Source organism: Carassius auratus, chromosome 15 (assembly GCF_003368295.1).
Source record: "Carassius auratus strain Wakin chromosome 15, ASM336829v1, whole genome shotgun sequence".
Taxonomy (NCBI): domain Eukaryota; kingdom Metazoa; phylum Chordata; class Actinopteri; order Cypriniformes; family Cyprinidae; genus Carassius; species Carassius auratus.
The window spans coordinates 20,908,014-21,030,282 of record NC_039257.1 but is presented as its reverse complement, the minus strand read 5'-3'; the positions used below and the strand labels follow the sequence as shown (position 1 = coordinate 21,030,282).

The following is a 122,269-nucleotide window of genomic DNA, read 5'->3' as shown; positions in this document are numbered from 1 at the left end:
TATATATATATATAGTAAAAGGGCATAATAGAATCCCTTTAATCTTAAACACTAGTTAACTCTGTTTAGCCCCGCCCATTGATTCCACATCACTACCTGTTTAGCCCCGCCCATTGATTCCACATCACTGCCTGTTTAGCTCCGCCCATTGATTCCACAATCAATATCTGTTTAGCTCCACCCATTGATTCCACAATCAATATCTGTTTAGCCCTGCCGACTGATTTGTGCATGTAGTATTTATGAGAGAAGAGAACGCGCAGGTATAAGCAGAAAACAAATGACAAAGATGCTCTGAAGACAACGAGATACTGTGCAGTGTCAAGCTGTGGAAAACACTGTTTCTGATCCCAGCATTAGGAAAGAGTGGATCAACTTTACATGAAATGAAGATCCAGACCGTCAGTAGGAAACTGGGTCCTTTGCTCACTTCATTTTACCATGGATTTGTTTACAAACAAGGCATAATTCAAAAAGATTGAAACTAAAAGATGCTGTGCCGACTTTATTGGACCAGACATGTCGCACCACACAAGTGTGAGTAACTGTGAGTAATGTTTTTAACCTCTATCACAGCAGCGTCCATCTGTGAAGGATGTAGGATGTCAAACATGCACAACTATCAGCCAATCAAAGCAGGGGGCGTTTACTTTCGAGTCGACAATCCTCCAGTCCTATTCAAACAGAGCGTTTCAAAGATAGAGGACAGAAAATAGCCTTTTGCTTCTAAATGATGATGTTTTTGATGTAAAAATCTTGATAACATTATAAGTGGACCCCTTTAAGTGACAGACCCTTCAAAAGCTCTAAACCTAACACTTAAACCTATCCTTCTTCCTAATCAGTTCCCAGTCCTAAAGAGGAAAACCACATTAGCAGAACTGAAAGCAGCCAAACCCTTTCCCTATCTGTAAAATTGGTCTGGTTGATAGGAATGCTGATCTGGGAACATGTCCAAAAGCACAATAAGCATGAGTTTATTCTGTTTATTTCACTTGAAGGATCGCATACATAACAAAGTGCTCTAAAAATGGGCTGTTTACAACGTCTGATACAACGTCATTTGATATTGAACCCCAGAAAACTGGAATCAGCTAATAGAGCAGTTACAGTACAGCTCAATGAAATGATAAAAATAAGTCTGTAAGTTGTTTTTCAACCCAGACGTGGCTCTCAGCCCACCATCCTCCCACTCCACTCTCATCCTCGCCACAGGAAAAAAAGATTGCTGGCCTCCAACTGGCTGGAAACGGTTGTCATGGCAATACTATGACAACGCCTTAGTCCATCTCATTAGTGATGCTATGACCACAGCAGAACATGAGACTTTAATAGCAGAATAGTAACTGCGTGCGCCATGCATGTGACAGCTTTATATAATGCATTTAACATTTAAAGAAACCGCTCTCTCAGATCCACATCACTGTGTGTTTGTTCGCCTGCTTGTCTTTTCGTCTCAGGGATGTTTCTTTTATTCCCACAGCATTTAACCGCCTAGTCTGTCTAAGGGAACACATCGATTATATAGTAAGTTTCCTCAATAAACTCCTAATTTGCTGCGTATTGATAGCAAGGTAGTTGTTGCAGTAGTTATGTTTATGTACTGGGTAGGGTTAAGGGATCTAGAATATGGTCATGAATTATTATGTGCTTTATAAGTAATAATAAACAGCCAATATGTTAGCAAAATGAATAATAAGCAACTAGTTATTAGTGAATAGTTTTATCCAAATCTAAAGTTTTACCATCACTTTTCTTTCCTCATTGTCATGGTGCAGGGTGCCGTCTCAGCTTCCCCTGCGGTCTGTGTTGTCCTGTCTGTTCGGTAGCTCGTGGACTGGGCAATCAGCGCTGATTGTGGCGGGGTTGTGCAGATCACGAGCTGATTCTTCCCCACCTGTCGCTCTTTCCCCCACTCCCTTATATGTCTTCTTTTCTGTCTGTCGTCGTGAGTAGATTGTTTTGTCTTTGCCCATGTTTTGTATAGTTCTTAGTCTCAGTCTCACCTTCTGTTTTCCCATCTAAGGATCCTTAGTTTGGAGATCCGGCAGCCCGAGTGGTCCGCAGTGTGCCGGCCAGTTTGGAGAGCTCTGTGTGCGACAGAGCATTTTATTATTGCTTATGTTATTTTGTGTTTTGTGGCGAGAATAAAGATTCTCCTTTCTCTATACTCTGCTTCTGAATCGGGATCACTTCCTCCACGGCCTGGCTGAGCAGATGAAGGACGAGATCTATTCACTAGAGCTGCCCCCTGGCTTAGATGGGCTTATCGACCTTGCCATTTGTGTCGACGACCGGATTACTCTCCGTTCTCAGCACCGTAGAGAGGGGATTCCCCATGAAAACGTCACCGGGGTCCCATATGGATCAGCATGTGACACGATGTCTCAACGCCGCATCCTCCCAGAGGAAGAGTCTATGCAGATTGGGAGAGCACGGCTGACAATAGGAGAGTGACGCAGTAGCTTGGTTAATCAGCTCTGTCTGTATTGCAGTAAGGCGGGTCACATGGTAGCGGCGTGCCCTGTGGCAGGGCGACGCTTTTCACGCAAGGGAGAGCGCATGGTGAGCGTCACTACAACTCGACTGCCACCTGGTGGCCTTTCAGAGTTCCAAGCTTCAGGACAGTTTGGGGGAGCTGTTTTCCAGGTTTCGGCATTGATTGACTCTGGAGCGGAGGGCGACTTCATGGATTCCAGATTGGCAACTCATCTGGGGATTTCGGCCGTTGCACTGGCCAAACTTATTTCTGCCAGGACCCTTTGGGGCACCCATCTCACTAATATCACTCACACCACCCAGTTTGCCACATTAACTTTGTCTGGTAATCATGCTGAGAAGATTAGATTTCACCTCATTCACTCGCCCACCGCTCCAGTGGTGTTGGGTCACACCTGGTTGGGTAAACATAACCCTCAAATTGATTGGGCCCGTGGTTCTATTTTGGCTTGGAGCCCTTTCTGTTTAGCTCAGTGTTTGGGTGCTGCTTTCCCCACTGTCTCATCTCATTCTGTGTTGCAGGAGGAGCTGATTAACTTGGTGGATGTACTGGAGGCTTACCATGATTTGAGACCTGCTTCCTGGCACTTCTCAACCTACCTGTTTTGCCCACTCCTCCACGCCTTTACTCTCTGTCGGGTCTGGAGCGGGAGGCCATGGAGAGGTATATAAATGATTCTCTGGTAGCAGGCATTATATGTACCTCATCCTCTCCATCCGGAGGGGGGGGTTCTTCTTCTTGGAGAAGAAGGATGGTTCGTTGTGCCCCTGTATTGACTATCAGGGGTTGAATGACATCACGGTAAAGAATCATTATCCTTTGCCGTTGATGTCATCGGCCTTCAAGCTCCTTCAAGTGGGCAACCATCTTTACGAAGTTGGACCTTCGCAGTGCTTATCACTTGGTTCGGATTAGGGAGGGGGACGAATGGAAGACCGCCTTTAACACCCATACAGGGCACGTTGAGTATTTAGTTATGCTGTTTGGGCTTTCCAACTCCCCAGCGGTCTTTCGAGACATGGTCGATCGGTTTGTTTTTGTTTATATCGACGACATCCTGATTTTTTCCAAGAATGAGCGCGATCATGTCCAGCACGTCAGGCAAGTGCTCCAGCGGCTGCTGGAGAATCGTTTATTCGTTAAGTTGGAGAAGTGTGGGTTTCACGCATAGTCGGTTCCATTCCTGGGTTTTATTCTCTCGCCTGAAGGTATCCGAATGGATCTCGCCATGGTAAAGGCAGTTGCTGATTGGCCCACCCCAAGATAGTCGTAGAGCGGTCCAGCGTTTTCTGGGGTTTGCCAATTTTTACAGGCGGTTCATACGGAACTTTAGCCAGATCGCCCTTCTTCTGACTGATCTCACCTCCACAAGGAAATGATTCTGTTGGTCGTTGCAGGCCCAAGCTGCATTTGAGAACCTTAAGAGTCAATTTATTTCGGCCCCCATTTTAACGACCCCTGACCCATCTCGTCAGTTCATTGTGGATGTGGATGCGTCGGAGGTGGGAGTTGGGGCAGTTTTGTCTCAAAGATCAACTTCGGACGAGAAAATACATCCCTGCGCCTTCTTTTCTCATCGTTTAACCCCCGCGAAACAGAACTTTGACATTGGGAATAGGGAGTTACTAGCTGTCAAGCTGGGTGTGGAGGAGTGGCGTCACTAGTTAGAGGTACACGATTTCCGTTTATCATTTGGACTGATCATAAAAATGTTGAGTACATTCGCACTGCCAGGAGAATAAATTATAGGCAGGCTCGCATTATTTTTTTCAGGTTTACCATTTCTTATCGCCCGGGCTCTAAGAATGATAAACCTGACGCGCTGTCGCGCGTCTTTGACGCTGACACTAGTCCTACCCTCCCGGTGGCCATTTTGCATCCCGAACAGGTTGTGGCTGCGGGTGGAATCCAAGGTCCGCGTGGAACTACGCGATACTTCTGTTCCCACTGGATGCCCAGAGGGTCTGCTCTTTGTACCCGAGTCAGTCCGAACTAGCGTACTTCAGTGGGGCCACTCTTCTAGTCTAGCTTGCCACCCTGGAGCGACTCGTACTTGTAGGTTAATCAAGCAGCGGTTTTGGTGGCCGTCCATGGTGCAGGATGCTCGACGGTTTGTGCTGCGGGTAAGGGATCCAATAGAACCCCAGCAGGGTTACTTCAGCCATTGTCGGTCCCTTCGCGGCCCTGGTCACACATAGCGATGGACTTTGTGACTGGCTTGCCTACATCTAGGGGCAAGACGGTAGTTCTCACTGTGGTGGACAGATTCTCAAAGGTGGTCCATTTTATTCCCCTTCCCAAATTGCCATCAGCTAGGGAGACAGCGATTACGGTTCATGGCCTCCCGATGAACGTGGTTTCTGACAGAGGTCCCCAGTTTGTGTCTAGGTTTTGGACAGAGTTCTGTCGACGGCTGGGGGCGACTGCGAGCCTATATTCCGGTTATCACCCGCAGACTAATGGTCAGGCCGAGCATGCAAACCAAGATTTGGAGAGAGTCCTACGATGTGTAGCGTCTGCTGAACCGTCATCTTGGAGTTCCAGGTTGACCATGGTAGAGTACGCGCATAACTCCCTCCCGATCTCATCTACGGGTTTGTCTCCCTTCCAGTGCTGTTTAGGCTGCCTGCCACCTCTATTCCTCTCTCAAGAATCCAATGCCCTTGTTCCCTCTGCGCATGCATTTATTCAGAGATGCCTCCGCACTTGGAGGATCGCCAGAAAAGCCCTCACTCGGACTGGCGAGAGGAACAAGGCATCGGCGGACCGTCACCATACTAAGCCCCCTCTTTACATGTGTGGTCAGAGAGTCTAGTTGTCTACTAAGGACATTAACTTCAGACTGCCCTCACGTAAACTGGGACCCAAATTTGTTGGACCATTTATCATCGCCAAGGTGCTTAGTCCGGTGTCAGTTCGGCTCAAATTGCCCCTCAGTTTAGAAGGATCCACCCGGTTTTCCACGTTTCTAAGATTAAACCCGCCTTTCGCTCCCCCCTTCAGTCCCTGACCTCTGCCCCTCCACCTCCTATGCTCATCGAGGGGTCGCCTGCCTATACTGTATGGCGGCTCATTTATGTGAGGCGTAGGGGTAGAGAGATGCTGGATTCCGCCTCGCGACATTCTGGATCGCGCTCTCATTGATCAATTTCATCAGCGTCATGGTGAGTCCTCCGGGGACGCCAGGAGGCATCCCTCAGGTGGCGGGTACTGTCACGGGGCAGGGTGCCTTCTCAGCTTCCCCTGCAGTCTGTGTTGTCCTGTCTGTTCGGTAGCTCGTGGTCTGGGCAATCAGAGCTGATTGTGGCGGGGTTGTGCAGATCACGAGCTGATTCTTCCCCACCTGTCGCTCTTTCCCCCACTCCCTTAAATGTCTCTGCTTTTCTGTCTGTCGTCGTGAGTAGATTGTTTTGTCTTTGCCCATGTTTTGTATAGTTCTAAGTCTCAGTCTCACCTTCTGTTTTCCCATCTAAGGATCCATAGTTCGGAGATCCGGCAGCGGGAGTGGTCCACAGTGTGCCGGCCAGCTTGGACATCTCTGTGTGCGACAGAGCATTTTATTATTGCTTATGTTATTTTGTGTTTGGTGGCGAGAATAAAGATTCTCCTTTCTCTCTACTCTGCTTCTGAGTCCTCTGTCCAATACGCACCCTGACACTCATCCTCAGCAAAACCTCCTGTGCATCTCAGCACAATAACAAGCAATCTGAACACTGTTTAATATGTCATTTTTTGGACCAATGAAATGACAGAATGATGAAAAAAGAAACCAAGTAGCTGATAAAATGTCTTATTTTTTGAATGGTTAGGACAAAAAGTCCTTAGACTTTTAGAGACACACGGTTAGAACCAGTGTTGAGGAAAGTTACTTTTCATTATTGCATTATTCCCTTAAAAAAAGGGACTTTTTATGAAAAGTATTGTTACATTGCTTTTGTGTTTTCTCATCTGGCATTGGGCTTGCTTGTTTGATTTTAATACAAAAGGTTCTATTTATGGCGAATGTAAAAGCCTTTTCATTCCCTCAGGCTGAAGGAAATGTAAATTCACACTCAAACAAAACTTTCAGTCATGCTGCCATTCTGCCAATTTAACATTTAATCATTGCAGGTTTGCATCATATTCTGCGTTTTTTATTTTATTTTATTTTATTTTTTACAATTTTTATTCATTTAGTAGAATACTGAATCTGTTTTTGTGCAGGAGAAATGAGTAAATGCATGTTCGCATTTAGTCTAGAACTATAGTACAAACCGATCTCATGAAAATGTGTATCAATAGCACAAGTTTATGTTTTGATTTGGCGTACTGTTTATATGCAAATGCTGTATATGTACTTTGGCTTGCATATGATACACAATGGATAGGATTAGAGTTGTGGGGTAGATGAGTATCATATGTATGCAAGAACTGTGTATCATATTTTGCACTGCAACAAATTTTGTTTCACGCGAAAACTATGTATTATAAGGACACCAAACATGTGCCTATCATATGCATGCAAAAGTCAATTTCTGCGTATCAGTACCTTGATTTTGTTTTTATTTGCCATACTATTTATACACATTTTCAAGAGACCGCCAGTAAATGGGAATACTTTTTTGAAAAAATAACTTAGATTTAAAAGTAATGAGTTACTTTAGTAGTTACTTGATAGGAGTCACCTGATTACATAAATTGCGTTACTTGTAATGCATTTCCCATAACCCTGGTTAGGATATGATATGATGAAAGCCAATAAATCATAACCATTGCTTAAACTATAATCAATACAAGTAGTGGAGGTGTAAAATGCATGAGAAATTGTACTTGATAACAATACTTGTTATTTTGAGGGTTTTGCACTGAATACTTTTGCTTTCACTTAATTGCATTTCCCAAAAAAGAACCAGTAATTTTTACTCTTTACTATTTTATTTTGACTTGAAAAGTAGTTGTTACATGTTTCCAGTGGGGTTTTGAGGTTTGATGGTCAGGTTGTTCTTATCCAAGCAGGTTTTTTTGCGTTATTTAGCCAAGCAATAGAGTGCCATGATTCATTTCTGTAAGAGTACTAAAAATCCATAAATATATATATATATATATATATATATATATATATATATATATATCTATATATATATATATATATATATATTATAGGTTGCATAAATCTTTCAAGACAGAACTTTTGTCTGCTCTGAGGTTAAAATATAGTATATGGTTTGGTGTTTAACACTGAAATCAACTGGCTAAGGTCACCTTCACTTCAGTTGATAATAAAATACGTGTTTTGGTCAGCAATATTGCTATAAATATTAGTATTTTGATGGTTATAATGAACTGTTATAATTCTATAAAACAATTTGCATTTTAAAATAACATAATAAAATGTTAAATGACTTGTAAATGCATCATATTTATTAACAATATATCAAGGAGTTATCTCTCTTTTTTTGTACTTGTACTTTTTTGATACTTTAAAAGTATTGATTTTAAAGTTGTACTTTTTACTTGGCCTCAAGTGTGCTTTTGGCTAAATACTTGGTCTATAAATTGAATGAGATTTTCACTCAGTATCCACACTGCCAGGATTGCTATTGTGAGGAGCGATGAACGCGGAGACTAAGGAGATTCAGGGTAACAGTCTTTAATAAACCTCAGAGCGGAGACACAGACAGGCAGGAGACACACTTAACACCACTAGGGGCACTATTTTAACGATCTAAACACAAAGTGTAAAGCGCACGACACAGGTGCACTCAGGGCATGTCAAAATCCACTTTTGCTATTTTAACGAAAAAAAAAACTGCTGACCTGCCTGGGCACATGGCCTAAACGGGTTGTCCCTATTCTCTTAATAAGTAATGGGTGTTTTTTTTTTTTTTTTTTCTTGATAACCAGACTCAGTGGGGATGTGCAGAGAGGCTGCTGGTGTATGCATGCTCTGTCCTGGCCTTACACACAGCTCTATTGTGGTTGAACAGCGTGTTATTACTGTTTCATTATACGCTACAATCTGAAACAAGATTGCGTCCTGCATGACTGCACTTTCATTCTGGTAGGAGAATCAGGGACACATGTGGGACAGTAAGGGAATACCAACTTGCAGCGGGTGTTCAGGCGGTAGCAGTTTAATACGCTGCTGAAAAGACCAGCATACATTGTGTTTAGGATCCAATTCTGTTTTTAACAAGGTATGGTCATACAGTATGTGCTGCTGCTTGGTGAAATCCAGTCATTTCAACAGGAATCTGTTTGTTTCTGCCACCTGCAATCCTGAGTTTACAGCTGTTAGGATTATGCTATGTTTCATTATGGTTTTGTTCATGTTCCTGTGTTTCCTTTCAGTTCAGTTTTCTTTCTACAGTTTACTAAGTTCTGCCTGTTTGTTACCATGCTCATTGGTTAAAAGTATCTCTGTGGCATCGTGCATGGTATCAATGCTTATTAATCTAATTGACAACATCGGTAACACTTTAGAATAAGGTTCCATTAGTTAATGTTAGTTAACTACTTTCGTTAACATGAACTAAGCAAGAACAATCCTTCTACAGCATTTATAAGTCTTAGTTCATGTTAATTTCAACATTTACTAATGCATTATTTAAATCAAAAGTTGTGCTTGTTAACATTAGTTAATGCACTGTGAATTACCATGAACTAACAATGAATAACTGTATTTTCATTAACTAACATTAACAAAGATGAATAAATACAGTAATAAATGTATTATTCATTGTTTGTTCATGTTAATTAATACATTAACTAACATTAACTAATGGAACCTTATTCTAAAGTGTTACCACAACATCTAACAATTTAAATCTTGCAACTTTTCTTTTTTCTTTTTTTAATTCCTTGCATTATTGTGACTTTTTAACAAACTCAAACTAAATAAAAAATCAGAATTGTGAGAGGTTAACTCGCAACTGTTCATTTCTAATTCACAATCGCACAATATTCTGTTATAAAGCAGCAATGACCTTTTTTTATTCTATAGCTTTGCACGACGGTGATAAAGTTCCTCATGCAGGTTTTGGTTCATTTTAAGTTGGTTACATGAATTTGTCAGGCTGGAATGACTGGATTTTGTTTGTGAAAATTAATCTAACATAAAATGTGTAAAAAGACAATTCTCAGTTTCTCAGAACTGCGAGTTGTTAATTCAGAATTTGTTCTTGTAATTCCAATTCCATCTCACAACTGTGACTTTTCTTCTCACAATTGTATAGAACTTAAAATTCTGAAAAAAAAGAATAAATAAAAAATCACAAGTGTGAGATATAAACTTGCAATTCTAAGAAGAAATGCCAGAGCTATAAACTCACATTTGCAAGCACTCTGGCAGAAACAAGCTTCAGTAGTTTTGTGTGAGGGCCGTAAAGTTCCCCAAGCAGATTTACATTTTATGCATATTCGCCACAGTGGAATGATTGCATTTCAGTCAAGAAAATTACACCTTTCCTTTCTCAACCAGGTTAACCAGTTGAGCATCAGTTTTTGTTAGTGATCATCAGTCTTCTGAGGAAATCAATAAATCAGAAGAATCAATCAGAATCAGAAATGAATCAGTCATATCGTTCACATATCACTCAGGCAGTTATATGACACAGAGTTACATTTTCTGTTCAAACTATTCCTCTAACGTGTTTTGCACCCTAGAATATTCCTTAAAAATGTGACAAGGCCACATGCTGAGTTTGTTCATTTCACCCAATAGCAAGAGCTGACCTTCTGGCAGAAAGGAGGGAGGAGGTGAGCAGAATTCTGTCGGGGGCAGACACAAAAAAAGCATTGAGCAGGAGACCGAAAGAGACAGACATAAGCAGCAGAGATTGTGAAGGGCCACAGAAATGAAGACTAAACTAGAACAAACTTGGAAGAGGAACAAGAAATGTGTCTAACTGTCTTAACTCTCGCTTCACAGCGCCTCGAGCTTTCTCCAGAGAAACTCTTCTGCAGTGTGTCATTAGGAAACTGAAATGAATAGACAATCGCACTAAACAGAAATGAGAGCGAGAGAGAGAGAGAGTGGAAGTGCATGCGCTTGCATCAGATCCTTGGGTTTCTGGCAGGCCTCGATGCTGTTCAAGGTGAGAGATAAGGATGGCAGCAGACGGATCTGCCCGGCGACCTTGATTTCCCATCTGAACCAAGCCAGAAGTTGAGTGCTGCGCAGTTATATTATACATGGGGTGTTTTAGGAAAACCTCCAAAGAGTTACAGCCTTCAGCTATCCATCAGCATTTAATAAAGACTTCACTGTTGCTGCAAGTCTTTGCTAGATGTTTCTTTTCTTCCTTCTGAAAGAGTTCTGCTCTCTTTATCATCTGATCATACGTCTGTATTGTTGCTGAATGTTTCGGTAGTTAATGTTGAATAATAATAATCATAAAAAAGTGACATACATTTTTCATTTAGCAGATGAATTTGATCAAAGTGACTTAGAATTGACTAAAAAGAAACAATTTCAAAGAATTAAAAAAGAATATAAAATAAATTCCCTATCATTTCATTTAACTTGCTATTTTCTTTCCTTTCCTTGGAAAACAACATTTTAAAAACGGTCTATTTTCCATTAATCATGCAAACTTTACTTTAGAAGGCTTGTGATATAAATCACTCATAAATCAATACCTGACTCATTAAGAAATGTGTTGAGGTCACATATCACCAAAGTTAGTGTGTATTGCATCGTGCATATTGTTTCACATGCTATATTGACTAAAGTAGTCAACAGTAAACTTTATATTGTGTATGCTAGGATGGATCCGTCTTAAAAGACATTTGGTGGATACACTTGTCTCTGTATCTTTGTCTTGTGTATAAGACAATCAGTCTGATCTAGTTTCTGATGTTGGGCCAGCACTTTACTGCAGTTCTCATTTCATTTAAACCATGCAGCGGTTGGGTGACCTCCAAGATGCAGAGATATTAGCGTTCATTCCTAGACGAGAGAGAGAGAAAGAGAGAGAGGGAGAGGGAGAGAGAGAGGGAGAGAGAGAGAGAGAGGGAGGGAGAGAGAGAGAGAGAGAGAGAGAGAGAGGCTTAAGTCGTGTAAAACATATGTTTTCAATCAGCTATGTATGTTTGTCTGTGGGAACCCATTGATGGGGTTCTCATGACCCCAGGGCCAGTGTTAACCCTGCGTAGCCTGACATCATGAATACAAGTCAGAAACGCAACAGTTTATCGATCTGACAAAATATAATTAGATGTTTTTTATTTGTTCTATGTTTTTGTCAAGCATCATATTTGATATTCAGGCTTCTCTGTCTCATATATATACACAGTATGATATAAGAAAATATGATGCTCATTTTTGCGGACAAACAAAAACATACATTTTATTCAGAGACCCACACTAAACAAAAATATGCAATTTGGTGCAGAAGCTGATATTTTCATGGCCAAAGAGTAAGAGGGTGGCATTACATTTGACAAATAATGTAAATGATTTAGACAACAGAAGGCATGTAGTAGATTGTGTACAACATGCTTTTCAGCAATGTATAACATTTAGACACCTTAAAAATTAGAGTATGAACAGAGCTGGGTAGATTACTTACACATTATAGTCTGTTGCTGATTAATTATTACTTGATGAAAATTGTAGTCGGTAATGTAAACTGATGTAAATTATAGATTACTCGTTTTAGTTAATGTATTCAGATTACTTTTGGATTACTTTTGACCTAACTTGTTGATTTATATGAGATGATTGATTATTGATAACATCAGAAAACATGCAAATGTTGTAGCAATGACATGGACAAAGTCTTCCAGGTTTTAAATATATTATACTGTATGAAAAAACAATCATAAAAAGAAACTGTAATCTGATTATAAGTAATTAATTTATGTTTGAATCTTGTAGATGTAATCAGTTACCCAGCAATCAAATATGATACAGCAGGCTTTATAGGGTTAAGATTCTTCTGTTTAAACAGTGTTGAACTTATTGATTATATCTGTATTAATTGCTAAATAAATCAGTCAAAACAAATCAAACAGTATTTCACACCATGTGCATATGAATATTCAGATTTCCAGCAAAACAGTCCAGCTTTGTGACCCTGGAGCACAAAAGCAGTCTTGAGTCTCTGGGGTATAATATGTAGCTATAGCCAACAATAAACTGTACGGGTCAGAATTATCAATTTTCCTTTCATGCCAAAAATCATTAGAATATTAAGTAAAGATCATGTTCCATGAACAATTTTCTACTGCAAATATTTCAAACAAGAAAAGCAAAGTTGGCACACCACAGCTCCAAATGTTGAAGATATTTACGTTCTCTTCGCAGGTGATGTTTCGAGTCTAAAAGCTCTTCATCAGACAATCATTTTTTCTCATTTGGCAGCAACTTTGCTTTTCTTGTTTGAAACAGTTTTATGGTGGAGCACCCACACTGAGCTTCTGGCCTGTTGAATGTGCACGCTTCGTAAATATTTGAAAACATACTTTTTGATTAGTAATATGTATTGCTTTTTTTTTTCCACTTCAAAGGCAATTTTCTCAGTATTTGGATTATTTTTTTTTTATTTTTTGCGCCCTCAGATTCCAGATTTCCAAATAGTTGTATCTCGGCCAGATATTGTGCTATCCTAACAAACCATACACCAATGGAAAGCTTAGGTTTCAGATGATGTATGAATCTCAAGTTCAAAAAGTTTACCCCTTATGACTAGTTTTGTGGTCCAGACAGAGTCACACATTTTTAACAATTTTTTGAAATATACTTTTTATGTTGTATTAAAATATTTATGAATATTTATGTTGTATTTCATAGACTACATTAAGGCTGAACGATTAATTGCATTTGCGATAATATCGCGATATGAGAAAATGCGATTTTCTAATCGCAACGTGCGCGATTTGAGGTGGGCACGTGACGCGAGCGAAAGAGCGGAGAACTCGGCTGCAACAACTTTTCATCCTGTCAGTTCATCTTTAACCTGTAGTGCAATGGCCTCTGCCTCGACGGAACAGTCAGTAACTGACACAGCTGCGACTTTAATCTCAAAGAGGAACAGCACGTCGGTGGTGTGGAACTATTTTGGTTTCAAAAAAGAAGATGCTGCACAGCTTCAGGTGTTATGCAGAGCATGCCGTGCTCCCGTTGCGACTTCACGGGGTACACTACAAACTTGTTTCAGCACTTAAAAAAATACCACAAATCAATGTATGACAGTTGTATGACCAAAATGCCGAGCACCAGTGCGCCAGACAGGCCAAATACCTCAAGACAGGGATCACTGACCGAAATGTTCGAAAGTGTCACTCCGTATGAACGTAATTCAAAACGGCACGGGGAAATCACTCGGGCAATAACCGAGTTCATAGCCAAAGATATGATGCCTCTCAGCACGGTGACCAAGCCTGGATTCGTGGCATTGACATATACGCTTGATAAACGGAACAATATACCCTCCCGTACATACTTCAGTCAGACTGCCATACCGGAGCTGTACAAAAAGTGTAAAGAGAAAGGAATATTGTGACTTGCACTCGCTCATCCTTGAAGCCAGCAAAAGTCAATATTCTGGTTTTCTTAGCAAAAACCTGTGAGCCACTGAGAACAAAACTGTTGGATCATTATAGCTGGCAGTGCCATACTCGTAGTGAACTTTAGTCTGTGTGGTGTGTTATTGTTGTGTACTTGATAAGTGAGGTTGATCTATTCCAAATTATAATATTCAAATAGTTTTTGTCTAATTTAAAAGTGCATTTCTCCATTTTTTTTTATAACTTTATTTATTTTGATTTTACTAAATATTTTCAAAGCAAATGCTGTTGCAGTTGTGTGAAATGTTACTGACTTTGGAGCAGTAAGATAATTATTATTTTTAATTATTTTTTTCTTCAGACTGTAAATTTTGCACACAGTGTTTACAAAGTGCGCATACCTTTGTTTAAATTATTGAAATGCACAGTGGCAAAGCCATAGATGTTTCTGTAACGAGCAGTTCAATAAAAATGTCATTTATTTCAAGTCATACATGTTTTAATTTAATTATAACAAATAGGCCCAGCCTATGGGAAAGAACATTTCACACAAAATGCATCTAATATTGTGTTGGTCATATTTAAATAATTCATTACGTTTTGTTGGGGAAAAAATAGGATAAAAAAAATCTTTACAAAACAAATCGCATATTAAATCGCAATCGCAATATTGGGGAAAAAAATCGCAATTAGATTATTTTCCCAAATCGTTCAGCCTTAGACTACATATTTGAAAAATAGTGGAGACACACTATCAAATAATAATAATTCTTAGTTAATTACATTTAAATTAGAACCTAAATGGTTTTCCAGTTATTTAGTATAGGCTGCTTCTTTAGAAAGCTCTAGTGATGCTCCACAAACCAACACGTCTCATCTCTACAGAAATGACGATTTTTAGAGAGGGTATTATCGCTCATCATCTCACTTGATGCCTGACAGAGTCATCAACCCAATCCTTCCAGAGCGCGCCTTCAATCACGGGCACGGAGCGAAGCGAAGGGGCGGGGGAAAGAGAGAGAGAGAGAGAGAGAGAGAGAGAGAGAGAGAGCGCACAGGCTGATCTCTATCTATGTCCCTCAGACGTCTCTCTATGTTGTAATACACAGAGCAGAGGACGTGCTGGTCTCTGGCGGTGGCACAGCTCCCATCATGCGCGCCGTCTTCTGAAAACCTTCAGCGGTAGGCTATAACGCATCGCGTCTGTCAGTCTGTTTCAGTGTTTGCAGATGTGAAGGGATGAAGGCTGGTTCTAACACTCGTTGATCATGTTTGTTTCAGGCGCAGGATGGATTAGTCGCGTGCGGAGCGCCGATGCTGCACGATGAGTGTAGCGCTGCAAGATTTACGAAATAACGTGAGTCGCACTGATGCTTTTCATTACACCAGAAACATCTGCACGCCGTCTCACGGGCAGAACACGGGCTGAACGGAGCGAAGCTGCTTTCAATTGAGCCTTGGCACGGAATAAGGCGAATGCTGCACATTTGGAGAGATATCGCATCGGTGGTGATCGCGCGTCTGTTTTTAATGTTTACTCTTGGATTGCGCAAGCACTGATGTAACGAAACTCGCGACAAATCATTTTATACTCGCTTACAACGCAGCTGTATTTATTTTAACAACTGCCTTAATTATATTCGGGTTTCCCACAGTCGTTTCCGCGTCATTAATCACAAAGAACACTTTTAAGGGAAATAAACAGTCAAAATGCTCTCGAAAGAAGATGCGTGTTAGTGCTGCTCTCTGTCGCATACAAACGCTGTTTCTAAGTGACACTTCCACCGACCGAGCGGTTTCCAGAACATCACAGAGTCCTGTTTCCGACACTTTCTGTAGCGCTGTTTCGCGTCTGGTTTTTATTCGCTGATCTTTGTCCGAGGCTTCGCTCGTGTGTTTACAGGGAGTGGCTACGGACTGGCGTACGTTACCATGGCAACTAGAGCGCTGGGGGGGGGGGTCGTGCAAGGATACAGATGTAATCTAACAGGTACAGGTGCTTGTCATATAATTAGAATATCATCAAAAAGTTGATTTATTTCACTAATTCCATTAAAAAAGTTAAACGTGTATATTATATTCATTCATTACACACAGACTGATATATTTCAAATATTTATTTCGTTTAATTTCGATGCTTATAACTGACCACTAAGAAAAATCCCAAATTTAGTTTCTCAGAAAATTAGAATATAACTTATGACCAATACAAAGAAAGGATTTTTAGAAATCTTGGCCAACTGAAAAGTATGAGCATGAAAAGTATGATCATGTACAGCACTCAATACTTAGTTGTGGCTCATTTTGCCTGAATGACTGCAGCAATGCGGTGTGGCATGGAGTCGATCAGTCTGTGGCACTGCTCAGGTGTTTTGAGAGCCCAGGTTGCTCTGATAGTAGCCTTCAGCTCTTCTGCATTCTTGGGTCTGGGATATCGCATCTTTTTCTTCACAATACGCAAAGTTCAGGGCAAGTTTGCTGGCCAATTAAGAGCAGGGATACCATGGTCCTTAAACCAGGTACTGGTAGCTTTGGCACTGTGTGCAGGTGCCAAGTCCTGTTCGAAAATGAAATCTGCATCTCCATAAAGTTGGTCAGCAGCAGGAAGCATGAAGTGCTCTTAAACTTCCTGGTATACGGCTGTGTTGACCTTTGACCTCAGAAAACAAAGATAAACCAACACCAGCAGATGGCATGGCACCCCAAACCATCACTGACTGTGGAAACTTTACACTGGACCTCAAGCAACGTGGATTGTGTGCCTCTCCTCTCTTCCTCCAGACTTTTGGACCCTAATTTTCAAAGGAAATGCTAAATTTACTTTCATCAGAGAACATAACTGTGCACCACTCAGCAGCAGTCCAGTCCTTTTGGAAGCGAGACTCTTCTGACGCTGTCTGTTGTTCAAGAGTAGCTTGACACAAGGAATGCGAAGCTGAAACCCATGTCTTGCATACGTCTGTGTGTAGTGGTTCTTGAAGCACTGACTCCAGCTGCAGTCCACTCTTTGTGAATCTCCCCCACATTTTTGAATGGGTTTTGTTTCACAATCCTCTCCAGGGTGCGGTTATCCCGATTGCTTATATACTTATCTTCCACATCTTTTCCTTCCCTTCGCCTCTCTTTTAATGTGCTTGGACACAGAGCTCTGTGAACTGCCAGCCTTTTTTGCAATGACCTTTTGTGTCTTGCCCTCCTTGTGCAAGGTGTCAATGGTCGTCTTTTGGACAACTGTCAAGTCAGCAGTCTTTCCCATGCATTGTGTAGCCTACAGAACTATACTGAGAGACCATTTAAAGGCCTTTGCAGATGTTTTGAGTTAATTAACTGATTAGAGTGTGGCACCAGGTGTCTTCAATATTGAACCTTTTCACAATATCCTAATTTTCTGAGATACTGAATTTGGGATTTTCCTTAGTTGTCAGTTATAATCATCAAAATTAAAAGAAATAAACATTTGAAATATATCAGTCTGTGTGTAATGAATGAATATACTATACATATAATATAAGTTTCACTTTTTGAATGGAATTAGTGAAATAAATCAACTTTTTGATGATATTCTAATTATATGACCAGCACCTGTATATGCCATTTTCCTGCGAAATCTTACTTTTACTTATGGTTACTTTTTAAAATATCAATATAATTTCATGAGTCTTTGTTTATTCTAGGTTTGAGATGACCCTGAACATTAGAGGTTATTATAAAATTATGAGTCGTGTCAATGAAAAATAAACAAACAATGCAGTGTAAAATTCAAAATACACATAAACCATTTGCATTTACATTTAGTCATTTAGCAGACGCTTTTATCCAAAGCAACTTACAAATGAGGACAATATAAGCAATCAAAATCAAGAAAAAGAGTAATAACATGTGCAGTGACAAGTTTTGATTAGTTTAATGCAGTATGCAAGGGTTTATTGTATAATAAATAAAAAGAAAACAAGTAGACAGAATAGAAAAAAAATAGGGAATGCTAGTGTTAGAGGATATTTTTTATAAATAAAATTAAAACAAGCCAAAAAAGAATAGAAAAAGAATAGAGAATGCTATAGTGTTAGAGGGCCTTTTTTATATAATAAACAAAAATAAAACGAGTACAATAGTTAGAAAAGAGGTAGAACAGAGAGTGCAAGTGTTAGAGGGTCAAGAGTTTTATAATATTTTTAATAAATAAAAACAAATGGATGAAACAGAATTAGAATAGAGAGTGCTAGAGGTCGAGGGTCAAATGAAGATGGAACAGTTGTCTTTAAATGAGGAAAGGCTCAGCGGCTCGGATTGAGTTGGGCAGGTCATTCCACCAGGAGGGAACAGTTCATGAAAAAGTAAATAGCTTCTAAAATGTGGAAAATTGCTTGAAATTATTATAATACGTTGTGGCCTATTTTTACAGATTATTCTAGAGTGTATTTGCCAGGCAAGAACTGTGCGTCTAACAGCACTCCTCTCCTCAGCAGCCCACACAGTCTCAGATATCACTCATGTCCGTATCAAACAGTGTGCAACTCGCTGAAGCTCAATACGCAGGATAAGGGTTTTTTGAGAATCCATCACCCATCTCTAGCAATCATCACTAATAACTAAGACTCAGTGTAGCCAGAGCGGATGTGAAAACACGCACGGTTTCTGTCATCTGGGAGGAGTGCTCAGAGGTCATGATGGAGCGGCTCTAATTAGCCTGTCCAAGATGCTGTAAATCAATTACTGCTGGCAGAGAGACAGCCATTTACGCAAGTTTGTTATCTGGATCAGCAAGAGAATTTATTTGCAGACTGAAACATATCGTACACTGTGTTTCAGGTCGGTGTACTAATGTCATATGTTCATCATAAAAAATGATGAATGATCACCACAGTTCCTGTGAAGAGAAGAGACTGCTTCAGTCTTCCCCCTCAACAACACACTGAATGTAGAGCATGTGCCCTTGTTCTTTTAGTGAATGTTTCAACAGTTTCAGTAAAGTATACAAATTTAGCAAATCATCTGAAACCAATGCAGTTTTGTAGAATGTTGTTCCAACATAGAAAAATCTTTTACATTTTGCCAAATTGGTGGCAAATTTCATATGACTTCATAATCTGCTTATGTCCCACTAAGGGTTAGGTTTAGTGGTGGGCCTTTTTTTTCTAAAAATTGAAGAAATGAAATCATACAAATTAATATGAAATCACTGCCCTTTCGTTAAAATGTAAAAATAGCTATGTTTTCTCATGAAATAGGGTGGGATAGTTCACCCAAAAATAAGAAATGCTGTCATCATATCCTCACAGTCATGTAGTTTCAAACTCATTTGACTTTATTTCTTATGTGGAACCCAAAATAAATAATTGTAAAAGTATCCACTGTTTGTTTTTTATGCCTATACAGTGAAAGTAAGCTGGGTCCAATACAACATGGTATTGAACCTCTTTGACTTCCATGGTATGGACAATAAAACACTAAAACATTTTTCAAAATATCTTCTTTCATGTTCCACAGAAAAAAGAAACGCATACAGGTTTGGAACGGTATGAGGGTGAGTAAATTATGACAATAGGGCTGTGTGAGACATTGACAAAAAATAAAAAATAAATATATATAAATATATATATATATATAATAAATATGAGACTTAAACCGCCAGTAGGTGGCGGCAAGTCCATGTCTTATTGAGTGTTTCATTGAATCATTGATTCAAATGATTTGCTGAAAATGGCTGATTCATGTGGAAATGAAGCAAGTGGCTATGAAATGATCCCTACACAGTTTTCATTGCTTCCTACTCCCTGAGCAGGGGCTATCTGTGAGGACTGGAATTTAGAACAGATGAGCTAAAAGATTTGAACAGATTTGGGATTCATGCACAAATGTCCTGCTCTGGCTTTGTTTAGAACTCTTTCCATTGGTGGAACAGAAAAAGAAAAGAAAAGAAAAAACTCAATATTTTACCTATTATTTATTTTAAATATTATTATTAATATTTTTTTAGGGGTTGTACATTCGTATCTCATTTGCACTAATGTTCAGGAAAATGGCACTCTCTCGCTTGTATCATAGTACTTAACTATATCATATCTAATATGACTTATTTAGATCCCATCAGGGATATTTTTTGTCCTCATATTTTGAATTATAGGTGCATCTAATCTGCTTAATCAGTGAATGCTCTGGAACTCTCAAGATGTGTTTTTATTACATACCCAATAAGGTCTGCTCGCAGACTGTATAAACAACAATTATGATATTATCATAGATGATAAATATCTCACACCCCTATATGACAGGCTTTCTGGGTAAATCCCTTTAACTTTTTCCCCACCATTGACAGAATTTTCCAGCTTTCTGTGTTTTCACTGGTGTACAGAAGGCGGTGCTATTACAGAAACGTTTTTCCCTTGCATTTTTAATTTGCAATTTGCATTTACACATATCCACAAAAATGGCCAAATACGCTGTACAACATATGCCACGCCAGTAGTTGGCGCTTTCACCAACTGTTTTTATTAAACAGTACCTGTTGCCATGTGTCCTATGATCCATCTCCGTTGTTGGTTGTAGTATTGAAGTACTGTAAATCCACACTTTCTTGAAGAAGCGATAGACACTTAAGCAGCAACAGTACCATGTACTCCGCCATTGTTGTGTATGTTTGTTTGCACTTGCCTTTAAAATTGACATGTACTGCGCATTTCTACATACTTCTAGCGTGTACACATACTGTAATACACACGTGCATAACACTTTATAACACTTTAAAAATTATGCATTTTTAGTCCCCAGAACGCGATGTCATGTAAACAAACAGGTAAAATGCATAAAAAGTTTCCCATTTTTGCTTGAAAACTATGTCATGTAAATGCCCCCCTGAAAGAGTGTTGAACATCTGGATCAAAACACGGCGGAGAAGCAGCAGAAACAAGCAATCGCATATGTATTTATATGTAAAATAACACAATCATCAAACAAATTAATCAAAAGTGCGTAGCGTACCGAATGAAATGATGACCCATGAAGTGGTTTAGGACTGTGCAAGCTTTGGATGTGTTGATGGAAGCAATCTGTTTTGATCATTGTTCTGAATCTAATCTTTTTGTTAACTTTTGTTCAAAATGTTGCTTTTTTCCCCATGAAACTTACAGACATTGAGGTGTTGATAAAAAAGATTGCAAAAAAAAGAAGCTAACTAGAATATACTTATTTTCTTCTTCTGTTGTTTTCCTTACGTTTCATGCTCAGATATTCCTAAAACAAAATAATTTGGGTGTCATTAAACTTTTGTAAATATGATCAAAAATGCTGGGGGTGGCTGGCAACTAAAAAAACAAAAAAATTGGATTGGAAAAGGTTAAGGTTCTTTTGCCAGACCAGAATGTATAATAACCGTTTTGATGGTGCAGTAAAGTTTGAATTAATTAGGAGTATGGCAAACTAGATTTCCAAAAGCAATGACCCTCCTCTCTGACATTCATATTGGGTGTTACTACAGTAAAATTGGAGTCCATTGCATCAAACTTTTTGCTACATCTGCTTCTCTGGTTCAGCATGAACTCTAGTGCATAAAGCCACTGACAGATTATCTTATCTTCTACTGTCCTTCATCTTTGTTTCTGCACTCTCTGCATCATGCAGATTGTACCAGAATCCATTTTGTGCAGGTTTTCACACATTTATATGATGCTATTGTTTAGTAGCGTTGTTGCGGGGTCTTGCAGTAAACTTTGGGCCAGGCTTTGCTGATGTTTGACTTGGCCAGAGACACACTGGCTTGTGTCTACAGTTACTGGATTATGTGGTCCTGAAGATAAAGATGTTATGTAACTATCATCATCCTGTTTGCATAATTATCCTTCATGCGTACTATCTCCATCAATGTTTACTGAAAATTAACCCATCATTTTCTGAAAAGTGTTGTCTTTAGCCCATGTTTAGGCTTAGCAGTGCATACTGTGGTATGGTGGTAGTAATAACATGATATTTGAGTAGCAGTTGCCCTTTCCTGCTCTAATCTAGGAGCAGCTTCTCAAATCCTGATCCAAACCATAACCATCGTTAAAGAGAGAGCATAACTGGCTCCAGATCAGAAAGACAGGGAGACTCCAGGGTGTGGTTTGCTGTGGGAAAGGCTTGTTGTTAAGCTCTCTGGCGGTGGAGTGCTCTCTAGTCATCCCCTGTGTGACCCCTGAAGCACTGCTCAGGGCTCAGGAGTGCTGGTACATCCTGCCGTTGGGTGTGTGAGAGCAGGGAGATGGCCACACTTTCCTGTCTACGCCAAGACTTCATCTGTACCGGTCTGTGTGTGAGTGTGTGTGTCCAGGGTCCAATTTAAGGTCAGTGATCTAGCAATCCAGCTTCTCAGTCGCCAGCTGATGACTCTTACAGAAGGTCTTTTGAATAATGTTTAATTGGACCAGAGTTTTTTGGGGCTTTTGTTTTTTTCTAGACATCTAGGCTTGTGGTTGATCAGTATGCATTTTAAATAGCAGATACCTGAATAGCCAATGCACATTATGATAAAAACAGTATAATTTAATGCCACAGAAGAAGACACAGACACAAATTTGGAATTTATCTACTATACATCTCTGCAAAACTCCCAAAATGTACTTTTATATCCTCCTTTCATTCCTTTTCACACAAATTATGATTACAGAAGCAGATCATCGATTAAAAAAGACATATTTTTGTGCAGTTCCTTGTGCAATACTATTGTATGAAAAACTTTTATCAGGATTTTCTGACATGGTAAACTTGCTTGGTAGCGCACCCGGTACAGCACTGCACTTGTGATGTGGAGCACTTGGCTACGAGTCCTGTGAAACTTGCTACTCAGTAAATGACCTCATGGACTTGCAGAAGCAAGCTAAAATGGCATGGTTGCTTCAGAAAATTTATTTTTGTTTAACACTATTGGCTAGATTTAGAGTAGGTTTAGTGTAGGTGTTGTGTTGTTTTCAAACTGTGATAAAGAATTAACCCTAGGTCCTCTCACTAAACATTTGTCTGGATATTTCACATTTCATTTCATGTGCTATCATTCTGCAGAAATGTCGCCAGAGGTCCGTTTTTATAGTCTGGGTTTCATTTTACACAATGTATTTGTGAAATTTACAGAAGGGAGGGGGAAACACCACTCAACAGGCAAGCACATTTAATCCTGGATGCTAATGAAATTGTGAAATAAATATAATAGTTTACTTCCATAATATTACATATTAACTGTAACATGGAGTCAGAGATGTTCGGATCCATGTGCAGTACTTTATTATCAAGAATGGTCAAACAAGCAGAGATCAGAAAACAGCGTTAGGTATGGGGGGGTATATCCAAAATCAGAAACAGTAACAAGCAGAGGTCAGGGCAGGCAGCTGAGAATCACAGTCAGTATAAACAATCCAAGATCAGACACAGAAGGAACTAACACAGGGAAAATGCTTGGAAATGCCAGACAGAACTAAACAAGACTTCGCATTCATTGAGAGTCCAAACACAGTGTATACAGGGGAGTGGTAATTAGCCCAAAGCACGGGATTCTGGGAAATGGAGTTGGAAATGGGAATGGACACAAAATGCTAGAGTCCTGGGTGGAGTGCCCTCTACTGGAGTTCATTGGCATTCCAGCTGACGATCGTGACAACTCCAGAAGCCCACCGGGGCGAAGCAGAGGACCACCACAGCCGAGCAGAGGGAACAAAAGCCCACCAGGGCAGAGCAGGGGACCACCACAGCCGAGCAGATGAGACAGAAGCCCACCGGGGTGGAGCAATGAGTTCATAGACGGTGTCCTTAGCCGTGACAGGGCAGGATGAGAGTTCATAGACGGCCTCCATGGCTGTGACAGGACAAGCAGTGAGTTCCTGAGCGGCATCTGTGGCCATAACAAGACAGGCAATGAGTTCAGAGATGGCCTCCATATCCATGACAGGACAGGACAAGAGTTCATGGATGGATACTACTGACATCTCCCAAGGTTCTGCAGCAGTTGCCGCCACTTCTGGAGGATCCACAGCAGTAACAGTATCCTTGACAGTAACACAACAGGCTGAGAAGACATTGTTGGGTGCAACAGACAGGATGAGACGAGGTTTTGGAAGTTCAGCTGAGACGTGATGAGATTCTGGAAGTTCAATAGTGACTTGACTTGATTTGTGAAGATCAATGGGGACTTGACTTGACTCTGGAAGATACAACGGGGACTTGACCTGACTCTGAAAGGTCAGCGGTGACTTGACCTAACTCTGAAAGGTCGGCCATGACTTGACCTGACTCTGAAAGGTCAGCCGTGACTTGACCTGACTCTGAAAGGTCAGCCGTGACTTGACCTGACTCTGAAAGGTCAGCCGTGACTTGACCTGACTCTGAAAGGTCAGCTGTGACTTGACCTGACTTTGTGGCTGCCATTTTGTGCTGGGGGGCCAGATTGGTGACCATATTGTGCAGTGGCACTGGGCTGGCGCCCATCTTGTGTCCTGCGGCGCTGGGCTAGCAGCCATTTCGTGCAGCGGTGCTGGTGTTTTAAGCTCCGCTGCCGACTGCGTTTGACACTGTTGCCCCCCCCCCTCCCCCCAAAAAAAGTAATTTGGGGTTTCAACGGTGTCCTCTGTCTCACCCACAGTGTACGGAGAGCCACACAATATCAGAGCATACTCCATGATGTCTCTCAATCTGACTTTAACTTCCCCTCCAGGTAACCATGATTTAACTGATTCACTGAGTCCAAATCTGAATAAATCTAGAGGATCTTGATATACCAACTCACAGAACTTCTGAACATAGTCCTGAATAGATCAATCTCCTTGCCGTAGACTTAACAGCTGGACGACTGGATCTGTGATCTGTGGTTAGGTTGGATTGGTGAAAGGCTGACAAAGAAACCGGAACTGATTCCTTGGTGAAGAGGGGATATCGGGCTTGCTGGATCCTGGTATGGTGAAGTCTTCTGTAACATGGAGTCAGAGACATTCGGATCCATGTGCAGTAGTTTATTAAAGAGAATGGTCAGACAGGCAGAAATCAGAGCACAGCGTCAAGTATGTCAGGGATATCCAGAATCAGTTACAGTAACAAGGAGAGGTCAGGGCAGGCAGCAGAGAATCACAGTCAGTATAAACAATCCAAATCAGACACGGAAGGAACAAACACAGGGAAACCGCAAAATGCCAAACAGAACTAAACAAGACTTCACAATCATTGAGAGTCCAAACACAGTATATATAGGGGAGTGGTAATGGGCAACACCTGGTGGTGATCCCCCTAAGCACGGGATTCTGGGAAATGGAGTTGGAAATGAGAATGGACACAAAATGCCAGAGTCCTGGGTGGAGTGCCCTCTACTGGAGTTCATGTGCACTCCAGCTGACGATTTTGACACCAACATTGATGAAAAACCGATAACAATTTAAATGTTATAATTCAAAAAGGCCAAATACTATAAAGCTATACTTATTATTTAATTACAAGAGAATTGAAAACTAATGTATCTTAACTACACTTGTTTTAAAAATCTGTTGTTATTTACTACTGTGCGCTTTAATCATATTAAGCATTAACCAGCATTTACTTGAAATAGATATTTAGAGATAGTTCATGAAAAATTCTAGCAAAAAAAATTGAACCTTTATTTTTGAGAATCTGGGGGATGTCAGTCAAAACTGGAAGCAGATCCATTTCCTGAAATATTATTAAAACTTATGAAAAACTGACAGATGAATTGCATAATAAGACCAGAAGCGTGCATTAACCTTCATGTTCTTTTAAGATTGGCTTTCCTGTTGTTTTGCTTCCCAGAGGCTCTAGTGATGTATGTATGAATATGATGAGAGTAATTTTGCAATTAACCTCCTATTTTCCCTTTGGATTCTTTTAATTTGTTCCTCTGACCTAATCTAAACCTGCTAGAGAGACATTCCTGAAGCTTTAATCTAGTGTTGTTTCACAAAGTAGACAGACTTTTCATAAATACAACTGTTATTTAATAAAAATAGTGATGTTGTGTTTGCTTTTGTAGAGAAATAAATCACAGGAAACTGTCAGGAGTGTCTCTTCAGTTCATATATATCAGTCAGTCAGAGAGTCTTCATTACATTTATTTATGGTTATCTGTCATCTCGGAGCCTCCAAACATAAGTAATGTAATATTTTTCATAGAGGATGTTTCAAGTGTTATCAAGTTGAAAGTTTGTTTACAAACAGTTCTCATAAGATTATAAAAACTCATTAAATATTAACAGCGATTCTTCTGTGTTAATTATGTTTTTCAGCTTTTGAAATGAATTTAAACAGATGAAAAGGTTAAGGGAGTAAATGGGTCGATATGGATTTCTAGGGACCGGTCTTTCCTGTCTGTCATGTCATCCTTTCATCTTTTCAAACCAGCTATATTCATCTGCCTCCGTCCTTCAGCATTGCACCCTGCTGTCTTTATCCTCCGTGTACAATTTCATACCTTCCTTTGACTTTCTTTATTTCTCTGTGTTCCCATTATTCCTCCATGTTCCCATCATGTGCTTGTTTAACATTCTGCCAGCTCTGCACTGCAGTACCTGAGATCTGGCATGAAAATGACAGAAGAGAGAGAGAGAGAGCATTGCAATCTCTCCTTTTTGTTAGCAGCTTGTCGTCTGTGAAGAACTCAATTCCTCTTTGTCTTAATCACATCCTCCAGCAGCAAAGTTACAGTTAAGATCACTTGCAGATTGCTTATTAGGTCTGAACAATACTGTCAAGATTTGTTCTCTTCATTTTAAGCTAATTATTTTACTCACATACTGTAGTTTTTTATTTTGCAGTTAATGTAAATTCAGGCTATTAATTACATAAAAAATTTTTTAGAGCCTTAATCTAAACAAGATAAATTCACTTGAGAAGAAAACTTGCATAGGATATAAAAAAAAATAAATCTAAAAATATATCTTTAGTTTATTTAGTGTAACTTCAGTAGAACTTTGAACAGCATTTAATGTATGAAAGGTGCTTTATGAATAAAAATATTTTATTATGTACAGTTTTACACATTCTTATTATTCTTTGAATGGAAGTCACTTCTTTCACATTGTTTCTTCTCAGGTAAATTTATCATTTTTTTTAGAGTGTTAATTTATTTGTACTGGGCAACTGTACAAAATACTGATTAAGAAGATGCTTTTTGCAGTGTAAGGTTTCTATTCACACACCTGTGTGAAAGCTTATACAGCAGAAGGGAAGCTATTTGAAGTGTGCAGGAAGTAAGCAGTTAATAGATGACGATATGCTGTGAAGAACAGCTCTACAGTGGAGTATGACGTTCAGACGGCTCCTTTCCATGATTCCTGTGGTGCATTTCCACTGTAGCTCGTATATGTGCACAGAGACCTACATTTTCCTTTCAAAAGTGCGTTATTCAACAGTTTGTGTTTTTTAAAGAAAGAATAATGGTCTGGTTCTCAAGTGAAAGTGTATATGAGACTGAATCTGAAGGTGATCTGGGGTTTTTAATCCTATTTTATGCAAACCCCTCAAAACTCTTTTACTCTCCTTTGGACTCTTTTTCTCTTCCTTCCTTCCTTCTGTTTTTCCTCCATTCCTCCCTTCTTCCTCTCGTGGTCTGTGTGTGGGGAGTGAGGTAACCTTGATGCCCAGATGGATGATGTCATTCGGGCTCCCTGAGGAATAAACTCTCTCTCTTTCTCAAAAACACACACACAGTGTTTTTCTGTTTAATCAATGACACACTCAAACCGAGGGTGGCATAACAAATGGAAAAGAAAATGTATATTCTCTGAGCAGATGCCTTTTTGTACAATTTTACTCTGAATGGCCACATTAACACTGCTGTTGAACATAGCTCAAATGCTTTTTTTTTCAGTGTAAACATTCAATCTGAAACTATAAACTAAAGATTTTGTATTAACTTCAGAATGTTTTGTTTAATTAGATATTTTAGTAAAACATGCAGGACATCCACACATTAATACAATAATCTAATCTTGAGGTCATGGATGCATGAATTTGTTTTTTCGCAATTTGACACTGTAATTTAGAGAAATTTCTAATACGGACAATCATTGTTTTACAAATGCTAGAAATGTCACTTTTAAATGACAGATTGCTATCAAATAGTACACCCAGGTTCTTAACTGAAGACCAAGACCTTAACCCTAACCATTCATAAAGAGACACATTGTATTCAATGTTATTACATTTGAAGGTTTTTGGTCCAGTAATTTTTTTTTCCTGAATTAAACAATAGTTAGTCATCTAGCTTTTAATATTTTCTATGCAGTCCAATAGTTTTGAGAATTGGAAGGTTTCGACTTACCTAAAGGAAATATAGAGCTGATTGAAAAAAAAAAAGCGGTCCTACTATTGAGCCTTGCAGCACACATATCGAAAATGTGATTAATATGACACCTTTTCATTGCTTGTTACAAAATGATAATGGTCAGCTAAATAATTTGTAATCCATTAACGTTATCATAATTTTCCAAGCTTATTTAAAACAATGTTGTGGTCAGTACTATAAGCATTAAGCACAAGTAATTCTAAGAAAGTGATGCAACCATGATCATGATAAGAGCCCTCTGATGACTGCAGTTTCAGTGCAGTGATACTTCTCTCCAAATGTCTTAGTATTTGATTTTTCACAATTTCACTAGCAGCACAACGAGCTGCATGATTATGATAACATGTTGTACAAGTGTTCACATGATCAGTGTCACAAATGTGCTTAAAATATTGCATATTAAATTATGCATCTGGCAGATGAAAACAGCTTAGATTGCATTAAAAGGTGTGTGTTTTATCAGTTCGTGCTTTCTTTAGAAATCAATCCAGTGACCTTGATCTTTCTAGACCAGTGATCTATTGTTTTAGCTACGGGAATTAGCAAGTGTCACCAGCCTGCCTTAATTCTCTACCCCTCCGTTTAACCACCTGCCTCCATTCTACTATAAAACACCCACTTTTTATGATCTAATCAGTTCCCTGCAAATAAAATCAAGTCCTGCCCTCCATTATTCAACATTGACAGTTAGGTTACACTCACATTATGGAAGTAAAGTGGGTTGGAGATGGAATTTTTCTTTAACTTTATTGCCAAAAACATAATTTCACAAAAAGCAGCTATCAGCAGGTCTTCATATGTACTGCTTATTGGTTTTCAGGGAAAGGGGGGCTCATGTGAAGTGCACTCAAGTGTCTAACTACATCAGGCCATGATGAGCCGCCGGCACAGAACAGAATGGCCTTTTGTACCACAACAGTACGGCTCTCTGTCCCTGTACCCTTTAACCGGCCACAATGGAAGCCCCCTCTAACGGTGCAGAAGGTTAACACACTCTAAACCGGCAGCCTGAATGGAGTCCATATGAATGAGTGGCCAGAGGACTGTGGGAATAGGGGCTGGTGGGGCGATCTTGAATGGGAGTTTCTGTGGAGTGAGGAAAGGAAGGGATGCGGTTATGTCCCGGTGGATACTCTAAATAGCTTGACGTAAATGTACCTTATAAACTGTTAGATGGTCCACCCCGTGTTATTTCTTTTTGTATTTTTTTCATAAACCCATATGACTATTTTGTGAAATACAAATTAAGATGTTAAAATTAATGATTCAGAAAAAAAATAGTTTCAATTTAGATTTGGAATACAAAGCATGAGTCATTTAAACTCATTTTCGAGTGCATGCATTATGGTGATAGTTTTACCTTTTAGAGCTTAATAGCCACTAGTCACCATCCATTTGAAGGGAAAGCATGAACATTTTGATAAATATCTTATTTTGTGTTGTTCTTCAGAAAGGCTTTGAAATGGCAATGTTAATGTTACGGAGAGTTTTGCAGTTTTTTTTCTATGCAGTTGGACATGGGAAATTTTTGCAAACAAGATTCAAATTTATGCTGCCCACATGATCACCATGTGTAAATAAATTACAGAAATAACTTTTTGCCTAACTATCTCTATTTTGGACAAACATCCTTGTTACTTGAGCAATTTGATCAAACTCCTAAGATTCTGTATTAAAGCGATAACATGGAGTAATCGGTCCAGCGAGAAGCTATGCATTCTCTTGCAAAACATTTGTGTTCACTCAAAAAAGTATTGCATTCCCCAGAAAAATTTACACTCACAAACCAGTGGCGTTCTCTCGCAAAACTATTGCGTTCCCAGAACAATTGTTTTTTTTGCAGAACATCTGCATTTGCTTGCAGAACATATGTGTTCAGTCACAAGACCATCTCATATTATTTCCATCACAAACACAAAAGTTTCTCAGGTGAACTCAAATGTTTTGCGAGGGAATGCTAAATCAGTAAAATATGTTTTTTTCCTCCCATCTTTTTATTTTTTACCATCTCCATATCTTTTCAAGGGCTCTGTGTACAAAACATTAAAAGATAAATTAATATTGCTTCAAGATTTGAACTTGCATTCCCCATATGAGCACCATGGATCAATGTGCACCAACCACTTTTTAAAGTTCACTTTTTCTCTAGGTGTTACTTTAATTTATTAGGAACTGTCCTCTGCTTTGTCGTGATGTTGCACGAATCAAGTAACCGCCCTAGGCGTTTTTTCTTTGGCGAAACTGTTTACTTTTCCTGCTATCATCATCCCTTCCCGTTTATTCTTTTTCGTGTCTCAAACTCCCTCCTGCTCTCGCAGACCCTCTGATTTTTAAACTCCCCTGCTTGTGTTGTTTTCTGTACATTCATCTGCTCTCATTCATCCCTCCTGCCTGTCTGAAAGCATTCTGCTCACTGTTTATGGTCCCTCTGTGACGGAGGCCACACCACAGAGAGAAGAAAAAAAGGACATGAGACGGCAAAATACATGTCGTTCTTGTCTTTGTGGCGTGTGAGGAACATACAGTACTTGTTCTCGGTTCTGTGTGGATGAGGGATTGATTTATTGTCTTGTTTTCCTGCTGTCCGGGTGCAAAAGCCGTTGCTGACTTAACAGAGACGGTGAAAATATATGCACAAGTATGTGTTTACTACAGGCTGTTTCAGTACGTTCATGGTGACAGTTTAGCCTTAGTACAGCGTATTTCTTACACATTGTGTGAATAGCATTTATCACTATTGATGTCATTTGAAGCTGTTTACATTTGGTGTAAACATTACTCATGCAGTGTGTAAATCCTATTATTTCTAGCCCCCCAAAATATCTAGTTTAAAAGAAAAAAAAAATAGATTAAAACAGGTGGCAAGTTCTTAGAAATGTAGAAATGGTGTAGAAACAGCTTTCACTGAAATATCACAAATAATTAGAATAAACATCAAGCAACATTTAATTATATTAGAAATTTTTAATTAGAAAGACTGAAGTAGTATTTTTTGGAGAACATACACTAATGGTGTTTTATATACAACTTAGAAAAAATCCTTTATTCAAGGATACTCATGTTTCGGTGTAATGAAACTACAATGTCAAGTGGTGCAACCATCAAATAAAAACTTCTCAATTTTCTCGACTTCAAAAAGTACTCAAACATATATTTTTAAATAATATATGTATTTTTATATATCATGACATTTTGGAGTCATGAAAATATCAAGAGAATTTCTTAGGGTTACTCCACTTGACCGGAACAAACAGCTAAAAATGTCTGAATATGTTTATATCTTAACACTTATAGATCTGGACTCATGAGGGTCTAAAGAGCATCTCTGTTTTATCATTTTTCTCCAAATGGGTTCCTGCATGTTGGTTAAACCACATTGAGTTTGATTTAGTAGATTCTTTTTTATTATTATTATTATTTATATTTTTTAAAAAGGAATTCCTTCACTGCTTTGTATTATTAGGGAAATGTTATAAAGATTGCAAACCACTTATGCGATCATTTTAAATGATTTTCAGCATTGTATTAAGACTTTTTTCCCCCTTTGAACCACATGTAAAAAAATGTAAAATGACTGAATGAAAACGTGTTTATCATAGAAGATGTGTTCTTTGTATGAAGTGCATTTTTAAATGTACTTTAAAACAATTCCATAGGTCCAGACATATCATCCAAGATACGTAAATGGCTGACATGTCTGGACCGATTAAGTTTTTTCTCAACTTCAAGAGTCTCAGTTTGCTCTCGATTTAATTTCCTTTTTTAAGATATTAAAATAAGTTCATATTTGTAGTTTGTCCTTCCTAAGTGTAGACTTGAGAAACTTTCTTTTCAGACTAACAAGTCCCTCTAATTGTATTTAGTCAATGCTTATGTTTGAGAGTCATTGTTCCAAGACCTAGAACAGATTTTGATGGGTCCTGCTAAGCAGAAACAGTCAGCGTTTGGATGCAGTAAAGTGTCTGAGAGATAATTAGTGGTCTGCATAACAGGTGTGTGTGTGTGTGTGTGTGTGTTTGTGTGTGCATGTGCGAGTTATAGAGTGGGTCTCGGAGAGAGGTCATCAATTGAAGAAAAGAGGAAAAGGAGATTGCTGAACCTGACTTCCGTTTCGTGTCACCACTGAGAGCTCGGGCCAGCAGTTTCTCTCTCACTCTCACACCCTTGTTGGCTCGCTCACCCATTCACTCTTTTTGTAGCATTACAGTCACTTTAATAAAAAGGAAAGAACAAATCTAAATTTGGTGTAAGCTTAAAGCGTGTAATGTTCTTGTTAAAACTCTTTCAGTGTAATGTGTGGTGACTGAGAGCTGAACAAGACTGTGACAATGTGCTGCTTCCAAAACATTTCTCTGTTTGGGGCGGGAGCCAATCTGTTGATTGACCCAAGGGCCCTTTTTTAAAGAATTTAAATGTAATTTCATAATTAGAGTCATAAAGAACTGTTTTATTTTAACGAATAACTGAATCACCACATCTTAAAATGTCAAAAGATGAAGCAGAAAGTACAGATAACATATCAGTGAAAAAAAAATACTTTGCACTTAACTTAGTTTTCTTAAAAAAAAAAAAAAAAGAAAAAACACACAAAAATATAACATTTGGGCTTTGTTACAGAAACAGTGAGAATATAGAATTCAGGCATACATATTACAATAATGGCAACTGATGTGCTTACTGATTTTTACTAAACTGTGTTATATGTGTGGTTTCTCTAAATATGAGATGAATGGATTTAAATATATGGATGAAAATGTTTTTTTTTTAAATCCTTTTAAAATCTTCATTTTCATTATCATTTTATCTATCTATCTATCTATCTATCTATCTATCTATCTATCTATCTATCTATCTATCTATCTATCTATCTATCTATCTATCTATCTATCTATATATATATATGTATGTATTTGAGCGAATTTTGTTGACAATTTTTGCAATTTTTTAAATGTATCTAATCTATCTGTCTATTGCTATATGGATTCAAGTTGTTTCAAACCTGTTAATCTTTGAAACACACATTAATATACTTTAAATAAAATGAAATGAGATTTCTGTTCATTCTGTTCTTTTCACCAAAAGTTTCAAAACATCCATAATGCACTTGATTCGATGATAATCCATATTGAGTGGTTTAATCCAAGTTTTCTGAAAGAGATTTGTTTTTGTGCATCCAGAAAGTTGAGCTTCCATTTACCATATTTGATGTGCTTTATGTATCTGTGTTTATCTATGTTTTAATGTGTGTCTCAGTTACATCTGTTCATCATATAAAATGATTGTGTCTCTTCTAAAGACTTTAACCAAGAGTTAATTTGGTGGATTGAACCTTAAATGGAGGGACAGAAATCTCTTGGGTTTCAAAGTCGAACAAAATTATGTGGGTTTGTAATGACATGAAAGTGACTAAATGATGATATAGCATTCATTTTTGTGTAAGCTTAAAGCTCTTGACTTCATGCAATTGTTACAGAACCATAAAAAGACTGCATGAAGTTAACACGTGAGCAGAAAAACATTGGGTCGTAATGTCGGTGAGTTGATGTCTCTGTAGAGCGCTGGCCTAATTACAGCTCTGGTGTCATCCAATTTATCAGAGCTTTCCCAGCTGCTCAATATCCCCTTTTGGCGAGGCAATGCTTTTCCGTGCGTAAGTGTGTTTTGTTTGTGTAATCCACACCCTGCGAGGAATTCCACTTCCTCAAATGATCAGGCAAGGTCACTTAGGTCCTGACATTTGCTGTTAAGATTTTACAGATTGTGTGTGTGTGTGTGTGTGTGTGTGTGTGTGTGTGTGTGTGTGTGTGTGTGTGTGTGTGTGTGTGTGTGTGTGTGTGTGTGTGGCCACTCCTCAAAGCCTTGATCAAACTGGAAAATGCTCTCACTTCCTCTAAAATACAAGAGTGCAGTCAATGGGACAATCTTTTTTTTTTTTTTTTTTTTGTTGAACTGAGCCAACTGGCAAGTAGTTATTGCATGTTTTAAGCATAAAACTCACTAAACTTAGATCCATGCTAAAATGTACAGATTTTTTTTATATAACTATATAAAAACAAGTAAGCAAAAAAGCCTCTCTGTAAACAGATTAAATTCTAATGCAACATTTTTCCAGTAAATTTAAATCTCATTTTAAGGCTGTTTACTGTATATGGTTTACAGTTAAAATTAGAACAAAAAAGTAGGCATGTAATATGTAATAGATAAAAGAAGGATCATAAGTTTTCTTCTTTTGTAATGTTTTTGATTATTGTGTAATTTCCTGTACTCTCAGGCTCTTTATTTTATTTTGTACAGTCTTATTATCTTAATCTCCATGTTATTACTTTTTTTTTTGTCTCATACTTGTCTACATTTTGCGTATGTGGCAGACATGACTTAAATTCCACTATGTATCATATATTTATGTGTTTAACTGTAATTGTGATATAGTTTAAAATGATTGTAGTGCAAAAAACTTATTCAATCTGATAAAAGTGAGAAAAGGCTCAGAGAGCAGTTCTTTATTTAAACTGACTGAAGAGGTAGTAGAATGATCTCAGTTCTATGCTGAATGAGGTAGCGAGCAGACCAATGCTGCACAAAGTGACTGGGGCGGGTCAGAGTTTGTTAGTGGGATGGGGGAGTGGAAGGACCTGGGGATGTGGGATCTTAGAGGGGTGGGGGTGGGGGGTTGGGGTTTACAATGTAAATATAGTTATTATTAGTAGTGTTATTTCTCTTAAATACTTGTTTTGTACATATATTTTCAAGTTTTCTATTTTAACTTAGTAGTAATAATAATAATTATTATTAGTAGTAGTAGTATTCTTATTTTGGAGCAATATTGGTACATAAAAACACCAAATTGTGCAGCTCTGCAAACAAGGACAGCGAATCACATTGAAAAAAAAAAAAAAAAAAAAAAAAACGAAACAGCACTATTGTTGCATGAAGAATACTTGTAGTAATATTTTATCAAGTCAGACAATGTAGTCTGTGCAGTTAATTATGTCCGTGTGTGTGATTATTTGTTCTTGGACCTCACCCATGTCTGCCGGCGACAGACTGTCTGAGCACCTTCATTTGGGGCACTGCAGGCCGATGATTCGCGGTGTTTCCCACCCTCTCTCTTCAGTATTCCTCTCATGTGGATATTGCTCATGCTCATGCTGGCTGTGTACCTCAAGCAGGCTTTGTTACCTCAGCTTTCCCTCGGATGGTCTCTGAGGGCCGGCAGGGATGTGTGTGGCAGCGCTAGTTTCTGTGTGTGTAGCTCTCTCTTTCTCTCTCTCTCTCTTTTCAAGGTGGCTTTGGCTTGGGTGGGTTTCTCGGGGCAGGAGTGAGAGGGTATTTCTAGCTCTCATGGGCAGAGGTTGGGCTATGCCAGCCTTCCCCCAGCGAGCTGTTTCCTTTCAAAAACACTTCTCAGGAAACCACTTCAAACAATCACATTCCACGCAGAGAAAGTGCCACACCACTCCTGGAACTTGGGAAAACCTCTCCCTTCCCCTCGCAAGGCTGCTCTTTTTCTCCGTCTCGACGTATGTTTCTCGTTGGCCGTTAACTGAAACACACACATGGCTATTTGCTTTTAGAATTACATCCACCTTTTTGGGACACTGTATTTCTGAATGTAATTCTGAATGTATTTCTAATGTGTTTTGTCTTGTCAGTTTAAAACCATTACAACACAAGAAGAGGCGAAAGAGAACTCGATTCTCGCGCACTCTTTTCTTTGCACAGTCGCACACACCAGAAGTGCGGAAACACAGAAGTGCGTTTCAGACAACACACGCACACCAAAATCCCCTACAGCTCGAGCAGACACATACAATTTTATTAAAATACCCATCTCAGCAATCATCCTCATAAACACAGTGAATTTGGGAACGAAAATAGCTGGGAAAGATATCAGATGTGTATCAGTATATTAGATCCCGTGCATTTGGTCTTTAGCCTTTAAATACCTGCTGCTGTCTGTCATTAATGTTAATCAAACAACAAAACACAGCTTTAACAAAGATTATTCTATTTTTGATTTATACAGTGAACACTATGCAGTGTTATTTTACACTTTTTACATTTCTGTACCCGAATAACACTGGTAAACCTTATTCTATTTGTAACTTTGTTTATATTGTATTTATCTGCTTGTAATTTGTGTATTTTTTTTTTTTATGACTTTCTTAGTTAGGCTAGTAGTTTGTACTGTGAGTTATTAAGTTATGTAAGTTATTAAAGTGCTCTTTAAGTAATACATGGAAAGAAACATGGATGTAAAATATATATATATATATATATATATATATATTCTAGATGATCTGAAAAATGATCGGATCCTTGTCTCTGAAAACACAATATCACAAATGTATGATTGATACACCAATGAAAAGTATATTATTTCTGAGTAATATATGAACAGTTGTCAAATATAGTATATGCTACTTTATCTGCATACTTACAGTATACTCATGTGAAGTGAAATATACTATATAGCAAATTTTTGTGTGCTTGATTGTATATATATATATATATATATCATGTAAACGCTGACTCCAGTACACCATTTACATGATGCAATGTTACAAAAAATGCTAAAATACAAAAATATATATATATATATATATATTGCAAGATGCAAACTGTGTCATCGCATAGCTCTCTATATAAACTATATTGTATTATATCCACATACATAAAGTATCCTCCCATAAGGTGATACTATATTATATAGTTACAAAAGTGCTTGATTGCTTGTATCGTTGCATATTTTAAACTATAATACTGACCATCTGCTAAGTGATACTATGAAGCAGATATGAAGCTATTAATAACATTAACATCATGGTTTTCTGTTTGAAACCATGTGTATTTTAAACAAAACTATACCAAATTTTTGACTTGACTATTATTATTGTATTGTTATTTTAATAGGCCTGTTATATGTTTGCGTAATATTTCATTATTTCAAAATCAACATCAATTATTTTAAAAGCTTTTTTTTAATTATTTTATATAATTTCTAAATAATTATTGCACTTGTAGTCTGTACATAAGCATTGGCTCACCTTTATATTTCCCAAATGATCACTGTATTTTTCACTGTTTTTCATGATAGCTGTTTTAGTGATATCTGAGCATATATGGAGATATTTTATGTGCAGCTTCTATGTTGTATTGAAATATTCAAAGACCTTGAAAATAAACAGCCTCTTTCCTAACACTGGAATCGTACTCTTTGCACCCTGTTTGGAGTATGTTTAGATAATAAATCATATTCACCTTTAAAAGTATCATGGCTGATGTAGAGAAGCCTTCCGTTTTTCTCCATTGCGTCAAGGCTTTAAAAAGCCCTTCATAAATAACAATTATAGCTGGTTTCATAACCTCCATCTCTCTCTCTCTCTCGCTCTCTCTATTATTACCTCTATATTGCTGTTTATTGTTTGTGCGTCATTGTGTCGTGGTGCACTAAAGGATGCTCGTGAGTCGTGACCCCACACCACCTCACAGCTGTTCCTGCTGAGCGCTTCTGATTGGCCGCTGAAAGGATACAGAACATATTGATTTAATTAGTGATAGTTCATTTGATGGGGGCTTGTTGCCGTGGTGATAGGATGGGCAGTGAGAACGTGTGTGACGGTGTGTGTTACACACATACACACATGGGACGATGACGGGCATGCAAACTCAAGACAGGATTTGGGATGTTTTTCACCCGTCTAGTTTTTCCTGTATCTGATAATTTAATCCAAAATGAATGCAGCATGCTTCATGTAAACGCTGACTCCAGTACACCATTTACTTGATGCAATGTTCCAAAAAATGCTAAAATACTAAAAATATTTATTAATAAGAATGAAAATAAGGAAATAAACTATCACAAATAGTTTTATTTAATTGTAATAGATTGAAATAAATTCAATATAAATATTAGATTAAAAAAATGAAAATATAAATATGAATGAATACTGTAATAGTATATAAATAAAACTAATTAATATTGAAATATAATAAATGAACAGAAAATTTTAGGAGAGGAAGCCAAAAACATGTATCAGAAACCCTTATCCACCAAATCAATTCATGTGGTGTGACCAAAAAAAATCATGTAATGCAGAAACGTGTTATTATGTAATTATGATATCATCCAGGTCAATAAAGTATGTCTGTTAAAATATCTGACAATTTGATATTTTTATTAGATGGTCGTAAAATGTCATGTGCTACAACTTCCCTAAAAACTTTTATGATATATCTTTATAAAGAAATAATTATTTATGATGAAAATACCTTTTAACCTTGTAAAATAATATATAAAATAATAATAATAATGATGATGATTAAGATATACACTTACATGTTTTCAAGGTGTTAGTATGTTTTCTGGTAAGCTTGTGAATTCAGTAGTTTTATAACCAATGGGAGGTCATTCTATGGTGGACTATGAATACTTGAAACTAAATATTTAATACAAGTATTTCAGAAATATTTGCTAAACAGAAGCAGATTATTGAGTCATACAGGCTGTTTCTCCAGAGGCTGGAATGAGGACGTTTATAGAAGATGAAAGATGATAAATGAACAAAATGTAGAGAGGCAGCCTGGAGGTCCATCGAGGGCGAGATGGAACAAAGATTTTAGCATTTCATTGTCAAAGCATAAATTCTGTTAAGGAATGTGCATTATGCCATCTTCAAAATTTCTGTAAAGTTGTTATTCCGATATGATGTGCATTAAAGTCATTTTGATTCGGAATCAAAAGGGATGTGTTGAGCACTTTTATTTTCTTCATGTTTTTAAAACTTTTTAGAAGTGCTAATAAAGCTAAAATAAATGCAGAAGAGTGTTTGCCATGATCTGTTCCTGGTTTCACATGGTTAGCATCCCACATTATCCCATATCCCCAGTCATACACCACTAGTTCAAGCCACAATGACTGTTTACTGTAACTTCAGTAACTTCCCCGTATGCATGTGTTTCTCTTACCCACGTAACTGAGGTAGGAGTCTCCTTTTCAGAAGTGGGCTTTATCTGTTCCTCACTCCCAACTCTCCCTCTCCCACAGTAGCGAGCGACCTGCCCTTTCTGGGTCATGTTAGCAAAACATTGGCTGTCCTCCCCCCGTTCTCCAGTCAGTGGTTTATTCCAGTCGTTCCACGGCAGTGGCAGCATTTCACTTCTGCTTTTGGATTGCTGGTGTCTTACTGCGCTGATGAACGGTGAGTCTCGGTCCTCCGTCAATGGCTTTATCTGGTCTGCTGTGACCGCGGGTCAATGTGTTTGCTTGTTGAGCCAGACTAAAGTTTCTAAAATCACTCTATATCTGGTATTATTTAAGACAATAGCTGTGTCTAAATAATAATAAGGAATCCAGAAGGATGGAAAAAATTAAAAGAAAAAAAATGAATAAATGAATCAGATTGGGAGGGGTGGTGATTTAAAAGTTTTTGGTATAGTTGGTGTAGTATGAGTATGGTATGCTATTCCCAAGATAGACTTTGAGACTAAAATACTGAATTTCACATGATAGCATGGCATGAATGTGTCAGTTAGACATGAAAGAGGAACTTCAATAACTTCAATATTTCACACCAAGTCATCCTTCATTGTTTTCCTTCCTCTGAGAAACCTCCGTGACCTGCCACCCAGGATTCTGCTGAATCTTGTCCAGACCTCTGGAGGGAGTTATTGTGGCTCTGACCTCCTAAATCTACACCCCTTTCTCAACCACGGCCATTGCATTGCAAAGAAGCATGTGAAGCTATGACTAATAACTAAAGTGTTAACTGACTGCTTATGAGGAAACAATCAACTATGGGAAAATGTCAAGACAGTGATTAGCAGTTGTTAAACTGCATGTTTGTGTGGGCTTAGCATGTGCATTTGTTTGACATCATGAGTCAGAGTTTTTGTCTTTGTAATCTCATTCACAGTCTCCTGTAAAAGCCCATTGAGGAATAGTTTACTGAAAATCTGGCTGTGAAGATACAACATTTATTCAGCTGAGACACTAACAGCCGAGATGATTGAGTGTTGCGTTCCGCTTGAACTTTAAGCCATGTTGCAGAGCGCTCCCAGTGCTTTTCTGTGTCTTGCTCTAAACAATGTGTGTGTGTGTGTGTGTGTGTGTGTGACCTTCAATTGTCATGTGTCTTTTAGTGTCGAGGGCTTAAATGAAAGTATTTAAAGTGTGTGTTTTAAAACCCAACAAAAATTGTTTTCATTAGTAAGAAATGTTTTTTTTTAGATTAGATCTAATTCTGCTAATTCTGACATCCTTACATTTTTATATAGAATTTTGAGTTAATATTGCATAAAATGTTCATTTCATGCATGCTTTGTGTGTGTGAGTTTTGCAGTGAGTTTGTCATCTTGCCCTTTAGATATCTGAATTGTTATCGGTCACTTAAAAGGGTACATGCTCACAGGAACAAAAAGTTACAATACGGATCTCTTGAGTATCATCAATAAAACATAAAGCGATAAACAAAAAGGAAATGGAAACATTGTCTTCCTGAGAAAAACACAATAGTCTCACATTGTTTCTTTTAAAGCTGACACTTGAATGAAACAATTAAGAACTCAGATAAGTCTACAAAGATTTGAAAAGAGTTCCCCTCTGGGTAGATCTCTGTGTTTTATGTCTGTTGCGTGTTTACTTAGCTAAACTTTCTGGACAAATTTGCTTTCAGAAATTATGTAAATTAACAAAACCTCCAGGGATGTTTTCATATGGATTACTTTAACATAATATTTGTTTTTGGTAGCACTAGTTTAGTTTAAAATAAGACATGTAAAGCTTTCTATAGACATCTCTCACATGTCTCTTCTTTGAGTATTCACGGAGTTACAGTTCATTTTAATGACGTGTTTGTAAATGAAGATCAGCGCAGACAAAGGCTGCAGACAGCACACCTTGTTTGTTATCTTTATTTTATAAATGCACAAAGTTTTGTTGTTATTATGTAAAGTAGACCCTTTACAGATTCGATTGATGTATTGCTCTTATCTTTACGATCAAAACTGAAAGTGTAATTTAAGTTATTTTCGGGGTTATCAGGAGAAAATGCCTCATAACGCGTATACACGTGAATCGACTCCAGAGGGTTAATTATGCACTCAATAATTGGTTGGGGGTCCTTTTGCACTGCTGAGGCGTTATTGAAGCCCAGTTTTTTTTGATAGCGGCCTTCGGCTCCTTTGTATTGTTTGTCAGAAGTTACTTATCTTCCTCTTCACAATACCTCAGATTCTCTGTGAGGTTCATGTCAGGTAAGTTGGCTGACCAATCAAGCACAGTAATATCATGGTCAGCAAAAGAAGTGGTTTTGGCACTGTAGGCAGGTACTAAAGTCCTGCTGGAAAATGAAATCAGCATCTCCATACAGCTTGTCAGCAGATGGAAGCATAAAGTGCTCCAAAATATCCTGGTAGCTGACTGCATTGATTTTGGACTTGATAAAACACAATGGACCAAAACCAGCAGATGTCACAACACCCCAAATCATCTCTGACTTCGGAAACTCACACTGGGTTTTGGATTCGGTTCTTTTTCTCCTTATCCCAGGTGAAATGCATGTTCAGGAGTGGCTTGGTTCTATGAATGTGATAGCTGTAGCTCTTTTCCTGAAGACGTCTGAGTGTGGTGACTCTTGATGCGCTGACTCCGGCTTCAGTCCCCTCCTTGTGAAGCTCTCCCAAGTTCTTGAATTGGCTTTTCCTTACAATCTTCTCAAGGCTGTGGTCATTCCTGTTGCTTGTGCAACTTTCCTACAACATTTTTTCCTTCCAGACAACTTTCTATGAGTATATTTTGATACAGCACTCTGTGAACAGCCAGCCCTTTCAGCAATGACCTTCTGTAAGGGCGTAGATATGGTTAGATTTAACTATAATTCCTGTACTCTGTAGGGTAAGGCTTATAACAGTGGGACTTACACAGCAAAGTGCAGGGGCGTGTTTAGTGTTTTGGGGGCCCACACCATGTGGTCCCAGAGGAGCCCCTCTCGATGGATTTTGTGGTCGATTCTGGGTATTGTTTACATTTTATCAATATCAATAGGATACAGCTGATTGATACACACATCCATACTACTCTCTATCATTTGCTGTAAATTATTTTATAACTGCAGTTTACAAATTGCCTCCAAGCAAACAGAAAAAGATACATAAAGCACATTTTTTAAATAAAAAGGCTCTTCATAAAGAGAAAATTGACTTTCTCAGGGAGCGGGCGTGATCACTCCTAACAGAGAGTGTTTCTCTTTTAGAGGGACTTTTTTATCTCTGTTTTTAACAACATGATAAAAAGGGCTTCCTTTTAACATCTAGAATTATTTATTTATTGATGCTCCATTCAGGATTTTTACAGACATTCATTCAGAGCCTGAGTTTCTTTTTTTAAAATGGGGTGAATTCCCCTCTTAGGTGACTCTTGTGGGAGTGGTAGGGGGGATTTCTAGACTTTTGTTTTAATCAAAAATATGCAATTACATGTTTGATGTTATTTTTATTTTTACCATGGGGCAATGTTGAGTGTGCTCTCTCTGGAGTGCTGAATGTTTAAAAACTTAAAGAAATGCAAATTATAAAATAAGATAAGATATAATATAAGATAAGATAAGCAGCTCGCTTATAGTGCAGACACGATGTGGTGCTATGAAGTCATTTTCACATTTTGTGATGGAAAGACATAGATCACGTGGACAACTTGTGGTGTTTGTAAAATTGCACCTCACAGAAAGCTTTTTAAAACTATTTTGTCAGTTATTTAATGAAAGAATATGAATTCTACCTCAACTTCAGCATTATAATTATTTTCCCCACGCCGGACTGAGATTGAGATGGTGCCGCTGCATGTCATTGCAAACCACTCACAGCAGGTGTGACATCAGCTTGAGATCGGTTTATGAGAACAGCTTCTAATTCGCCATTAACACAGAAGAACGGAAATAAAACAACACAAGTATCGATAACAGTATTGTGTGTCTAGAAGTACCAGTCCAAAAAAATGCCGGTTCTCTACTCCCATCTGAAGAAATCGTGTTCCGCGGGGGGGCCATGTTATTGCATGGGTTGTGTGGTGCCTAAACATGCTACTGGCAAATTCCTCCGGTTTAGATTAGCCACCTCTTCAGTTGTGAACATTGTGTGTGTGTAAATGTGTTTGTATAAATTCCTCTCTGACGTCCAAGATGGGGGTGAGGAAACAAGGAATCCCCCCACGCAACATTCATCTCCATTTCACACTCTCTTGCAGTATTTCTCGTCTTCAGACTTTTAACTTTGTCTCTTGCCTCAAGGCCTTCAAAATTGTTTCCTGTAGATTCTGTGGGAACTTAATATAAAGAAAGTAAATAGGGTCTATTTTGATTTCATGGTGCATTTTTCTAAACTGGCAGCTACTTTAAAGTTAAATATTTTTTTCTACAAGCGACATATAAATCACAGATACTTCTTTAGTAGATGTTCTGCCAGTGCCTGATTGTTTTGGAAGGTCACTTAAAACAGCAAAATTGACAATTTATCCCTGTCTGCTGCTGTTTACATCACTTCTCATGTTTTTATTTATTTATTTTTCTGGAGTAAACACTGGCTTTTAGGGCTAACAAAAGTAATATTTTAACATATGTATACATATTACTCTCTGTCTCTTTCAGATGTCTAACTACAAGCGTGCAACGTTTGAGGAGGAGGACGGGACAGACGTCCCTGCAGATGGAGCCATGTCTCCTGACAGTGTGGAGGTGGGTGTGGCTTAGGGCTCAGTGTGGATGTGTACATTTTATTTTTACATTCAGACATGTTATACAATACTGAATACAAATAAGGAAACCAATAATTTAAGCTGTTAGTTCAGTGACAGTGAGAAGTATTGCTGTCGCACAATTCCTTCGAAAAGTACAGGGTGAAACAACAATTGCTGGGTAGCTGTGATAGTGAATTTTGCTCTGTGAATTTCAGCTGTTCCCTGTCTGGTTGGATGCTCTTACTGTAAAAAATCTAGCTGACAGTTACGCTGTGTTCAACAGGTTCCATAAAGGGGGGTTTGCAGTGATTTTATAGAAAAAACATTTTGGTTCCCCAAATAACCTTTTAGTCTGTCAACATTTTCTATACATTGGAACGCTTGCATGTAAGGTTCTTCATGGAACCATTGATACCAAAAAAGAATCTCATGATAAATATGTGTTAGTAAATATTTGGAGAAAAGGAAAGGGCCAAGCACCAAGCCTTGATGCACACCGGTGATTAGCTGATATTACTTACAGTAGATACTGCTTCCCTCAAAGTCAGCATGCAGAATCTACCCTTGTCCAGTGTCGAGAGGGTAGAGGACATGCTTTGTCACTGTGGTCCAGCAGAATGAGCATTTTTTTTGTTTGCAGTAAGCATTGTGTCTCTTTCAAAGCTGTAGAATGCTTATGTTCTTTACATTGGATGTATCATGGAAAACATGATTTTGAACAGCTTCTGTGGATGTTAAAGGTTATCAGATGTGAAATGTCCAGGGGAAAATTAGAAAAAAGGACTGCCAAAAAGAACTCAGCAGCTGATTTCACCAGAGGAAACAAGACTTTCCTTTGAAGTCACAAGCAAGTCTCAAGTCAAATCCCAAGTCCTCCAAAAGTTAATGAGATAATTAAGTGACTAATTAAATTATGATTGAGCATTATTAATGAACACCTTATGTTAACAATAAACATCACAACATTACAAAGAGAAACAGAAGAACTACAACAGCCTTGGATGAAACCAAAAAAAAAAAAAAAAAAAAAAAAAACATTGACACCATAATTGTGGCCAGTGTTTGCTTTAGTTGGGCTCTTGGGCCTTTTAAGAATTCAATGAAACTTGTTTTCAAACAGTTTGTGCAATGCTGACTTAAATCTTGAAATAACAGGTTAAATTATGCTTTTAATGAAAGAACATTCTCGGTTGAAGTTTCTGTTTCAGTGTGTTTATCTTTAGTTTATTAACTGCTTTTGACTACTAAAGAAATACCACACCTGTTAAGCAAATGAAACTGTAATGCTAGAGTTTTGAAAGAAAAAATAAATCCTATTAAGGATTAGGCTTTTAGACATGAACAATTACCATATGATTCTTAACAGTGGTGACAATAATTATTCATACTGCACTGCATGATGGGAGTTTCATGCACTGCAGCATGAAACATTTTGTTGTCAACATTATTGGGATTCATATGATGGAAAAGAAGAAGTTGAGTTCATATATGTGTTACATAGATTTCAGAATTATTTATTATAGCTGTTAGAGAAACGCTTTGTTTGCTGTAGTTCTAACTGGAATGATTTAGCAAAACCTAAATATATAAATTAAGCTAAATTTAATTTGGACATAATCAAACCAGCTCCTGATAACTATATAAAAAATACACAGCACTGGTCTCTCTGCTTCACGACACTACATGCAGTGTTGCAGAGAGAGATCTAGCACTGGGGTCAAGAGCCCAACTAAAGCAAACACTGATCTCCATGATGGTGGCATCCTTTTAACCAATAAAACATCAACATCTAATCCTCTGTAATTCTCAATAGCAGCAGGTGTTCATCACTAACACACATTCATAATTTAATTATTCACTTAATAATCTCATTAACTTAAACTCTTTGAGGACTAGGGATTTGACTTGGTCGCTCCTCTGGTGAAATCAGCTGCTTATTTCTTGGGTGGAATTAAAATATGGCAGGCCTTTTACTCTTTGGCCTCTGGACTTTCCACCTTTGAAGGTTATTTATGAAACCAATGCTAATAAAGAATCTTTATTTTTAAGAGTGTAGGTTATTTGGAGAACAGGAAGGTACCAAGCACCAATCCTCTAGTGGTTGTGATTTTTATTTTATTTTATTTTCCTCTCTTTCTCTACAGTAAGAGGGCTTTTACACTGGGCTTGTTTGCCGCGGTCCGAGCCCGAGCGCGATTGTTCCCGGTGGCTCCCGCAGCGTTGGTCTGCTTTCACATTCAATAGTTGTATCGAATCCAGGTGCATTTGCAGTCACCTTACGTCATCGCGAACGCACACGGAAAACGCATGGAGAACATAACGCGACTGAGCATAGTTGTATTTTTTTTGTTATTTTGGTGCTATTATGCACAGTATAATAATTAATTTTAATTGTTTAAGTTTAATTAAGTTAATTTGGACTTTTAGGAGTGTGTGGCATCAACCTCGACTCTCTCGTGTGTTGAGGAAACAATGATATCGACAGTGTTATGCATGCGCGAGATACTTTACTTCCTGAACATGTGCACACCCGAGTCTGTGTTGCTTGCACATTCACGCGAACCACGCCCCAGCTCAGGAGCAACCGAACTCAGTCCACCTTCTCCAGGTAGTCTCGGGTTCGGTACCCCAGTGCGCACCAGGGTCCCATGACAGCGTTCACATTAGCGATATTTCATGCAAACCGTGCCCTGTTCTGCACTAAGCTACCAGTGTGAGAGCCCCATAAAACAAACCAGATTAATCCAAACTAAATTAAGCTGTTAAAGCCAGCCTAGCAGGATTTGTCACAGATATTATCTCATAACCATTAAAGCATTAATGCATTACCACTCACATTTATATGACAGCCTATTCAGCATTCATCATCTTGACCCCAGTGAGCAACTGTATTTTGATATGTGAGGATTAGCCAATTATAATGGAGATCATTAATATAAAAGTCATAAATTTACAGTAGAAAAGCTTGACATAAATGGTTCAGTGTTTAATGACTGCAGTTTTAAATGAACAATTATCCAGAAAACCTGTACCACCACATTTTAAAAGTATTACTTTGGTACTGTATGGTAATTGAAAAGAAAGCACAGTTATCAGCATGAGTTTAGAGAAACAGCATGAGAAATATTCAGCAGCTTTTCGTCCTGTATTATTTCTAATGTTGACATATTCTTATACCTTTTAGCATAAGAAAACAGCAGGTCAGATTTCCATGGAATTTCCTACACTGAATTATGAATGACATTTGATATTAATTCATATCGATTCATGTGGCCCCTTTCATTTGTTGTTCACTTTTATGTGAAACAGGAAATGTGACACCTCTTCTGTTGGTTTGCCATGCAAGCAATGATAATACACGTGAATTTGATACGATATCCCCCAGGCGACTTGTTCTTTGTTCTTTGGTGGTTGAATAATGTTAAGAGACGTGCAGTATATTTTGACACAGAAGCCTTACGTGATGTTCCCAGTGTTTCTACTCAAGAAGTCGTTGCTCTTTTTCAAAAAATTTTAACATTTTAAACATGTTTTATTTTTATTTATTTATTTTTTTAGAGAAAGAAAAGGAAGAATGAGATCACTATTAGTCACTGGCCAGACTCAAATGTGCACCATGTGAACATTTGAAGTGTTTAAACTGGAGTGCAACAATTTGTCAGCCATTTATTCTCCCAAAAATATACTGTTGTGTTATAATGACTCTCTTTCAGGTGGGTTTCCGTAAGGGTGGTATTCAGTTGTTCGGTCCACTGGGCAGGAGAACTCAACTGGAAGTAGTGTTGGCCGGTCTGCTTCTCGCTTCACTTCTAGCTCTGTTCGGCTGTGCGATTACACTGGGAGTCCGCTATAACACAGGTAATAAACAAACACACAGATGGAGTAAAATGTATTATGTAACACATAATAACTTACTGATAAATAAGATGCTGTGTAATACTGATTAAGCAGAAATGCTTTGATGACTTAGAAAAAAGGAATATACAGTATATGTAATATATATATATATATATATATATATATATATATATATATATATATATATATTACATATACTGTATATTCCTTTTTCTCAAAGTATCTACAAGGTAAGCACATCACCTGAGAAATTCTATGCTAAATAAATATACTAAACTGATGTCTTAAACGCATTTCTACTTAATCAGTATTATATATATATATATATTATATATTATATTATATAATATAATTTCTTCTTGGACCACAGAAAGATCATCTAACAAATATCTAATTGACTGTTTGCAAAGAGCTTGATTGACAGGCAGTCTGACCAATCAGCTGTATCCCTTCTAGCCTTTAACCACAAATCAGACAGGAGAGTAGATTGCCTTCGGTGGAAATTAGTGGTTTTTTTAACGGTTGACATAAAATACTTTCTGATGTTTATCATGTTAATTTTGTACTTTATGCAAATATGAAAAGAGGAGCAGTTCATGTGTATCAACTGAGGCAATACAGCAGGGGTGGGGAACGTTGATCAAATCAAACACACCTGAACAAGCTAATCAAGCTCTTCACGATACAGGTAGGTTTTTTTTTTTTCAGGGTTGGAGCTAAACTCTGCAGGGACACAGACCCTCCAAGATCAACGTTCCCCACCCCTGCAATACAGTAATCTGTCACAACACATTGAAGAGCCACAAAATGGTCTTTATTGTTTGGATTCCTGAGTCCTGAGACCTTGCTTCATATCAGAAGTTACCTGCTCTGTATTGTCTGTCAGCACATTGCCAGTTTTCTTTTTGCTCTGCTATGTATTTTTCACTGTTTGAGAATATGATTTGCAGTGTGAGAGTGGCAATGTTTGCTAGGGATAGAAACAGTGACTAAGGAGGGCGGGTGCATGCGAACGATCAGTCGGGTGAATTAATTACAATGGACATACATCATTATGACTCACTTTAACAAGTAGTATGTTCAAACTTGTCAATAAAATAGTAAAGTGTGGTGCCTTGACCATTTTCTGAGTACTTAAAAAAAAAAACTACAATAATAGCAGACACCATAGGCCTGTTTCACAATATGGCCACCGCTACATCCGCTATCATAATGGACTGCAAACAGCTTGTTTTCTTCCAGTTGATAAATTATCTGCCAAAAGTCAGAATAGCATATGTTGTCCGTTTTGTTGACAATTTTCAGGGAGATGTGAAAAGATCCGAATTAAGGCTACAAATAATTTTTTATTATTATTATTATTTCTATCAAGGCATGTATAATGAGTCAGTTGCCATGATTTGGCATGCTTTGCCATGATGATTTCCAAAGTGGTTTAATATAAACTAATTTGTCGTTAACTGTGTGTGTGTTGGACACTTCAGTCTCAAATATTATTGCAGGGAAAGTGGTTATTAGGGTCAGATGTTATAGGTCATTAAGAAAGCGTGAGGAACCACATCAGCTTGAGGTAAATACAGGGTTTAGTTCATGTTGAATAGTATCTTTTTTGGTACTATAAAAATGGTTTTCGACGTACCCTATTGGTTATCTCACAGTCCATAGCAGCAGTAAATGAATAATTTAGTAAGGAAGCACCTTCAGCAGTTAGGATTAAAACAAAAGAGAATGAGATTCAAAATGCTTTTCTGTGCTTAATGACATTATTTATTAATGTAGTAATGGTCATTTTGACCTCTGTGCAGTGTTCAGGGTTTTTCAGGAGCTCAGTTGACATTTTATAACTTCTATAACTGTGGTTCCATGTTTCCCGAGGGTGGAGGACATGTTTCTGTGCCAGTTGATTTTCCTGTAGCTTTGTTTGGCTCAACAGCTAGTTTCAACAGGAAATGCATTACACCTTCGTATGCATCTCCAGTTAACACCTGCTGCTGAGACAATCAAATTGAGTTTTTGCAAGATTATCTGGAACAGTATGCCACCTTCTGAAATGGGACTAGTTCATTTTCCAAAAACTCCACTTGATTGTCTCAGCAGCAGGTGATAACTGAAGATGTAATGCATTTCCTGTTTAAACTAGCTGTTGAGCCAATTGCTCCATCGAATGCTTCACACTCCAGTCCAGTAAATGCATAAAAAACCCAGAAGAAGCAGGTGAACATTTCTGACACCACTGACACTTTTCTGGCATGCAGCTAGGAAAATGTCCTGGAGTGAAAATTAAACATTTGAACGAACACCTGTTAATGTATCTGTCCTGAAAGACAAATACTTGCAAGCCTTGAATGTGACAATTATTTTTATTATTATTATAATTACTATCTCTTTTCCATTGCACTGTGTAGAAAACTGGCCAGTGGACAGGATTCACACTTTTGGTCTCATACCAGACCTGCTGATTTTACATAAAACTACTTCTTGGTGGCGATTATAGTATGAAAATTAGTCCAAATCAGATGACTGAAATGCATAAAATCAGCATAATCTGCTTTTTTAAGTTTAATGCATTGCAAATAGCATGTCCTGTTGTCTTTAACCGCAGATCCCGCCCGTAGTATCTGTCTAACGGAGGCATGTGTAACCGTGGCCAGTAAGATCGTGGAAGCTCTGGACCGCTCCGCCGACCCATGTCAGGATTTTTACCAGTACGCCTGTGGAGGATGGGTCCGCAAAAACCCCCTGCCAGATGGCCGGTCCCGCTGGAGCACATTTAACAGCATCTGGGACCAGAACCAGGCTGTGCTCAAACACCTGCTGGGTAAGTGCCGGAAAACCCACACACACACATGCTTGTCCTTTTCGTAGGACGGGATTTGCTTAGTAAATCTCACTCAGTGTTCACACAACAGTGTATTTTTAGAAAGACTCCTAAATGATTTATTTGATTTTCCAATAGAAAACTGCTGCCTTTATGTGTTAGAAAGAGTCTTACGCTTCAGCTCACTGTGCTCGGGATGTTTTTGTAGCTCTGCTCAGAAACTTTCATCGATTCTGCTCTGTGTGTCCTGATTACTTGTTTTCTCAGAGAGCATCCGTCCCTGTCTGTTTGTTCAATAAAGGACTGTGACTTTCTGCACTCGTTCTCTGTTTCATGAGTCAACCTCTCATGGGTTTACAGTAGAGCACTTGCAAGTCTTGTTTTTATCAGTTTCACTTTTAAAGAAATGTTTGAAAAAGTTTATATTATATTATCCACAACCATATCACCCTGCAACCTAAGACTGGTTTCCCACTGAAGCTAAGCAGGGTTGAGCGGGTCAGCACCTGGATGGAGAGCTCCTGGGAAAACTAGGCTGCTGTAGAAAGAGGTGTAAGTGAGGCCAGTCTGTGTGGGTCCTAACGCCCCAGTGTAGTGATGGGGACTCTATACTGTCAACAAGCACCGTCCTTCAGATGAGATGTTAAACTGAGGTCCTGACTCTCTGTGGTCATGAAAAATCCCATGGAACTTATCATATGTAAAGCCTATGATTGCTTGCTTGGGTGTTGCTGAGTGCTTTCTAGGATATTCTAAGTGGATGCCAGATCACTGCAAGTAATTGTTAGGTTGTTCTAGGCGGATGCCACAGTGGTTGCTATGGCAATAGTTATTAATGATTGCCAGGATGTTGCTGAATGGTTGCTAGGATATTTTGGTTAATTATCAGAGCACACAAAGTGGCTTGTTGGCGCGTGGTTGCCATGGCGTTTCTATATTGAATACTACAATGTTTCCAAATTGGTTTCCAAGGCAATGCAAAAAACAAAACAAAACAAAAAAAATCCTGAGGCAATATTTATTGACCTCTTTCTTTTTCTAGCAAGCTCTAGTTTTCCTTACAGGAAATGCTAATGTAGTCTCGTTTACGTTTGAATGCATTACTTCATTTCTCTCTCTAATTGTTGCTCAATTTGACTTTGCCTGTTTTATTTAATAAGCTGTTGTAATGCGCTGGCTTTAATCAAACTCTCTCTCTCTGTCTGATGAATGCGCTTTCACACTGGGGTCCCTGCGGCTGTTTTGCCCTGATGACACTCCATCACATTGACTCTGTGTGTTGCATCATCCCCACAGCTAGCTTCATCCAATCACATGACACTCTTCTCTCCCTTCTGCACATTTAATAACACTCGCCTTACATGAACATATTTTTGATCTCAAATTACTCTCAGATATATGATCCATCTTCTGTGGATTGGGGTTCTTGAGTGTGCGTGTGATTGGGTGAGTTTGTGTGCAGCACGAGGGGAACGCAGCGCTCCAGTGAACAGTAAATAAAGAGCATTCCCTAATGACCTGTGTCAGAGAACAGAGAGAGAGAGAGAGAGAGAGAGAGAGAAACACAGAAAGGAAAAAAAATGAAGTATATGCTCACATTAGATTGTAAGCTTCACAGTGAATATAGACAACAAGACATGACATCCCACTCCATCCAGGGAATCTATATTGAAAAAAAGATCAAATGTAATTTATTATATTTAAAGAGTCTCTTTTGGAGTTATCAGGGATGGTTGCTGTTTTTTTTTTCTAGGAAGTTCTGGGTGATTACCAGAGTGTTCCCAGATAGCACACATAAGTCTCCAAGATGTCTGTTAAAGATCTTTTGAACTGGAAAGCATCTGCTGTCTACAAACGTCAGACAGACGTCTTTCAGATGTCAGTTTTACTACATTCCAAATCGTAAACATCTTACAGACATCTATTTGAGATCTAAAAGGAAACATCCTATAGATGTATTGCAAATGAGCAAACACTTAAAAAAATACTTCTTGCAGATGTAAATGCACACGTCAAATAGACATCTCTGAGATGTGCGTGTGCTATCAGGGTTGCTAGGCTAGGTTTTTACTATAGTGTTTTAGGTGGTTGCCAGGGCATTGCTAGGGTGTTGCCAGGTTCTGTTTGGTTGCCAGGCCCTTAATAGGGTGCTATATAGTTGGTTCCTAGAATGCAGATAGGTTAGCATTGCTAGGTAGTTTCAGTGGTTTTCTGGGTGCTTGCTGGTTGTTTGCTAGTCTGTTATGGTTGGTTGCCAGAGTGTTTACTAGTTGGTTGCTATGGTGTTCTGGTTGGCTGGTTACTTAGGTCTTGTAAGTGGTTGGCAGGGTTCTGCTAAGTAGTTAGTCGTGTTCAGCATTTAACCCATCCAAAGTGAGTGTTCTGCTTCTAACCCGCATGCACGCACCCGGAGCAGTGGGCAGCCATTTCTGCTGCGGCACCTGGGGAACAGTTGGGAGTTCGTGGTATTGCCGGCCCGAGATTCGAGCCCACAACCCTAGGGTTAGGAGTCAAATTCTCTAACCATTAGGCCACGACTTCCCAAACGTAGCTAGGTTAGCATTGCTAGGTTGGTAGGTAGGCATTGCTAGGTACTTGCTGTTGTTATGGTTGCCAGAGCATAACTAGGTGTTTGGCACGGTGCTGCTATGGTGTTGTAAATGGTTTTCAGGGCATTTCTAGATGTTTGCTATGGTGTTCTGATTGGAGGTTACTAGAGTCTTCTAGGTGGTTGGTAGGATGTTGCTAAGTAATTGCTAAGAGGTTGCTAGGGTATTCGGGTTGTTAGCTGATTTCTAACAGTTGCCAGGATGTTCTGTGTGGTTGCCACAGTTTTATGGATGGTTTCTAGATCATTACTTGGTGATTTGCTAAGGTGTTTAAGTTGACAGGTAGGGTGTTACTAGTTTGCTATGGGGGGTTACTAGGTCACTAATTACTGACTCATAAAAGTCATATAAACAGCTTTAAAATGGTCAAATGAATTCAGCATTTGAAAATATGGGCTGCATGTGATATGGTGTAATGAGAGAAATACGTCTACTGTTTTTTAAACAGCCCAGCAGACATATGAATAGTTCAGTAACTAAAATAAATTGATGACACACCATATTGAGAGTACACTATTCTTCAAACAAAAACACAAGCGGAGAATCGTAAAGTCAGATTATGTGTTTGTAAGTGTATGCATTTGCAACGCAGTACAGTGTGCTTTGCCCTCACACAGAGCACCTCCGAAAAAGACAAATGAGCACTTTGTACCAGTGCACAAGGCCGACTGTCAATTTTTGCCCAGTAAACACAAACAATCAGAAGCAGATTCTGGAAACGGAATGAGATCAGCTCTGAATTCTGCTCGATGAGCATTGAGTCGTGCCAAAGCTCGTTTCTCTCTCACCGTGTGTCCTCTCTCTAGACCAGACCTGCTGACCGGTAATTGGACTGCCACTGTTCCCCTGAGAATTTATTACTTGAATATTCTTGCCTCCTGTTTCTTAATGTATTTGCACTGTTAGGAGGAGAAAACGATGCGGAAAAGACAAATGAGCAAGAACAGAGGGGAATGAGAATCTAAGAGCTGGTTCAGGGATTTGCGACTTGTTTGCTTGAATGATCATATTGTAGATTAACTACGCCATCTCTTTCACACAACACAGATGTGTGAAAAACACAAAGAGAAGAGTGAATTATTCCTTCTCTGAAGAAGTGTGAGGTGTATTGCCATGACAACTAAGAGCACCAATCAAAGGTCACAATGACAGGCGTAATTGTGTGTTCAAGAGAGGGATGGTGAGTGCATATTTGCGACTCATCATTTGTGTGCTATTATCTTTTAGTTCAAACCCTTGTGTGTTCCTCTTATCTTGGTTGAGATGTTTAAAGATAAAGTTTATCTTTTCTGGTACACTATAAACACAACATTAACAATTACTCTTAAGTTAATTTAATTTGTATTCTATGATGAAAAAGCAGTGAAGTAATTTTGTCAAAATATTAAGATGTAAAAAAATTTTTTTAAAAATTGGAAATGGTCTGCAAACCACTCTTTCGCTCTCTCTCTCTCTCTAACACACACACACACATTTTCTGCAATACATAACTAACAAAAGCAAATGTGAGTGTGCCATTTTAGCTTGCTTCTATGTCTTTGAGATTTTTTACCTCTTACCCGAGTGCTCCACATCACAAGTCCAGTGCTATACCGGGTGCGCTACAGAGCAAGTTTACCATGTCAGAAAAGCCATACATATGCAGCTGATTATGTGCTCCAAACTTTTAATGTTAAAACCTACAAATTCTGAACTATGGTAAAAGTGTTTTCAGATCATTATATGCCCATCTGGCTTTGATGATTCCTAGAACTAAATGGCGAAGTGAAGATTGAGCTTTTGTAGCGATAGCTTCGATTTCTCTCAGACACACTTCTGTCTCACACTAAGTGTTGCTTGCATTAGCATTTAATGGAGTATAGACATTTCTCTGTATATTGAAATTGTGGAGTTTATTTCACTGTTATTTTATTGTGGTTTTAGTGTTGTGTTTTATGTTTGAGACTATTTTATTACGTGTTTGCATATTCTACAGCACTTTGATCAATGGTCAGTTGTGTGAATGTGCTTGATAAAAGAAAGAAAAAGAAGAGATCATAACATAGTATTGTGCAAGGAACTGTGCAAAAAATAAGTCTTTATTAATCAATAATCTACCTCTGTTATCATAATTAAGTTGTTGGGGCCACTAGTGAATATTTCAAATGTAAATGGCAGTGAATTGTATGTATAGGTACATTTTTGAAGTTTTACATAAAAATAGATAGAAGTGTTTTTTTTTTTTTTTGTTCACAGTGTTTTTACACTCTTCAGAAAGTCAACCTGCATGATGTATTTACAGGGTAGCCTTCACTGGTTGTTTCTCTGTTGAGTCCAATTTGCACCCAGCACTGCCATTCACCTGTTCTGGTCCCTTCCACTTAATTTTGCCATTTCTCATGTGAATGAAGTTAGTTTGACAGTGTTTTTCCCCTCTGCCTGTCATCCCGCTGCCAGCTGTCACACAGTGTTTTGACTGCGACTGATGGCCGAGGTTATTGAGGATGAAAACCACCCTGCTAGTTTGGCTCGCCAACGGCGTCTGCATTTTCTCACGCTTTGTCACGTGAGGCAACTGTCATGGTCGTGACATTAAAAAGATGTAGACCAGGACCCTTTGTTGCAGTTCTTCCAGTTGGGACTCCATTTACCTGCATTGCATTGCCTCTGTTTACATACCATAATGCTATGCGTTGTGATGGGAGCCAATCAGAGGAATCCTGATCCTGAGGGGGCTGTTTCATGATCCCATGTGTTGACCCAGTGCAGGTTGTTCTCGCTGCTGTCATGTTTGTTTACCCTAACGATGGTGTTCCGAGCTGCCCCCCTTAAATATGTGATGTTTTTGTCTCCTTTCTATCGTCCTTCATGTCCTGTCTTTTATTATTGCGAGGGACCATTTTGCATTAGCATCCAAGCTCCCAAAGAATATGAAAATTGTCATCTTTTACTCACCGCAATGTTTCACACAAAACACAAAAGTAGTAGTTTTGGTGAATGCATACAGTGAACGAAGAGCGTTGTCTGCAACCTTGTTTCCACTATGGGATAGAAAATAAAAATTCACAATTCTGACATTTTTTATATATAAATTCAGAATTGCAAGATATAAACAGAATCGTAAATCTGAGAATGAAACTTATTAAAAATAATGTTATGGGGAGGGAAAATAACTATGAAATGTAAACTTGGAATTGCAAGAAAGAAATTCAAAATTCTGAGTTTGTCTCACAATTTACATTTATACAATAGAGATGATAATTCAAAACAAACAGATGTTTGTTTGTTGTTGAGCTGTCAATGCTCTACAATATTCTGAAAGCAGCAGCTTATTTGCATTTAAAGAGAGACACACTAAAACACCATTCTTTTACTTTCACCCAAGAAATGTGTATTTACAGCATAGAATAATAAATGATCTGTGGTATATTTTTAGCTGAAACTTTACAGACACAGTCTGGGGACACCTGAGACTTATGTTACGTTTTGTAAGAAGGGCATAATAGGACCTCTCTGAAACTTTTACTCAGCAAATGTTACCATTTTGTGATGCAACTCAAATGCAATGTCCTATGTGTTGCTGTAGAAAATGGCACCTTTAACTCAAGCAGTGAAGCAGAGAGGAAGACACAGTCCTACTACCTTTCCTGTCTTAATGAACAGAGAATAGAAGAGCTCGGAGCCCAACCACTCATCGACTTGATTGCAAAGGTGAGTGTTTCTGTGCCGCCCCCTCTGGTGTGGAGGATAAACAGGGTCAACTCAGTGTCAGTAAATTTCAGTAATATCTGAAACATTTTTTCTGTGTATTCCTATTCATTTGCAGTTATGTATTACATAAATTAAACAGCAATTTTGTTGCATGACCTTTGATTTAATTTGATGCTTGATTAAGTTTTTTTGATTGCTTTTCTGTGCATCTCCTGAAAATAGACTCCTTTATTTAAACTGAGCACCGATACTATCAATTCCTCTCGGTTTAAAATCAGCGAGCCTTGAAATGATGTAGACATCCTTCAGCGAGAGACGTATTCATGCTCTTCTATCTCTCTGAATCAGCCATTTTGAAGAAGAAAGCTTTGAAACGAACCCTCGGTACAGACCTGAAAGATTAATCCATGTTAAAGACACAAAGCAGTGATGTCAAACAGCACTTCATCTTGCTAATTTACAGCCTCCCCACACACAGCTGCCTCCTGCAAGGTTTGAAAGAGGTATGGTGGGGAAGATGGAGGACAAAAATCTACAGCTGCCCTTCTGTCTTCCTCTCATTCTATCACTCTTTCTGTCATCTCGTGTCATCAGGGATAGAGGGAATAGTGTTGCAGAGAGCCAAGAATAGCTTTATTCTCAGAGGTGAGACAGATTTAATTGGCTTTAATGAGGTGTTGGCCTGGACTCATGTTCCTCAGGTTTTTGCCTTTTTTCACACTTGCTTAACTAAATACTTTTGGTCTAGTCGTTTGAAAATTAGAATGAAATGGCATTCATACCGCAGCTCATGTTACTTTATTTAATTTGACATATTTCAGCAAGAAAACCAATGTGAGTTGGAACTTTGGCTTTCTATATTAGAATGAATGTAAATTAGCCATTAATCATGGAGAGGTTTTTTATTTTACTTTATATACACTATATATCTGCAATTTTGAATGAAATCACTGCTTCAAATTTTGAAATCATGTTAAGCTTTCTTCATATCCTGCACATTCACAATATGAAACATAAATGAAGTACTGTATATTAGATAATATATCTATAGACAAAAAAGATGATTCACTTTATGTGGGTATTTATAGGCCCCACATTTTAAGTCCCTTGGACATTTTTGCTCCAAGCCTTGGTTTGACATTTACACATTTGGTGGACACATTTATCCCAATGCAATGATGCAGAATCATGCACAATATCTCAAGGAACATATATAAATAATGTGAATAGGGTATGATGTTTTTCTTTGTGTGTGTGTGTGTGTGTGTGTAGATAGGGGGCTGGAACATCACAGAGTCCTGGGACAAAGACAACTTTCTGGATGTTTTAAAGATAGTTTCTGGACCCTACAGAGCTCAGCCCTTCTTCACTGTCGGTGTCAGCGTTGATCAAAAAAACTCCAACAGTAATGTCATTCAGGTACATTTACTCTCTCTATGAAGTTTAATAAACTCTGCTGAAAGGATTTGTTTGACTGTATTTGTCATATTTATCACGTCTCTGGTGTTTGCTCACCTGTGTAAACTTCCTGTTTCCTCAGGTTGACCAATCAGGACTCTTCCTCCCATCCCGAGATTATTACCTCAATAAGACCAATGAGAAGGTACGAAGCAGAACTTAACGTCTCAGTTTACACTGGAATGTCAAGAGTCTTTTGAGTCTTTCCCAGCTTACAGTGCATGTCTAATGCTGGTGTGTGTGTGTGTGTGTGTGTTTAGGTGTTGAAGGCTTACCTGGATTACATGGTCGAGTTGGGATTGTTGTTGGGAGGAGACAAGAATTCCACCCGAGTTCAGATGCAGCAGATTTTGGACTTCGAGACGACGCTGGCTAACATCACAGTGCCTCAGGACGAGCGGCGGGACGAGGAGAAGATCTACCACAAGATAACCATAGCTGATCTTCAGGTGTGTGTGTGTGTGTGTGTGTGTGCGACGTTATGAGGGGGTCACTGGGTCTATCCATCCATCCATCCATCCATCAGCTCAACAGAACACGACTGATTCTCTTTTTTCCTTCATCCTCCTCTGCATATGAATATGCATTATTTGTGTGTGTCTTCTGGCTTTTTCCATTATTTAATTATTAAGATTTTTTTTCTTCGAGCACCTGCGTTCAGGAAACTTTTGTTTTGTGAAGGCTCCTGTGATTTCCATGGCAACAGTTGCTGAGCAACTGTACAGTGAAGTGATGAGGCGTGGGTGGGGGGTGGGGGGTGGGGGGTGGCTGTGATCGCCCGCTGATTCGAGGATGTCTGCTGTCTGCATCAAGGGAACAAGGCCAATCTATATGCATCTTCTGAATAAGTCCAGTTTTGTCTAATTGGTTTACACAACTAAACATAAAAATACAACTGTGGTGTTTTTATGTTTTCTTTATTCATAGTATATTATTTATAGTATGATTCAATTTCTTGATAAATTGTTAAGAAAACCTATTTAACAGAGTTGCTACAAAATTCCCAGCAGTTCTTCATTGCTGAAGCTGACACATGAAACATTCCTGTCACTGTTCGGATCCGTGTGTGTGATGAGCAGACGTCTCTGGCAGCGTGCAGCTCAGATGTGTGGTGACACCCAGGAGGATTCTTACATGCTCACTTCTCACTTGAGAAAGGAAGACAAAATAACATGCCCATGTCACCATTTGTGAATTTATAGCAGCGCTCTTTACTTTTCTTGCTCGTAACAAAAAAAACAACAGATTTTATTTGAGCAGAATGTGCTGGAACACAAATGAATTCAATAATAAACACCTTTCCCAACACTTTATGGACTTAATCTCATATGTGTAAAGATCCCTTTACACAAAGATTTATGTGAAAATGCATTGTTTCCAGCATTAAATGGTAAATGGATGCTTTTCTAGGAACTACAGGCGTGTGTTCTTCGATCAGTCCGTATTAGTTTGTGTTAAACATACAGAAGGAAATAAAAAAATAAAAATAAAAAAAGAGAAATTGAATACATATGTTAATTTAGCCACTTGAAACATATTAAATATTAATCTCAAATCTTGAGATTGACAGCCCTTATTTAAAAAAATAAAAAAATAATACACAATTTAGCTTTAAAGGTGTTTGTGTGAATGATTATCCAAGACTTGCAGCAGTCAATTCTTATTTCGCACATGTTTATGCAGAGCATCCCCAAGAGTTCACTTGGTTTTGGAGTTTATTAAAAAACAACATAGCTTCTCATGACCATAAGAGAGAGAAAACAGTCCATTTAAGTCAGCTAATCTGTTTTCATCTACTATAAACCACAGTGGAGATGAGGTCTGTGCTGTATTACACCCAAGGGCAGAGCGGCTAGAGTTGCATCCAGGATTCAGGAATGCAAACATGTGGGTTATTGGCTCTTGGCTGCTGATTATTTGAGCGATTTGTGCGAGAGCGAATCTAAACACGCATTCTGAGTCCTTTTCATGGCTGAAAGAGAAATCATTTAAGGGAAAGTATCGAAACAAGCAGAGCTCTCACCCCCATTCCTGAAGTTATAACTGGAGAGTGAAATAATCATGGTTGATATAAAGTCTCCTTGTTAGATATAAAGTTGCAATTGAAAGATATTAAGAGACGATTACGGCAAATTGCTAGTCACAAAGTGTGACACAATTTATAAACTCACTCTGCGAGTCAGGACTGTGAAATAAAAATGTGTTATTGTTAGATTTAAAGTAACACTGTAAGATATAATCTCACAGTGAGAGTTATAAAGCCACATTTACAAAAACAAGGTCAGCTTGTGAAAATGATCATATAAAGTTACAATTACTAGAAATATAGTTACAATTGGAACATTAAAAAAAGTTGTTTTCAGACTCCACTTTATGTTTAACAAGAAATTACTGTTTAAATCTTTCAACTTAAAAACATGAAGGAAAAGAAAAAAATATTTAAAACAACACACAACACTTACGAGATTTAATGTCACGTGCATTTTGAAGAATTGCGTCAGAAACGAGTGATGGAAATGCCAAATTTCTATTAAAAATCCCTTAATTTATGAAATAGTTTTTACACTAGCTTGAAGTGTTTTTAGACTTAGGGGTCAATGTGAATAATGGGAGATAGAAACGCATTTGCCAAATAAATTCCTCCATGTGCATCAAAAGAGTCATGTGACTGCGCTATGGGATGGGAACACCTGACAAACTCTCAGAGCATCTGAAATGTCTGAGCAAAGTCTGTCTGTCTTCAAAGTTTGTCTAATTGCCTTCCAGAACGTCTTCCATGACTGCGTTCCCAAACAGCAGGCATCCACATCTGAAATCAATGACTGCTTTTTTTATGTTTCGTCTGCTCGCTCTGAGACATAGATTGTTTATTATATATGAAAATGATAACGTTCAGTGGCTTCTCCTACTTTTCTAAGTGGTGTTTAGCACCAGTTTAGCAGGAAGTGGAGAGCTTATTAGCAAATGTTTTATGCGATAATCCAATTTTGCGCATAAATTAAATTTACAACTTTGGATGGAAACCCCACTATTGTGAGATAAAAAGACAGTTGTGAGAAATAAAGTGACAATTATGGGAAATTAAGTCACAATTTGAGAATGAGAATATTATTGCAACAAATAAAGTTTATTCCATGATTTTGGCCCATTTTGTCTTAACTGAACATTTATGCTGCGTCCACACCAGCAGGATGGTCAAGGGTGGCCCAAAATCATTCCTAACCCAATGGACCCTTCTCACAAGACTGCATCGAAAATCCTTGAAGGTGTTATATATGCATATATAATGTATGTACATTTATAACACTATTCTTTGTATTATATCACCTTTGCATCAAATTACACTAAAACATACTAGTTAATGCTAATGTGAGGGTGTTTCTCATGTAGCATCTATGGGAGGGATGGCAAATTTAACATGGTACTCCCCCATTCAGTGCTCTCGAAGTTAACCCAACTATGCTGAATGTGAAAAAGGTGCATTTGGCAGCTTATTAGTGCATTCAGATGGAAACATGCAGCTGATATTCTGGCGTTTGTTTCGTTCCTAGGTGCTGGCTCCAGCTGTTGAATGGCTGGATTATCTGAACTTCGTCCTGTCACCGCTGGAGCTGAACGACACCGAGCCTGTGGTGGTCTATGCTAAAGAATACCTGCAACAGGTGTCGGATCTCATCAACAAGACCGACCGCAGGTACGGCTGTCTCAGGGGTTACAGCGAATCAGTGTGTATCAGATCATTCAGGGCTAATAACAGCCTCTCTCGCTCTCTCTCTCTCACTGTCTCTGTCTCTCTCTTCCTGTCTGAGAATATGAATAGATTTATTTCTGCTGCTTCTTTCACACCATCTCTCTCTTTACCTGTATGAATAAATGAATGCACATGTAGAAATGGTCCCGTTTTTCGATATGTGGATGCATTCTCTCTCTTTCTTCCCCAGTCTTTTGAATAATTACATGATGTGGAATCTGGTGCAGAAAGGAGCGTCCAGTCTGGACCAGCGCTTTGAGAACGCTCAGGACAAGCTGCTGGAGAGCCTCTACGGCACCAAGAAGGTGTGTGTGTGTGTGTGTCGCTGGAGTGTGTGGTTCATGCCAAAGTGATAAGTCTGTTGTCGTTTCACATGTAATAGAAATTAATGGGCACTAGGATTGCCAAGCTTTGCAAAAAAAAAGAAAAAACGTCTTTTGAAATGATTTTTTTGTAATTATTCACTGAAAATCTTTTTCACACCTCTCGAATTCTCATTTGCGTTAATACATATTAAACCTTAATGAGTCAAACCTTCAGTGTGTTTCTGATGCTAAGCAATCATATGGGTTCAAAAGACTTGAAATATAGCACTAGAGTTATTTTATATATTTATGTTTATATTCACTTACAGATTAGACTAGAGCACACTTGATGAACTGTTTATAATGTTTTAATGCATGTTAATTACAATAAATCAAAATTCACTAGTTTAAATTTATATTATACAGTTAGTTAAACTAAATATTAAGCAATGATTTAGAGCCGTTTAACGTGTGTCTTCTGAAATGGATTTACTGTACGTGGCCTTTTATTTGATTGATATTATATTAAATAAGTACAGAATAAAAAATACAAAAAATTATACACTTTTCAAGATTTGAAGTACGCTACAAGTACAAAGTAAATACAATTAGGCACACTTTTTCCTAAGTGACATGAGGGTTGAGCCCATTGTGACAGAATAAAAAGAAATAATAATTTTAGAATGATGTGCTTTTTTTTCTTTCTTTTTTTTCTTTTTTAACAGTGATCTGTTTTATTGTGATTTGTTGTTTAGTAGGAAGATTGACTCAACCACAAGTAAAAATCTGGTGCCCATTTAGTGTTTTTATGATTGCTTGTTTCAGGATAGTCAGTTAAGTTGATCTGCATGTCTGTTTCATATTCAGTCCTGCACTCCACGCTGGCAGACCTGCATTGGGAACACAGATGACACTCTCGGTTTTGCACTGGGTGCGCTTTTCGTCAAAGCCACTTTCGACAAGCAGAGCAAAGAAATAGTGAGTCACGTAAAACCATATGTCATGTTTAGATGTGTATGTATATGTATTTGAAAACGCAGTTCTGAATGTTGAACAGCAAGTTTCTGTCCTGTTGAATCCAAACTCTCACTGGTGGAGTGTGTTTGCCCTCATGTGGCAGCTGAGTAAATGACACAGCTCTTAACTCCATCGTTCTGTCATGACGCAGGCAGAGGGGATGATCAATGAAATCCGCACAGCTTTCAAAGAAGCGCTGGATGATTTGAAATGGATGGATGAACAGACCCGACAAGCTGCCAAGGACAAGGTGAGAATTACAGAGACAGCAGCATGACTGGATCACCCAAACCTGCAGATGTGTGTGGGATTCAAGACTGCAAAAACAGCTTAACTGTAAACACTTTGCATTGCTTGCCAAAAAATCAGGATAAAGTCTATTTTCTGGCTCTAGGCGGATGCCATCTACGACATGATCGGATTTCCAGACTTTATTCTGGACTCCAAAGAACTTGATGATGTGTATGACGGGGTGAGTCAGCCATTTTTAGCATCACTAAACGTTTTTCCAGTTTTAAATGATTTGAAGCATGATTGAATGAAGCTGAAATTGTTGAAATATTTAAAATAATAAGAATTAAATTAATTTAACAGTTCAATTAATTTCACAGTACCATTCAAAGGTTTGGAGCCAATATATTTTCCCTTCCTGAAAAAAAAAATATACTAAAATAATATATTGATAAAAACTAAACAGTCATGACTTTTACAATGTTTTTTTTTTTTTTTTTTTTACAATTTTTTACAAAAATATCTTTCAAATAATTTTTTTTTTTTTTTTTTTTTTTTGTAGTATCTTGAAAAAAGGTTTCAGTATCACATAGTTTCCACAAATATGTTGATAATCAGAAATATTTCTTGAGGAGCAAATGATTTCTGAAGAATAATGTGACACTAAAGACTGGAGTAATGATGCAGGAAATTCAGCTTTGATCACAACAACTATTTTTTTTGTTATATGTTACACTTTTTCTGTATTAAATAAATTCAGCCTGTGTGAGAAGACTCAAACAGACAAACACAAATAAAAAAAATATATATAAATGAATTAAAAAATATACCAAGTTATTATATTATATTATATTATATTACATTACATTATATTATTATAACTGATTAAGTAAATATTTTTTGCCAATTTTAATTCATTTTACAAATATCCACATGATGTGATTTTCTTGTAGTATGAGGTTACAGAAGACAACTTCTTCCAGAATATGATCAACTTCTATAACTTCTCAGCACGAGTGATGGCAGACCAGCTGCGCAAGCCGCCCAACAGAGACCAGTGAGTGTAAGAGTGTGTGTTAAGAGCGAATTATGTTAGATGTACTGTTAGCTGACGGCTGATTTCTGTCTGCTGTAGATGGAGCATGACTCCACCCACGGTGAACGCATACTACATGCCCACCAAAAACGGGATCGTCTTCCCCGCCGGCATCTTACAGGCCCCCTTCTACGCCCAGCATCACCCCAAGTGAGCAGACATGCCTGCAGCAGTTAGCATGTCACTAACAGACCTGCTTTTCTTCCTGAGGTTGTTAAAACTCTGATGATTTGTGTGTCTCACAGAGCTTTAAACTTTGGTGGCATTGGAGTGGTGATGGGACACGAGTTAACTCACGCCTTTGATGACCAAGGTTAGTACACCTTCATACATGTTTGCCTTCCACTGATGCCCAGTTATATTGTTATTAAAGATTTATATTTTTCACCCTCTTTCTGATCATTAGAATTAAACTTTCCACCTTTAATAATACACTGCACTAATGTAATACATTTGGAAATTACATTCTGTAAAACGTAGAGACCGAATGTAATGTTTTCTGACCCTTAACTGCATATTAATGGCAATTCATTTCAATTATTTTTTTATATAAATGTATGTTAAGTGTGATTACTGCAGCTCAACTTTAGAGTACTTTCTTGACACCCTTAAAGGCATAGTTCACCCAAAAATGTAAATTCTGTCATTTATTCCACCTCAAGTTGTTCAAAACCTGTATGAGTTTCTTTCTTTTCAACACAAAATAAGATATTTAGAAGAATGTTGGTTTCCAAGTTTTTGGTAGCCATTAACTTCCATGGTAAGGGGAAAAAATGCTAATGTCTACCAGTAACTGTTTGTTTAACAACATTCTTTAAAGGGATAATTCACCCAAAAATGAAGATTTGATGTTTATCTGCTTACACCCAGGGCATCCAAGATGTACTGCAGGTGACTTTGTTTCTTCAGTGGAACACAAACAAAGATTTTGAACTCAAACCATTGCAATCTAGCAGTCATATAATGGAAGTGAATGAGTATCACGGCTTTGAGAGTCAAAAAAATATACACAAATAAAATCAAATTAAACCCTCTGGCTTGTGACGATACACTGATGTGTAAAGACACAAAACAATCTCGTATCTCTCAAATGGACCATTGATCCTCCTAATTGAGATTTTAGATAGAGTGTCGATGGTCCACTTGAGAGATAGGTGGCGGTAATGCACTTATAAGTCTTTGATCCGCTGTAAAGCAAGAAGAAGAAGAAGACGTGCCACCCACCTGCTGTTGAGAACGTGCTCAGGACAGTTCGAACACTGCGGTAAAAAACGAAATAAATACTGTTCCGTTCCTTGCACAGACTGATCGTTTTGTGTCTTTACACATCAATGTATCGTCACGAGCCGCAAGGTTCAATTTGGTTTTGTTTGTGTATGTTTTTTTTTTGCTCTTAAAGATGTGATTCTCATTTACTTTCATTATAAGACTGACAGACTGCAACGGTCTGTGTTAAAAATCTATTTTTGTGTTCTACTGAAGAAACAAAGTCACCTTTATCTTGGATTCCCTGGGAAACATCAAATTTTCCTCTTTGGGTGAACTATCCCTTTAAAATAACTTTTTTGGAACTAGATGAGGGTGAGTAAATAACAACATAATTCTCTTTTGTTTATGTGAAGTACTTCATCTTCATGTGTAATTTAATAAATCTGTTATCTTTGAACTAAAGTAGAAGAAGCTTTCATGGTAAACTAAAATATACTTTAATATAATTTCCACTGAAACTTGTATTTTTTTTATATTTAAGCTAGTGCTGTCATATGATTATTGGAAATTAATCGCAGCCAAAAGAAAAGTTTTTGTTTGCAAAGTATATTGTATGTGTGAGTTCTGTGTATATATATTATGTATACAGGGCCGTTTGAAGGAATTTGGGGGCCCCAAGCAAAATGGACATAGAGGCCCCCCGACAACCCCCCCCCCCCACACACACACGCAAAACCTACAGGAACCACAGCAAAGCCATACAGTTTAAGTTCACCCACACTTTATATAAATTAAAAAAAGTTTACAGTGCAAATACTGCTTGAAAAAATAGTTTGGTGGGAATTCAATAGTGATTTGCACTGTTTTTTTTCTTCTAATAATATTACAGCACACACTTAGTTTAAACTCGGGGCTGTGCAGGATATCAGCTATAATTATAGAGCTTTTGGTACTTTGTGCTTTATAGAGGAAAAATCAGCACTGAGAAGTGATGCATCTGTTGATGTTGAGGATGAAGTTGATGGTGTAGCTGGGAAATAATTGAAACAAAAATCTGAAATTACCTGTGAAGTACGTTTTACCATTTCACTGTTAGCATATTGAAAGAGGTCACTACCAGCTCAGGGGTGCGTTAAATGAACAACTAAGTTTCCTTTTTTAGATTTTTTTTTTTTTTTTTTTAAATGCATAGAATGCAATGCATACATAAAAAAAAACAAAAAAAACATTTAATTATTAATAATTGTTTCTCTGTCTGTACTACTTGTACTTTGAACAATGACAATAAAGTTGACAGATGAATTAAGTGCATTTAAGTGCCATTCAGGTGGGTTTTTAAATAAAGCATTTTCTGAGATGCACATTAAACACCAAACATTAATTTATCTTTTAATTATTGAAAATTAAGCAAACTAAAGTTTTTGTTAAGAGCAGTTCTGTAGATGTTGGTCATGCGTTCACATTCTTATTTAGTGAGACATCAGACGCGAGACTGAAATCACCAGAGCGTCAGGCGCGCTTCAGTGCGTCTTCATGGATCGTGGTTTGATGTAAGCGCAATGACCTATTTTTAATTCATTCATTCAAAATTTGGCAAATTACGTGTCATTCTGCGTTAAACTGTAAATTCCGTTTTTATGACTGGATTCCGCGATTCTTGCAATCGAAACACGCCACGACGTTCTCTTTATGTTTGCCTGAGCCCTCAAATCAAAACACTGCTGACTCCTTGCAGTCTGCGATTTCTGATCTGCATTTTCCTTATCCCGTAAAAAAAAAAAGAAAAACATATTACAGTAACCATATTCCTTCCGTTCGAAAAAAAAAAAGCAGAGATCACTTGACTTGGTTGGCCTGCTGCTGTCAGCGACAACTGAGAGGGGCCCCCTTGAGGGGGATCCCGATAACAGTGTCATTACACGTTACTGCATCGACGATCAAAGGGGCGCTCACACAGTGTCGTTGCTTTTTATTCTTAACCAGTCGTTGTCTTGGGGCCCCAGGTCAGCTCGGGGCCCCAAGCAATTGCTTGGTTTGCCTGCCTTGTTGCGATGGGCCTGTATGTATATACAAATACACACACAGTATATTTTGAAATTATTTACATGTATATTTACATGTCTATATTTATTTTCATATAATTTATATTATAAATAAATATATTTAATATGTAAACATAAAATATTTCTGAAATATATACATGCATGTGTGTGTGTGTGTGTGTGTGTGTATTTATATATACATAATAAATATACACAGTACACACACATATATTATGTAAACAAAAACTTTTATTTTGGATGCAATTAATCGCGATTAATCATTTGAGAACACTATTTTAAACATATTTGCAGTAACACATTTGTGATGATGACATTGCAATTTAGTGCATTTAAAATATATTCATTTTAAATGTAAAATTGAATAACACACTTCAGTAAAACAACAAAATGAGTGTACTTTAAAGCACAAAAAGACAATATTCTGTAAAATAAACATTCTGATTAAAAGAAATGGTGTTAGTTTTTAGAAGCAATGAAAATGTATCTTTAAGTTCACTTAAGTGCCCTCAGATTTCTTCAGTATCTTTAATGTTTATATTTAAAATACGCTAATTATAATTAAGTAACACTTTCACATTCACAAAAGGTTTCACAGCTACTTTGCAAAACCTTTGCATTATCTTGCATCAGGTTAAACTGAACAAATGCATGCCTTTTTGCAGAGCCATTTTTGTTGAAGGTCTGTTTGAGTTATGAAAGTTGGTAGACTGAGGACAATTCAATATTTCATCATATTATGCTTTAATTCTGTTCAACAGGAAGAGAGTATGACAAAGATGGAAACCTTCGGCCGTGGTGGCAGAACTCCTCGGTGGACGAGTTTAAGAACCGCACCGAGTGCATGATCGATCAGTACACTCAGTACACCATCAACGGAGAACACATCAACGGCAAACAGACGCTGGGAGAAAACATCGCTGACAACGGCGGCCTGAAAGCTGCCTATCATGTAGGTTATGCTTTATGTTTTTCTTTGTTTAGAAAACAACAAGAAGTGCAGGCTACATCTGAGAATATTCTGTGGTTCACATGTTTCCCCTAGTGGTCACACATATATATATCAGCATAAATGTATTTATTTTCAAGCTAAAGCAAGTGTTGCAGTTTAGTTTAGTGAAGATAATATAGACTGATTTGGAGATCTGTTTGTTTGCAGGCATATCGCTCATGGGTGAAGAAGAACGGCGAAGAGAAGAGACTCCCAGCGGTCAATCTGACAAACGACCAGCTCTTCTTCGTAGGTTTTGCACAGGTATGAAAAGAAACACATAAAAAAGAAATTAGTTTGCTATAATAGTAACAAATATGATGTGATACACCCACTGTTTAACTGAAAAAAAAAAAAAAAAAAAACGCTGAGACCAAATACTAACCTTAGTTGACATGTCAGAGAAAATATGGAATGCATTTTTTAAATACGTAAATGTTATATATATATATTTTTATATATATATATATATATATATATATATATATATATATATATATATATATATAAAAACTTACTACAACAAGGTTGTGTACATTAACATAAATGAACATGCTTTAGGTATTATATACTAAGAACATTTTGTTTTTAATTGTTGTTCATGTTAATATATTTAAATTAAGAAAGTATCAGTATTAAAATAAATGTATATATGCTTATACTACTTTTCAAAAAAAAAAAAAAAAAATCAGATTTTTGTGCACCAAAGCTCCATTTATTTAGTAAAAAAACACATTAAAAACAGCAACATTGTGAAACATTTTTTAAATTGTTTTTTAAAGGATCGCGTGACACTGAAGCCTGAAGACTTATTCTCTCACATGAATAAATTACATTTGAAAAACATTCTATATAAAACAGCTTACAATAATATCACAATATTGATGTTTGACTGGATTATTTATTAAATAAACTGAGAATAAGTGACTTTCTAAATCATTAAAAATGTTGGTACATTTTAACACAGTAATTATAGAATACATTAGAAGATACGTGTATAATTTATAAACAATTGTCATGTTAACATATTAATGTTATAAAACTTACAATGATAATATATTAAGATATGTAGAAATTAATGTTGATTTTAACTTAATAATAAATAATTATTTAGGTTAAACTTTATTGCGAAAATAAATGTTTAATGTTAAAATATATTTAAAAAATTATGTATATAATAATTATTAATTATTATTAAATATAAATGTATGATATTTCTGTAACCAAATATTAATAGACTGTGACGATAAATCGATGCAGAATCAATTCGTGGATTGATTCTTAAATCTTCAGAATGCCTCGCGATTCTGTCTGAAATCGATTCTGAGCTTAGATTTGAACAGCAGATGGCGGTCTAATCTGGTTTTTATCCACACACTCGCCTGTAATATCACCTCGGCTCAGAATGCTTTTATGACGTGAGATTAACGTAAACAGCCCACTGTGAACAACCTTGTAATTCACTTCAGCCTTTTCAAAATTTTATGAATAATTATTTTAGATTCAATTTGTGTAAAGATTTGGAAACAGCAGACTACGGTTGTTCCTAAAACGTAGAGTGGCAAAAAAAAAACTATGGTAAAAAACTACGCTCAGAATTGACTTGATAAAGAAACGCGATGTATTCGGAAGATCACAGAATTTATGCAGAATAATTTCTAGATTTGCGATGCATGCATACTTATATCATTTGATTGATATTATTAAACTGATAACAATTAATATTAATTAACATATGATGTAAGTCATATACAACCTTATTTTAATGTGTCACCAATATTTTAACAGATTGCTATAAAGTATTATTATACTTTAGCTATATTAGCATAACCTACTTTACCATACAGCAGCAATAAAAAAATACACACACAATTCAGAGCTCTGACTGTAAACACATGGTCTCAGATGCACGTTCCTCTGGCTCTCCTCCACAGGTTTGGTGTTCAGTCCGAACTCCAGAAAGTGCTCACGAGGGCCTGATGACAGACCCTCACAGCCCTCCCAAATACCGTGTAATCGGCACTCTGTCCAACTCGCCTGACTTCGCAGAGCACTTCCAGTGTCCGCTGGGCTCGCCCATGAACTCAGGCCACAGCTGCGAGGTGTGGTGAACCGTCGCCCGCCAGACACCAGCGCGCTTGCACAGACCAGCCCGGCCAAAAAGCGCTCCACAGACAGCTCTGGCTCTTTGTCAAGTGCTGTTTTTTTTATTTATGTGCTCCGAGTTATTTGAGGAGTTGGGCTGGAAGCAGGAGGATGAGGCGAGTGCCTGCCAACGTTGATGTTCAACCCATATCAAATTCTCCGCCATATCAGACTCGCTTTATTTATTTGTTTCGCTAGACTTGGGGGGCCCTGAGATGCCCCGACCCACGCTTACATGTGTGTTTGTGCACTTCTTCCCTTGATTCACAACAAGCCAGATTCCTCGTCTTCTGATCTGGAAGATGCAACTCTGCAATGCCGCTGGGAACGCCTCACAGAAAAACGTTTGGTTCCATCCTTGATGACTTCACAGGAAGTTTTATGTTCTCGCAGCGACCTCACAGGAAGTGCTGAAGTGCATCTGTGACCCCCAACAGGAAGGAAGAGCTTTCAAGGATGTTTCTCAGTTGTGATTTCAAGGCAACGTTATCAAATGATAGGGAGAGCCACTGTTTGTTCATCCGATCCTGTGTGTCATGTATTGATCTTGACAAAGTTGAAATGAAATGTTCATTTTAAACTGCTTTTTGCCAAAGAACAATTTTAGGTTTATTCCTTGTGTAAGTGAACGTTGGCACTGCTTTGCCTTCATTGACTCCATTCCAGTGTAATCCCACTGTTTGCCTACAGACGGTGACTTGTCATGCTGTTGTCATGCTACGTTGTTAAAACCACTGAATGGATGAATCTCACCATATTTCACTCCAAAATTTAAAGATGATTATTATTATTATTTGCTTAATTTTTTTATTTTTTTTTGGAACTACTAGGATTTTTCTATTTTTTTATTTAATGTCAATTTAACACGTTTCTTCCCCCAAATCCATTAGATTTAATAAAACATTATAATGTATAAATAATGCATTACAGTAATCAATTAATGTATATACATTATTTATTCAAATCTACATTAATCAGAGGTCGAAATCTATATGTGGCTTGATTTTGTATTGGACTGAAATATGACAGATTCTTGGCATTTTTTTGAGATTCAGCCAAAAGCATTTTGTTATTGTCTGCTAAACTTCCCAGCATGCCCAGTGTGTTTCAGGGGGTTGCATCAGACGTCATTGTATTTCTGGAAATCGCTCGTTTCAGGTTGGATTGCATGCGTATGCGATTCCATCTCCAGCTTTTTCAGTTGCTGTAAATTGACCTTGTACATTTATCTGAATGTTTGTGCTGTTGGAGTGTGTGATAGACCAGTTTTTCTTCTGCTTCCCCACACAGGCCGCTTTTGTCGTTTGATGTATTTTGAATGCTGCTGACTTTTTGTTTATTTGAAATCCAGAGTTGAATTGCACCATTGTAAAAGCTCAAGCTGTACGTGTTTGGCATCGTATTCCCACAGCTGGCGTATAAACATTCACATTTCAACTCGATTTTCTGCATAGCTAGAGGCTGAGCGTGCTAATTAGCTAAGATTGAGGTTAACTGCTCAATGTTTCATCCCAAATATTCACAGATTCTAGCTGTTAACAATCACTGTATATGTTGTGACGTGCGCATTTGGTAAAGGAATAGTTATCCCAAAAATGAACATTTTATGTGCTTCACTGTATGCTGTAGTTGAATGGAAAAGAACAGAATTAACATTTCCTGAAATATCTTATGCCTGTTTTGGGCAGTAATAATCTTCCGTAGGTTTGGACTGACATCAAGTAAATGATGGCCGAATTTTCATTTTTGGGTGAATTATTACTTAGTCTTTCTTCATGTTGTCCATCAATACAAGCTTTACTCTGTGTCGAGTTTGTTTAATGATTTGTTTGCTTGAATGATGTACATCTGACTGAACGCCTGGCTTCCTCTCTGTATATTTATCAAATGTCATGAATATTTTCCGGTGGCGTTACGGTTGATGGGCTCCATGAGGACCGTGGGGCAAATGCCAGTCTGAAGTTTTGCCATGGAGAGGCATTTGGTTTTGGCCTTAATAATTAACCGTAGACTTACAGAATACAGCGTACATATATAGACTTCAACATATTTCAAAGCCTTTAAATACCATTTAAGTGTGTTGTATACCTGCTTTATTTGCGAGCAGAATTCGTTTTTGAGACCCGAAAGAGGTTTTTGACTGATTATGTAAATGTTTTTGCTGGATGTAAGCCATTACTTGCGCTTTGGCTTGAGTGGAATGGAGGTTTCCATCATATTCTGACATCTAGAATGTCCTTAAATGTGCCACACAATGCATCCTGTTCAGAATTATGGGACGGTACACAGAGTGATACTGTCCACCTTCTCACCGTTAAATACTGAAACTCCCCATCTTTATGAAGACGTTGCCTTATTTAATTTATGGAGTGTACATTCGCCATTTACTCGACTCTAGTTTGTTGTCATATTTCTTTTGTACTGCTGGCATTGATGTTTGAGAGGTTACACTGTCTTACATTTGTGTTGTTGTTGTTTTTTTTTTGTTTTGTTTTTTAAATGAGACGACATTCCCTGAAATATTAGTTGACGGGGGAAATGCTCTGCCCGCCGTGTAGTGCAACATTCCACCTTGAGAACTGTCAATGAACATGAAATAAAGGATATATATTATAAAAAAGGACAGTTTCAATTGGTTTATTTTCACTTTCTTTATGGCTGGAATATATGTGACCCTGAACCACAAAACCAACCTTGAACCTGGTCCGGCCGGGCCAAAAATGAGGACCTGCTAGACACAGAATTGTCTGCAAATTCTCAAGTCCAAAGATATTCTTTATAAAGGTTAAGTTAACTACTCCCTCCTTAAACAGTTCATTCTAACATGCCCCCACGTGCATGGGAATTCACATGTAAATTATATGCAGATGATAAGTAAAACAAGCTGTTGTGAAGTCCATATATGGTGATTTCAGGGAGGAGCTGAGGTGGAAATGCACGTATACACAATCTTCCTCTGACTGGGATTTATAAAGAGATTTTTGCGCAGGGTTTTATAAATCTGAAAACTTTTTGGGCGTACGCAAAATTTAGCTTTGGTGCCTACATAAAATTTAGGAATTAAAACTAGGATTAAATCTATGGAGAGTTTTATAAATGAGACTCCTGTGGGGTGGCGTGAAGGGCAGAAGCGGCCTGACCCGCAACTCTTTTGTAAGCCTTGGCCACAAGCGTGGATGAGAACTTACAATCCTTGGAGGGAAGCTTGGGACCAACACGCCATGTGGAGGTGCTCTGACGACACGGTTGTATTGCAACAGAATGCTCCACTGGGGGAATCCCAGCATACCTCTTGGCCGCTCCGCCTTCAAGGGCAGTGAAGGTGGAGAAAACACCAGAATGGTTTCAGGCAGTTAAAGGTGCCCTCAAGGAAGCCCACATGGTAACCCTCAGATTAGCCTTGGCCACTAGCCGAAGTAACCCTCTTACAAGAAGAGGAGCTAGAATGGGTTGTGGCAGAGGGGACTCTCTACCTTTTAAGGTAATCAAGTCTTGATCTTAACTCCAAGATGGTCATGTCCCCTCAATGAACATGAGTCATCCACAAACGCAGTCTCAGCGTGCTGAAACCCCAGTTACGTGACACAGCGAACGTGGCCGTCACGAGGAGCCATATATCAACTGCACCCAGAAACACACGGGCAAAATTACATCTTTAAAAGATGCAAACACAACTCGAACTCTTTTAGTAGCTCTTTCAGTGATGCTGAAGTGCTCAGGGGAACATGGGAGCTGAAAGCAGGAAGTTCAGATGAATTGCTGAATCGCGCCGTCACACCAACAACAGTTAAGTCGCTTGTAAACACTCCAGTGAAAGCTGCAAGAGATGTGCTCGGCTCCGAAGTGAAAGCTTGAATGCGAATTGTTTGCACTGCTACTTATATACCCACACAGAGTAGCAGAGGTCACGATGCAAATCCCGCAGACCAAGGTACACTCTTGAGCGAAACCCCATTCGTCAGTCTCTTTCTGACGTAGAACTTGACCAACTGAAAAGGAAGATATTTTTTGTATTTGATGTAATGCAATGTGTTTATGAGGTTTAAGGTAAAATCTTCACAAAATTAATTGTTCTGAAAAGCGAGGTGTGCACTGATTGGCCAGCTATCCAGTGCGTTGTGAGTGGCCGAGTGCCTCACTGTGATGCCGTGTGTCCCAGTGCGACGAGACAATATTGCATTGCATATCGTGCTATGTAAACTTAAAACCATGTCTGCATTTGTGATTGGTGTAGTCTCTACTCTACACTGCTCAAAACTCGCATTTGAATCATCAGTGGCTTTTCTTAACATATTAAAAACTACTTAAAGAACGTGAGACAGAAGCACCAGACTGTCTTTGCAAAGTTGGAATAGAAACAGACACCGGAATTTTTAGGCTGATCTCACAAGGAACAGTCCTTCTACTCTACAAAATGCTCTGCACACATCTGAATATTTGGGTTGAACTGTTCTGAAACATTGTTGTAAATACAAATTAACCACTGATTTCTAGTCGTGTGCTCTTTTGAAAGGCCAAACAAAGTAGCTACACTTTCACAATGAAACACAGCGTCTTTACGACATGGCAGCGGTGGCAACAGTGAGAATATATATATATATATTGGGTTGTGTTATGCAAATCTTCCCACATCGTGACGTAGGCATGTGGGGGCATGTTAGAATCAACTATTTTAGGAGGGAGTAGTTGACTTAACTTTTATAAAGCATATCTTTAGATTTGAGAATTGCAGACAATTGTCTAAAACTTTCACAATCATGCAGATGTTCGGGAAAAATAGCACTTTTGCTTGTGTGATATTGCTAAACTGTATCATACTGTGTAAATAAATTCATATCTTGAATTTTACGGGCATAAACTGCATTCCCATAGGCTACATCACATAGTCAGTCATCATTCTGTATGGATCTGTACAGATCTGGGAGTTGTTTTAATGCTTTATATTCTTTGCATATTATCACACCAAATGAAATTAAATCAGTCCTAGAAATAACACTAGAGAAATATACAATTCAGTCATGAAACTCTTGGGAGCAGCTGATTGGTTTACTTAAAGCCGAAAGCTTCATCCAGTCATTTGTTCTATCTACGTCACCTACTCATTCCTCACTCTATCGAATCAGTTCATTGCAGCGCGCCATGGCATTTCACTAACCCTCCACCTCCCCCAGCACCACCTGTCTAGATCTGCTAAATGTTTTTCCATTTGCAGCAGTCTAAATTCAAGTCACTGTTTCATTTGCATTTCAGTATCCTCACCAGTATTCCTGTATCCTTATCCCTTCAGCAGAAGCAGTAGCGTAGCAGATCTAGTCCACAAAGACCAAGCCTATGTACATTCCATGCTTACATATAAGCATCTGATACACTGATACTGTATTTCAGTCATTTATTACTGTTTGGTTTTTGTGTGTGTCTGTGTGTCCATATTTGCAAATGTCTGTAGCTGAAGTTCAGAGAAACTCCTCCTTAACAGCAAACATAAGCAGACTCTACCCCTCCTTTTCCTCTTCACTTGCACTCCATTCCTACTTTCTGACGGAGAGTTTTAACCTTCATCTGCTCTGGAGTCTTGCAAGGAGCCACTTCATCTGGGAAATGTCACCATCTCTGATCTGAGAAGAACTGGGGCTGCAACGGTCAGCCAATGCAGAGACGAGGAGAGAGAGATCCAGGAAGGAAACTACAGGTGAGCAGAGAGAAAGAGAAAGATGAGATGCCAGATAACTCAGAAGAGACATAGTCACCATGAGGTCAGACTCCAGACAGCATGCTTCATTAGGCATTAATTTATGTGATTTTTAATTATTAACTGAAATAATGTTTACCCTGCACTGACAAGCTTTCTTGAGAAAGGAAATATGAGTTTCTTAAACTGACATCAACATTTTGAACTGTGACTCATTCACTAAAATTATCCTGCAGCAGAAAATCCCTAAATCCCATATGCTTACATTGTACTTTTCTGATGATCATTCCTTCATCTTTTCTAACTGATCTGACTTAGTTTTTTTATGTAGTGGATGTTCAAAAATCCCCCAAATCCCTCAGACTTTCCTTGATGTTTGTCAGTAAAGTGTACATAATCCTCAGACTATAAAGGTTTTTAAACTTTTCTTAAAGGCTTCGTCAAGCTAGCATTTTCAGTTTGTATCTGAGATATATAAGCAGCGGCTTCTGTATATTACTTTTAAATAGTTTTGTTCGAAGTGTATGATGAATAAATACAAATATGGGGAAACTACAGAGCTTTTCTCTTGTATGACTTGAGGGTTTAAATTCCACAGACGTGAGGGAGTAGTTGACTCTTAACTTTTATAAAGAATGTATCTTTGGATTTGAGAATTGCAGACATTCTGTGCCTTTCAATCATACAGGTGTTCGGGAAAAATAACACTTTTGTTTGTGTGGTATTGCTAAACTGTATCATACTATGTAAATAAGCCAAAAATCAATAGAGGTATTTTTGTCGCCATCATATCTTGAATTTTAGGGGCATAAACTGCATTCCCATAGGCTACATCACATAATCATCATCATCATCAGTCAACATTGTTATCATCCTGTATCATGTTTGTCAGCAACTGCATTAATATTAGTTGATGTAGCTGTACAGATCTGGGAGTTGTTTTAATGCTTTATTTTCTTTTGAATTCTACAGATGTGAAGTCACACACACCTGACACTTAATTAAAATTTTATTTTATTTTATTTTATTTTATTTTATTTTATTTTATTTTATTTTATTTTATTTTATTTTAAGTTTAGTTTTAATCATTGATTCCAAAACACAATGTTGTTCAAAAGTCACTCTGATATTATTAAAATCCTGATTTAGACCAGGTTTTATGTTGTAAACAATTAAAAGATGTTACAAAGAACTTTTGTTTTACAATGAATAATAATAATAATAATAATAATAATAATAATAATAATAATAATAATAATAATAATAATAATAATGATGATAATAATAATAATAGCGAGTTGACAAAGCAACATTTTTAATTTACATATTTGTTAATTTTAGTTTAGTTTATATACTCCATTTTATTTTGTCCTTTTTAGGACAAAGAGAGTGTTTTGTTGAAATGCAGTAACACTCATAGATTTTGTATTTCTAAATCTTCCAGTTATATGGAATATATTCGTTTTCTGAAAGTGTCTGTGCTGTTGTTTATGATGGTTCTCTCAGGGACTCCAGGCTGTTTGGGGAGCTTTTCTAAGTACACGGTGCACATCTTTAATTGGGTTATTTTATGCTCAGTGTTTTCTCTTCTGCATTCATGAATTAGTCATCTCACTTTATCTACATAATGATGTTAAATTATGTTAAATGGTTTTAAACTTTTGGCCAATATAGTGTACATGCCAGATTTAGTGTTTTTGGTCCTTTATATTAAAATAATAACTGAATCATAGCACCATGTTTTAAAGAGAGACAGAGGATCCTCAGATTGGAGGTCAGAAAACACAGAGGTTAACTGGCTGTTTTGGGATAATGATGAAAAGGAAGAAGAATATAGTGGAGGACAACGCCACGCTTATCTCCCTGTCGGACCATCCTGAACAAGCCTATGGGAGCATGGAGGTACACAACTGCCTGGGTTTTATATAAAAGCAAATCAATCAAATTTTATTTGTATAGCCCTTTTAAAGATACAAATAGTTACAAAGCAACTTCACCAAAAATCTTATGTTTCTATAATATTAGTAGTAGCTTATCAGTGGGCACTCATTTGGCAGAAATATATAGAAAAATCAATTTAAAGACATAATCAAACACAAGAAGAACTATTAATAGCAATTCTTATGATGCCATCAAACAAAATTGGGTAGTTCTGTATGTTGTTTCAGGGTTGGCATCATCTGAGGACCTCTGCAAGTAAGTGCAGGTTGTTTACAAACTCATCAGAGCTTACAATGAGAGGAAGCTAATTAGTGGTTAACAATGCAAGACAAGCATGCCAAATTTCCTCACATCGCTCCACCCGAATAACCCTGATAAAACACATCATAGGCATGTCCTTGTAAAGATTTTCTCGTACGCATGAATGTCACTTCTTGTGCATATTGATAATGGATATGTCTGCATGTTCTTCACAGACGTGTGCTGCAGCTCAGGAAAACAAGAATGTGTTCAGTGATGGGGTCACCCGGATCGGTGAGTATGGGGAGACCAGCACATCAATCAAAACCACTTCTGCGTCTATCAAAAAAAAAAAAAAAAAGATTTGCAGATCTTTATTTAGTCATTTTGAGAAAGGATTGGTCCAAAATATATTTTTTCTTACAATATTTCCCATGTGTTTCCTGTAATAGATTCATCTGCATGCGAAACTATCAATGTTTGATAAATTGATATTACATAAGAAGTGAGTGCATTTGATAAATATGAAGTCATCACTGTGAATGTGTGGTCAGATTTTGTCTTGGTTTGGGAGGAATCTGTCAACCCCCTGAAGTCGGCAGAATCAGATGAAGTATCATCCGGTTCCTCGAGTGACACTCACAGGAAGTGGAGGACAGAGTTTCTGTCCAGACTCCAGACCGCTGGCCTTCATCAGGAGATGGTATGTAACTTTGACTACATTTTCATGGATTTAAAATTCTGTTGAGTCCAAATACAATTTGTGCAGCCTTGTAGAAAAAGAAGTACACTTAGCATACTTTTAAAAGTACTGTATGTTAAGTGTACTCATTTTGGAAATAATATATGCATACTTTAAAAGCATATGTGACCCTGGAGCACAAAACCAGTCTGAATTCTCTGGCTGGGGCATATTTTTAGCACTAGCCAAAAATACATTGTTTGGGTCAAAATTATTGATTTTTCTTTTATGCCAAAAATCATTAGGATATTAGGTAAAGATCATGTTCCATGAAGATATTGAGTAAATTTCCTACCATAAATATATAAAAAATATTTTTTTTGATTAGTAATATGCATTGCTAAGAACTTTTTAGCACTCTCAGATTCCAGATTTTTAAAAAGTTGTATCTTTATATGTAATAATTTAATAATTTCTTCTGTTGTTTTATGGATTGGCTAAAGTGTTTTGCTGAATGGCTTGACAAACATTAATGGGAAACTAAAATATACTTTACAGTCATTTCTGTTGAAACTTGTGTGGTATGTATTTAACTACATTTGTTATTACACATTTGAAGATGAGAAGATGTAGATGCAATACATGTGCTTTAATATACTAGTCAACAGATGAAAATGTACAAAATAAGGCATGATGTTTTAAAATGTACTATAAAGTCAAAATTTCAATTTGAATTTTATTACAATGTGCACTATTTAAAGGTTTACTTAAGTGTGTTAAGAAACTGTCACGAAGTCATTTTATTTCATTAATATTATCTGCAGGTTTATATATATGTATATATGTGTGTATATTTATATTTGTAAATGTAGTCATGTTGAATTAACTAAATGTAGGAATTACCGCTTTGAGTTTTCTGAATGTTGTCTTAAAATATTTTCTTTAAGGATGCTTTAAAATATTTAAAGAAGCATCAACACTTGTGCTCTTTTAAAGAACCAAAATCAGATCTTTTTAGTTGCCCCGAACCAGTCTGTCTGAAAGAGCACTTTCTAATGCAGATCGAGGTTTGAGCTGATCTCTGTAGGAATATGGATCTCAAGGGCCATAGTTAAGATCTAATGATCTAATGTAATGTCTTTCTCCTGCTGTGAGTGTGTCTCAGAAAGAGGTTGTGCAGGGGAAAACAAAGACTACTTATGTCCTTCTGAGTGCGCCCTGGAAGGTACTGTGTTATTATGCAGAGGAGATCAGTCTTCGAGTGCCATTACAGGTAAATCACACCTGATCTTTTGTATAATAAAGTAAACGATATACTCAGTATCTTACTGTATCCTCTATTGGGTGTTTTCAGGTTGTGACAACTCCAATATCAATTTGGTCTGAGAAGATCCTAGAAAAACTGCACATCCCAAACATAATGGCACAAGGTGTTCCCAACCTTCCGCCGGACTACTACACCTGCCAGTTCCGCAGCAATAAACTAGAGAGGTACTGATCCAAAAAAGGGATCTTTCTTTTCAAAATCATCTTGTTTTTTGGGGGGTCTACTGGTCCTCAAATTAACATTAGTCGTGTTTTCATCCAAAGTTTACGAATTAAACACATACTGAATGTGATCCAATCATAGTTTACTGTATTTTGATGTGTTCTTACCGAAAAAAAAAAAAAAACAATGCTGTAAAAATTTGAATAAAAATATGTGGAGGGAAACTATTGACAGGCCCACTTCAAGAATATGCACCTCGACACAATTTAACAAGTTGGCGTTTTGTAAACAAAGGAAGTGAGCTTAAAAAACAGTAAGACATGTTCAAAGAGGATCTGAGTCTGTCATGTAACATGAAGTCCATACACTTTAGTGTTTGCAGAGAGTCAGCACCTCCTTAAAGACAAACACTTCACACACTCCCAACACACACTTATGCAAAGTACTTGCTTCCTGTGTCAAGTGACCCATATATTTACTCACACACACACCTACAAACTATTTTGTGGCCCAAGGGTTAAATTGTACACACACACACACACACACACACACATACATACATATATATATATATATATATATATATATATATATATATATATATATATATATATATATATATATATTAATAAAAAGTATCATTGGTTAAAATGTAACTAAAATTATTTAGCAATATTTTCAACAAGTTTAAGTTTTCCCTAATAATTTTTTTTTTTTTTTTTTTTAAGTTAGTGTTATTGTTTGGCGAAGAGGTCTCATGTAAATATCTTTTGTGTGTGTGTGTGTGTGCATTTTAACTGGAATATTTTACTGTGCATTTCGAATCAAGGTTTTGCATGTATGCACTGTTATAAAGAGTGTTTAATAAAATGCATCTTGTTTAATTATGTTTTTAGGTTTCTTGGTCATGAAAACAAGGATACTTTTTTCAAGACCACACAGAGGCACCAGATAGTGAGTTTTGAGCATTTTCCTGGAATTTGAGGTGCACTAAGATTTTTTTTTCTTTTGCTAAGTGAAATGACCAGTCTTTATACACACATCTGTTAGTGTGGATGCAGCATTGCGTGAAAAGTCAGCACTACCAAATCCAATGTAGAAAGATTCAGAAGCATATTGGTAGTATTTCACAGATGTTCTTCAAGGACAACCATGATGCATGGCATAGAACATCGTTGTAGGCACTGACATTAAATAAAAAAAAAACACTATTCATTGTCTTGCATGTACAAAAAATGGTTAGTGCACTGTACAGTGGACAAAATAATTTTTCTTTCTCTGTTAAGTTCTTCACACTGATCTGTCGGTTTTCTGTAATTTCCTTGTTGTAAAGCTGTATGAGATATTAGCCAGGACTCCGTATGGATCATTGAAGAGAGGGGAGGTTGGCATCGGCAGGCTGGTTAGTGAGCACGTTCTCACTGCTGCTTTTCCTTTACATGAGGTACAGTACGAGTCTTCTACATGATATCTGAATAATACTTTAACAAACACACCAATTATGCATGTTTCTCTCTTTGTTTACATGTGTATGCAGCACTACAAACTGACCTCTCTTTATGCATGTTCTTTCATTCTTGATGCATTTTTTGCACCATTTCACAAAAATCAAAGAAAGAAAAAAAGTATTTACAATCTTGTCAATGCAAGCTTTGTTTGATGTTGATTTTGAACAGCTGATGATTTGCGTTCTTTCGTTAGGGTCCATTTGAGATGCCAAAGACTCCAGTAGATCCACAGTTTCTTAACATGAGACAGATCCTGCATCACTACTGGGCTCGCTGGGCTTGCTGGAGGAAGTACCAACCTCTGGATCACATTCGGGAATACTTTGGCGAGAAGATAGCACTTTACTTTGCATGGTTGGGTAAGACAGAACATACATTTAGTTTATACCGAGACATAAAACATGTAAACGTTTTATCTTATATCTATTATATTTTTTTGTATTATTTTATTTTATAATGTTATTTATCTGTTATGATAGTGTTACATTAGTTAATTATGTTGAACTAAGGATGGAAATACTTCTTTAGCATTTTTTATGCTTCGTAAATGTTATTTCGACATTACTAATACATCATTAAAATAAAAATGAGTTGATATTATTTAATGGGCCTGAGCGAACAACAAAGAACAGTAAGTTGTTTTCATTAACTTTTAATAACATTAGGAAAGTCATTTTAGGTGTTGCTCTTCATTAGTTCATGTTAGCTGATGTGTTAGTTGATGCAAAGTGTTACTATTAATAGTAATATGTAGACGATTAAATAATTACTGAGTAGGAAGAATTAATAAAAAATTAAAATAGACTAAATATTAAAAAAGAAACATTTAAGTAAAAATGTAGCAAAAAGCTTGTTAACTAAAACACAGTTTTCATCATAACAGACTATGACTAACTTTCTGTCCTTATTTCTCTTGTCCGTAGGTTTCTACACAGGCTGGTTATTACCAGCAGCAGTAGTGGGCTTTATAATATTTCTATTTGGTATCTGGCTGATGGTAACTGATGTGGCAGCGTGAGTATTATCACAGAATTGTTAATAACATTAATAATATTGCTGTTCTAGCACTGATCCTGACCCTTGACCCCACAGGAAAGAGCTGTGCACCAGTGAAAACACCTTTGTCATGTGTCCGCTATGCAACATCTGCAGCTACTGGAACCTCTCCAGCATCTGCTATACCTATAAGGTGACATTCCTACAAGTTTTTAAATGATGTATAGCATTTTATATAACCTTAAAATAACTTTCTCTGTGAACTATCACAATTTGTTCTTAATATACTTGTTCATAAATGTTCAATAGGCAGGCTTGCTATTTGACAATGGAGGAACTGTGTTCTTCAGTATATTCATGTCTCTGTGGGCCGTCACTTTCCTGGAGCACTGGAAACGCACAAGCTCTATACTCTCCCACCGATGGGACTGCTCCGAATTTGAGGAAATAGAGGTGATTAAATTAGTTACAAAGTGTCTTAACCTTCAATATTTACTACTCCTCAAACATGCTTTACCTCTCTTGCTTTCCATAATATTTCCATTCTGATGTTAGGAGAGGCCAAGACCAGAATTCACAGCACTGGCACCCATGACGGTTCGTAATCCTGTGACTGGGGCTGAAGAGCCCTATTTCCCAGAGACTCAACGACTGAGTCGTACTCTAACTGGTAACATGGTCATCATTCTAATGGTTAGTCAATGGATTTCCATCTCTCAACTGTTGAGAAATTATCTCCAAAACTTCAAAATTATTATCATCATGATTCAATTTTATTCCTTGTGCTTGCAGATTGCCATTGTTTTGATATTCCTAATAGCCATTATCCTGTATCGAACCATTCTAAGCATCATTATCTACAGATCACAAAGTGCCTTCTTCATATTTTCTGTAAGTTTCTTTCTATTTCTTTTTGATACCTGACCAAATTATCTAGATAGCGAATAAAGTTTAAGAAGTGACTGTTGCTCAGGCATCTTTTAGATTTGATCATTTGCATATACATTTGCATGGGCATTTAAATTATCTAACACTTCTATTTGAAGTTACATGATAACCCTTGCGAAAAAGAAGTACACTTTTAATAAGACTACTCACTATAAAAACAATTTACTTAATAAATGAAAAACTGGACTTTAAAGTGCTTTTTTACTTGTGTAAGTATGACTTACTGTAAGTACATCTTTATATATTAATTCACAATTACATTTTATTAAAATAGGGTTAAAGTATACTGAACTATGAATTAAAATTTACTTTAACATCATTGCTATTGAAGCATCATTACTGTATGTGCAGAATCCAAAATGCCTTCTTCATATTTTCTATAAGTTTCTTTCTATTTCTTTTGATACCTGACCAAATTATCTAGATAGCGAATAAAGTTTATGAAGTGACTGTTGCTCAGGCATCTTTTAGATTTGACAATTTGGATATACATTTGCATGGACATTTACATTAGCTTACACTTCAGTTTGAAGTTACATGATAACCCTTGTGAAAAAGAGGTACACTTTTAATAAGACTACTCATTAGTGATGAAAAAGTGCTTTTTTACTTGTGTTAGTAGGACTTACTGTAAGTACATCTGAATTCACAATTACCTTTTATTAAAATAGGGTTAAAGTATACTGAATAAACTAAAATTTACTTTAACATCATTGCTATTGTTTCGGGTCTTTCAACATCATACACCTACACCCAGGCTTCTTAGCCAATGGTGAACAGTCTCCTACTTTTGTCTAGAAGCTTGTGTGGTCCACGGATTGCCACTTTTGATCCACAGCCATTCAGATGCCTTCTCAGCGGGCTCCATGAGGTTCCTGAAGGCTTTTTTCTTGTGTGGTCCTCTGATTGCAGAGTGACTGGCTGGCAAACCTTTGGCAGCCAGCTTCAATAGGCAGGCAGCGGGAATTCAATCTTCTGCTATGGCATTCACCTGCCAACTTCTCATACTTGGCCCTCTTTCTTTCAAAAACCTCTTCAATACAGTCTTTCGAGTCAGTTCCAGTAAAATCACCTGCCTTGATGCTTCTGAAAAGAGGGCCATGTCAGGCCTAAGTGTGGGGATTTAGCTGCCAGTCTCGAGTTGTTGCCAGAAGTCCCCTTGCTGAGAACCTGCTCTATTGTGGTTTCTCTCCAGGCTTGACAAAATGCAGTTGTGTGCTCTGCGGGCTGCTGGTGCTTGCTGAGAGAGATACCTGTGCTGAGGGTTCCTGTGATTACCCTTAACACCTAGTAGTAGCACCACCAATAACATCTCTCTCCCAGGCTTTAGGGCAGCAGCTTAATATGTGTTTCAGGGATCTTCCTTTTTGGCATAGGAATCATGCAGTAGGTGTCTTTCAGGCCCCAGGAGACGAGGTAAGTTGGGCTGGGAGGACATCATAGAGAATATGTCTTTCTCACCCCTGCTTGGAATTCTTCTTGGACCAGTTGATGCCTGTCCTTTTCCCGGGCCTTGTCATATCAAGGTTTATGGTTAAAGCAAAGCCCTGCATGACCATGTTGTCACTGTCCTCACCAGAACACTGTTGTAACGATCGGGACACAGGAGACGAGAGATCCAAGAGCAGTGTGTGTTTATTTGGTAATCCAAAATTCAGAATCAAAACAAGTAGGGGTCATAACCAAAAATCAGTCCAGAAACGAACAAACAAACAAACAGGACCAAGAAACTTGTAACACAAGGAACGCAAGGAATCCAGGTGATAGAAAATAAGGACTCCACGACACAGAGAGAAAACAGACAGGTTTAAATAGACAGGATAATGACGATCAAAGTGAAGACAACTGAGTGCAATTAACAGGTGTGCAATTACTGTGATGAAAGAACAAGGCTTTGTGGGAAATGTAGTGCCTGCGGTGAGGTGCTTACGGGGAAGTGAGACCACTAGTGGACACCCAGGGAAACACAGACCAGACACCGTGACATTACCCCCTCGTCTATGGAGCAGCTACCAGATGCTCCACCGAACACAAAAACAAACCAAGGAACACAGAGACCAGGAGCGAGGTGGACCGGCGGAGGACCAGGTGGAGGGATGGAGGGCCAAGCAACAGAGGGAAACAGAGACAGGAACTGCAAAAAACAAAAACAAGGAGACCAGGAGGGAGGTGGACCAGCAGAGGACCAGGGGGAGGGACGGAGGGGCAGGTAATAGAGGGATACAGAGTAAGGAAGTGCAAAAAACAAAAACAAGGAGACCAGGAGGGAGATGGACCGGCGGAGGATCAGGGGAAGAGTCGGCCATCCCACCGGGAGAGACAGGTGTGGCTGGGGTATCCCACTGAGACCGATGTTGCAGGTACAGTATGAACCCCCAAAAATCAAAGGCCTTCAGCTCATTCATTTCCCTCTCCAGCACGGGGTTGTCTAAACAACCGTTAAAAAGTCTTTCAAGGCCACATCATTATATCCCAGCCCCACCACCAAGGTCTAGAACTCTTGTGCCACACCACCCACCTCATTCCCCCTTTGACGGAGGGTGGTTAATTTAATGAATCTTCTCCTCCACTCCTCCATGCTGGCTGGGGAATGGAGACAAAATCCCACAACGCTGGATCTGATCAGATGGAGTCCTTCTGTAGTGATCGGGACACAGGAGACGAGAGATCCTAGAGCAGTGTGTGTTTATTGGGTAATCCAAAATTCAGAATCAAAACAAGCATGGGGTCATAACCAAAAATCAGTCCAGAAACAAACAAACAAACAGGAACAAGGAACTCGAAAACACAAGGAACGCAAGGAATCCAGGTGATGGAAAATAAGGACTCCATGACACAGAGAAGGGACAAGGCTTTGTGGGAAATGTAGTGCCTGCGGTGAGGTGCCTATGGGGAAGTGAGAACACTAGTGGACACCCAGGGAAACACAAACCAGACACCGTGACAACTGTGCAACAACAGTGCTTCAGCCTGGTCGACTGCCTCCTAGGCCCTTCAGTTCCTACCTGTCCTCACGTCTATACCAGCTGAAGAAGCTTTGGTGTCAATGTACAGCATCACCTCTCCTGCTCAAGAAACCATGAACTCCTCCACCAGGCTACTGAGGGGCAGTTGTATCATGTTCTTACACCCGTACAAGGCTAGGCTGCTGATGCTGCAAAGGAGACCAATGTCTTTTTGGCAGCCTCTCCCCGCTATCTTATCCTATTCACCACCAGGTGGTGATCAGTTGACAGGTCCACTCTTCTCCTTTCTGTGTCCAGAACATACACCCACATGTTCAATGATCAAACACCTTTGGCCTAAAGTGGTCTGGTTCCTACTGCATTTATGAACAAACATGGTGTTTGTTATGGCCAATCCATGCTAAGCACAGCAATCCAATAACAAATCTCCAAATGGGTTCAAGTTCAGCAGGTTGTTTCTTCCAGTCACCCCCTGCCAGGTTTTTCCTTCATCCCCAACTTGCATTAAAGTCATCCAGCAAAACTATGAATTCCCACGGTGGTATGCCTTCCAGGACCCCACTCAGGACCTCCAAGAAGAATGTATACTCTGAGTTGTGGTCCAATGACACAAAATAGTAGTTATGGGAACCTTTCATCTACCAGGCTAAACTCAAACAAAGTGAAGCCATGTTGGGGACTTTGAGTATTCCCACCCTAAGTGACTCCAAAGAAGGAGAGAGTGCAACTTCTATCCTGGAGTTTAGTTCCGGAGCCAGAGCCAGAGCTGTGCATAGAAGTGAGGCCAACTATAGCTAGCTGGTATCTCTCAACCTCCAGCTTCTTCTCCACCAGAGAGTGCACATTCCATATTACTCAACCAAGGTCATTATGGCCTGGTTTCAGGAGAGGGCCCTGGTATCCCTATTCTAGTCTTTTGGCCAGGGTCTCACTTTTATGACTCATTTTTGTCATGGGGATTTTGGGAAGTGAGTATCACTCTTTGTTTGGCCTCTCACCTTGTACAAGTTTGCCCAGGGAGACCTTACCAGGAGTCATGAAGGCACTCAGATCCCTCCCTATTAAAATTATGTTTTCTGTAAGTACAGTTTTTAAAATATATTTAAGTTTTAAAGTACTCTACAATTCATTAATTTAGTATTTGTCAAGTTTTTTAGGTTTTTCCATTCAGCTCCGCCAAACTTGAAACTTTTTTTTTTTTTTTTTTTTTGAAGGACGCAAGAGGACAACTCATCTTTACTGTTTTTATTTTTTTCTGCTGGCAAAGGCTTATCAAACCAATAGTATAAGCAGCACAGATGTTATTTCAGTAGTAGAAGGTGGATAACCTTTAATAATAGACACAAACACAAAATATGCATTCATATAAATAAAGATATTTAATATTTCACATTCTATTGAATTCCACATGAACATGGCGCGAGTCCACGAGGGCGCATTGAGAGGTATTTTTGGGACAGACTCGATCGCCACGCCGGAAATAACAGTCTGGTTGTTTTTTGACAGGAGCTGCAGGTTCGGGGGAATATGCTGTCTATTGTTGTTGTTGTTTTTACCATTGTGTTTGCGAGATGGCTTGTCATGCAGATAAATCATATTTTTGCTTATGCCACCTGGGCATTAGACAATATATACGTGCTTATTTAAATAATGTATACAGTTGTAATAATACATACTGTTCCATTTGAACTAAGATTAAAATTTTAACACATAATAAACATGTGCATGAGTTTCAGATTCATTTACAGGTTTAAATATAAATACTAGGTTTACATATGACTCATTAAAGCCCTGACATTCGGTTTTGTTTATTTAATTAATCATAATGCGATCGTATTATACAACGCGCTATTATTATGTTTGAGATATCAACCACTGGTCGATGATCATAATGTTTGTATAAACTGTAGGTAACAACTGGTAAAATGTACACCTAGGTCATAAAAACCATAATGATACCTACACTTAAATATTTTCTTCTCAGCCATGTCATCAATTACTCTTGAGCGAAATCTTCCTCCTATCCGTTGTCTGATTGGCATTTCGCAAGGATTCCTGGGTAGTTAAAGTATGCGGAGCCTGCATCTATGCGGACTTTGCGGAAGACCACTTCAAGGGTACAAACGGGGTGCTGCTGAGCACACTTCAGAGTGTTAAAATGCTGAATGGGACGGCCTACGGCTCGTAGACTCGGTGAGCACGTGCAATTTTAGTCCACGAGACCAAAAGTCTACATGAAGTGCGCCATTTGGGACAGGGCCCATGTGCTTTTAGAGGTGCACCATTTTATTGTTCCCCTTGGAAACAGACCCTTATAGCTTCCATCTCAGCAACAGTGGCGTAGCCAGGGGAGGGGCCATGGGGGCACTGGCCCCTCCTGAAAACGGATTGGCCCCCCAGTGTGCCCCCACCCTTCTACTTGTCTGTCACTCACAAATTCAAATTATAATCTTTCAGCCTATTAAATAACTCATGATTGCGTCGCGATGCTTCTCAACGAGGACCAAGAATAGCGAGCTGCTGTTTTCCAATGAAAAAAGCACCTATTTTAAATAGCTTATGTTTTTCGATTAGCGAGTTGTTGCAGTGCAAGAAGTGTTTGGTACCGTTAATGTCTTTCAGTGTTAGACAGACCAGGTTCGATTACAATGTTATCTCCTAGAGCAGACAGATGCTAATCATTATATTTACTATGCTCCTCTGATGCTGAATGTAAAAGGGGTTTACTGCGTGACGATTTACTTTTTTTTTTCGGCCGAACGCGCCGATATAGGCAACAACGCAATTTAAAGCAATTGTTTAAAAAAAACTATAATAGCAATTCTAATAAAGTCATTATTGAATCATGCAGTCGATTAGCGACTTTTTTCACTCAAGTGAGGTGACGAAACAAATCGTGTAATGTTTATCTAACGCTCCACACTTGAGACTTTTTTTTTAAAGTCTATGGGTGTTTTTCTATCTATCTTTTTTACTGGTCAATTTTGAGATTTGGGGCTGTTTGTCTTCAGTAACGTCTTCTTTCAGACTTGTGGTGAAAAAAAAGTCCAAAATACACATATAGGTCTTTATTTTTCTACACCTTTAATCTATTTGCGTCTGTAGATTCCTAATAAATTCAGTTGCCGTTCTAAATCACCATGGTGCTCCGCGATTGCTGTCTGCACCCTGGAAAGCTCTCTCTCTAGCTCTCTCTCCCTCCCTTCACAGAAGTTATTGACAAAACGTCATTTGATGACTCCCAGAAACATTCTCAAAAAAATCATACATAATTATTTAATGCATGATTAAATAGCAAAATAAATAACTTATACTAAAATAACACTGGACTAATTAAGCTATTCTAAACTGTTTTATAGGATCCACATATTTTACATGTTAAATTAAAACTACCTTTTTGAACAAGTAGCTTTCTAACAAAGTATGGATATATGATATTTTTAAATCAATATGCTCAAGATTAATTAGCCTTGACATAAGTAGATTTTGTTTATTCATCAATGCAAATTTACTGCAAATGCTGCTATGCAAATTGAATGGGATGTGGATAATAAACAAAAACATATAATGAAATTATATTAAATTTATATTAGTTATATTAATTAATTAATTGTGTATATATTTCTATGAATTATTAATGTTATTCTGCATTTATATAAATAAGGCTATTATATATATATACATAAGGCTATTATAAATAAATTATATTATTATTATTTGTGAGTTGTACACTATTCATACATTGGATTATTTTATTTATTACAGTTTTTCTTTCACTTTTGTAAAGTGAAAAGTTAATACAAATTGCATTTGATTTTTTTATTTATTTAGAGCAGTGAATAACTGCTATTAAAATATAATAGGGTATCACTGTTTATTACTGAGTTTAAAGGTTACTGAACTCTTGAAATGATTTGGATATACAGTTCAAACAACACAAGATTGGCCCCTCTGTATTAATCGTGGCCCCTCTTGTGCCCCCCAGTTGAAAAAATCCTAGAATCGCCCCTGCTCAGCAACCACACTGCACTGCCCTCTGCAGTAATTTATTGATCTTCTTTTTTCACAAGCAATGTTCCACAATGCAAAAGTTCTTAACCTAGATGTAACAGGCTAACCTGTCTAGGAGCAGCATAAAATTTGCTCAAAATTTCAAAAAAGTCTTGGAATATAGTAAATTTGGTAGGTTTTGCATTCAAGATTAGCCATATTTGCCAACTAGCTTGGACAAGCTAGAATTTACCTACAGTACTATAATTGAAACATTTTTGCTAACATGTTTTTTTACTAACATTTAAAGTTGATTTAAAATAATTATTGTTTAGATCAGATATTCCAGCACAATTTTTACATAATAATTTACTTACTAAGAGAGCTTTTCCACCCCATAGGCTGGAAGGATAGCTAGCCTTACTGGTTCTATGCTAAATTTGCTGGTTATTCTGTTGTTGTCACGGCTCTACACTTACCTGGCCCAAATTCTGACACGATGGGGTAAGCTATTTTTTATTTGCACATACTATTTTGGTGTTTCTTTATGCAACAGCAAAGTATTGTCTACTTCCGTCTATTAGAAATGCATCGCACCCAGACCAAATATGAGGACGCGTTCATCCTCAAGGTCTTCATCTTCCAGTTTGTCAACTTCTACTCATCACCTGTTTACATAGCTTTTTTCAAGGGCAGGTGGGTAGCCATGCTGTACACTTGAATCAATATGAATGAAGATTCAATATTCATCTAATATTTGATCTGTTCTACAGGTTTGTTGGATATCCCGGAAACTATAACACACTCCTAGGAATCCGAAATGAGGATGTAAGTGTTTACATTGTTGGAATAAAACACAATTTCAGCCATATCTAAATATGCAATTTTGCCATATTTTCCCCACGACAATAAAATGTGACAACATGTCCAGATTCTGGAATATAAATAACTCTTAATTTAAATAACTTAACTTGGTTCTGTCTTGTGTTATGTAGTGTGGTGCCTCTGGATGTCTCATTGAACTAGCTCAAGAGCTGTTAGTCATCATGGTAGGCAAACAAGTCATCAGCAACATCCAGGAATTTGTCTTGCCGTAGGTCTTAATGTTCAATGTATTTTCTTAAAAAGCTTGTTTACTCATTGTTATATATGAAGAATTAGGGCCAATATTCACCCCTGTCTTTCAAACAGTAAATTAAAGACATGGTGGCACAGGAGGAAGCTGAAGCCAGCTCCCAGTAAGGAAGTGATTGATGAACCAGACAGTGAGCCAGAGCTCAGCCCATGGGAAGCAAACTATCAGCTGCTGGTGTGTGAGGGGCTGTTTGATGAGTATCTGGAAATGGGTGAGTACTTATGTCTCTTGAATAGTAAATAATTTCTAATGTCCCAGTTTCATGTTTAAAATCCCAAGTTCTATTATGTTTTTTATTCTTATTGTTGCCTCTAATTTTGATTACATTTATAGTATGCTTGTTTTCTCATCTGAAACACAATATATATTACCATCATATCAAAAACTACACATTTGGTGGCTTTCAAATCAAATGCTATTGCTGTTCAACTCGGATCAAAGGCTGATTTTGATCTCTTTATCTTGTCAGTTTTGCAGTTTGGCTTCATCACCATCTTTGTAGCAGCCTGTCCCTTGGCTCCATTGTTTGCCTTGATAAATAACTGGGTGGAGGTGCGTCTCGATGCCCAGAAGTTTGTGTGTGAGTACCGCAGGCCTGTTGTGGAAAGAGCACAAGACATTGGCATCTGGCTGACAATCCTAAAGTTCATCTCCTACCTGGCTGTCATCAGCAATGTAAGTGTCTTTGTCATTTATAGTGAAAATTTGGGACCAAGCACAAATAGAGACTAGAACTGTGAAAAGTTATAATGTCTCTCCACCCCTCTAGTGCCACCAGCTGTATATTCATTACTTACATAGATTTACCTTTAGCTAAAAATGTTTAAACCACTGTTCAAGAAAACAAAGAGCCGGTGGGATTAGTACTTCTGCTTATCAGAGGCTACAGTTACTTGTTTCCCCGAACACAAAAGAAGTTAAATTTACCCTGATCTTTCATCACCCCACCCCAACCGCCTCTTAATGGATGTTTTTTTTTCCTTCTGTAGCATTATTGAGAGTTTGAATCTTCTGTGATAGTTGCATATGAGTCCCTCAGATTTCCTCAGTGTGAAAAGATGGATCTCAAAATCAGACAGTCATTGTTGGAAAGAGTTCAAATACACAAAAATGTCTCAAAACCAAATAATTTGTGGGATTTTTCTGAAGAACAGCAGGCAGTTTAGCTGTGGATCATTCAGGGAACAACACAGTATTAAGAATCAAGGGGATTCTGAACCAGGTCATTTATTTATAAATTCAACTATTATTTTCTCTTGTGGACTATATGTAAGCATATTTTTATGTGAAATATCTTATTCAGGTCAGTACTAAATAAACAATAGCATCCTTTTTGTATGATCCCTCTTATTTTGGTAAAATAATTAACATTCTGCAGATTTTGAAAGAGGGATTTAAACTCAATATTAAACACTTTGACTTGAAAATGTGTTCCACTACAGATTAAAGATTAAATGCTGTAAAATGTAATCTGTAATATATTTCCGTAATGACTCAAGGTGAGTTATGTTATCTAAATAGTTTAAAATACTTTTATATATGCTACTCCAAAATGGGTGTATTTTTTATTAACAAGTATAACATGGTTTTAGTGGGTCTTAAAAAAAGTTTTAAAAGACTTAAACAAAAGTCTTAATTGCCCATTCTACAGATTAGGGCCTTATAAATTTCTTAAATCAGAGCAGTCTCAATTGCAGAAAGTCTCAAATTCATAAAGTCATGACATTAAATGCACTGCAAAAAATAAATAAATAAATAAATAAATAAATAAATAAATAAATAAATAAATAATAATAATAATAATAATAATAATAATAATACATTAATTAATTAAATTAATAATAATACATTGTTTATTTGTGTGTTGTTTTCCAAAATTTCTAAACATCATAAAATCAAGATGAATTGTTTACTCTAGATGCTAATTCTTTTTTTCCCCTGAGAAATCCAACAAAATCTTATACTTAAAATAAAAACAAATATCTTTAACTGGGGTATGAAAACTTATTTTCCCTTTGAAATTTTAACAAACATTTTTAGCAGTTTCTCAGAAATCAAGTCTTTTTAAGTAAATGTGTCTTGATTTGAAGAATCACTTTAAAAGTTAATTATATATTGTATTGATTGGGAGCTGATATTCAATGCATAAGCTTTTTTTTTTTTTTTTGCTTTCTTTCTTTCTTTCTTTCTTTTTTTAAATTAATGATTGAATTAACTGAAAAGCACTGGAGATCTGACGGAAGTTCCTATGTGTTCCATTAAATTTATTTAAAAAATTTTGATTTTAAAAAGGTCTTTAAATTTTTTTAATTTTCATAAAACCTGCAGACTGCGTTGCATCTCAAGGAATTGTTTCAAGGTATCTTTTTATCAAATGTCTTAATGTTTCTTTTGACTGGACACTTATTTTAAAAACCTTTTAATAATGGCTCATACTGGGATCAGTGCAAGATCACTTAAGTGCATCGCTGAGATAGAATGTTGCCCTTCAGTAATCTAATATTGTATGATATATTATATTAAATGAAACAAATGATAGTAAAACTCAAAGTAATCCATTCAATAATTGAAACTGAACAAATGAACAACTGAACAGGGTTGAGGCAGGGCATTTTTGGCACATTTCTGGGCTCAGTCTTACAGTGTGTGTGCTATTGTTCTGCCATCACTGTTAGTCTGATCAACACTGAATCGTTAGCTCGTTTACAGCGTTTGACGTCCACAAATTTCAGTCCAACATCAAGTTAATTAGACAGGCCGCATGTCTTGATTGATGCTTTGTTCTTTTGCCAGGCTTTCCTGATTGCCTTCACGTCAGATTTCCTGCCGCGGCTCTTTTATCGCTACACTACAGGCAGCATGAGAGGATACATCAACTTCACCCTCGCAGTGGCTCCGGCAAACCTCACCCAGAGCCCCGTCACATGCAGGTGAAGATCAAACTGTTTCTATAATGCACTACTGCTCCAGAAAGATCTGGTGTTAGTTGACTCTTCTGCTTACCAAAACTGCATTTATGTAATAAAAATAGAGTCACAGTTTTCAAGTTGCATATTATCAATGTTGAAAACAATTGTGCTGATTTTCATTATTTTCAGAATTATTGGATGGAAAGTTTGAAAGAACAGCATTTATTTGAAATAGAATAGAGATTGAAATAGAGATTTGTTACGTTTAAAATAGAGTGTTTTTTTCAGTCACCTTTGATCAATTTAATGCCAAACAAAAGTATTAATTTATTTACAAACAAAAAAAACCTCTTAGTGAGCCAAAACCTCTGAATTATAATGTACATTTTTTGTAGTGTTTTATAAAATGGATTGTGCATACAAAGATGTGCCACTCTATGAAACACCTAGATATCACTCCATTAAATAGCAGAAATTCTGAGATATGTATAAGGTCAGTAAAGATAAAGAGGCTGATAAAGATTTTTTTTTCAGATATCGAGGCCTCAGAGATGAGAAAGGACAGCCCACACAGGATTACTATCATTTGCTGGCCATTCGACTGAGTTTCGTCATTATATTTGAGGTGCACAGTCTAGTATTATTTTGGACAAACATCCTTTGTTTTGTCAGTTTTGCACATACATTCGTTCTGAAAATGGGTCCATGATGTAATTTTCTACGGAAACAAATTAGTACAGTGTTTAAAATGTATTTAATTTAATTTAATTATGAAATCACTACTAAAAAGTAATATACATTTTATATACTGTATATGTTTTTTCATTTTTTTATATAAAGTGGCTTACCATTTGATTTGAACACAATTTTAAACATTTATGTTGTTGTTGTTGTTGTTATTTTCTCCCCCTCAGCATGTAGTTTTACTGATTGGGCGTATTATTGACTGGATGGTGCCAGATATTCCTGAGGAAGTGGAAATTAAGATCAAACGAGAGCATTACATGGCCAAAGAGGCACTGGCTGAGAATCAGGTGACTTTAGCCTATAATAGATGGATGCTATTGTTATGAAATATATATATATATATATATATTAGAATTAATAATAATAATAACCAATTCTAATCTAATAATTTAAGCATTAAGCATTTAGCCTTTTTAAAGCAAGTGTTTTTCTCTGTTCATCTCAGTCTTTGAGTAGAACTGTCCTGGAGGAGATGGAGAAGCAGGTCTCTGAGCTGCGACACAGAGGAAGAACATCGAGTCCTATCAATACCTCGTCTCCTGAACCCGAAGCCTGACACTCGGATATCTGACCATATTTATATACTGAGCTGGCCATTCTCTATATGTATAGATGCTTTTCTTTTTAAACTGAACTCTAAAGGCATTATGAAATAATGGTTCCCTGCATCTTTATATGAACGCTGTCTTAAATTACACAAGAATCAACCACTGTGTCTCACTTTATTAAATATGTTAAAAAACAGTATGCTGAACATACTTGGGTTTTAGAAATGTCCCTAAATCTTCTTGTGCATAGAGTAAGTGAACTGAGACATTTCAGACGGATGAATGTAACAGTAGTTCCCTCTGTTGGTCAAAGGATGATAAATGATTAAAGCAGGCTGAATTATGTCATTTGCTTGTTGTTGTTTTTAAAATGTATAACTATTGATGATACACACTTTGGAGGAAAACGAATGGTCAAACAGGTTATCTTAAGTTATAATTCAGTATAACTCATAGGACTGTAGCCCATTGCAAATACTGATCTGTGTATTCTTTAAAGATCATGACTATTAAGCAAGTTAAATATAAGAAATAAGAGTAATAAACAATGTTTGTGTTGTATTTTAGGCTCAGATGACAACAGAAAGACCTTTCCTGCTTACTGTTTATTTAATATTGAAGAGTTTCCCGCTTTCAGTGTGTGAATGATCAACTTTAACAAGACTAAAGCTCATTGTCTTTCATCTCAAATATAGTAAAATAGACACTGTCACACAATTTGTATTGGTTTTACTGGTTATGTTGGGACTTGTATTGGTTTTAATGGAAAATGTAATGAACCTTGTTGTCTTCTATAGGTGGCTTGTTAAAACCAATAAATCCTAATGGAATATGTCCCAAAAACACACTACAGATGTTTTTTTTTTTCTTCTTTTTTTTAAAACGGCACCAGATTTATTAAACAGACACATTCAGTACTGACACGTTTTGAAAAGACATTCATATACATAAAAATGATTTATGAACAATAATTTTTCTTTCTTTCTTGCTTTCTTTCTTTAATTTCATGGTCTCTGTGACTGTCTTTAAGCCTATGAAACGTGTCTATTAAGCTTTTAAAACTTATTTAATCTTTCAGGCAATGCGTCATCAAACCAATCAAATGAAGAGGAGCTTTTTTTAACTCTTTAATGTTCGTTCTTCTATAGCTTGATCTGGTACAAAGCTAGCAGTCCACAGTAAAACCCAGTGACTTTTATTTTGAAGTTCAGTTCTGTCTTTGGCGCTCATGGCTTCACATGCGCGAGGAGAAGGGCGCAAAATTTCCCGGGATATTTGGGGCCTAGAAATAAACAAGTAAGTGTGAGTTTGTAATACAATTTAAATTTGAACAATTACGGCGTTAACTGCTTTTAATTAATAATGAAAGGTAACGTTACACATCAATGTTACCCATACTCTCATTTCCACAAAATTGCTAGTACGCTAGCTCCGGATGTGAGTTAGCATAGGAACTTGTATCGAATAATAATCAGTTATTTTAGAATCAATCTGATAATGTATCCGAATTCTAAAGACTTATAAACTAAGCATTTTTTGAAGTCTTGTGATATTATTGACACAGGTTAATGGCATATATAATTTGTGCATGCGAACTGATGTTTAGACCATGTAAACAAAGCGCTCAAAATCTTTTTTACTTTTTAAAAATCTTTATGTATATAATATACATAAGACGTGTGATAGTTGCTGAGGTATTGATTTGTTGATCTGAATAAGAAGTTCATATGTAGTAAGTAGAAGTTTGATTTTAATGAATTGAAGGCATTCTCAACCTTTGCAGTCTCATGAAATCTTGTATGTTGTGTATATTCTCTCATGCAAATCCTGTTGTCTAATGTCTAATGGAAACCCTGAAACTAATGTAGTGTATTTCTAGACCATGCCCTTGTTGTAGGTCATAAATGCTGCTGTTGTTTTGTCTTGCAGCTGACTGTCGTATGCTGCTCTTGAACCTGAGAGAGAGAAACCTCACACAGTGACGTGTAGAGATGCCGCCTGTGTCTGGTCCGGACTCGAGTCCGGTTGAAGAAAGCTCCGGGGGTCTTAAACGTTCAGACTGCCTTTGTCCGGTCTGTCTGGACATATTCCTGGAGCCCGTCACTTTGCCCTGCATGCACACCTTCTGCAAACCCTGTTTTCTGGAAACCGTGGACAAATCCAACATATGCTGCCCGCTCTGCCGAAAACGTGTGTCCACTTGGGCGCGACTCCACAGCCGTAACAAGACCTTGGTGAACGTGGAGCTGTGGAGACGGATACAAGACGCTTTTCCCACTCAGTGTGAGCGGAGACTGCAGGGGATCGAGGATGACGATGATGCTGGTAGCTAGATTTAAGCAATATTTGCTGATTTTAGGGTTTGCGTTGGTTTTAATCACTTATGCTATCTTTTTTATTTCCCCAGTAACGATTCCAAGACCTCGCGTGTGTCAGCCAGGAGAGCTGAGGAAAGAGTATGAGGATCAGATCAGTAAGGTGAGAGACTGTTGAAATGCAGTGGCACCTCACTGAATGAACACTATTACAGCGTGCAGGAGCGTGCTCATGTGTGTTTGTGTGTGTGTCCCTTCCTGCTTTATGCTGCATGCATTATAAACTGTGCTGCGGTCGACCTTTTGAAAGATCGGAAATTTAGAATTGTTATTCAGTTTTGAGTCTTTGGTTAATTTTGGTCTTTTCCACACATTTAATGTTTTAAGATACCTAGGGATGTAATTGCAGTTAAACACTTTTATTAATTCATTTACTATTATTATTTAGATTTTTTTTTGTTTTATTTTTATTATAATTCTGTTATGGTTTTATTTGTTTGCTTGTGTTTTGCTGATGTAACTTTAAATAATCCTGAATAAACATTTAAATTTATGGTACTTCATCAATTTATAGAAACTTTATGCAGTACTTGGTCTTCTGAGATTAGAGAAATTAGGGAAATCTGAGTTGCAGAATTAATCATGCCATTTAAAGGTTTGGTGTCTGTTAGATATTTTTATGCTTTTGTGAGAAGTCTTTTATGCAAGAATGCATTTATTTGATTAAAAATACTGTAAAACAATTATATTGTGAAATATTATTGCAGTTTTAAATGCTTTCAGTTTTTAATTTGAATAATTTTAAAATGCAATTGATTGTTGTGATCAAAGCTGTATTTTAAAAAAATTGTGGAATCTGTGATGCATTTAATTTTTTATGATTCTTTGATGAACTGAAAATTCCAAAGAACAGGATTTATTTAAAATATAAATCTTTTGCAAGATTATAAATGTCTTCACTGTCACTTTTTATAGATGTATTGTATATTTTTCTAAATAAAGTAGCCTATTTATTTCTGATCTGAAACTAAAACTGACACCAAACCTTTGAACAGACTTCAAAATCGAATTATTACTTAAAAAAAAAAAAAAAAAAAAATGTATTCCTAATTATCATTATTATTATATTATTATTATTATTCTAATTGTATGCACATTGTCAATCAGCGAAAAAAAGAAAAGGTTCTTGTTGTGAGGGCTCATGACCTCACTTCCTGTTTGAACAGCTGGTGGAGGAGAAGCGAGCTCTAGAGGAAGCGGAGAGGAGAGCCAGTGAGGAGTACATCCAGCGGCTCCTGGCTGAGGAGGAGGAGCGTACGGCGGAGGAGAGGAGGAGACAGGAGGAGCAGCAGCTGGAGAACGACGAGAAACTGGCCAGACTGCTGAGCCAAGAGCTGGTGAGCCCACACTTCATCCTCATGTCAAAACAGCAGTCAAATCTGCCTACAGTATATTGGGACTGTATGAAGTTTGTCACATGTAACAGCATGTGACAAGCTCAGCCTTCAAACCAAATAGTTAGCTGTGTTTTATGCTAATGAGATTATCAGTAATTTATGGAAGGCCGTTTCCACCACGGAAATAAAAAAGGTTGTTGCGTCTTTAACAATTCTGACTTCATTCTTCTAACAATTGCGTGATATAAACTAGGGCTGGGCGATATATGAAATAAAATTTATATCTCGATATTGGGAAATAATTAAACTAATAATTATAAATATATTATTTACAAAGATTTGAGCTATGAACAAAAGACTGTCTCTGGTTTAAGAGAAGCTCAGTGGAATGAAACTATGTTCCCACTGCCACTAAAAACCCTCTCAGATGGGGAGCTATGAAGCACATAGCTAATTTATATATACAGTCGTGGCCAAAAGTATCGGCACCCTTGGTAAATATTATCAAAAAAGGCTGTGAAAATTCATCTGCATTGTTAATCCTTTTGATCTTTTATTTAAAAAAATTCACAAAAATGTATCCTTTCATTGGATAAGAATTTAAAATTGGGGGGAATATCATTATGAAATATAAAATACACATTGGCCACAATTATTGGCACCCCTAGAAATTCTTATGAGTAAAATATCTCTGAAGTAAATTCCCATTCATATTTACAATTTTTAGCACTAGGGGTGTGCACGGATAGTCGAACATTCAAATATTCGTTCTGCTTTAATTATTCGATAAATAAAAATGATATTCGAATTTTGACATATTTTTGCTTGCCATAAAAATAAATTTAAAAAGAGTCCACAATAAAACCCAATTCGGTCACTTTCTGTGATTTTCCACGGCATATTTGAAGATGTATGCAAGCAAAAAATAATTAATGAATGAATAAGAACTGCAGTCTTCTACAGTACTTCAAATATACCGTGGAGAATCACAGAAAGTGACCGAATTCAAGAACATTCTCGATGAAAACATGGGAGAAGTAAGAACAGTCAGAACATTTTCCTTGATGCTAGTGGTGCGGATGCAGCCACTGCCAACGATGAAGAGGATGCAATGCCCACTCGTCAGTTCTTCAGCGGTGATTACAGAGAGTCCAGCCGAGATGAGTGGGAACAGTTCTTGCTGGAGCCATGTATTCCACCAGATGAGGATCCCATTCACAAAGCACTTCACAAAACTTATTCGCTTAGCACACCGTTATTTGTGAGTCCCGCCAACATCTGTGCCGTCAGAGCGTGTTTTCTCCATGGCCGGCCTTATTGTTAACAGACTAGGAGCCAACTTTCCCCCGATCATGTTTACATGCCTGTGTTTCTGATCAAGAACATGTAAAACAATAGAAAAAAAAGCAAAAAATATTTGCTGAGAGTTTAGAAGTTTCAAAGTTAAGTGTAGGCTGCGTTCTACAATAGCCTAATTGCTGCTTTACGTTTTTTCTTTGTTCTCTTTTTTTTTATTTTTTTTTTATCTGTACTTTTGTTTGCACGCATTGTTAAAGGTTTTCAGCTACAAAACACGATGTGTAATGTTCAAGCTTATTGTGTGTAAGCTTGTTAAAACATGACGGAAACAATAAATGTTGCTGAAAAATAACGTCTGTCTTATTAAACTTAATTTAAATAAACGAATATTCATTTTTTTGTGAGCTCAAATATTCGAATGTGATATTTGCGGAAAACGCCTATCGCTATTGAACACTCCAGCATTCACAGAAATTAGATTAGATTAGATTAGATTCAACTTTATTGTCATTATGCAGAGTACAAGTACAGAGCTAATGAAATGCAGTTAGCATCTAACCAGAAGTGCAAGAATATAGTGTTTTATATACATAAAAGTGCAGAGTAAGTAAAGCTATGATATACAGAATGTACAGTGGAGTTGCTATATACAGTATTGAGCAGAGTATATATGAATGAGTATAAATATGAATGCAATGTAGATATTGTATGTACATTATGAACAGAGCAATGAAGGATTATATATACATTATGAATAGCAGGAACGTGAGAACAGTGGTAATAAATACAGTTGAATGAGTGTGCAAATATAAAGAGGGAAAACAAAGCCCAAATGCCCTTAATCATCCATCACAATCAGAAAAACCAAAGAATATATTTCTGATGTGCAGCAAAATATGATTGAGCTTCACAAGTTAGAAAATGACTTTAACAAAAGAGCTAGAGCAGTGAAAATTCCCATTTCCACCATCAGGACAATAATTAAGAATTTCCAACCAACAGAAAATGTTAGAAAACTGCCTGGAAGAAGTCGTGTGTCTATCGTCCTAATGCATGGTGAGGAGGTCAGTTTGAGTGGCTAAAGACTCTCCAGGGGTAACTGCTACTTTCTGCAATTCTCCAGCGGAGTCTCAGGTTTAGAAAACCTTTTCAAAAATGGTCAGACAGCACCTACATCACCACATGTTGTTTGGGAGAGTTACCGGTACAAGAAAAATTCTCCTAGCTCATCCAAAAACAAACTAAAGCATATTCAGTTATCAGACACGACTGGAACTTCAAATGGGACTGGCTTCTATGATCAGATGAAACTAAAAATTAGCTTTTTAGCAGTAAACACTCAAGATGGGTTTGGTGAAAACAGGGATAAAAAGTACCCCATGTATACAATGAAATATACAGCTGTATTTCTGATGTTGTGGGCCTATATTTCTGCTGGAGGTCCTGGACATCTTGTTTAGATACATGACATCTTTGATTATATCAAATACCAACATATAAAAAATCAGTAAGTGACTGACTCTGTTAGAAATCTTATAATGGGCCATGTTTGGATCTTTCAACCGTACAATAATCCAAACACAAACCTCAAAAACAACACAGAAATGGGTCACTGAGCTCAAAACCAAGCTTCTGCTACAGCCATTCCAGTCCTCTGACCTGAACCCTACAGAACATGAGAGGAGTGAACTGAGGAGGAGAAGCTGATATGTTCTCAGAATTGCAAGTTTATATCATACAATACTGAGAAAAATCTGAATTGTGAGAGAAAAAGTTAGTTACCTTTTTATTTGTTATTCAGTGGCAGACAAGTCTCAATTCACATCTTCCACAGATTTAGGCCTAAAAATGTCTTAAATCGGAGCAAAAAGTCCTAAATTTATAGTCGTGACTGGTGATGATAGTCAAATGCTGCTGTGCTTGTAGTTTTCTTTGCAGATCTGTCAGTAAAGCTGTTTTGTGGTGTTTGTGCAGAATTCAGGACCAATCTCTGAAACCTCCTGGACCACCAAACCTGCTGATAAAACACCAGCCAAGAAGACCAAACCAAACATGGGAGACATTGAGAAGTGAGTATCTGCTGTAGAGCCCCAGTATATCAGTAACGTGACTCCTCATCCGTTCACACCTGGCTGGTGTTGATCGTACTGAAAGTGGTTTTTATGTGCTTCATTCTCTTATATTCAGGTTTTTACGTCCAGCGCCTCATAAACAGCCAAGCAGTTCTGACAGCAGCCCAGACTCCTCTCTGATGGCTAACAAGGTGATCTCTTTATGCTTAGACTCGCTCATTTTATGAATGAAATGATAGCAAATGAATTCAAGTAAAATAATATGATTATAAAAATAAAAGAAATGAAAAGAAAATAAGAATCAATCAGTTCTAAAAGAAAAATACTCAATAAATCCATAACTAAATGTTTTTGAGACCATATATATATATATATATATCTATATATATATCTATATATATAGATATATATATAGATATATATATAGATATGGGTGTTTTTTTTGTTTTTTTGCTTTTTTTTGTAAGGAAGATATTGATTTTATATAATATTAGGGAAACAACATGCATGTTTACAGGAGAAAAGGATAACTGTTAAATTACAATATTATTTATTATTATTTTTATTTGACTAAATACAGTAAAAACAATAATATTGTGAAATATTCATTACAGTTTCAAATAGCCATTTCCTCTTTAAATATATTTTAAAGTGTAACTTGTTTTTGTTCAAAAGAACAGCGTTTATTTGAAACTGAAATCATTCATAACATTGTCTTTGTCCCTTTTGATCAACTTTATGAATCTTTGCCTAATACAAATTATTAACTTAAAAAAAAGAAGAAAAATGAATGAATGGTGTATGTTTAGAGATTATCAAGGCTCGAAATTATGACCATTTTGGTCGCATATGCTCTCGAAATTAAATCTGTGCAACCTCAAAATCTATTTGGGAGCATTTGTGTGAGAGTATTTGTTTTCAGAGTATGTCCCTTCTGAGTGTTGAAACGATAACGGCAGGCTGCATAACCAATTAAACTTCATATTTACATTCTTAACTTTTAATGTAGATTTTAGAATAGTTAATATTAGCTGTCCATCACCCAGTCACTGCTTTCCTCCGTCAGGTGATGGAGCTAACTACTGCGGGAAATATAGAGGGCTGAAGAAGAGAGAAAATAGAAAAAGAAACTGACATATTTCTTTTGTGAACCATTTAAAGTTACAAATAATGGTGCTGTTGATAGCGATCGTGGAGAATGTTGATCCACCAGACAAACAGAAGGAGTACAGTTTTCGGAGAGAGTTGTTGAAAGTGGCTCAGCTATGAAAGTGCTTCTATGCACTGCATTCACTGTAAAGCTTGTGGGACGGTGTTTGCAGGTAACAGACTTGGGGTCCAAGTCAATTGGTTGTTCTTGGAGATAGCGGGTGAACTCCGTGTCAGCGCGCGCTCTGATCGGTAAAGGGGCAGAGATTTCAGACCTCCGTTTATTAAGGAGATCTGTCACAAAACTCATCATTCGCGCCAACGTTTTTTGAGCAAATTTCAAAGCCGCACCCGCCCGACATCCGCTGATTGTTTTGGGGTCTATGGCGATGCAATGCTTTGCTGATGCGAGTCGCAAAAAAAAAGCCATTGCCATTTGCCCATTAGCTCCGCCCACTACCGGAGAAACTGGTATGTCTTCTGCTTGTTCGAAAATGAATATGAATAATTCTAAATTTAATCCATTATTTTGACAGTAGAAGACAACAAAGAATAGTTTACATATAGCGTGTTGTTTAAGCGTGGTAAGACTCTCGCTCTCTCTCTCTCTTTGCATGTGTGAGAAACAGCGCTATCAGCAAAGTGACGGTGAGTCGTGTGCCTTCACAAAGAGTTTACAGAGTGTCAAATACAGGTGCGCTGTGTGTCCATTGAGATGAGCTGAAAAGTTCAGATCGCTTGAAGGAGAGAGAACTCTGAAGCTCAGATGCTGAAATTAATGCAAGCGTCATGCGCTTCAGTCTATGTAATAAACAAACCTGCACGTCTCTGCCATTCATTAATTCACACAGAGACGCGCAGAACACGGATTTATATTTTAAACAACTTTTGCGGCTTAACATTTACAGATACTGGTCCATATGGAGATTTGATTATTTTATGCTAACTTTGGCAAATTCCATGACTGTCCATATTAAAATGCAAGTTTCATTTTCATGACTGGATTTCGAGATTCCGTCCTCGTTTTTTGCTTCATGGAAATCATAGAGCAAATTTCAAAGCCGCACCCGCCAGCCATCCGCTGCTTGTTTTGCGGTCTATGGCGATGCAATGCTTTGCTGATGCGAGCCGCAAAAAAAAAAAAAGCCATTGTCTGTTCTAGAAAGGATGCAGCAAAGATATTTAATGCTAAAGTATGATGCATAGGCCTACGCTGAGTTTCATTTACGATGAGATGTGCTCTAGAGTCTAGGTCACAGTGCAGTGCAAGCGGTGCGCTGGTGCTTCCATGTCACGGTTATCATTGTCTGCTTTACTTGCTTTTTATTTATTAAAATACATGCAATTGGTTGATGAAACATTTATTAAAATTAAGATAAAATTTGTACAAAACGAAATTCGTTTTTAAGAAAGGTTTTCTACAAAGCAAAATTTTATGAATTTGATAAAAAATGTTTGTAAAAAATATTTTAATGACACGGTTTTGGCGGTTATAGAGTTCTAATGACAGTGTTCAACTATAACCGTCGGTCTCACGGTTATATACTAACCGTCACACCCCTAACTATATTGCCTATTTCCCAACAAAAATAATTTCAAACAGTCACAGTGCTGTTTTGCGTCTCTGAGCAGAAAGACCGTGTTTCGTTCCTGAAAGAATCATTTGTTAAATGATTCAGTTCAGTCGCAATGACTCACCTATCAACAGTGACTTGCTTCCACCTGCTGGTGGGTTTAATTTCACATTTAAAGTTTAAAATATTTCAAATATCAGTATTCAACATTTTATGTTTACAATATTAGAATTTAATTTATGCATGTGTAACTGCAGGTTAAATGAATTCATGCCCTGCATTCATCAGTGTGTAAATGCCATTTGATGCAGCTTCTGTGTTTCCTCTGCATTGCAAAGATGGATTTTGTTGATTGATACTTGAATTTGCTTGATAACGGCCCAAATATCTTCTTCTAATTGACTGATTAAATATAAGAGTTTGACTTAAATTATAATACACACTTTTAGAAAAAAATGGCTTTAGGGTAAAAAAAAAAATGGAAAAAAGAAATTTCTGTCACTGCTGAGAACATAAGTTATCAGAACATGAGTAGCACTTATGATAAAAACCCAGAAAATATTGAGAGATCATTTGTCAATAACGCACACCTGTAGCTGCCAGCCATTCCATGCAATTGGCCCTATGTTAAATTTAACCCTGCATACACCATCCTAACTCTTTCTAAAGAAGAGCTTTGCTTTGTCGTTTACAAAAGAGATCTGTCCGTGTTCTTTTCATTTTCTCTCTTCTTCAGCCCTTTCTTTTCCTTGCGGTAGTTAGTGGAAAGCAGTGACTGAGTAAAGTGACAGCTAATTTAAAATCTGCATTAAAGTTAAGAATTTTAGGATAAAATATGGTAAAATATATGTGATGCTCTTAAATGTTTGGTGAATGCTCCTAGATTTTTGACGTTGGGAGCACCGGTGCTACCAAGTAAAAAAGTTAATTTCGAGCCCTGATCATGCCTGTTTAGTTGAAGATAAAATACTTTCTGGACAATTTCCAGTTTCAAAAACAAGACTTCCTGTTTTTTAGGAGAACATTCTGAGCCCTCCAAAAGCCCTCTCGGCACGATCTGTGGAGGACACAAGCAAACTGAGCACACCTGTGCCTGACTACAGCGGGAAACCCTCCACCTCCAGCGGCCCACAACACACTTGTGTTTTTAACAGTCCGAACAGCAGTTCACTGAAAAGAAAGAGTTCAGAGGTGAAGCTTCAGACTGAAGCGGATCTGCTCACCAAGAGGCCATGCGAGTCCCCTTCATCCGACGGCGCGTTCCTGTCTGAAGTAGTGTGGAACGAGGAGGCCCTTCGGAGCCGCTGGCAGCAGGAGGAGGAGGACCGCAGGCTGGCCATGCAACTCCAGAAGGAGCTGGACCGCGAAAACTCTGTGGACCGCAGGAAGGGTTCAGCCGACGGCTATCCGCTCCGCCAAAAACCCCCTCGGCCTTCCACAAGCTCAAACACAGACGAGGAAAACACGAGAAAGAGCATTAGTGCACGGGCGACTGGGAGGAACAGCGAGAAAACCGACAAGAGACTGTCTGGAACAGTAGGAACGACCCCTGGGAAGAGCCCTGCGTCTTCTCCTTCTACAACCGTCCCGCCTGCTTTGAAGAAGGGGCCGAAGCAGACCACCCTTACTGAGATGTTCCCCAACCTGAGCAGCTGAGTGTTGCTCTGCTGCTTTTATCTGTTTCTCATACAGCCTTCAGACTCGAAGCTCTTGTGAGGTGCTGCGCTGCTACTCAAGGACGTCCTGCAGCCGATTTCCGTTGTCTTTCGGTTTCTGCTCATATGTTGCAAACACTCCTTCAGTGCCTTTCCAGGGAGGGTCATACCGTAAAGTCGTGATGATATAGTTTCATTTTATAGAGCATTTTTAAAGTTATGACTAGTTTAGAGTCTGAAATGGTGTTAATGCTGCAGAAGAATATCAGTTTGTAAGCGTTTCCAGGCATTTCACTTTGGTTAAATAAAAGGCAAGTTCGGTTTAAAAGAGAAAAAGAAAATGTGTTGTGTGGTTATTTGACAAGTGAATAAAAACACAACTGGGTTAGCAGCTGTGTCTCTTTCAGAGATTTCTCTGTGGTTGGATTTAGTAGAAACCGGATCTTCAGGATCGGTCTCTTTGTTGCTGTAGTTCTGTGTTGTTTGGACACAACCATTCACTTTCAGTTTCCTACTACCGATGAAGTCTTCACATACTTTCTGATATTAAAGAATGTTGCATTTAATACACCAAACTACCTTTCCCTGAAGCTTACAGAAGCTCCTGCTAAACGAGCTCTTGTGATTTTCACTTTCTGGACGTCTGACAAGTCACGAGTGCTGGTTGTAAATAATGCTGAAGACACATAGAGTATATACAGTAAGTGAGTACACCCTTCACATCAGTGTATCTTCTCAGCCTCTTCCACTCCTCCATGAAGACATCACAGAGCTGCTTGATGTTAGACACATGGTGCTTCTCCACCTTCCGCTCAATAGGGCTCAGGGCTGGAGCCAAACTTGGCCATGCCATCACCTTGATCTTCAGCTTCCTGAGCAAGGCAGTTGTCATCTTGGCGGTGTTTGGGGTCATCTCATCAAAACTGCCGTTCTGCCCAGTTTCTGAAGGGAGTGGATCATTTTCTGCTTAAGTTTGTCACAGTTCATGCTGGTATCCATGTTTCCCGCTGCTCACTCATGCAGACCCAGACCATTCTTGCTCTTGGACAGGTTGTCTTCTGCAAACTATTTGTGGGCTTTCTTGTGAGACACCTTTATAAGAGGCTTCCTTCAGGGACGATGGCCGTGCAAACTAGTTTGTTGGAGTATGTGGCCTATGGTCTGAGCACTGACAAGCTGACCTTCCACTTCTTCAACCTCTAAAGCAATGCCTGTAGCACTCATGCGTCTGTTTTTCGAAGCCAAACTCTGCATGACCCCGGCCCACTGTACTGTAACTCAGTTTCAGGGTGTTACCGATCTAAGTATAGCCTAGGCCATCTTTGTGGAGAGAAACAAGTCTAATTCTCAAATCCTCAGGGAGTTCTTTTCCATGAGGTGCCATGTTGATCCTCCAGTGGCCCACTCAAAGCACCAAATCTTAATTGCTCCAATACAAGTTACACAAATTTGTATGGTCCTGTTGAACAGACAAAAACATGAACCTGAGGAATGGGACATGCGGCTTTGTTGTCACTTTTTGAGTGATAAAATATATCCAAGTTTCATTTCTATAATATTGTCCCTTGAGAAAATATACTTCAATGGTTGCTGAAATGTGATGGTTGTACTCACATTTGTGAGATACTGTATAAGTGGTCTGATCTAAACGATGTGAATGAATACATAATAAATGCTTGCATATATTTTATTTAAAAAAATATTCATGGCATGAGAAATCACAGTTGTCCTGATATTTTGGCATACAAGAGGTCTTCGTTCTGTTTCATAGCTTAAAACCTCCTGTAGAAAAACAGCTTGTTCAGATCTGAGAGGGCATGATGACGTAATGGGGGAACAAACATTTGCATAAACTCCGCCTCCAGTGCAAGACATTGAACAGTCATCTTCTTACCACTGGCATTCAGTTGTATAAGGCATATAACATTTCCATCCATTTGGATTAGTTTTAGTTTCATACATTTTAATTAACAAAATTTAGCTTGTTCCATAAGTCATATTTTAACCATGTGCATACTTTTTTATTATTATTATTATTATTATTATTAATTTAATCGTTTTCACAACAGATGATGCTGATTCTATACATTTCAATAAAATGCTTTTGAAAAGTAGATACATAGATTGCAGAAATCCTACCTGTTTCATATGGCAGACAAATGTGCATCACATTAAGATTATTCGTTTATTTTAATTTTATTAAACCGTGCAATTCAAATGATTGGAATTTTATGTGCGATTTAAATACATGAATCTTAGATGTATACCTTTTGTTTTTATAAATACACTGTTTATTTTACAAGCAAATACATTTAGTCTTAAATTTCATGTTCAATTCAATGTGTGTGAATTTCAAGAAAGTGAAAATCAATTTTTTTGTGTAATCCTATAATATGAACAATGAAACGATCAAATCCTGTCCTACATCACTGATGATCTGTATTATAGTGGCCATCCTTGGGATTTTTCTATATGAGGAGCACAGAAACACTGTATTTTGAGAAGTGTTATCCTCTGAGCTGTCACGTGAAGCCTTTCGTTAGATGATCGGTGAAGCAGACTGGATGGATGTTCACATCACATGCCACTCTGTTAGGTTTAAATCAACTGTTCCTTCCTTCTGGCTTTGCTTAGAGCCTGTTATGGTCTTGTTTTAGCATTTCCCATATTTTGTGGTTGAAGTTGGTTGCAGTACTTCCTGCTTGAGTCTCGTGCATCTTCATACAACATGAGTAATACTCCTCACTTCTGGTGGCCAAAAAAATCCCCCAATGCTTCACAGAAAACTGATGTCCAATGAAAACTATTTATGGTCTTCTATTTAAATGGTTTCTATTTAAAGTGTGCAATGATAATTGCTCATAAATGTGAAAGTTTTTGATAAAAATAAATAAAATAAAAACATGTTTATTCTTAAATATAAATATTCAAAATGACCAGATTATTATAACTATTTAAATATTCAGCAAGGATGCAGTCAACTGATCAAAAGTTAGTGTTCCCCCCCCACTGTTAACGTTTTCTAGCAGCAAATCAGTATATTATTCTGATTTCTGAAGATCATGTGACACTGAAGACTGGAGGAACGATGCTGAAAATTTATCTCAGGAATAATTACATTTTAAAATATATTATTATAGAAAACATTTTGTTTGAGTTGTAAAATATTTCACAATATTCAAAAACGCGGTCTTAGTGAGCATAGCTTCTTTTAAAAACATATCGTCCCAAACCCTTTGAATGGTAGGCCGTAAGCATCAATTAATTATTCATCACCAGTTAAGAAAGAAGGGATACTAGGGTCCGTTATGATCTCATGCTTCATTCGAAGTAATTAAAATAAATACATATATATAAATACATGTAGATGTTTTTAAAATATGTACTGTATGTGTGCGTATTTACATATACATAATAACTATACACAATGCACACACATATTATGTAAACACAATTTTTATTTTGGGTGCGATTAATCACGATCATTTGACAGCAGTAGTAAAAATAGAAATAACTCTGAAGTGGCTGCTTTGACAGACCGACCGACACAAAAATCCCCCGAGAGCAGTTTGATTCATGAGCTGTCTTGTGAGCTCGCTGACTGAGCGACCTCTGGTCAGTTGACTGCTGCTTTACTATTTTACATAGTTTTCTCATACAGTTTGCTTCCAGCTGTTGCACGCAACCATAGTCGCAGATCTCTAATCATTTTAAAGAATGAGCATAAATTAAGAATAGTATAAATATGGCATCCTCAAAAAGCAATGTAAAAGAGTGTGCTGTAGTCTACAGTATGTTGCAAATGTGACAAACTTCAGAAGTAGGAAGTAGGATCAGTGCATCACAATGAATCAGTGCAGAACACTGTTGCAATACTCGATTGCATATCCTAACTGTTGCCTCAAAAATGAAACTTCTGCCATTGTTTGTTTCCCCCGAAACCGATATGACTTACTTTTCTCCATGGAAAATAAAAAGAGACATTTTCAAGAGTTGAACTTTTCTTTGCAATCATAACCTTTCAAGCTTCAAAGTAGACCATAAAAATAGCTCTGTTATACAAATCATGCACACTATCGATCATTTTCTGAAGCCTGACTTGTATGTCATTGCATGTATACAATATAAGTGTGCTTCAAAGCACAACAAAATATTAAAACAAATGTAATTAAAATATGCCTATAAGTAAACCAGCTGGGATTTCTCTGTTTGCACATGCAGTACACAGTAAGTTTGCAGACTGGTGCACATTTATGACACGACTGAAGTGATTTGATTGTTCTGATTGGCTCTTGTTCGACTGCCTGTTGTTAGTATGGTGTCAGTTTTTCATTAGTGCAGTATGACTAATGTATTTCAGTTTCACCATCCTCAGCTGTTTGTGTGTGTGTCACAGAATGGTGGGTAGGAAACACTCCGCTGTATTTAAGCAGACAATGTTCCTCATCTTGGAATAATCAAAGGCTCACGGCTGAAGACTCTTCTGAGCTTTCCTCACAACACACCTGCTCTCTCTGATTTTCATCCTAAAACTATATCCTACAGTCACAGAACAGGTAGGATTTTTTCAACATTTGGACACTTGATCATAAAAAACAAACAAACATTTGAGATGACAAAGAAACAGACAGCAACAAACAGCAGTGACTCTCTCTGGTGGTGTTCTGATGCAGGGTCGCTGGGAGAGATGTGCACCGGTCACTGCTCCAGGTCTGTGGGAATGGCTCTGATCCCCACAGCCATCGTCTGCATGCTGGCAAATACACTGCTGCTGTTTCCTGACCTGAAGTATCAGTACCTGTCTGACAATCATGTGACCAGAGAGGCCACGTGGTGCTCTGGGATCTGGGCATCAGGGCTTCTGGTGAGCTCCTCTGTTCTTTTGTTTTCTTTGCCTTGGAGGAGATCTGATTCTATTCTAAATTATTCTGATGTTAAAATAATTACAGAATTATTATTATTGAAATATAGTAAATGTAGTATTCAGTAATGTGTATATTAGATATTTACTGAATAATAAAATTAAGTAATCAAAATGCATTGTAAGTATGTGTTATATATAATTGAATAAAGCATTGTGTAATTATGCATATTATATATCAGAGATAACGGTTGTAATGCACAACTGCCAGTCTATCAGAATCTAATATACACACAGGCCATGTTTTATCATAGAATATATAACAGAACAAAAATAACCTATTTTAGATGTATTGATATACATGTCATGTGACTTCTGTTGTGAGTTTTACATCAGACTCTCCTGTATTGCTCTAATGGCTGTTGTGTGTTTTGTCAGGTGCTTGTGGCCGCGCGAGGTTTTACAACACACAACGAAAAGAACGGATGCTGTTATTTTACTACCGAGGTAAGAGAATTGTATTGTGTGGATATGTCATATTGCATCATCATTTGAACAATAATGTATTAAAGCAATACTCCACCCAAAAATGTACGATATTTTGGATGAAAACCAGGAGGCTTGAGACTGGACAAAAAGTATGAAATGCATACTCAGAATAGTGCATCTGCCGTCAGTGGTTCAACCGAAACGTTATGAAGCGACGAGAATACTTTTTGTAAGTGAAGAAAACAAAAATAACTTTATTTAATCATTCCTGCTTCAACAGTCTCCTCTGAGTCTCTCCATATCACCAAATACTGTGTATGCTCTTCTGTATCAGATGCGCCACAAGGATGCGCTCTTTTCTTTCAAATCAAAGCTAGATACAGAAGAGCATATGCAGCACAGTGTTGTTTTCTTCGCTTACAAACAGTACTCTCGTTGCTTTATAAGGTTAGGGTTGAAGCACTGATGGCAGATGGACTTTTCTGACGATGCTTTTCATGCTTTTCTGGACTTTGACACTGTTATTTACATGGCAGTCTGTGGGATAGCCTCAAACCTCCTGGTTTTCATCCAAAGTATCATAAATTGTGTTCTGAAGATGAACAAAGCTTTTACGGGTTTGGAACGATATGGGGGTACGTGATTAATGACAACAATTTCATTTTGGGGTGGAGTATCCCTTTAACATGATGCTTTGAACAAATATTCTTTCCTAGTGATGCCACATCACTGAACCGTGTTTTGGGGACTTTTTTTCTTTTTACAGGTTTTGCGTAAGTTAGGCTACACATGTTTGGCTATTCTGGCAGCTGGCTTGTGTTTCGTGGTGAGCGGGACAGGGCTGGCGCTGGGACCCCTCTGTTTACACAACAGCACTGAAGGCCTAAAGTGGGGACGCCCATTGAAACAAGTCAAAACTAGGTGAGTCAGATTTCAGATTGCTAGATTCCTTCACTATGTTTACAAAGCTAATTTACTGTTATTCATTCAATAGGCAAAGGGGTCACCATTAGTATTGTTTTGTCTCACATTATGAGTGCATTAAAGTGATTTTAACTCAGTTAAATCCACATGATGTTAGCTTTGAGGTTGTGTGCTGTAAAGTTACGTTTTTCTTGTTACGTATTGTTTAGTGTTGGAAAAGTTACTTTGTTACCGATTACAAGTTACCCTAAGTAGTGCAATTATTTCAATTACTTCATTAAAGTAATGTAACTGATTACATTTGATTAGTTTTTGATTCCTTTTCTAAATTTCTAATGTTTTTAACTGTTATTCATTTTCAACATGTACAGCAGGCTGTATTAACCTTACAGTAGAACAATGATTATTGTCAGATTTTTTCAAAACCACTTGAAATAAGATTATAATTTAATTATAATTTAAGCACAGCCACCACAAAATCAGAGATCATTTGAGGTTAAATACAGATTTAAAACCATAACAAGGAATAGTTTAGTAGCTATGATACTGTTATGACAGGAAACATCTGACAACTAACAGTTAATCTTAAGAAAAAAAGAAACATATAATAAAGCACACACGTAAACCCAAATAGGAAATAAAAGTTATCGAATAAGCATGTCCTATTCTGTGTACTAAAGTCTTGAAACATTAGGGTCTCAGTTTTTAGAGCAGTCCCTGCAACTAAAAAAAAAAATTAAATTAAATCTTTGTGGGTGAAAAAAAAAAAAATCAGATTTAACCCTTTTTAATCATTAACATTTCATAAGTAACTACAATTTACAATTGTAAGTAATTACAATTACTTTTTTTTAATTTTCATTAAATAACATTCATTTCCATGTGACTAGTTATTTCCCAACACTGGTAGTGTTCATGTGTGCTGTTCTTTTTGTTTCGTGTCAAAACAAGCATTATGATAGCACATGTAAATAACTGAAGCACATGTTCACACAGAGAGCAGCTTTACCTCTTTGCTCCGGAGCGGTGGCCGTCTGCCTGTGTGGAGCCTCGACATGTTGTGGTCTGGAATATGGCTTTTTTATCTGTCCTCATGGCAGCGAGTGGCCTTCAGCTCATTCTCTGCGTTCTTCATCTCCTCACCGCCTTACTGGAGTTCATGTGCAGACCCAGCTTCTGCAAGAATAAGGTACATATGTTCACAAAGAGCCTTGTGAAGAAGACCCTTCAGTGAAGTCACTGTAGCATACTTCAGATATACTGTAAGATAATGTCATATTAATGAAATAAAGTACACTTAAAGAGAGACACTTACATCTTCATCTTCATGCTTTTGTTATATTGTAAAATTAAAAGTTTAACTTTAAATGATTATAAATCATTATTTTTATTTATCTATGCTTGTAAGAACATTTGTCTGAATGCTTTAACTGTAAAGTAACGTAATAATGAATTTATTTACAAGTATCACTTAAATGGGTCAAAACTCCACTTTAAAGTACAAAAAATTGAATTTTTGCATTTATACCATGATTGAAAAAATATCTACTTTTCTTTCTTTTTTAGGTTGTTCCTGCTTGAAATGAATAGAGGTTCTATGAATTTCTCTCCATGTGCGAATGAGGACATTTTGGGGGGGTTAAACAGTCAGCTATCACTGCTTAACTTATTTTAAACAGAAAAAGTGAGAGAGAGAAAAAATAGAAATGGGAAGTGGATCACAAAGGCCAGATTTCACATCCCTGAAGTCTTAAGAGTGATTTTAGTGACTGTAAACTTTGAATCCCAGAAACACTTGAACAGATAATATGCCTTGAATAATCCACTAAAAGCATAGACACAAATAAGCTGTTTCAAATAGTCTTTATTTTAATATATATTCAGAATGCACTTTAATATTTATGCACTGTATAGTAATGTAATTTTATGCATATTTATGTGTTGATATTGAAATGCTTAGTGTTAGATGTTATTTTCATTGTTTGATTTCTACAAGATTAAAAACGAATTGTATGGACACTTCATTGTGTAATGGAATGCATTATTTCAGAATGACTGAACCATAATACAGAAGTATTGTACTGTAAAAAAAAAAAAGTTGCGTCAAATAAAAAAAATAAGACAACTTATTGCAAGCGCTTTTTTGAGTAAACTTAACAAACGGGGACCAAAGTCCACCCAACTTAAAATAACTTAATAACCGGCCGGCCAATGGCGATACAGGCAGTCGCCTGGGGCCCCTCTTTGATTTGAGGGTCCCGCAAATGATGATGTCACACATTTTTAATTGATTTATTTTTTTCAAATGACTACATATAGTATGAGTGGTCATGTAATAATTATAACGCTTGTGTAATAAACATACCCCATTAAACACGATACAATTCAAGTGAGCAAAATACAAAACATATTTTATTAAAAGAATATCTCTGAATAATTCATACATGACAAATAGCTGAAAACAATAATAATAATAAACGTTCTAAATAAAAGCGGAAAAAAGATTAGAAACATATACAGGAGCACCACACTCTATTTAGCATAACACCTCCCACTATTGGCTATTGGGTGAACTAGAATGTCATAACATATTCCTAGTAGGCTACAGAATCCACATATTCCACTTAGCCACATATCTCAGTAAATTCCTTTCGATATATACTCGAGAAAGTTTCTTAAATAAGTCTAAAGTTATATAACGTCATAAGTCTGGTTGCTATTTTTGATCGACTATTTCTAATTTATGCAATGCACATCGATGCTATTTTAATTAGAAATTAAATGGCATCCAAACGATATCCTTCCGGAGCCAAAAAAAGAAAGAGGAATAAAGCAGATGAAGAAAAAAGGCTCAAAGTAAAGGTATGTTTCGCTAAACATAATACATTATTAGTGTAGTATTAATACTTGATTTAATAACTGTGATGATGCCCATGATAGGCCACATTCAGCATGTTTCATTAAATAATCAATGAATTATGCTAATTCATGCAACAAAAAAAAAGGTCTCATCCTCTCTCCAAATTTAAATCTGATTAAATATTTTTACACATGTATTACATGTTGAGTTTGTTACAGGTAATAAAAATGTATACACTTAAATATTTAAATTGTATTTTATGTGCTCTCTTCTCACTGTTTTTACACCAGTGTGCTCACTTTTTTTTTTATCTCGCCTAGGGCCCCACAACCCTTCGGGCCGGCACTACTTAATAACACAAGTTGTCACAACATAAATAGTCATCTTAACCTCAAAAATATCAGAACTAAATATTTTTTGCTTACTGAATGTAAGGCCTATTATTTATAAACATACACAATTTTAAAGTGCTGTCACGTAGAAAATCATACCAGGAAATTCCTAATATGGACGAAAGCGTCCAGCTATGCTGTGTGAAAACAGTTGTTTTAACAGAAAAACAGACACTTTTGGAAACACGAACACGTTAAACATACGATTGCAACATTATGGTTTTTCAAGTCATCTCCAGCAGGTGATAAATAAAGTATATGAACAATGCAGTGCTATTACAGCATATAAACTATTCTGCCTTATTATGTTTTAAAAAAAAGAGTTTGTAGTATATAAACAAATCCTTATTATTTGAAGTTAGAGAAAAATATAAGTTGCCTATACACTACCAATCAAAAGTTTACAAAAAAGAAAACAATAACTGATTTCTATTTGAATATATTTCAAAATGTAATTTATTGAAATTACAAAGCTGAATTTTTAGCATAATTTTAGCATCATTAAGAATCACGTTCCAATCTGGAAGAACGGTTCTCGCGCCCACTTCCGAAGAGTGCCCAGGCAATTCTTCGGATTGGGCAGAGGCTGCTGTAGCTTCTGTTGAAAAACAATGACATTGTTTTGTGCTTTCTCCTAGCGCTCCTCTTGCTATTATAAGCACATGAGGAGTTACTAGGTGGTGACTCATGCAGTGACCAGATTAAAGCCTTAAAATTAGATTTTGTACATTATGATTTCATAGGTGAGAGAGACGCTAGCTGTTATCTCTCTCCTATTGGAGCAACATCATTTAAATAAAAATATGAATAAATGATGATGAAAATGATGATGATGAATAAAAATAAAATATATATACGAAAAGACAGCAATTGTTCCCTGCCAAGACACATACTGTAGCAGCATCTACACTTGGATGGAACGCATTTCATGCTGAAGGTCAGACTAGTGCTGCCCCGCACACCATAGGTTCTGCAGACATATCAGGCTGATCTAAAAAATAACTAAATAACTCTGAGTGCCAGGAGGAGACTTCTAATGTTTCTCACTCACTGTGCTCAAGTGTCTGGGCTGTCAAAAAATAAATAAATAAACAGTCCCGACCCGATCCAGCTCCTCTGGGGTAGGAGGTTCAAAGAGAGAGTGTGGCGAGTTGTGTGCCCCCTCATAAGACTGGGGAGCAGCTTGCAACACTTGGCAGCCGCAGATGGAGCTGGACTAAAGTACGGTCATCTAGACCAAAGCAAGGGCCTTAAGCTGTGCCCAGGAGTAAGGGTGTGTCCCCTTTGGGAAGGACCTGGAAAATTCCATCAGAAATGTAAGGCTCCTCCCCGGCACCCTTAGGGGATCACTGAACAACCTCCCCCACCACCGGTGTTTCGGGGGGCAGTGGCCTCCAGTTAAATGATACATGCCCCCCCACCCACAACAAACAAAATAAAGTGTCATAATTAGTGCCCCTTTTGGAGAAGCTTGCAGCGTGGAAGCTACTGCCAAATATCTCCCCATGAGTCGAAAGAACTGTAGTGAAGGGCTACAGGATTCAGTTTGCACATCGTCTTCTGCGTTTCAACACCATGGTCTCCACCTCTGTGAAACCGGCACGTGCATATCTGTTGACACAGGAATCACATACTCTGCTGGTCAAAGGGGCCATAGAATGTGTTCCCCTGCCAGACAGAGAGTCAGGCTCTTACAGTCTGTATTTCTTGAATCCCATGAAAAATGGGGGGCTGCATCCAATCATAGATCTAAAGGACGTGTATTTTCATTTTGAAATATTGCCACAACTCAGGAGGTTCCTGAGGTTCGCTTTTGGGGGCAAAGCTTACCAGTATCAGGTTCTTCCATTCGGCCTAGCTTTGTTATCTCGCACTTACACAAAATTCATGGATGCAGCTCTGGCTCCTCTATGACTCCAGGGCATCCACATTTAAAATGTATATAAATGACTGGCTGAATCTGACTCAGTCTCAAGAGCTTGCGCTTCGACATCAGCATGTCGTCCTACCTCATCTCGAATCTCTGGGGTTGAGAATCAACGCCAATAAAAGCGCTCTCTCTCCAGCTCAGAGGACAATGTATTTGGGTGTGGTATGGGATTCGGTCACAATGCAGGCACAGCTGTCTCCTGCATGCGTCGAATCCATTCTAAACACCCTAAAGAACATCAAGCTAGGCCAGAAAGTCACTGTTCATCACTTTCAGAAGGTTTTTAGGTCTCATGGCAGCTGCATCCATGGTGATACCTTTGGGGCTCCTGCACATGAGATTGTTTCAGTTGTGGCTCAGAGCCAGAGGATTTCATCCAAGGGCCAATCCCCAGTGGCAATTAAGGGTTACGCGCCAGGGGCTTCGTACCCTATCTATGTGGTTCAGACCCCGGTTTCTGACTTTGGGTCCCACTCTAGGTCCGTGTTGTCATCGCAAGATGCTAATGACAGACGCTTCCATCATGGGCTGGGGAGCGGCCTTAGTTGGCTGTCCAGCCCGAGGGATCTGGAGAGGTCATCTTCTCGAATTGGCACATCAATTGCCTCGAAATGAAGATTGTATTTCTGGCCCTGAAATACTTCCTCCAGCAACACATCTGTAGTCTCTTACATAAATCGCCAGGGCGGACTGCAGTCGCACCGCTCGAACGAGTTAGCGCACCAGGTTCTACTTTGGGCACAGGACAAGTTCCTGTCCCTCAGGGCGATTTACATTCCTGGACATATGAATGTGGGAGCAGACTTGCTGTCCAGACAAGCTGTGAAACACAGGAAATGGAAACTCCACCCCTAAGTAGTCAGTCAAATCTGGGGAAGATTTCAAGTAGCAGAAGTGGACCTCTGTGCTTCACAGGAGATGGCACAATGTCCCCTCTACATCTCTTTGACACATCATGCTCCCCTGGGTCTAGACGCTATGGCCCATGCGTGGCCCAGACTGCGTCTTTACACCTTTCCTCCGATTGCTCTGCTCCCGGGAGTCCTGGCCAAGGTCCGTCAACAGTGGTCTCACCTCTAACTGATAGCGCCCTATTGGTCGACCGGAGTTTGGTTCTCAGATCTAATATCCCTCCTCGATGGCTCACCATGGGCTATTCCAGTCAGGAGAGATCTTCTCTCAGGCACAGGGGACAGTACTTCATCCCCGGCCTGAGCTCTGGAACCTTCACGTCTGGCCCCTGAGGGGGACCAACTAGAGATGCTGTCCTTCCAGCCACAGTAATAGAAACTATTCTAAGTGCTAGGACTCCCTCCACTAGAAGAACTTTTGCCCTCATATGGAGTGTTTATGAGGGCTGGTGCATGACACACCATGCAGACCCAGCTCACTGCCAAATTGTTTCAGTACTGGAGTTCCTGCAAGATAAATTGTCCTCAGGCACATGCCCTAGTACTCTCAGGACTTACATGGCCGCTAGTTTGGCTTGCCATGTTTTGATTGACTGGGTTTCTGTGGGGAATCACCCTATGGTTACCCACTTCATTCATGAGGCTCAGAGGTTGAGGGACCCACTAGAGCTACTGCCCCTTCAGGGGATTTAGCCGTAGTGCTCGAGGGGCTGGCTGGCACCCCTTTCCAACTATTAGAATCAGCGCCTGCCAGGCTTCTGACTCTAAAGATGGGTTTTCTTGTGGCCATTACCTCTCTAAGGATAATTCAGGATTTACAGGCTTTGTCAGTCCTGCCATCCGGTTCCAATTTTGCCCCTAGGCGAGTCAAGCTATTTTGCATCCTCACCCTAATTATCTCCGAATGTTCCTTACTGCATCCAGTATGTGCTCTTCAGACTTACGTCCACCGCATTAGCCAGTGGCATAAGTCAGAGCAGCTTTTTACATGCCATGGGCGGCTGCCTCCAGGCAAACAGTTTCACATTGGGTTAGGGATGCTCCTGCTCAAGCGTGTGATGCGGCAGGTTTGTCCTCTCCGCACACATTTGTCAGGTTCTATAGTTTGGATGTCCATCCTACTCATTTCCAAAGACTTCTGTCCTCCGCCATGTACAACACGGGAGCAGAAAAGACTTCACTTACTGTGTCCAGTATGTGCTCTTCAGATTTACTTCCACCGCACTAGCCAGTGGCGTAAGTCAGAGCAGCTTTTCATATGCCGTGGGGCCGCAGTCAGGGGTGCGGCTGTCACCAGGCAAACAGTTTCACTTTGGGTGAGGGTTGCTATTCCCCTACCCTACGAGGTGCGTGGTCAAACTTCGCCTCTAGGAATTAGTGCCCATTCAAC

At 37.8% G+C, this 122,269-nt stretch overlaps 4 protein-coding genes across 5 annotated transcripts; all 4 read left to right on the top strand.

The window, feature by feature from the left end:
* Positions 1–15,032: 15,032 nt before the first annotated feature.
* On the top strand, positions 15,033–73,884 carry LOC113115358 (endothelin-converting enzyme 2-like). Of its 2 annotated transcripts, XM_026282880.1 has the most exons (20): positions 15,033–15,172; positions 15,272–15,347; positions 43,937–44,023; positions 47,739–47,883; positions 50,486–50,701; positions 56,876–57,000; positions 58,273–58,419; positions 58,541–58,603; positions 58,719–58,907; positions 62,010–62,152; positions 62,400–62,514; positions 63,382–63,492; positions 63,683–63,781; positions 63,926–64,003; positions 64,716–64,819; positions 64,898–65,008; positions 65,104–65,171; positions 68,889–69,079; positions 69,287–69,382; positions 71,053–73,884. In XM_026282880.1, exons 2-20 carry the CDS (start codon positions 15,315–15,317, stop codon positions 71,227–71,229), a joined length of 2,298 nt encoding a protein of 765 aa, XP_026138665.1. In that variant the 5' UTR covers positions 15,033–15,172; positions 15,272–15,314; the 3' UTR covers positions 71,230–73,884. The 2 variants fall into 2 exon arrangements, with proteins under 2 accessions (XP_026138665.1, XP_026138666.1); XM_026282881.1 differs by lacking the exons at positions 15,033–15,172; positions 15,272–15,347 and adding an exon at positions 38,989–39,496.
* Positions 73,885–76,537: 2,653 nt separating this feature from the next.
* On the top strand, positions 76,538–97,896 carry LOC113115357 (anoctamin-7-like). The gene is made up of 24 exons (XM_026282879.1): positions 76,538–76,952; positions 78,701–78,854; positions 79,370–79,427; positions 79,688–79,836; positions 80,981–81,088; positions 81,170–81,306; positions 82,201–82,258; positions 82,638–82,748; positions 83,006–83,171; positions 83,736–83,826; positions 83,905–84,001; positions 84,118–84,261; positions 84,364–84,501; positions 84,601–84,699; positions 92,114–92,216; positions 92,297–92,408; positions 92,486–92,540; positions 92,708–92,805; positions 92,904–93,058; positions 93,317–93,522; positions 95,641–95,777; positions 96,291–96,381; positions 96,671–96,790; positions 96,949–97,896. The coding sequence occupies exons 2-24, from the start codon at positions 78,765–78,767 to the stop codon at positions 97,057–97,059; spliced, it is 2,634 nt and encodes an 877-aa protein (XP_026138664.1). The 5' UTR covers positions 76,538–76,952; positions 78,701–78,764; the 3' UTR covers positions 97,060–97,896.
* Positions 97,897–98,217: 321 nt separating this feature from the next.
* On the top strand, positions 98,218–108,848 carry LOC113115355 (E3 ubiquitin-protein ligase rnf168). Its single transcript, XM_026282878.1, has 7 exons — positions 98,218–98,347; positions 98,981–99,376; positions 99,459–99,529; positions 100,593–100,763; positions 104,037–104,131; positions 104,250–104,325; positions 107,875–108,848. The coding sequence occupies exons 2-7, from the start codon at positions 99,043–99,045 to the stop codon at positions 108,511–108,513; spliced, it is 1,386 nt and encodes a 461-aa protein (XP_026138663.1). The 5' UTR covers positions 98,218–98,347; positions 98,981–99,042; the 3' UTR covers positions 108,514–108,848.
* A 2,784-nt stretch (positions 108,849–111,632) lies between these two features.
* LOC113115354 (transmembrane 4 L6 family member 1) lies at positions 111,633–116,823 on the top strand. Its single transcript, XM_026282877.1, has 6 exons — positions 111,633–113,068; positions 113,186–113,376; positions 113,812–113,880; positions 114,629–114,783; positions 115,783–115,975; positions 116,353–116,823. The coding sequence occupies exons 2-6, from the start codon at positions 113,200–113,202 to the stop codon at positions 116,365–116,367; spliced, it is 609 nt and encodes a 202-aa protein (XP_026138662.1). The 5' UTR covers positions 111,633–113,068; positions 113,186–113,199; the 3' UTR covers positions 116,368–116,823.
* Positions 116,824–122,269: the final 5,446 nt, after the last annotated feature.

Coding starts and splice junctions, on each gene's coding strand:
- LOC113115358 (XM_026282880.1), top strand. CDS start 15,315: ATGAGTGTAGCGCTGCAAGATTTACGAAATAAC. Junction 63,493..63,682: donor ACAAGCAGAGCAAAGAAATA/GTGAGTCACGTA, acceptor GTCATGACGCAG/GCAGAGGGGATGATCAATGA. Junction 64,004..64,715: donor TTGATGATGTGTATGACGGG/GTGAGTCAGCCA, acceptor ATTTTCTTGTAG/TATGAGGTTACAGAAGACAA.
- LOC113115357 (XM_026282879.1), top strand. CDS start 78,765: ATGATGAAAAGGAAGAAGAATATAGTGGAGGACAACGCCACGCTTATC. Junction 79,837..80,980: donor CTGGCCTTCATCAGGAGATG/GTATGTAACTTT, acceptor AGTGTGTCTCAG/AAAGAGGTTGTGCAGGGGAA. Junction 84,002..84,117: donor GCATCTGCTATACCTATAAG/GTGACATTCCTA, acceptor AATGTTCAATAG/GCAGGCTTGCTATTTGACAA.
- LOC113115355 (XM_026282878.1), top strand. CDS start 99,043: ATGCCGCCTGTGTCTGGTCCGGACTCGAGTCCGGTTGAAGAAAGCTCC. Junction 99,530..100,592: donor ATGAGGATCAGATCAGTAAG/GTGAGAGACTGT, acceptor CTGTTTGAACAG/CTGGTGGAGGAGAAGCGAGC. Junction 104,326..107,874: donor CCTCTCTGATGGCTAACAAG/GTGATCTCTTTA, acceptor CCTGTTTTTTAG/GAGAACATTCTGAGCCCTCC.
- LOC113115354 (XM_026282877.1), top strand. CDS start 113,200: ATGTGCACCGGTCACTGCTCCAGGTCTGTGGGAATGGCTCTGATCCCC. Junction 113,377..113,811: donor TCTGGGCATCAGGGCTTCTG/GTGAGCTCCTCT, acceptor GTGTTTTGTCAG/GTGCTTGTGGCCGCGCGAGG. Junction 114,784..115,782: donor TTGAAACAAGTCAAAACTAG/GTGAGTCAGATT, acceptor ATGTTCACACAG/AGAGCAGCTTTACCTCTTTG.